This window comes from Gobio gobio, assembly GCF_949357685.1.
Source record: "Gobio gobio genome assembly, chromosome: 18".
Taxonomy (NCBI): Eukaryota; Metazoa; Chordata; class Actinopteri; order Cypriniformes; family Gobionidae; genus Gobio; species Gobio gobio.
In genome coordinates, this window is record NC_137111.1 from 51221481 (window position 1) to 51365659 (window position 144179).

At 39.6% G+C, this 144179-nt stretch overlaps 2 protein-coding genes across 8 annotated transcripts in view; both read left to right on the forward strand.

The window, feature by feature from the left end:
• The first annotated feature begins 1503 nt into the window (after positions 1–1503).
• Positions 1504–75868, forward strand: LOC307142164 (NACHT, LRR and PYD domains-containing protein 12-like). Of its 2 annotated transcripts, XM_079842782.1 has the most exons (18): positions 1504–1756; positions 14063–14171; positions 14902–15009; positions 15215–15299; positions 19288–19483; positions 19578–21408; positions 26397–26567; positions 27687–27860; positions 44223–44396; positions 44601–44771; positions 51288–51461; positions 51655–51825; positions 69212–69385; positions 71329–71502; positions 71605–71778; positions 73609–73782; positions 74189–74347; positions 74604–75868. In XM_079842782.1, the coding sequence occupies exons 2-18, from the start codon at positions 14122–14124 to the stop codon at positions 74608–74610; spliced, it is 4167 nt and encodes a 1388-aa protein (XP_079698908.1). In that variant the 5' UTR covers positions 1504–1756; positions 14063–14121; the 3' UTR covers positions 74611–75868. The 2 variants fall into 2 exon arrangements, with proteins under 2 accessions (XP_079698908.1, XP_079698909.1); XM_079842783.1 differs by lacking the exons at positions 71605–71778; positions 73609–73782.
• Positions 75869–108903: 33035 nt separating this feature from the next.
• The window catches only part of LOC307142162 (uncharacterized protein), a 248757-nt gene continuing 213481 nt past the window's right edge, over positions 108904–144179 (forward strand). For all 6 annotated transcript variants that reach the window (XM_079842775.1, XM_079842776.1, XM_079842777.1 and 3 more), the window contains exons 1-11: positions 108904–109167; positions 125300–125418; positions 125701–125802; positions 128116–128226; positions 130139–130243; positions 131051–131141; positions 131430–131625; positions 131720–133721; positions 134591–134761; positions 135794–135967; positions 136341–136514. In XM_079842775.1, the coding sequence (XP_079698901.1) occupies positions 125318–125418; positions 125701–125802; positions 128116–128226; positions 130139–130243; positions 131051–131141; positions 131430–131625; positions 131720–133721; positions 134591–134761; positions 135794–135967; positions 136341–136514 (3227 nt within the window). In that variant the 5' untranslated portion in view covers positions 108904–109167; positions 125300–125317. The remainder of the gene's footprint in view (positions 109168–125299; positions 125419–125700; positions 125803–128115; positions 128227–130138; positions 130244–131050; positions 131142–131429; positions 131626–131719; positions 133722–134590; positions 134762–135793; positions 135968–136340; positions 136515–144179) is intronic.

Below are 144179 nucleotides of genomic sequence, written 5' to 3' on the forward strand. Positions count from 1 at the left end.
TATAAGGTGCTTTTCATTTCCAGCCTTCATGAACAATTATATATCACTTATACATTATAAAATACTAAATTAATAGTAGGTATTAATATTAATGTGGTTTGTAATTGGTCAAATGAAATGAAAATCAACATGCCTAATAATTCTGCATGCAGTATGTATATTAATATATAGGCTATAACTTTTTCTTGCTCAAGACACATTAGAGAAAGTAATAAAATCCTTAAAATGATTTTTATTAAAATCTAATACTCTTTATTTCATATTTGAAGTGAATCATTCTGAGGTTCTGAGAAAAAATTGCTTTTGAATTGAATCAGAAATCTATGAATCAGTTTAATGAAGTCTAACCATCCATTGCAAGCTAATGCTGTCCCATCAGATTCTGTGCAGTTTTCATAAGAAAGAGTGACAAATTGATGTGTAAGGAACAATAATTACCTTTGAATTGGATTCAAAACATGAAGGGACTATATGTCAGAATTTTCATGTATTAAATGATTTTTCACCAAAGTAAACAAACACTTAGAGAGTAACACAGCACAACAACGGTTAATGCAAGACAATAAACAGAAAGAACTGAGGGCTTACATACACAGAGGGAAGTAAATTATGGAACAAGGAACAGGAGAGACACTAATCAGAAACCATGACAACTAATAAATGAAGGAGAACCTAAGCAATACAGTGACAGAGACGGAAGGAGCCAGAGAGGTGATGGGTTGAGCCTGAGGATAAGCCAGAGTTGAGACAGGATGAAGTTTGCAGTTTGGTCATTAAACTCAAACACAAGTCAATAATCCTCTGACTGACGTGAGAGCTGTGGATGGCATCTCTCCTCTTTCATCAGGACAGACTAACTTTAGTTTATCAGTCCACAGCATTTATATCCTCCGCTTCCTCATATGAAGCTCTCGCTTTCACTCGCACCAGTCCAGATAGTTTCATCATTTTCTTTAGCAATTATATTAACTTGTTCCATTGTCCATTGTATTGTAATATGTATTGGTATATTGTAAATACAGTGAAGAACTTGTTCATTTAGTTTGGAAAGTTAATTAGTTCATTAGCCTGTTGTAATTCAGCATATTCAGAGAGAATATCCTGCTAAAAACATTAAGAAACAATGAGGGACACGTGTTATATGATTCATTATAATACATTATTTAATAATATAAGGCTTATGGATCATGATGTGGCCCATGAAGCATAATGCAGGTTTATGTGATGAATGTATGGAAGCAGAAACTGTAGAACATGGCCATTGATATTTTTAATGAAACCGAATTTAATGTAGGAAATGAATACAAATCTCATGATTCCAGGCATTTACATTATCCAGCATCTTGGAGATTAGTCCAGAAACAGGAGAAATGATCAATACTCTGCTGAAATCATTAGGTTAAGCGGTTTTATACATCTGGAAATATGTTGAGTATGTCGCTCCTTTGCTCTAGATGGCGATATGAACCTGTTTAGCTGCTTCACAACCCGCAGGTTAAACCCACAAAGAAGACGAAAACGAAAGTAATAAAGTTAAACACGTAAGCACAGAGAACTGCTATGGCGATGATCGTCAGAATGAGCAGTAAAGGCTGTTAATCTTGTCCAGAGGCAAACACACAGCAGCTGAACGACACGGAGAGCTTTACCACAGACTGGACTCTCCTGTGGGATTACACCACACAACCAACAAACCTCCAGGAAGAGGAAATCATGCTTCAAACACTGCTAAACTCTCTTCTCACTGCACAGGACTGTAAGTTTAATACTTGTCTGATTACAGTTATTTGGGGGATAAAATAGAAGTCTCATAATGTAAACGTGATTTGATGTTACAAAAGACCTGTTCATATTCCGGGAGTTTTTTATAGTTTACCCCGAACAGGCTGTCAGAAATGAGGCCTACTGGAATTATTTGAAGGCTGCGGATGTTGTCGTCCATTTTAGGATGTTGTTTTTGCGGGGTTGCCAACTCTCACGCTTTCAGGCTCAGTCTCACACTCTCACGCTGCTCAACTTAATCTCACGCCAAATTGCCAAACCTGCTTTTGATATTAAACAAAGTTTAAGCTTTAATGCAAAGTTTTAATGCGAAATTCAAACAATAGCATTTTGGCGCTAATATGGCATAACACAGTCCTTCCAGAAAAATGCAGCTTATTTTTGTGATTGTTGTGGGTAAAAATCCTTGAGGCACGTTTTCTTAAAAAATGTGATGGAAAATGCGGGATATTTATGCAATTTTATGCAATAAAAGCACTACATCACAGAAAGTGCTGGGAATATTTAAAGGGTTAGTTCACCCAAAAATGAAAATTCTGTCATTAATGACTGACCCTCATGTGGTTGGACACCCGTCAGACCTCCGTTCATCTTCAGACACAAATGAAGATATTTTAGTGTAAATCTGATGCTCTGAAAGGCCTCCTTATGAATCAGTGAGCCGAATGATGATTCGGATCGCGTGTCAAACCGCCAAACTGCTGAAATTTGGCAATTCAAACTGCTGAATCGACTCACTGATTCATAACGCTCTGAACCGCTGAATCGACTCACTGATTCATAACGCTCTGAACCGCTGAATCGACTCACTGATTCATAACGCTCTGAACCGCTGAATCGACTCACTGATTCATAACGCTCTGAACCGCTGAATCGACTCACTGATTCATAGTGCTCTGAACCGCTGAATCGACTCACTGATTCATAACGCTCTGAACCGCTGAATCGACTCACTGATTCATAGCGCTTCGAAGCATCATGAGGCCGTGTTTTGAAATCGTCATCACTATGTAAGTCGTTATTTAGGGTTTTTTTGCGCACAAAAACTATTGTCGCCGATTCATAAAGTTATTGTAGAACCACTGTAGTGAGATGGACTTTGTATCGACGTCTTTAGTGTCTTTTATGGGTCTTGAGAGTGTGAAGTGCATTGAGCCAATGGAGGCCTTTCTGAGCCATCGGATTTCAACTAAAATATCTTCATTTGTGTCTGAAGATGAACGGAGGTCTGACGGGTGTCCAACCACATGAGGGTGAGTAATTAATGACAGAATTTTCATTTTTGGGTGAACTAACCCTTTAAGTTGGCTCAACCCTCCATTGGCTCAACTTTACACTCTCAAGACCCTTAAAAGACACTAAAGACTAAAGTTACAAAGTCCATCTCACTACAGTGGTTCTACAATAACTTTATGAAGCGATCAGAATAGTTTTCATGCTAAAACTTAAATAACGACTTCTATAGTGATGACCGATTAAAAAAAACAGCTCATGAAGCTTCGAAGCGTTATGAATCAGTGAGTCAATTCATGATTCGGATTGCGTCAAACTGCTGAAATACGTGACTTTGGCGATCCAAACCGCTGAATTGACTTACTGATTCAAAATGCTCCAAACCGCTGAATCGACTCACTGATTCATAACGCTCTGAACCGCTGAATCGACTCACTGATTCATAATGTTCCAAACCACTGAATCGACTCACTGATTCATAACGCTCTGAACTGCTGAATCGACTCACTGATTCATAATGTTCCAAACCACTGAATCGACTCACTGATTCATAACGCTCTGAACCGCTGAATCGACTTACTGATTCATAATGTTCCAAACCACTGAATCGACTCACTGATTCATAACGCTCTGAACTGCTGAATCGACTCACTGATTCATAATGTTCCAAACCACTGAATCGACTCACTGATTCATAACGCTCTGAACCGCTGAATCGACTTACTGATTCATAATGTTCCAAACCGCTGAATCGACTCACTGATTCATAACGCTTCGAAGCTTCATGGTGCTGTTTTTTGAAATCGGTCAACACACCGGGAAACTGCTTTGCTTTGGTCTTTTGCTGTTATTTTTGTTGGCAGATGGGAGTTTGCGTGCTTCATCATGGTTTCACCGATATCTATGGTTTCTCCATGGGGTTTGCAGCTTTTCGATGACGCTCGCGTCGGGTAATTACGTCACTTCAAGACGTTGCCATGGCAATAGGGGGAAATGGCGGCTAATATATATGACTTTTTTGCAGCGAAAATGCGGGGATTATGAAATCATGCTAGCCCCGCATATTTTGCATGCGGAAATAGGCAATTTATGCGGTGAAAGTGCAGCGTATTTGAAAAAATGTGGCCCGCATAAATATGCGGACTTTGGCTGATTATGCATTAAATCATGCGATCGCATAATCACGTTTTTCTGGAGGGACTGATGACAGTTAAAGCCAGAGTGTTGAAAAACGGAGTTGGGACATGCTCTCTCATCTCCCGGCGGCGCGCGCGGTCACGAGCTTCACGGAGCTCTCAATACTTCTAGCGCTGGGTCAATACATGTGAATGGCTTGATACACAACAGCTCCACTTTACAGGTGTTTGCAGCAAGTTTTGGTAAACAGTACAGCACAGTGTGCATTGATTATTACGTCAACCATACAGGATCGTTTTATAATGGCGTGGGATGGAGATGCAACAATGTTAACATTAAAGGTCCCGTTCTTCGTGTTTTTTTGAAGCTTTGATTGTGTTTACAGTGTGCAATATAACATGTGTTCATGTTTTGCGTGTAAAAAAACACAGTATTTTTCACACTATTTACTTATCTGTGTACCGCTGTTTCCACTGTCCTAAAAACGGCTGGTGATTTCCTTGTTCTATAAAGTCCCTCCTTCAGAAACACGTAACGAGTTCTGATTGTGCAAGCGGTTCCTGTGCTGTGATTCGACCACAGCTTAGCGCACGTGAAAGCGGTTCCTGTGTTGTGATTCTACAGCAGCTTAGCGCACGTTGGAAAGGTCACGCCTCTTAACGGAGAGATGTATGCGTTCAATAATCTCTACAGCGTCCCTGGGAAAGCCAAACAAAGGTGATTTGACTCCTGGATGAAAATAACAGCGTCGCGATGACATGGCGATAAACACACTCAACGCAACAGTTCCTTTTCTCCACGCGACCGTCCGCTTCTCCACGTGGGACAGCAACAAGGCCGCGCCCCCTTTTTCGCGTTTCTTTGTGGGCGGAGGTTAGTCTGTTCTACTGCTCTACTGACGTAATTAAAGAAGGAAGTACCAGGATGTAGTCCAAGCCAGCCGTTCGCTGTAGGCTTTGAAAGGGAACTTCTGTTAAATAAAATATCTCGCTTGGCATTGAACTTTGAGCTTTATAATTTTACAGGTATTATTTATGCTCTAACAGCAACATTACACACAAACTAAAGTTTGAACAATGGAATCGCGAAGAAGGGGACCTTTAATGTTAATGTTTTTTATTGTATTTAGCCCTCAGGTATTCCTTACTAATTGGTTACACTCATACTCATTGATGGTCAAATGTGAACATACACCTTAAGAATTTTTCAATTGAATAAATGTTCCATACTTTAGTTCAATAATATTTATTGAATATTTTGAGATATTTTAGTACTTAATACTATTTGTGCAATAATTATGGTCCATTAATGACCACTTAAAATATTTTTCTTCTAATATTTTTATTATTTAATTTACAATTAGTATAGTAATTAAGGTTAAATTAGAGAATTCTTCTTCAAAGAGGCAAATTAGAGTCATTTTGTGGCTCGAAAAATAACAATTTCCATTTGTAATGTCATTACCCACTGGTGCCTTTATGGCTCTTTAATCAATATACATGATCTAGTTGCTCAAAAAAGTATTGCAGTTTTGCATTTTAATAAATATTTAGATATGATCAAACACTAGATTTCTTTAAATGTGAAATTTTAAATGTTAATAACATACATATCCTTATTTCCTTATATGTACAGCAGGCTATGAATTGATACTGAAACGAAATCGATATACCGTCGTATACCGTCAGCCCCTCAAACCGAAAAAAAAGAAAAGAAAATCTCACTCCAACCTGATTTTAAAAGTTGGCAACCCTGTTTTTGTGACTTCTAAAGTAGTGAATGTTCACTCATTTATTTATTTATTTATTTATTTATTTATTTATTTATTTATTTATTTATTTATTTATTTATTTATTTATTTATTTATTTATTTATTTATTTATTTATTTATTTATTTATTTATTTATTTATTTATTTATTTATTTATTTATTTGTCGAAGAAGAACATAGACTACATCTGCTTTTATCACATCGAATATTTTAGTTAACACCGCAATTATTGTGCAGTATGCCCACTTTAATACAGGTTACATTTACTCAATAGTTCTTTGAGCATTTGAAAATAATGAAATGTATTGTGAACTTGTCTTGAAGTAATGATCAAATGACAAACCAAGAAGAATCAACCGTTAATAAAATGGAGTAAATATACTGCAAATTATATTAAACTGCAATTCAGAAACAAACTGGGTTCATTTTTCCCACTGAGAGTTTAAAGCATACAGGTGCTGGTCATATAATTAGAATATCATCAAAAAGATAATAATCACTAATTCCATTCAAAAAGTGAAACTTGCATATTATATTCATTCATTACACACAGACTCTGATATTTTTAAAATGTTTATTTATTTTAATTTTGATGATTATAACTGACAACTAAGGAAAATCCCAAATTCAGTATCTCCGAAAATTTGAATATTGTGAAAAGGTTGAATACTGAAGACACCTGGTGCCACACTCTAATCAGCTGATGAACTCAAAACACCTGCAAAGGCCTTTAAATGGTCTCTCAGTCTAGTTCTGTAGGCCACACAATCATGGGGAAGAAGCTGACCTGACAGCTGACCAAAAGACGACCTTTGACCCCTTGCACAAGGAGGGCAAGACACAAAAGGTCATTGCAAAAGAGGCTGGCTGTTCACAGAGCTCTGTGTCCAAGCACATTAAAGGCCCGGGTATACTTCACTTACCGCGCCCGGACGCGTCAGGCGCGCAGCTCTGTCCGCGCGTCTTTTAAAGTATACTATACAACGGATGCGCGCGGAGGATCGCGTTCGACACATGCGCAGTAAAAAAGTGTCTATGCTCTACCAGACATCGGAGGGCAGCACTGAGTCCTGTCATCAAAGGGACATTTGCTGGGCATGATCGGAGAAGAACTGTAGTGGATCCACCATTGCAACATAGTTTGGAAGAAACACTGAAGAATCAAAAATGCTCTCTTTTTTTTCAAGCGTGTTGTTTTTAAACCGGTCTTTGCACACTCTTCTTCGACGGCTGAACACTGTGCTCAATACTGTGTGTATTGCCACCTAGTGGACTCTTCTGTACTGCTGGCGCATGCGCTGTTGCACGCGGACCGTCCGCGCAGTCTCAAAATTTGGGCTGCGCGCGGACGGGGTGTGCGGCCGGCCGCGAGCCCTCCGAATGACGAAAATTACGTCATGCGGGCGGTGCACGAACGTGGACGGCCGAAGTATACCCGGGCCTTAATAGAGAGGCGAAGGGAAGGAAAAGATGTGCTAGAAAAAAGTTTACAAGCAATAGGGATAACCGCACCCTGGAGAGGATTGTGAAACAAAACCCATTCAAAAATGTGGAGGAGATTCACAAAGAGTGGACTGCAGCTGGAGTCAGTGCTTCAAGAACCACTACACACAGACGTGTGCAAGACATGGGCTTCAGCTGTCGCACTCTTGACCAACAGACAGCGTCAGAAGACAAAAAGGACTGGACTGCTGCTGAGTGGTCCAAAGTTATGTTCTCTGATGAAAGTAAATTTTGCATTTCCTTTGGAAATTAGAATTAGGAAGATTAGACCCTTCCTATCAGAGCAGGCCACACAACTCCTGGTCCAAGCTCTTGTTCTCTCCAGACTGGACTACTGTAATGCTCTTCTAGCGGGCCTTCCGGCATGCACTACCAAACCCTTGCAACTGATCCAGAATGTAGCGGTGAGGGTGGTCTTTAACGAGTCGAAGAGAGCGCACATCACGCCTCTCTTCATCAGTCTCTTCATCAGTCTCTTCATCAGTCTCTTCATCAGTCTCTTCATCAGTCTCCTCATCAGTCTCCTCATCAGTCTCTTCATCAGTCTCTTCATCAGTCTCTTCATCAGTCTCTTCATCAGTCTCTTCATCAGTCTCTTCATCAGTCTCCTCATCAGTCTCTTCATCAGTCTCTTCATCAGTCTCCTCATCAGTCTCTTCATCAGTCTCTTCATCAGTCTCCTCATCAGTTCCTCATCAGTCTCTTCATCAGTCTCCTCATCAGTCTCTTCATCAGTCTCTTCATCAGTCTCCTCATCAGTCTCTTCATCAGTCTCTTCATCAGTCTCTTCATCAGTCTCCTCATCAGTCTCCTCATCAGTCTCCTCATCAGTCTCTTCATCAGTCTCCTCATCAGTCTCCTCATCAGTCTCCTCATCAGTCTCTTCATCAGTCTCCTCATCAGTCTCCTCATCAGTCTCCTCATCAGTCTCTTCATCAGTCTCCTCATCAGTCTCTTCATCAGTCTCCTCATCAGTCTCCTCATCAGTCTCCTCATCAGTCTCTTCATCAGTCTCTTCATCAGTCTCCTCATCAGTCTCTTCATCAGTCTCCTCATCAGTCTCTTCATCAGTCTCTTCATCAGTCTCTTCATCAGTCTCCTCATCAGTCTCCTCATCAGTCTCTTCATCAGTCTCCTCATCAGTCTCTTCATCAGTCTCTTCATCAGTCTCTTCATCAGTCTCCTCATCAGTCTCCTCATCAGTCTCCTCATCAGTCTCTTCATCGGTCTCTTCATCGGTCTCTTCATCGGTCTCCTCATCGGTCTCCTCATCAGTCTCTTCATCAGTCTCTTCATCAGTCTCTTCATCAGTCTCTTCATCAGTCTCCTCATCAGTCTCCTCATCAGTCTCTTCATCGGTCTCCTCATCGGTCTCTTCATCGGTCTCTTCATCGGTCTCTTCATCGGTCTCCTCATCGGTCTCCTCATCAGTCTCTTCATCAGTCTCCTCATCAGTCTCCTCATCAGTCTCCTCATCAGTCTCTTCATCAGTCTCCTCATCAGTCTCTTCATCAGTCTCTTCAGCAGTCTCTTCAGCAGTCTCTTCATCAGTCTCCTCATCAGTCTCCTCATCAGTCTCCTCATCAGTCTCCTCATCAGTCTCTTCATCAGTCTCTTCATCAGTCTCTTCATCAGTCTCCTCATCAGTCTCTTCATCAGTCTCCTCATCAGTCTCTTCATCAGTCTCTTCATCAGTCTCTTCATCAGTCTCCTCATCAGTCTCCTCATCAGTCTCCTCATCAGTCTCTTCATCAGTCTCCTCATCAGTCTCTTCATCAGTCTCTTCATCAGTCTCTTCATCAGTCTCTTCATCAGTCTCCTCATCAGTCTCCTCATCAGTCTCTTCATCAGTCTCTTCATCAGTCTCTTCATCAGTCTCTTCATCAGTCTCTTCATCAGTCTCTTCATCAGTCTCCTCATCAGTCTCTTCATCAGTCTCTTCATCAGTCTCCTCATCAGTCTCTTCATCAGTCTCTTCATCAGTCTCCTCATCAGTTCCTCATCAGTCTCTTCATCAGTCTCCTCATCAGTCTCTTCATCAGTCTCTTCATCAGTCTCCTCATCAGTCTCTTCATCAGTCTCTTCATCAGTCTCTTCATCAGTCTCCTCATCAGTCTCCTCATCAGTCTCCTCATCAGTCTCTTCATCAGTCTCCTCATCAGTCTCCTCATCAGTCTCCTCATCAGTCTCTTCATCAGTCTCCTCATCAGTCTCCTCATCAGTCTCCTCATCAGTCTCTTCATCAGTCTCCTCATCAGTCTCTTCATCAGTCTCCTCATCAGTCTCCTCATCAGTCTCCTCATCAGTCTCTTCATCAGTCTCTTCATCAGTCTCCTCATCAGTCTCTTCATCAGTCTCCTCATCAGTCTCTTCATCAGTCTCTTCATCAGTCTCTTCATCAGTCTCCTCATCAGTCTCCTCATCAGTCTCTTCATCAGTCTCCTCATCAGTCTCTTCATCAGTCTCTTCATCAGTCTCTTCATCAGTCTCCTCATCAGTCTCCTCATCAGTCTCCTCATCAGTCTCTTCATCGGTCTCTTCATCGGTCTCTTCATCGGTCTCCTCATCGGTCTCCTCATCAGTCTCTTCATCAGTCTCTTCATCAGTCTCTTCATCAGTCTCTTCATCAGTCTCCTCATCAGTCTCCTCATCAGTCTCTTCATCGGTCTCCTCATCGGTCTCTTCATCGGTCTCTTCATCGGTCTCTTCATCGGTCTCCTCATCGGTCTCCTCATCAGTCTCTTCATCAGTCTCCTCATCAGTCTCCTCATCAGTCTCCTCATCAGTCTCTTCATCAGTCTCCTCATCAGTCTCTTCATCAGTCTCTTCATCAGTCTCTTCAGCAGTCTCTTCATCAGTCTCCTCATCAGTCTCCTCATCAGTCTCCTCATCAGTCTCCTCATCAGTCTCTTCATCAGTCTCTTCATCAGTCTCTTCATCAGTCTCCTCATCAGTCTCTTCATCAGTCTCTTCATCAGTCTCTTCATCAGTCTCTTCATCAGTCTCTTCATCAGTCTCTTCATCAGTCTCCTCATCAGTCTCCTCATCAGTCTCCTCATCAGTCTCTTCATCAGTCTCCTCATCAGTCTCTTCATCAGTCTCTTCATCAGTCTCCTCATCAGTCTCTTCATCAGTCTCCTCATCAGTCTCCTCATCAGTCTCTTCATCAGTCTCCTCATCAGTCTCCTCATCAGTCTCTTCATCAGTCTCTTCATCAGTCTCTTCATCAGTCTCCTCATCGGTCTCTTCATCGGTCTCTTCATCGGTCTCTTCATCGGTCTCTTCATCGGTCTCTTCATCAGTCTCCTCATCAGTCTCTTCATCAGTCTCCTCATCAGTCTCCTCATCAGTCTCTTCATCAGTCTCCTCATCAGTCTCTTCATCAGTCTCTTCATCAGTCTCCTCATCAGTCTCCTCATCAGTCTCTTCATCAGTCTCTTCATCAGTCTCCTCATCAGTCTCTTCATCAGTCTCTTCATCAGTCTCTTCATCAGTCTCTTCATCAGTCTCTTCATCGGTCTCTTCATCAGTCTCCTCATCAGTCTCTTCATCAGTCTCCTCATCAGTCTCCTCATCAGTCTCTTCATCAGTCTCCTCATCAGTCTCTTCATCAGTCTCTTCATCAGTCTCCTCATCAGTCTCCTCATCAGTCTCTTCATCAGTCTCTTCATCAGTCTCTTCATCAGTCTCTTCATCAGTCTCTTCATCAGTCTCTTCAGCAGTCTCTTCATCAGTCTCTTCATCAGTCTCCTCATCAGTCTCCTCATCAGTCTCCTCATCAGTCTCTTCATCAGTCTCCTCATCAGTCTCCTCATCAGTCTCTTCATCAGTCTCTTCATCAGTCTCTTCATCAGTCTCTTCATCAGTCTCCTCATCAGTCTCTTCATCAGTCTCCTCATCAGTCTCCTCATCAGTCTCTTCATCAGTCTCTTCATCAGTCTCTTCATCAGTCTCTTCATCAGTCTCTTCATCAGTCTCTTCATCAGTCTCCTCATCAGTCTCTTCATCAGTCTCTTCATCAGTCTCCTCATCAGTCTCTTCATCAGTCTCTTCATCAGTCTCCTCATCAGTCTCTTCATCAGTCTCCTCATCAGTTCCTCATCAGTCTCTTCATCAGTCTCCTCATCAGTCTCTTCATCAGTCTCTTCATCAGTCTCCTCATCAGTCTCTTCATCAGTCTCTTCATCAGTCTCTTCATCAGTCTCCTCATCAGTCTCCTCATCAGTCTCCTCATCAGTCTCTTCATCAGTCTCCTCATCAGTCTCCTCATCAGTCTCCTCATCAGTCTCTTCATCAGTCTCCTCATCAGTCTCCTCATCAGTCTCCTCATCAGTCTCCTCATCAGTCTCTTCATCAGTCTCTTCATCAGTCTCTTCATCAGTCTCCTCATCAGTCTCCTCATCAGTCTCTTCATCAGTCTCCTCATCAGTCTCTTCATCAGTCTCTTCAGCAGTCTCTTCATCAGTCTCTTCATCAGTCTCCTCATCAGTCTCTTCATCAGTCTCTTCATCAGTCTCTTCATCAGTCTCCTCATCAGTCTCCTCATCAGTCTCTTCATCAGTCTCTTCATCAGTCTCTTCATCAGTCTCTTCAGCAGTCTCTTCATCGGTCTCTTCATCGGTCTCTTCATCGGTCTCTTCATCGGTCTCTTCATCAGTCTCTTCATCAGTCTCTTCATCAGTCTCTTCATCAGTCTCTTCAGCAGTCTCTTCATCAGTCTCTTCATCAGTCTCCTCATCAGTCTCTTCATCAGTCTCTTCATCAGTCTCCTCATCAGTCTCTTCATCAGTCTCCTCATCAGTCTCTTCATCAGTCTCTTCATCAGTCTCTTCATCAGTCTCTTCATCAGTCTCCTCATCAGTCTCCTCATCAGTCTCTTCATCAGTCTCTTCATCAGTCTCTTCATCAGTCTCCTCATCAGTCTCCTCATCAGTCTCTTCATCAGTCTCCTCATCAGTCTCCTCATCAGTCTCTTCATCAGTCTCTTCATCAGTCTCCTCATCAGTCTCCTCATCAGTCTCCTCATCAGTCTCTTCATCAGTCTCTTCATCAGTCTCTTCATCAGTCTCTTCATCAGTCTCCTCATCAGTCTCCTCATCAGTCTCTTCATCAGTCTCTTCATCAGTCTCCTCATCAGTCTCTTCATCAGTCTCTTCATCAGTCTCTTCATCAGTCTCTTCAGTCTCCTCATCAGTCTCTTCATCAGTCTCTTCATCAGTCTCTTCATCAGTCTCTTCATCAGTCTCCTCATCAGTCTCTTCATCAGTCTCTTCATCAGTCTCTTCATCAGTCTCCTCATCAGTCTCTTCATCAGTCTCTTCATCAGTCTCTTCATCAGTCTCTTCATCAGTCTCTTCATCAGTCTCTTCATCAGTCTCTTCATCAGTCTCCTCATCAGTCTCCTCATCAGTCTCCTCATCGGTCTCTTCATCGGTCTCTTCATCAGTCTCTTCATCAGTCTCTTCATCAGTCTCTTCAGCAGTCTCTTCATCAGTCTCTTCATCAGTCTCCTCATCAGTCTCTTCATCAGTCTCTTCATCAGTCTCTTCATCAGTCTCTTCATCAGTCTCCTCATCAGTCTCTTCATCAGTCTCTTCATCAGTCTCTTCATCAGTCTCTTCATCAGTCTCCTCATCAGTCTCTTCATCAGTCTCTTCATCAGTCTCTTCATCAGTCTCTTCATCAGTCTCCTCATCAGTCTCTTCATCAGTCTCTTCATCAGTCTCCTCATCAGTCTCTTCATCAGTCTCCTCATCAGTCTCCTCATCAGTCTCCTCATCAGTCTCCTCATCAGTCTCTTCATCAGTCTCTTCATCAGTCTCCTCATCAGTCTCTTCATCAGTCTCTTCATCAGTCTCTTCATCAGTCTCTTCATCAGTCTCTTCATCAGTCTCCTCATCAGTCTCTTCATCAGTCTCTTCATCAGTCTCTTCATCAGTCTGCACTGGCTGCCAATAGCCGCTCGCATTAAATTCAAGGCACTGGTGCTCGCCTTCAAAACATCCACTGGCTCTGCACCAATATACCTAAACTCACTCGTTCAGACTTACACACCCTCCAGGAGCTTACGTTCTGTAAATGAACAACACCTTGTGGTGCCATCCCAAAGAGGCATGAAATCGCTCTCACGGACCTTTTCCTGGACCGTTCCCACCTGGTGGAATGACCTGCCTATCTCAATTTGTGCGGCAGAGTCTGTAGCCATTTTCAAGAAACATCTAAAAACACATCTTTTCCAGCAGCACCTCACCAATCAAGAATATCAATTATCATTCTATTCATTTTCTGTTTGTTTGTCATTACAGTTAATGTAATTGAATTATGCTGACAGAACTGTGTAGCTCTAACATCTCCATCTGAGTGAAACTAAACCTTGATGTTCTCTTCTGTTAGATTAGTCAAATATTTAAAATGAAATCATGAACATATATATTTAATCTGTCACTTTAAGCACATCAAAGAAAAGCTTTAAACAAATGTGATCCAGTAAATTAAAATGATCTTTCTTTAACTTGTGAACTGTGAATCGTGTGAGTCTGCATTTGAAACCATTTGTAACGTTTAAACCGTTTGAATTGAGACTGCAGGATCTCCTGTAGTAAAGTGTGTTTTCCTTCTCTGTTCTTTGTGTCATCAGTGTAAGATCAGGCTCATGTGTGTCCAGCTCTGTGTCTGTGAAGAGTGACTGTTCAAAAGATGAGGAGATACCGAACTTCAGTGGGGAAAAACCCACCATCTGCCAAAAGGTATTTCATGTGTTTCTTATTTTTGATCACATGTGGACTGTGTTTATAAGTGAATGCTTATTTCAGCTAATGTTACAGCTAACATGCTAGTTACAGCTAATCAGCTTTCTTTTCTCTTTGCTAAACAATGTAGATGTTTTGAATTCATAATTTTGTCATTGCAGTTAACAATAGGTAATATACACTGAATGATTAAAACAGCAAAAACATTTTTAAAAAGTAGGCAGGAGATGATATGAGATAATATGAAAAGCAAAATCATTTACACTCAATCAAATGTACAGTCACTCTCTCAGCACTGAACCCCTGCACCAGGGATGTAGATACTGAAGTCAATTATGGGAAATAAAAGACTTTGGTTTGTAAACCTGAAATTTATTGACAGGCATTATAAAATGACTACACAGTTAATGTAATTGAATTATGCTGACAGAACTGTGTAGCTCTGATATCTCCATCTGAGTCAAACTAAACCTTGATGTTCTCTTCTGTTAGATTAGTCAAATATTTAAAATGAAATCATAAATATATATATTTTATCTGTCGCTTTAAGCACATCAAAGAAAAGCTTCAAACAAATGTGATCCAGTAAATTAAAATGATCTTTCTTTATCTTGTGAAACTGTGAATTGTGTGAGTCTGCACATTTCTCTGAAGGATAGAGAGCGTGTGCAGATATCAGACTCAGATGAACCTCCAGTAGTCAAGCTGTCTATCTGCTCTGTGTTAGTGATGGGGAGAGATCAGGCTCACATGTGTCCAGCTCTGTGTCTGTGAAGAGTGACTGTTCAATAGGTAACATGCCGGACTTCAGTGAGAAACCACCATCTACCAAAAGGTATTTCATGTGTTTCTTATTTTTGGTCACACGTGGACTGTGTTAGAAAGTTTATAAGTTAATGTTTCTTACAGCTAATGTTACAGATAACATGCTAGTTACAGCTAATCGGCATTCTTTTCTCTTTGCTAGAAAATGTTTACAGGAGATTTCTGTAATATTTTGCCTGAATATTCTGTATTTTATCTTATTTTTTTGCTAACAGGCTTCAATGTGAGACATTAGACTCAAACTTACAGACTCACAAGAACTACAGGAATTTCACAGACAATCTCCCGCGGATCTTCCAGGTAAGAAAACACATTTTCATAAGTGTTTTATATTTATAAATGTTATTAAACACATAAGTTTAATTTCTAATTCATCTTGACAGTTTATTTTTTTCTTTTAAAGAACACAAAATAAGACTAAAATATAATATACTGTATTTAAAAATACTTATTTCTCAAAAATGACAGTTATCACCTTTGTCTTTTTAACTGTTTTTTTTTTTACAGATATTTTAAATGATTAAATAAATGGGTTTGAGCAAATGTGGATATACAGTTTGGTTTAAATTGTTGTTCTGTCTTTTTTTCTTGCTACATTTACGGTTACATTTAGTCATTTAGCAGACGCTTTTATCCAAAGCGACTTACAAATGAGGGCAATAGAAGCAGCTAGAGCAGTCGAAGGGCAACAATATCAGCAATATGCAAGTGCTGTAAAAAGTCTGTTAGTCTAGTACATCAAATTTTTTTTTTTTATTTATTTATTTTTTAAATAAATTAGACAGACAGACAATGAATAGAATGATAAGTGCTATTCTCGATCGGTCAGGTGTTGCTGGAAAAGATGTGTCTTTAGACGTTTTTTGAAAATGGCTACAGACTCGGCCGCACGAATTGAGATAGGCAGGTCATTCCACCAGGTGGGAACGGCCCAGGAAAAGGTCCGAGACAGCGATTTCATGCCTCTCTGGTATGGCACCACAAGGCGTCGTTCACTGGCAGAACGCAAGTTCCTGGAGGGTGTGTAAGTCTGAACGAGCGAGTTTAGGTATATTGGTGCAGAGCCAGTGGATGTTTTGAAGGCGAGCACCAGTGCCTTGAATTTAATGCGAGCGGCTATTGGTAGCCAGTGGAGTCTGATGAGGAGAGGCGTGACGTGCGCTCTCTTCGGCTCACCAAAGACCAACCTCGCCGCTGCATTCTTGATCAGTTGCAAGGGTTTGGTAGTGCATGCCGGAAGCCCCGCAAGAAGAGCATTACAGTAGTCCAGTCTGGAGAGAACGAGAGCTTGGACCAGTAGTTGTGTGGCATGATCTGATAGGAAGGGTCTAATCTTCCTAATGTTGTATAATGCAAATCTACAGGACCGGGTTGTTGCAGTGATGTGGTCAGTGAATTTTAGCTGATCATCAATCACAACCCCAAGGTTCCTGGCTGTCCTGGACGGAGTTATGGTTGATGAACCTAGCTGAATGGAGAGATTGGGGTGAAGTGCTGGGTTGGCTGAGACCACAAGCAGTTCTGTCTTTGCAAGGTTGAGTTGCAGGTGATGTTCCTTCATCCAGGCAGAAATGTCTGTTAGGCAGGCAGCGATACGAACACCAACCGATGGATCATCAGGTTGAAATGAGAAGTAGAGTTGAGTGTCGTCGGCATAGCAGTGATAGGAAAAGCCATGTTTCTGAATGAGTGATCCCAATGATGACATGTAGATGGAGAAGAGAAGTGGTCCAAGCACTGAGCCCTGGGGAACTCCAGTAGCTAGATGATGTGACTTAGACACTTCACCTCTCCATGACACCCTGAAGGACCTACCTGAGAGGTAAGACTTGAACCACTGGAGAGCGGTTCCTGAGATGCCCATCTTCATGAGAGTTGACAGGAGGATCTGGTGATTAACTGTGTCAAAAGCAGCAGACAAATCCAGTAAGATAAGTACTGTGGATTTGGAGGCTGCTCTTGCCTGTCTCAGTGCCTCCGTAACTGAGAGCAGGGCAGTTTCAGTTGAGTGGCCGCTTTTGAAACCGGATTGGTTGATGTCCAGGAGATTGTTCTGTTCAAGAAACGTAGAGAGCTGATTAAACACAGCCCGCTCAAGTGTCTTTGCAATGAAAGGTAGAAGGGATACCGGTCTGTAGTTTTCTAAAAGTGCTGGGTTTAGAGAGGGTTTTTTAAGCAGTGGGGTTACCCGAGCCAGCTTAAATGCTGTGGGGAAAGTCCCGGTGTGAAGAGAGGTGTTGACAATGTGAGTGAGTGCAGGAGTAACAGAAGAAGAAATGGCCTGAAGGAGGTGGGTGGGGATAGGATCAAGCGGACATGTAGTGGGATGATTGGAAAGGATGAGGTTGGAGACATCTGCTTCAGAGAGCAGAGAGAAGGAGGGAAGCGTGGGTGTGATGGTCGTTGAGATGTGTGTGTCGGTTTGTGGTGTAGAGAATTGGCTGCTGATGGAAGAGGTTTTGTTTGTAAAGAATGATGCAAAGTCATCAGCTGTAAGGTTTGACGAAGGAGGGGGGGGGAGGAGGACAAAGGAGCGAGGAGAATGTTTTGAAAAGTGCACGAGAGTTGGAGCAGTTGTTGATTTTGTTGTGGTAGTATGTAGTTTTAGCAGTGGAGACATTAGTAGAGAAAGAAGCGAGAAGAGACTGATACAGGGTTAGGTCAGTAGCGTTTTTAGTTTTGCGCCACTTCCTCTCTGCCGCCCGGAGTCCAGAGCGATGTTCGCGGAGAACATCAGACAGCCAGGGGGCAGAGGGGGTGGTGCGGGCTGGCCTGGATGAAAGGGGACAGAGGTTGTCTAAGCAAGATGTTAGAGTGGAGCAAAGAGTGTCAGTAGCACTGTTAGTTTCTAGTGCTGAGAACTGAGCAGGTGGAGGGAGTGAGGATGAAACCATAGTGGATAGACGGGAGGGAGAGAGCGAGCGTAGATTACGCCGAAAGGTGATCTGCGGAGGAGTGTGTGTTGTGTCCGGAGTCAGTATGAGGTTAAGAGTGATGAGAAAGTGATCTGAGATGTGCAGTGGAGTAACTAAAGTGTTGTCTGTGGAGCAGCAGCGTGTGTAGATCAGGTCCAGATGGTTACCTGATTTGTGAGTAGCTGTAGTAGATACTCGCTTAAGGTCAAATGAGGTCAAAAGAGTGGTGAAGTCAGCAGCCTGGGGTTTATCAAGGTGGATGTTGAAGTCACCAAGCAGTACCAGAGGAGTGCCATCCTCAGGGAAGTGAGAGAGTAAAATATCCAACTCCTCCAAGAAGTTCCCCAGTTGACCTGGAGGGCGATAAATAACTACAACATGGATTTTAGCCGGGTGAGTGATAGTGATTGAATGTGATTAAAATGAGTAGTTGCCAGATAGAGAAGGAATGGGCTCAAATTTCCAATCATTTGAGATGAGCAAACCAGTACCTCCACCCCTCCCAATCGGGCGTGGGGTGTGTGAAAAAGAGAAATTATTTGAGAGAGCTGCAGGAGTGGCAGTGTCTTCTGGTTTGATCCAGGTTTCAGTTAGAGCCATGAGACTGAGACATGAATGAGCGGAAATAGATGGAATAAAGTCTGCTTTGTTTACAGCAGACTGGCAATTCCACAGACCAATTGGAATGGACATTAATGTAGCAGAGGAAATAGGTACACTTTGCAGATTATTCGGATTGCGTCGCCTAGAATGTAACGAGCGTGACTTACGGGTGTATGTGACAATGGTAGCAATTTGGAAGCACATAGTGAATAGGGGTTAGAGGAATAAACAGATGAAAACACAAAGTGGACAAAAAAGGAGGAAAGCTGTACTCAAGTGCCTTGTCGTGTCCTTGCTCGTGTGGAGTCGCGCAGAGTAGAGTCGATGGTCTTTACACTCTTCGGTCTTCACACGAGGAGGCTGAACGCTCCCGCTGACGCTTCCGCACCAGCGTTAACGAGCGTATTAAATAGATGCTAATCACTACACTCAGAACAGGTGAGGACACTTTTGTAATTCGCTCAGACAATCAAGGTAACAGCCTGTCAATGGCTCAGCTCCAAAACGAAACTATCACTTACTCGTGCGAATATCCAGAAATAATATTTGAGTGCCGACGGCTAAAACAGCACTGGTTTTAATTCAAATACAATTATCTTAGCCAGTAAAATTATAAATCCAAAAAAATAACTACAGAATCGAAATATATCCACTTGATAGAGTGTACTACGCTGAGCAAATCCAGCAAACTGAGTAATTTGAAAAAACACTTACACACGGCTTCAATGCGTTCCTTCACTCTCTGTGCGCTTCTCTTGCTGTGTTTGTAGGAACTTGAGAGCAAATTAATCACATTTCTGAAGAATGAGCTGGAAAAATTTAAGAAAATATTACAAAAAGGGGACACAGAATCCTTAGTGAAGGACTTTAATGAGAACAGAAGCAGTATCAAAGAAGCAGCTCTTGATCTCGCACTGCACTACATGAGAGAGATGAAGGAAAATAATGCTGCTGATACTCTAGAAGGTAAGAGACTCATCAACATCTGCCATAATGTCACGTACAAATGTAGGAGAGGAAATTTAGACTAAAACTATCTGTTTTCTGTTCCTGTGTTTAGATGAGCTGCTCTTCATTCATCAGCTAAAGTGTGGCCTAAAGAAGAAGTATCAGTGTGTGTTTGAAGGAATTGCAAAGCAAGGCGACTCCACACTTCTGAATAACATCTACACAGATCTCTACATCACTCAGGGCGGCAGTGAACAGGTCAATACTGAACATGAGGTCAGACAGATTGAAGTTGCTTCCAGGCGTCATGAATCACAAGAGATTCCAGTTGAATGCACAAAGATGTTCAAAGCATCTGAACAAGACCAGGAGATCCGAACTGTTCTGACAAAAGGAGTCGCTGGTATCGGAAAATCCGTCTCTGTGCAAAAGTTTGTTCTGGACTGGGCTGAAGGAAAAGAGAATCAGGATATCAGTTTCATATTTCCTCTTCCATTCAGAGAGATGAACTTAAAAGAGGATGAAAAACTAAGTTTGATGGATCTTCTAACTCAGTTTTTCCCAGAGACAGAAGGACTCAACCTTACAAGAAGGAATAATCATAGAGTCCTGTTCATCCTTGATGGATTGGATGAATGTCGCCTTCCTCTGAAGTTTGATGGTAATGAGACGTGGTGTGATGTATCGTCTCCAGCCTCTCTGGATGTTCTCCTGACGAACCTCATCAAGGGAAATCTGCTTCCTTCTGCTCTCATCTGGATCACCACCAGACCGGCAGCGGCCAGTAAGATTCCTCCTGACTGCATCGACCGGCTGACAGAGATACGAGGATTCAATGATGCACAAAAGGAGGAGTACTTCAGAAAGAGATTCACGGATGAGAAAATGGCCATTGAAATCATTGATCATGTTAAACAATCAAAGAGTCTCTTTATCATGTGCCACATCCCAGTCTTCTGCTGGATTTCAGCCACTGTTCTCCAGAACATTTTGGAGGAGAAAATAAATAATGATCTGAAAAACAATCAGTCTGGTGACGCCTCTGAAACACAGCAGGAATCAAACACTGAAGACACTCCCAAGACTCTGACACAAATGTACACACACTTTCTCCGCTTTCAGATCCTGCAGAGCCGCCGAAAGTATGATGGAGAATACACACCAGATGTTTCCTGGGATACAGACGTCATCTTTTCACTGGGGAAACTGGCATTTGATCAGCTGGAAAGAAACAACCTGATCTTCTATGACACAGACCTGGAAGCCTGTGGTATTGACGTCTATAAGGCATCAGTGTATTCAGGCATGTGTACCCAGATCTTTAAGGAGGAAACAGGGATCACTCTTGGCACCATGTACTGCTTTGTTCACTTGAGCATTCAAGAGTTTATTGCAGCCCTTTATACACATCTGTTTCTAGACATCAACAAGAAAAGTGCATTTGATCAAGAGTCTACAGAACAGGAAAACAAAAATGAAGCCATGATCGATTTTCTCAAGACTGCAGTGGACAAGGCGCTCGAGAGTGAAACTGGACACCTGGACCTTTTCCTTCGCTTCCTCCTCGGTCTGTCACTCTGGTCTAATCGTCCACTCTTGCGAGGACTGTTGACACAGCAAGATGACAATGACCAGAGCAAGAAAGAAATAGTTCAGTACATCAAGAAGAAATTTGAAGATAATTTGTCTCCAGAGAGATCCATCAATCTGTTCTACTGTTTGAATGAACTGAACGATCAAACTCTGGTGAAAGAGATTCAGACCCACCTTAGCAAAGGAAGTCTCTCATCTGCTGACCTTTCACCTGCCCAGTGGTCTGCTTTGGTCTTTGTGTTGTTGACATCAGAGGAAGAGCTGGAGGAGTTTGAGCTTCAGAAATTCAGGAAATCAGACGAGTGTCTCATTAGACTATCAGCAGTCATCAAAACCTCCAAAAGTGCTCTGTAAGTCAAAGTGTTTTTTTTCAGGGTTTCCACATGTCCTGGAAAAAAACTGGAAAGTTTACTAATTTTCAAGTCCTTTACTTATTTTCCAGTCCTGAAAAACAAGAGAAAGTTTAAAATGTCCTGAAATTTGTTTAATGTTTTTGTGTTTTCCTTTAGCTTAGAACAAATTGTTTCATTCTCCCTGAAACATTAACGTAAGTAGCATAAAGTGCTATGTTCAGGGATGCTGTGGTTTGAAACATTAGATAAGTATTTTGAAAGATGATGTTTAGTCTTGTGTTGGCCCTTGCTAATTTTATTAACAGCTCAAATGTTTGGAGCAAATGTCAACTGGTAATCAGCTACCTAACCTGGTTAATATTATTTCAGTAACTTGCTAACCAATTATTTTGATACAGTATAAGCCTGGGATCTGCATGGCAACCTACATCAATTACACAGCATGTTTTATTTAGTTCTGATTGTTGTCAAAAGTACAGGTACTTTGGTACCAAGTCAATACAATTAAAAAATGTAATGATTCCAGCCTTTCTGCAGTACCAGTAGTACCATGTACTAGGTCAATGCGATACCCACTGATAAGATTCAAATACTCCCATGTGTTTTTTCTTTAAGTACTCTGTAAAAAGCTTCAAATGTTTCTATTTACAGTGTTTTTAGAGCTTTGAGCATTCTACCCAGTGTTGAGCACTTGAACGCAATGGCAATGTTTGAGTCAGAATGGACTTAGCACTTTCTTAAAGACTTAAAGACTAGAAGTTTACCACTTCTAGATCTCCTAGAAGTGGTAAACGCCTCACTTCTTTCTGGGACTTTTCCAAACTCCCTTAAAACTGCAGTAGTAAAGCCTCTCCTTAAAAAGAGAAATCTGGATAACTCCATACTGAGCAACTACAGACCAATCTCAAATCTCCCCTTCATAGGCAAGATCATTGAAAAAGTTGTTTTCAGTCAGCTGAACAAATTCTTGAACTCAAACGGATACTTTGACAATTTTCAATCTGGTTTCCGACCGCATCACACAGCACAGAGACAGCGCTCATAAAGATTATAAAAGATATTCGCCTCAATACAGATACAGGCAAAACATCAATTCTGGTACTACTGGACCTCAGTGCTGCATTCGACACGGTTGACCACAACATACTTCTTGACAGGCTAGAAAATTGGGTTGGGCTTTCTGGAATGGTCCTCAAATGGTTCAGGTCATACTTAGAAGGAAGAGGTTATTATGTGAGTATAGGTGACCATAAGTCTGAGTGGACGTCCATGACATGCAGAGTCCCACAAGGGTCAATTCTTGCACCACTCCTATTCAACCTGTATATGCTGCCACTGAGCCAAATAATGAAAAATAACAAAATGGCTTACCACTAGGGCTGCACGATATGAGGAAACGCTGCGATGTGCGATAACATTGTTTAATATTGCGATGACGATATGACTTGCGATAAATATTAAAATGTAAATGTTAGCTATACTGTTCCCATGTCTTGGTGCTTTAATAGGTTGTGTTCAGTGTTGGGCAGGAACGGAATACATGTACCTATTCAGAATACATATTAGGAGTAACTGTATTCCGTTACAGTTACAATTTAAATAGTTGATATTTAGAATACAGTACATTGTTGATATTAATGGATAACATTAACAATACTTTTCTGTTTCATGAGTTTATTTACTCTCTAAATAAATTAAGGCAACTCAATGCATTTCTCAGAACGCCCCAATATGAAAACGAAAAAATGCACGGTTTGCGTGATCAGTCGGAAGAGGAGTAGCGGGAGCTAGAGGTAGAGATGGAGCCAGAACAACAGAGCCAGGGCAAGAATGCGTTTCTATCTTGGAAATTCAAACAGCATTTCATGTTAAATAAAAAAAGAGAAGGGAGAACGAAATATAACACAGCAGTGCAACTGTGCGGTGGCGGATACACACGCACACACGCCTAGCCCTATATATATATTTGGCTATATTATATATAAAAATTCGTTATATATTCGTTAAATATATTATTCGTTTATATTTTTTATTTTCAAAATGTAGGCTATTTAATTGAGATTGAGTAGGCTACCTCAATTAAATAGCCTACCTCAATTAAATAGCCTACATATTGAAAATAAAAATATAAGGCTCAAATGCGTGTTTATTTTAGTAGGCCTACTTCCGTCAGTGAAACAACATACTACAGCCTGTAAAACATTTAAATAAATATCTGTAAATAATCTAAATATAAATAATATAAGTTAAATATTAGTTAAAGAAAAAAGCATCGTTTTCTAATATCTTCATGTTTTCTCCTGATGTTCCAAAACTGATAGGCTACTTGTAGTAAAATGTGAAGAACGAAATTATCTTCCGCAGGGTCAAGAACTTAGGCTTTGTTTGATTATGCGCTGTGAGAGAAAGCGAAACTAAAAATCTCCGGCGTGAAATGCGCTATACACATACACTTGACCAAGTCTAATAGCAAGCACAAACTGTGTTAAATAAAGTAAAGTTTGAAGTAAAATGTATCTGTCCTACTCCGTTTTCTACTTTACCACAGTAAATGATGTGAATATGGCCTACTCCTAAATACATCAAACAAGGAAGAAACGTAATCCCCATGTGAGAGACGTAAATGAGGATTTGGGAATATAAATAAGAGATTCCATGTCCAGTAGAATAAAATGGAGTAAGCCTATTGTTAAATTCGTGGAAAATCGTGTGACCAGATAGCAAAACGCAAGCAAACTTAAATTTAGCTCACCACACAAAGCCTTCCTCTCTCGTTCGGCCTGAATCCATGTGTTTCCATGGCTGTGATTTAACATTTATCTGCGAACGCGAACCTATTATTTATTTTGTAAATAAAGCTTTGTGCTTCACTCGTGTCATAATATTCACGTAAAACAGCTTCACATACAAAAAAAAAAGTGTTTTGGCCGACCACCGCCGGTGCTCCTGCTTAGTTGACGTGCAACTTTACATTCTCCTATGCGCTGATTTACCAGCCCAAGAGCCGTTGGCCCCGTTTGACGTTAGCTAAATATTTTATAATTTAAGCAGGATTTGATGGCCGCATTCCTACACTTATAAAATGCAATTCAATGTGGAAGTTATCCAAGTATTCAGAATACGTTACTCAGATTGGCGCATGTAAACCGTTTTCCCTTATTCATCGTATCAGGCTGTCTGTTGCGATGTGTTCATCGCGCGAGTTCATATCGCGATGACGATGAAAATTCGATGTATCTTTCAGCCCTACTTATCACAGCTATGCTGACGACACCCAGATCTACTTAGCCCTATCACCTAATGACTACAGCCCCATTGACTCTCTATGTAAATGCATTGATGAAGTTAACAGTTGGATGTGCCAAAACTTTCTTCAGTTAAACAAAGACAAAACTGAAATCACTACATTAGGAAACAAAGATGAAATTCTCAAGGTGAGCGCATATCTTGAGGCTAAAGGTCTAAAATCAAAAAATGAAGTCAGGAATCTTGGTGTGATTTTGGAGTCAGACCTGAGTTTCAGTAGTCATGTCAAAGCAATAACTAAAGCAGCTTACTATCACATGAAAAATATTGCAAGAATTAGAAGCTTTATTTCCAGGCAAGACTTAGAGAAACTCGTTCATGCTTTTATCACCAGCAGGGTGGATTATTGTAATGGTCTTCTCACTGGCCTTCCCAAAAAGACTATTAGAAAGCTGCAGCTCATACAGAACGCTGCTGCCAGGATCCTGAGCAGAACCAGAAAATATGACCATATCACACCAGTCCTCAGGTCTTTACACTGTCTTCCAGTTACATTTAGGATCGATTTTAAAGTACTATCACTTGTATATAAATCACTAAATGACCTAGGACCTCAATACATTGCAGATATGCTGATTAAATACAAACCCAACAGATCACTCGGATCATCAGGATCAAGTCAATTAGAAATACCAAGGGTTCACTCAAAGCAAGGAGAGTCTGCTTTTAACTATTATGCCAGCCGTAGCTGGAACCAGCTTCCTGAACAGATCAGATGTGCTCCAACAGTAGCCACTTTCAAATCCAGACTAAAAACACATCTGTTTAGCTGTGCATTTACTGAATGAGCTATGCCACTGTACGTCCGAAAGATTGCACCTTATCTTATGCATTTACTCAATGAGCTCTGTGCTTTGTCCGAACTGCTTGCACTTTAATTATGTTTCATTTTAACCCTGTTTTATTTTTATTTTTTAATTATACTTTTTATTTTTTATTATTTTTTATTTTGTTAAGGCTTTCTGGGTGGAAGAGGTTGAGAGACGGGGGAGCGATAAATCGAAATCCCTCCAGCGTGAGGACAATCCGTTTAGATCTGCTCTGACGGATAGATCTGTATAGCCTTGGTGGTAAGAGGAAGGGCCGTGTAGATCCGCTATGACGGTCGAACAAAGTAGAGATAGCCCTGGTGTTCCTGTCCAGGAAGATTTGTCTGTAAGGGTAACGTTTAAATGCACAGTTACCTGACAAATATTTTTTGAGTACTCCCTCCGGTGCGAGGAAGACCCGTTTAGATCTGCTCTGGCGGGTAAAACATCTAGAGAATGCCCTCAAGTTAGGCCAAGAAGATTTGTCTGTAAGGGTACTGTCTAAACGCAGTTACCTGACAAATATTTTTAAAGTAAACCTGACTCTCCATTTTCTTCCACCCCAGATAGGGGATTTCATCTTTATTTTTTATTTCCTTTTAATTCCTATTATAACTATTATACTATATATATTTTTATTTTATTCACTTATGACTATTTTAACTTAATTTCTGTGTAAAGCACTTTGAATTGCCACTGTGTATGAAATGTGCTATACAAATAAACTTGCCTTGCCTATCGAGCTAGCACTTTAAATGTATAATTTATTGTCATTAAATGTATAGGTGAAAAATAGATTTAATATTTGTATTTTAGCAAATGTATTCAAACTAATTAATTATTCTGGAATCTTACTTATTTCCCTTGTAGGTTAAATGATTGTAACTTAACATACAAAGGCTGTTCAGCTCTGGCTAGAGTTCTTGGATCAGATACCAATCTGAAAGAGCTGAACATGAACAATAATAATCTCCAGGATTCAGGAGTGAAGCTACTCTGCACTGGATTGGAGAATATAAGGTGTAAATTGGAGAAACTGAGGTAAGTTTTGTGACAATAGACAAAGCTCATTGAGCTCAACAAAAACAAAAAACTAGGTGAAATCCAGACTTGGATAATGAATGGGGCTGCGTTACCCAAAAGCATTATAAGTCTAAGTTGATCATGGAACAATTGCCACCAATTGTCTCCACGATCATCTTAGGCTTACAAAGCTTTTGAGAAATGCAGCCCAGGCCTGTATGTTGTGCATGGAGATATTTTTATATCTACACCTGCCATGGTGCTCTGATTTTGTCTGTCATTGACTGTGTCCTAATCCGATGCTTGGCGCTATACCAGTTACTGAATGGGTTTGGTTAAGTTCAATGTGAGGATAACTTAAATAACTTCTGTCTGCATTCTGAGCAGTTTAGAGATATTGAGCTTCAAAGTTTTTGCATTCCATTCCACTTTGTAGATAGAACCTTTTGTTTTCTAAATAAAAAGTCCCAAAATGTATACAACATAATAAATAAAAAAATCACAATGTAAATAAGTCACAGAATAAATGTCACGGTTTGTGGCTTTTAGATGAAGCGCATGACAGAAGAGTCAAACAAAACGTCAAACGTCTTTCATTCTAACAGGAATCACAATAAACAGGAGAATAACTAAGATAACTTAACCACACACACACACACACACACACACACACACACACACACACACACACACACACACACACACACACACACACACACACACACACACACACACGTACTGATTAAAGATACTGTATAAGGTTTCAGGCCACTTGAAGTCTGGACCATTTGAATATTTAGCTTAAAATAATTAGGCTATCTACTAAAACAAACAACATGCATATTCAAAATGCTTTAAGTTAACTAGTAGTAATTTCAAAGTTTTAAATAGTCTTTCCTTGCCATCTACAAATAATTTTACAAATTATAATTTTTATTATGAAATGATCTTTAAGATGCTGGTTAATAGGCCTGATGCTAAATATAGATAAAAAAATTGTCACAAGCCTGGTATGTACAGTCAGAGTCATACCATATGTTGGACAGAGAAAACTATATTTGCACTTTATTTTGTTCAGTCATTGTTCTAGAGTAACTGATTATTTAGCTGGATGTTACATTTGCATTTCTGTTCTAGACTCTCAGACTGCAGTATCACAGAAGAAGGTTGTAAAGCTCTGGCTTCAGCTCTGAGATCAAACCCTTCACACCTGATAGAGCTGGATCTCACAGGAAATGATCCTGGACCATCAGGAGTGAAGGAGCTCAGTGATTTACTACAGGATCCACACTGTCAGCTGAAGACACTGAGGTGAGATGGGATGGAATAATACAAAATATATACATGGATAGATGCACTTTTATGATGGATGGATGCTAGGGCTGTAACAATTTGACCAAAAATAAAAACCTTGAATAACATTTTACTTCGATTGCGATTATTGAATGATTATTTTTTTAGGGGTTCAAGCCTGAAAGGCTGAAACCCTATTGTAATTGCTACATTTCCCATGATGCATCATTCTCCATCTAAAACTGATCGGTCAGACCAAAGCGTAAGTCATAGAGACTTGAAACTTTCAGGGCTGGTAGTACTCACACCGACTACCAGCGTCACCGAGGCACGCCCCGACCGGCCTGACGGGGGCGCTACAGCGAGCAAAAGTATGAAATGGCTCATAACTCCTAAACCGTTAGGCATCGGCTCAAGTGTCTTATATCCTTGGAATCCTTGGCTCAAGGCGGACAAAATGCACGCCACAGATTGGCTCGCCCTTCAGACGCCAATTTCGAGAAATGTTGGGTTTTTTGAAAAACCTACTTTTGCAAACTACTCTCACGTTTTTTCCCTAATTGGAACCAAACCACTGTTGAAATGTTAATTGGAGAGAGACTATCAATAATTATGGGGGAAAAAAAAAATTGTCGCTAAGGGGAACCAAAGTGTTCAACGTGTCGGGGCCACTTTTACTAAAATGACTATAACTTGTGAACAAAAGATATTTTCGCTAAACTCAGGTCACATGTCTATGAGCTGAAAGGTCGGTCACATGACAAAAATTGCGACGATTGGCCACTTGGTGGCGCTGTAAGCGGAAAATTTCATGAAAATGGCTATAACCACACCCAACCATTAACCTGATAAGTGGCATGCAGTGTTTTTGTCCAGGGTGCCATAATAGTTTATGAGAACATTGGCGTATCTCAAAAAACACAGTTTGCATCATCGGCACAATGCCTTGAAGGAGCCTTAGAAGTTTCAAGCCAGTATTTTTCACTAGAGTCACCTCTTTAGACTCCTGAATCCTTGCCGACTCCAACGACACCAAACATGGCAGGTTTTGCCTTATGGTTTGTGTAACAGTGTAATTTAGAGCTTACTAAACTTTTGCGATTATTTTCGAAACCGCTAATCCGATCGATACAAAACCACCACAGGAAATTTGATAACATAGGACAATAGCTAAACAATAATGTCCAAATGTCAAAATAATGATATGAAGTAAAATCCAATCAATGTTGCCCATTAGTCATTTTTTTACTCTCATAAATATACTGTAAGTGTCTATAACGGGGTGTCCGATCCTGCTCCTGGAGGGCCACTGTCATGGGCTGCATTTCCCGATAACGTTGTCTATTATCGCGCTACGAAGACTCTAAAGGTATAACTTAACTAAAGGTGTACCATTTCTAGGCGTGTTCCCCGAACTAAACCTTAGGAGGTTGCTTAAGGTATACCTTCTTAAGTGCGACGTTAGCAGGCACTGTCCGTGGCGGCGGTGTTGAATTAGTTTATCAATGGCTCAAAAATCGATTATTCACTCTATGCAGGGGCTGTTTAACTGCATTATGTGAGAAAGCGATGTTCTTTATAATAGAATCACTTCAGAAATAGTTGAAATTGCATTTATCAGGACTCGTGAGATCATATAAATATAATCCAAATTGCAAACTAAATCCAACCGTGAATATTGTAAATAATTTTGAAATGATTGTGCGAACCTGCAACCTCTTATGCCCAAACGTATCAACTCACTACACTGGCAGTATGCCATTTATATTATCATAATATATTTTGCCATAGTCTTCATTTACTCCACAAGCAGAGTTGATTGCCCACATCACATTATTGGTAAATCACAAATTTCTATTACTGGATGACCTATACTCAATAAAGGCGCAACACGCGAAAGATAATCAACAGCTACAGCAGAGAAAAAAGAAAGAAAGAGAAGAGGGCCAACAGCTGAATATCGGGGCTGAGCTCCGTCAGATTTGTCTTGAAAAGTCAAAGTCGGACCAACAAGATCTAAAATCTGCTGAATTCGCTGCCATGGCAGGCAAAATTTATTTTGAATTGCAGCTTTTGATATGGTAGCCAGGGGACTAAAGTTTTCACGGATGAAATAATGCACATAGAAATGACTCTGCGGATGGTGCCGTCTTTGATTTACAACTATTTGCTGTATCGGTGCCATAGTTTGACCAAACTCCCCTCTACAATCATTCCCTTTAAATAGACTCCATAATGGTTTGCCAGCTGATATACCTTTGGATAATATAGGCTAATTAAAAAGCGAAAAGCCATCAGTGTAATGACAATAGTATTATTTGCATGAAAACACTTCAATTAGCAGAATCATATTCGTAAAGACCGAGATGTAAAGAAACAGTGGTGGCCACTATCGGAATGAACTGTCAATAGGGATAAGGTATAGCTAAGAGTGCTCCAGACCAACCTTACGAACGAATGTCTTACAGAAGGTATTCTTAACTAAGATCGTTTCGGGAAACACGTATTAACGATAAGATACACCTTAAGGTATAACTTAAGAACGACGTAGTGTTAAGAAGGTTTCAGGAAATCCAGCCATAAAGAGTTTAGCTCCAACCCCAGTTCAACCTGTTCACACCTGTTCCATCAAGGTCTTATTAGGAATACTAGAAACTTTCAGACAGGGGTGTTGAGGCAACTTGGATCTAGACTCTGCAGGACAGTGGCCCTCCAGGGCCAACTTTGGACACCCCTGGTCTATAACCTCAAAATTAAGATATTTTGATATATTGAGATATTTATTACAAATTTGACACGCATATGTATTGACACACTCTGAGGACACCTAAAAAAGTGGTGGAGATTGGGCAAGACGTGGTGCTATAACTGCCATTTTTTAAAACATTTTTATAAAAAAAACAATATATTCCTTTGAAAATAGTCTTTTTTCATATATGATCTAAGTGTATTTATTTATTTGGATAAAAGCCAGTACCTAGACAGTGGCTACTCTTCCCGAGGTCCCAACAAGTAAAAAATACATTAATCCAGAACAATAAAAAGTCAATGAAACATACAAACCCAAAATTAATTTCAAATATGAAAATCAACAATTTACTATTGTGCCATTAAATGTTCCTTTAAAGATTTTTTACAACTTTTTTATATTTTTAATTTTACTTCAAATATGTAATATGCAATGGTAAATCATTCCATATTTCCATTCCTCTACATGTTACAGTACGTTGTTTTACAGTAGCTTTCGAAACAAGAAGTAAAAAACATCCCTTTGATGCATGCCTGGTGTTGAAATTATGACTAGTACTACTATATAAAAGTTGACATTACGGGACATTAGGAACTCTCGACAAATTATTTCTTATAAAACAAAGCAGAGAGACAATCTTCAATTACCTTTAATTATTAATCTGAAATAGTTATTCTAATAGTATGTCTGGCTTTGATGAGTGACATTTCAGATATTACTCTGATTTATGGATCACAAAAATGCTTTTGTTTTTTGTCAAGTTTACAACCAACTTATTCTGTACCTACTTTTACCAATTGCAATTCCTCATCCAAATCAGTAGACAACTGCTTAATTGACGTTGCAGTTAAATATAATGTTGTTTCATCTGCATACCTGACTGTCCGTGCACACTTTAAAACAAGAGGAAGTTTATTGGTAATATAGAAAATTGTAATGGTCCTGAACAACTTCCTTGAGGCACACCACATTGTAACTCTTTCACATCTGAAACACTTCCAATATAAAATGCACAATGTCCCCTATTAAAAAGATAACTTTTAAACCAGTGTAGCCTACAGTATAGTGTTGTCACGATACTGGAATTTGTAACTTCGATACGATACCTAAAAAAGTATCGATATTCGATACCATTTTCGATACCACGGGGAAAAAATGCTGCATATACTGTCAAATAGATATTTTTAATATAATTAATTTTTTTGTCCGTCTATTGAAAGTCTAGGTGATTAAAAATTTCTTCAGAAGAGATCACTTTATACGATAAAGCTTTTAAGGTTTTCTCATATATAAACGTTGATCAGTTACCATTACAATTATCTCTCAAATATTTGCAAATAATTGTGTTGCAATAGCTTACATAGAGCACAAGGAAGCTTGATTTCAAATTGATTTTAAAAAGATGAGTAAACCGTAATAAAATAAGAACAAATTCTTGGTCCAGTGAGTTAAAACCATGGAACTGATATGCAGAAGGTTGCTGGTTCTATCCCAGCGGTCGCCACCAGTGTGTCCTTGAGCAAGGCACTTTACTCCATGTTGCTCCAGGGGGATTGTCCCTGTAATAAGGCCACTGTAAGTCGCTTTGGATAAAAGCGTCTGCCAAATGCATAAATGTAAATGTAAATAATCTTCAATAATCTTCATTATAAAAAATTAAATACAGATGAATCCATTAGAGTTTCACAAGTTAATCAGTCAAGAGCAGTAAGTGATCGTTTGTCTTTTTGTAGTTAGAATAATAAATAACCGCTGTCCCTTTTAAGATCCACCGCACGCATGGATCCCAAACACTCCTGCTACACATTCTTCCTGAACTGTTTACGACTGTGTTTACGTTAATACTCACCAAGATGGACATTGAGACATTTTTAGAGTGTATTTGACCATTAATAAGCTTGAAAAAGGAGCTAATTTTTGCCCTTGTATGTCAGAGGCGGCTTTATCACGGTATGTGTGTTCACACGCTTCAGATGCGAGCGTGAAATCTGCGGAAATGAGTAGAATTAATGTTATGTGCAATCCCGCATGAAATTCAGGCCCGTCACGCCAACAGCAGAACACGCGTTCGCCGTGTTTGGAGGGTTAACCGGACTGAATGAGAGGAGGCGGTTGCGTGTCAACTCGCTGTCGGTCGGAGAGGAGAGGAGAGCGCGGGTGGTATCGATACTGTAGAAAATGAGTATCGTTTCAGATATTTCAGTATCGATACATATCGAAATATCAATATTTTTGACAACACTACTACAGTATGAATTGTAAAATAACACTTACATTTGTTTCCAATACTTTGCTGAGAACCCATTAACAAACTTATTCATCATATTTGCGTTCACTTATTTTAATGTAACATAAAACATTATTTTCTTTTTCCTATGAATTTTTGTTACTTAAATTCTTAATTTGCAATTGACCTCCCAATCCTCCTTGCTCCCAGTTCTGTTGGCTGTACCCTTTGAATCTCTTATATGATCTTTTATAAGTTACTTTTGGTTTTCGAATTGGTTACACGCTTGCTAAATAAAACATGATATATTTTTATGCATATGTGCTTAAAGGCCTTAAACTGATTGAACCCCGATAAATGATTAAATTTTTTTTTTTTTTTTTTGCTCTCCATTTTTTGCCCTCATAAGGTTTTTGAGTAAGTTCCTGATAAGGTTTTTACTAGGGATGTCCCGATCCGATCATGTGATCTTTGGTTTGAGACTCGATCGGAATCGGACGTTACCTCCCGATCAGGACTCGGATGTATATATGTACAGGGCTGGATTAACATAAGGGCTAGCTGGGGCTGAATCCCCAGGGCCCGAGCACAGAGGGGGCCCGTGATTGGCCGAGGAAATGATTGACAGTCGATCGGGAGAACCTAAACTTTTCCTGGAGCGCCGCTCGCCAAACCTCACCACGCCCCCACATATTAAGCGCTGTTATCTACTCGAGTGCTGCAAATGCATGGGATTGGGAACAAGCATCAAAAGCCAGGTGAAGAAACGGCGATACCTGATTAAACCGCGAGCGCATCAACAGACTCGAAGCGCGAGAGCAGTTTGCCGCTCTATTGCAGTGATAACGATTTACGAGCACCAGGCAGTCGCTTTATCCATTTGAATTTGATAAAAAACGCAACATATTGTGTACAGTAAAGGCTCTGTGGAGAAACTAGCTGAACCAGACTGAATAGCTCCGACCATGTAAACTGAAGTGTTGAGGTAAACTATAGGCTGCCTACACGATGGCCGTAGCCAGATATGAGAAAAAGTGACTTACAAATGAGAGCAATAGAAGCAACTAGAACAGTCAAGGGCAACAAAGTGTTAATATGTGTTAAATGTAATAAATGTTGTGAAATAATTGCCTAATAGAGTATTAACACTACTTTAGTGCTGCAAGGATATCTTCTTGTCTGAGCTGCCCTGCCTGCGGTCGGTCACCGCTCATCAATATCAAAATATATGAGATGACCAATCAAATGAAAGTATGCAGGCTTTATACGCAGAAGCTGCTGTGCGAGTAACACAACGCTTCAGTAAGCGGTGCGAGATGCAAGTAGCCAAACTTAACATTTCATATTTGACAGCTGTTTTAATATATAAAATGTTAAACAATGACACGACTATCAACCAGAGCTCAGCTTTAGGAGGGGAAGAGACAGGGCAAGAGGAGGAGACAAAAAGAAAGAGTGATGGAAATGAGGAGGCTTATAGAAATGAGAGAATGATGAAAAAAGGAGAGAGGAGGTATGACAGATAATCTACTGCCCACTAACATATAGAAGTATACTTATATTATAGAAGTATCGGATCGGGACTCTGTATCGGTAGATACTCAAAATCAAATGACTCGGACTTGAGGGCAAAAAAACCTGATCGGGACATCCCTAGTTTTTACTGTAAATATTTTCTACTATTAAAGGTGGAATTTTTTTTTTCTAATGAAAAAGTGCATTTCTTTGTGATTTTAAAATACTTGAAGGAAAATGTTCACTTTCAGCAGTTATTGTCTATGCGATCTGGCTTCGGGGCTTGCACGCGCCGTGTGTGTGTGTGTGTGGCAGCGCGTAGGCTATAAGAACGGCGATTAACTGACCTGTATAAACTGTGTAAAGCATGCAGTTACTATAGTGATTCTGGGCATCTATAAACACAGATAACTGCTCCTGCATCTCTGTGTGCCTGCAAACTGCACTCGATGTGACTGACGGTGCGGAGTCACGTGACTAAAACCGAAATATATATTTATGCATTTATGCAAATATATATTTTATGCAAATAACTCACATGGGAAAAATACCTCAGTTAGAGGTTCTGAATTTCGGTTTCGATTATTTTTTGATTAATCATACAGCCCTAATGGATGCACTTTTATGATGGACAGATGCACTTTTATGATGGACAGATGCTCTTTTATGATGGACAGATGCTCTTTTATGATGGATAGATGCACTTTTATGATGGATAGATGCACTTTTATGATGATAGATGCACTTTTATGATGGATATATGCACTTTTATGATGGATAGATGCACTTTTATGATGGACAGATGCACTTTTATGATGGATAGATGCACTTTTATGATGATAGATGCACTTTTATGATGGACAGATGCACTTTTATGATGGACAGATGCACTTTTATGATGGATAGATGCACTTTTATGATGGACAGATGCACTTTTATGATGGATAGATGCACTTTTATGATGATAGATGCACTTTTATGATGGATAGATGCACTTTTATGATGGACAGATGCACTTTTATGATGGACAGATGCACTTTTATGATGATAGATGCACTTTTATGATGGATTTATGATGGACAGATGCACTTTTATGATGGATAGATGCACTTTTATGATGGATAGATGCACTTTTATGATGGACAGATGCACTTTTATGATGGACAGATGCACTTTTATGATGATAGATGCACTTTTATGATGGACAGATGCACTTTTATGATGATAGATGCACTTTTATGATGGATAGATGCACTTTTATGATGGACAGATGCACTTTTATGATGATAGATGCACTTTTATGATGGACAGATGCACTTTTATGATGGACAGATGCACTTTTATGATGGACAGATGCACTTTAATGATGGATAGATGCACTTTTATGATGGATAGATGCACTTTTATGATGGATAGATGCACTTTTATGATGGATAGATGCACTTTTATGATGGACAGATGCACTTTTATGATGGACAGATGCACTTTTATGATGATAGATGCACTTTTATGATGGATAGATGCACTTTTATGATGGACAGATGCACTTTTATGATGGATAGATGCACTTTTATGATGATAGATGCACTTTTATGATGACAGATGTACTTTTATGATGGACAGATGCACTTTTATGATGGATGGATGCACTTTTATGATGGATAGATGCACTTTTATGATGGACAGATGCACTTTTATGATGGATGGATGCACTTTTATGATGGACGGATGCACCTTTATGATGGATGGATGTACTTTTATGATGGATGGATGCACTTTTATGATGGACGGATGCACCTTTATGATGGATGGATGTACTTTTATGATGGATGGATGCACCTAAATGATGGATGGATGTACTTTTATGATGGATGGATGCACCTTTATGATGGATGGATGTACTTTTATGATGGATAGATGCTCTTTTATGATGGATGGATGCACTTTTATGATGGACGGATGCACCTTTATGATGGATGGATGTACTTTTATGATGGATGGATGCACCTTTATGATGGATAGATGCTCTTTTATGATGGATAGATGCTCTTTTATGATGGATGGATGCACCTTTATGATGGATGGATGCACTTTTATGATGGATGGATGTACTTTTATGATGGATGGATGCACTTTTATGATGGATGGATGCACCTTTATGATGGATGGATGTACTTTTATGATGGATGGATGTACTTTTATGATGGATGGATGCACTTTTATGATGGATGGATGCACTTTTATGATGGATAGATGCACTTTTATGATGGACAGATGCACTTTTATGATGGACAGATGCACTTTTATGATGATAGATGCACTTTTATGATGGATAGATGCACTTTTATGATGGATGGATGCACCTTTATGATGGATGGATGTACTTTTATGATGGATGGATGCACTTTTATGATGGATAGATGCACTTTTATGATGGACAGATGCACTTTTATGATGGACAGATGCACTTTTATGATGATAGATGCACTTTTATGATGGACAGATGCACTTTTATGATGGACAGATGCACTTTTATGATGATAGATGCACTTTTATGATGGACAGATGCACTTTTATGATGGATGGATGCACTTTTATGATGGACAGATGCACTTTTATGATGGACAGATGCACTTTTATGATGATAGATGCACTTTTATGATGGATAGATGCACTTTTATGATGGACAGATGCACTTTTATGATGATAGATGCACTTTTATGATGGATAGATGTACTTTTATGATGGATGGATGTACTTTTATGATGGATGGATGCACTTTTATGATGGACAGATGCACTTTTATGATGGACAGATGCACTTTTATGATGATAGATGCACTTTTATGATGGATAGATGCACTTTTATGATGGACAGATGCACTTTTATGATGGACAGATGCACTTTTATGATGATAGATGCACTTTTATGATGGACAGATGCACTTTTATGACGGACAGATGCACTTTTATGATTGATAGATGCACTTTTATGATGGATGGATGTACTTTTATGATGGATGGATGCACCTTTATGATGGATGGATGTACTTTTATGATGGATGGATGCACCTTTATGATGGATAGATGCTCTTTTATGATGGATAGATGCACTTTTATGATGGATGGATGCACTTTTATGATGATAGATGCACTTTTATGATGATAGATGCTCTTTTATGATGGATGGATGCACCTTTACGATGGATGGATGCACTTTTATGATGATAGATGCTCTTTTATGATGGATGGATGCACCTTTACGATGGATGGATGCACTTTTATGATGGATGGATGCACCTTTATGATGGATGGATGTACTTTTATGATGGATGGATGTACTTTTATGATGGATGGATGTACTTTTATGATGGATGGATGCACTTTTATGATGGACGGATGCACTTTTATGATGGATGGATGTACTTTTATGATGGATGGATGCACCTTTATGATGGATGGATGTACTTTTATGATGGATGGATGCACTTTTATGATGGATAGATGCACTTTTATGATGGACAGATGCACTTTTATGATGGACAGATGCACTTTTATGATGGACAGATGCACTTTTATGATGGACTGATGCACTTTTATGATGGACAGATGCACTTTTATGATGGATAGATGCACTTTTATGATGGACAGATGCACTTTTATGATGGACAGATGCACTTTTATGATGGATAGATACACTTTTTTGATGGACAGATGCACTTTTATGATGGACAGATGCACTTTTATGATGGACAGATGCACTTTTATGATGGACAGATGCACTTTTTTGATGGATAGATGCACTTTTATGATGGATAGATGCACTTTTATGATGGATAGATACACTTTTATGATGATAGATGCACTTTTATGATGGACAGATGCACTTTTATGATGGACAGATGCACTTTTATGATGGACAGATGCACTTTTTTGATGGATAGATGCACTTTTATGATGGACAGATGCACTTTTATGATGGACAGATGCACTTTTATGATGGACAGATGCACTTTTATGATGGATGGATGCACCTTTATGATGGATGGATGGATGTACTTTTATGATGGATGGATGGATGCACTTTTATGATGGACGGATGTACTTTTATGATGGATGGATGCACCTTTATGATGGATGGATGTACTTTTATGATGGATAGATGCTCTTTTATGATGGATGGATGCACTTTTATGATGGACGGATGCACCTTTATGATGGATAGATGCTCTTTTATGATGGATAGAGGCACTTTTATGATGGATGGATGCTCTTTTATGATGGATGGATGCACCTTTATGATGGATGGATGCACTTTTATGATGGATGGATGCACCTTTATGATGGATGGATGTACTTTTATGATGGATGGATGCACCTTTATGATGGATGGATGCACCTTTATGATGGATAGATGCTCTTTTATGATGGATAGATGCACTTTTATGATGGATGGATGCTCTTTTATGATGGATGGATGCACCTTTATGATGGATGGATGTACTTTTATGATGGATGGATGTACTTTTATGATGGATGGATGCACTTTTATGATGGATGGATGTACTTTTATGATGGATAGATGCACTTTTATGATGAGCGGATGCACTTTTATGATGGATAGATGCACTTTCATGACGGATGGATGCTCTTTTATGATAGATAGATGCTCTTTTATGATGGACAGAGGCACTTTTATGATGGATAGATGCACTTTTATGATGGATGGATGTACTTTTATGATGGATGGATGCACTTTTATGATGAGCGGATGCACTTTTATGATGGATGGATGCACTTTTATGATGGATGGATGTAGGGCTGCACGATTAATCGAAAAAAAATCACGATCTCGATTCAAACATAAATGCGATCTCATTTCTTAATGTTGGCGATTCACTTCCGTGTATTTCCCTCAGATCATGCTGCGTTCACGCGTTATTGGTCACACCAGAGCTTGTCACACTCACACAATAACAAAACACTAACCAATCAATCATAAATCTCCACTTCTCTCCTCTCCCTCATTGGCCATGTTTCGCTGTTACTGACGTGTAACAAGACGGCAGAGCAGACCTAAACGGAGTCAGATTTGTAGCGGTAAGAGGTAAAAATTAACCGCAAACTGTGCACGTGCGCGCGGCAGAGAGCGTGTGTGTGCTGGTGTGCACCTAATGAAGCGCATGTAAGACGGAGAGCATCCTGATTGGCCTGTTTCGGTAAATCAACCAATCAATTGTCAGTGTGGGCGGGCTTTTATCTCTTCTCCCGAACCAAATTAATCAGTTCAGTGTATCTAGAAACTGGAGCGCCATGGCAGAGGGAGAGTGCCCCAAAAAACGAAAGTATAAAGTATAAACATAATGACAATCTTGCACGCTGTACAGTTTGTTACTGACATGTTATGTTTGAGTTAAACAAGTTTAATTTCATGTGCATATTTTTCAGGTCGGCTAGTTGCCAAGGCTACATGAAAACAACAAACTCCTTAGACCTGTTTAAAGTTGCAATGAAATATAAATAAAAGCAGTTTACATAAATAGTATAAGCAGCTTGTGTAAATAGTAAAAGTGATCTACATAATTTTACATATTTTTTTTTAACTAATAATTGCATAGGCCTATAGAAATTATATATTAATGATATATTATATTACCTCCCTGAAATGACTTTTTTCAGGTTGGGATGTCTGTAACACTGTCTTAGTACAGTAAGCCACGTTAAGCGTTTTCTTATAACATTTTTTTAAAAATATTTTATTTATAGTTTTCATTTTTTACAAAAACGCAAAAACAAAATGAAACAACGAAATAAGACAACAAAAACCCTCTCTCCACAAGGCAAGATATTAAATAATCATAAAAATAGAAATAAACAGTAATAAGCATATATTTACATCTAGTCCGTCTACATTTGTTGTTTCTACATTTTAATTTAATTGTAACTAATTACTTTTATTTAAAATTGATTCATTTTTTTTAAAGTATAAAAAAAAATGAGAATCGTGTAAGAGAATCGTGATCTCAATTCCCATGGAGAAAAATCGTGATTCACATTTTAGCAAGAATCGTGCAGCCCTAGATGGAGGCACTTTTATGATGGATAGATGCACTTTTATGATGGATAGATGCACTTTTATGATGGACAGATGCACTTTTATGATGGGCGGATGCACTTTTATGATGATAGATGCACTTTTATGATGGATAGATGCACTTTTATGATGGATAGATGCACTTTTATGATGGATGGATGTACTTTTATGATGGATAGATGCACTTTTATGATGGTTAGATGCACTTTTATGATGGATGGATGTACTTTTATGATGGATAGATGCACTTTTATGATGGATGGATGTACTTTTATGATGAATAGATGCACCTTTATGATGGATGGATGCACCTTTATGATGGACGGATGTACTTTTATGATGGATGGATGCACTTTTATGATGGATGGATGCACCTTTATGATGGATGGATGTACTTTTATGATGGATGGATGCACCTTTATGATGGATGGATGCACTTTTATGATGGATGGATGCACCTTTATGATGGATGGATGCACTTTTATGATGGGCGGATGCACTTTTATGATGGACAGATGCACTTTTATGATGGACAGATGCACTTTTATGATGGGCGGATGCACTTTTATGATGGACAGATGCACTTTTATGATGGGCGGATGCACTTTTATGATGGGCGGATGCACTTTTATGATGGACAGATGCACTTTTATGATGGATAGATGCACTTTTATGATGGATAGATGCACTTTTATGATGGATGGATGTACTTTTATGATGGATAGATGCACTTTTATGATGGTTAGATGCACTTTTATGATGGATGGACGCACCTTTATGATGGATGGATGCACCTTTATGATGGACGGATGTACTTTTATGATGGATGGATGCACTTTTATGATGGATGGATGCACCTTTATGATGGATGGATGTACTTTTATGATGGATGGATGCACCTTTATGATGGATGGATGCACTTTTATGATGGATGGATGCACCTTTATGATGGATGGATGCACTTTTATGATGGATGGATGCACTTTTATGATGGATGGATGCTCTTTTATGATGGATGGAAGCGTTCACTTTTATGGTTTTAAAAACAGAACTTCCCTTTCACTGCCATTATAAAGCTTGGAAGAGCCAGGACATTTATTAATATAACTCTGATTGTGTTTGTCTGAGAGAAGAATGTCATACAGACCTAGGATGAGTTAAGGGAGAGTAAATCATGGGCTCATCTTCAGTTTTGGGTGAACTATCCCTTTAATCCCCGCGCGTAGGCCAACATCGCTGCTGAAACCGTAGGGTTCACCTTACCTGTATTTCATGGTGGTATAAAACTGGTGGAGAGTCGTGTTTAAATCTGTTTTGGTTATTGTTTTTAAATCAATAACCAAATATTTTTCGGCACACCAGGACTGAAAACAGCGAACAGCCCACATGGTCTGTTTAACAGTACCAGCTTCATTTCTTGACATTTCCAGCTCTTCAATTCCTCTCTCATTAATATCAGCATGTCTGCTTTCTTTTTTGTCCTCTTCCTCTGTCTATATCTTTTCACCACTCATCCACACCTGGCCCAATAAATCAAACTAAATCAAACAGTTTCTTTGGCTCAGTAATACTGATAGCGGACTAATTGCCAAGCAACACACAGACGCAGCAACACACACACTCCGTGGCGCAGCGATACTAATGTCATGAGGTCAGCTGTATGTGTTCAAATGTGGCTCAACCAATCAGAATCAAGGGCCGAAACTCTTCGTTTTATAATGTAGAGTATTAAGGTATTATGAGAGAGATCGACTAAACGAGTGTATCTGATAAAGCATTCATTCTTCAGGTCGATGTCCATAATATCCATTATAAAAAATCAGTTTGAATGCCCGCTGAGGAAAGCGATATCTTTGTCCTTTTAAACGATTTCCAAAGATAGCGCTAAAACAACTTCCTTGTTTACAGCAGTCACTCATAAAGACAGTCTTTGAGCCATCTAGTGGTGTAGTAACTGTCACTGGGGTCGAAATTACAGACCTTTTCTCAATACCAAATACGCATATTAGTTATATAAGTTATATTAATTGAACAATAATAATAATCTACAACAAAAGCCATTATAAAAGACAATAGGAAATAAACACATGCAAACAATGCAGTCAAAAGTACAAAAGCAGTGCTGTAGTTGGCCCGACAGGATTTAAAGTGCCCTTATTATTAAAGGCTCCTAATTTTGAGAAATGAATTCTCTCATGTTTAACCACTATCTACACACTGTAAGAGCCAGCGGCAAATTCCCGAATGTCTGTCCGAGATGAAGCTGTTCTCTGCGGGTACACGAGCGCTGACAGCCTCACATCTGTCAAAGCGTCTGAACAAACTGTTAAATAGACGCTATGTTTACATATGATTCACATATTTGAGGTCCAATTAACTACATTCTCACCTAAAAATTGTTAAAACTACATTTCGTGACACAACAGTAGTATGCTTAAAAGTGGATTTGCTTGACCACCATGACAGTCGCTCGAGCGGAGAGATGCAAACGGGGAAACGGTTTACGTGGCGGTACTGGTGGATATCACACGGCTGGAAAAGGCTCTCAGCCAATCAGATTCCAGAACCAGAAAAAACTGTTGTATGAAAATGTATATAATATTTTACTATATATCTTGTATCTGAAGACAAAAGGGCTACAAACAATATAAGACTTCACTGGAGATCCTGCAGTACACAAGACAGCCGATGCACTACAGGAGCTTTCAGAGGAATGATGTTCACTTCTTATGCTCATTGTGTGGCTCATTTGGTTCACAGCTTTACAGACACAGATTCAGTTGACTTCATCACTCATAATGTAAATAATAGTTGATATTGTGTAATAAATGTATTTTATACATTTACATTTACATGTAGTCATTTAGCAGACGCTTTTATCCAAAGCGACTTACAAATGACAGCAAAAGAAGCAACTAGAACAGACAAGGGCAACAGTATGCAAGTGCTGCAGCAAGTCTTAGTTAATCTAGCTCAGAACACACAGGACAGTTTTTTTTTTATTTTTTTAAATAAATTAGACGGACAGAAAATGAATAGAATGATAAGTGCTATTCTTGATTGGTCAGGTGCTGCTGGAAGAGATGTGTTTTTAGATGTTTCTTGAAAATGGCTACAGACTCGGCCGCACGAATTGAGATAGGCAGGTCATTCCACCAGCTGGGAACGGCCCAGGAAAAGCTCAGTGAGAGCGATTTCATGCCTCTCTGGTATGGCACCACAAGGCGTCGTTCACTGGTAGAACGTAAGTTCCTGGAGGGTGTGTAAGTCTGAACAAGCGAGTTTAGGTATATTGGTGCAGAGCCAGTGGTTGCTTTGAAGGCGAGCACCAGTGCCTTGAATTTGATGCGAGCGGCTATTGGTAGCCAGTGGAGTCTGATGAAGAGAGGCGTGACGTGCGCTCTCTTCGGCTCATTAAAGATCACCCTCGCCGCTGCATTCTGGATCAGTTGCAAGGGTTTGGTAGTGCATGCCGGAAGGCCCGCTAGAAGAGCATTACAGTAGTCCAGTCTGGAGAGAACAAGAGCTTGGACCAGTAGTTGTGTGGCATGCTCTGATAGGAAGGGTCTAATCTTCCTAATGTTGTATAATGCAAATCTACAGGATCGGGTTGTTGCAGTGATGTGGTCAGTGAATTTTAGCTGATCATCAATCACAACTCCAAGGTTCCTGGCTGTCCTGGACGGAGTTATGGTTGATGAACCTAGCTGAATGGAGAGATTGTGGTGAAGTGCTGGGTTGGCAGAGACAACAAGAAGTATGCATTATTTATATGCATTATTCATTTCTGTTCTAGACTCTCAGACTGCAGTATCACAGAAGAAGGTTATAAAGCTCTGGCTTCAGCTCTGAGATCAAACCCTTCACACCTGATAGAGCTGGATCTCACAGGAAATGATCCTGGACCATCAGGAGTGAAGGAGCTCAGTGATTTACTACAGGATCCACACTGTCAACTGAAGACACTGAGGTGAGATGGGATAGAATAATACATAATGTGCAGGTGAAATGTTTATAGAAATATTATTTCACTAATAAAATGTGTTGCACAGAAGCCAATTCAAGATAAACAATTCCACAATGTTTCCCATTAGAATCCCATTAGAATCAAATGCTGTTTTTCATTACACCATGTTTAATTCAATTGATTCTTGCTTAATTTTCCCTTCTGCAGGTTTGTGAGTCCTGCTGCAGATGAAGCCTGTCAGTATGTGAGAGGAATTGTGGGTAAAAACCTGTTACTCCTGAGAGAGCTGAATCTGAGTGATCATGATCTAGGAGAGACACGAGTGAATCAGATCTCTGCTCTACTGGAGGATAAACACTGCCAGCTCAACACACTCACGTGAGGATTGTGTTTTAATGCTTTAAAGATCCCGTTTTTCCTGTGTTGTTGAAGCTTTGATTGTGTTTACAGTGTGCAATATAACATGTGTTATAACATGCTAAAAATGGCTTGATGATTTCCTTATTCTATGAAGTCCCTCCTTCAGAAATACGTAACGAGTTCTGATTGGGCCAGCGGTTCCCGTGTTGTGATTGGTTGCCCGGAAAGGTCCCGCCTCTTACCATAACGGGGAGATGAACGCGCTCAAACTACAGCGTCGCTAAAGGCCAAACAAAGGTGATTTGACTCCGGGATGAAAATAACAGCGTCTCAACGACATGGAGACAAACTTACTACAAACGCAACACTTCCTCTTCTCCACGTGGGAGAGCAACAAGACCACGCCCCCTTTTTTGCGTATTCTTGTGGGCGGAGTTTAGTCGACAAACTGTTCTACTGACGTCAGTAAAGCAGGAAGTACAGGGATGTAGAACAAACCGGCCGTTCGCTGTAGGCTTTGAAAGGGAACTTCTGTTAAATAAAATATCTCGCTTGGCATTGAACTTTGAGCTTTATAATTTTACAGGTATTATTTATGCTCTAACAGCAACATTACACACTAACTAAAGTTTGAAAAATGGGATCACGAAGAACAGGACCTTTAAAATCTCACATTACTTCTAATGTTTTGTTATAGTAGTGGATAATGCCATTTTCCTCATTTCTTTGAGTCAGTTTTTGTTAAATTCAGCAACCACAATAACACAATAATATATAATTTGTGTTTTAAAATTAACCACATTTTTAATAATTTCATGTCTATAGCCCTATTCGCACGGGATTAGTATTATTTGGGGACCTCTGGTGATTTGTAATAATTGCAGAGAATGTCTGTGATCTTAATCCCGTGCGAATTGGCCATGTCTGTAATATGTAAAGTAAATATTCCCCCGCAAATTACCTACCATATTTCGCCAAACACTGAGGTCCTGTGATAATATTAGTCCCGTGCGAATCGGCATCTCTGTGATTTGGCCAGGATTCGGCTGATCGTATATCATTTTTGCAAGGTTTTTGTTTCCTGTGCGTATTTTTATCTTTATCTTTCACGAAGAATGGAGCTAGGCTGCATATAATGCGCACCGTTATGAATTCCGTGCAGCCGCGCGGATTATACTTTCACTTTAGAATGAGCACCAATTTGGGAGTAAATTGCTTGAATGGTGTGTTTAATATTATTCTTAATGAAAAACACAAAAACAGAAAAGGACAATGACAAACTCGCTTAAATGGGCACTTTTACATGTAGGTTTGAAACTGAATCTTCTGCCGTATATTGTTATTATTGCTCAGTTCAGTTTTTAATTGTAGCGTCTGTTCTCTAACTGAACTAAATTATTATTTTTATTACTATAAAACAATCAAAATGATATCGATATGACTGTTTATAATTTCATACAGCTATATTTATAACAAAAAAAACATTAAGTCTTGACATCATATCCGGGAGATAGTCAGTAAATTCAAGTAAAACCACAGGCTTGCTTATCCCGTGCGAATGCGCCACGCAAAATTCAGATGTGGGGGAGTAATTTTTAAATCACACGAGGTCCCCAGATAATACTAACCCCGTGCGAATAGGGCTTAAAGGGTTAGTTCACCCAAAAATGAAAATTCTGTCAGTAATTACTTACCCTCATGTGGTTGGACACCCGTCAGACCTCCGTTCATCTTCGGAACAGAAATGAAGATATTTTAGTTGAAATCTGATGGCTCTGAAAGGCCTCCATTGGCACAATGGCACGGTTCACTATCAAGACCCTTAAAAGGTACTAAAGACGTCGTTACAAAGTCCATCTCACTACAGTGGTTCTAAAATAACTTTATGAATCGGCGATAATAGTTTTTGTGCGCAAAAAAACCCTAAATAACGACTTACATAGTGATGACGATTTCAAAACACTGCCCCATGAAGCTTCGAAGCGTTATGAATCAGCGAGCCGAATGATGATTAGGATCGCGTATCAAACCGCCAAACTGCTGAAATTTGGTGATTCAAACCGCTGAATCGACTCACTGATTCATAACGCTCTGAACCGCTGAATCGACTCGCTGATTCATAACGCTCTGAACCGCTGAATCGACTCGCTGATTCATAATGCTCTGAACCGCTGAATCGACTCGCTGATTCATAACGCTTCGAAGCTTCATGATGCCGTGTTTTGAAATCATCATCACTATGTAAGTCGTTTTTTAGGGGTTTTTTGCGCACAAAAACTATTATCGCCGATTCATAAAGTTATTTTAGAACCACTGTAGTGAGATGGACTTTGTAACGACGTCTTTAGTGCCTTTTAAGGGTCTTGATAGTGAACCGTGCCATTGTGCCAATGGAGGCCTTTCAGAGCCATCAGATTTCAACTAAAATATCTTCATTTCTGTTCCGAAGATGAACGGAGGTCTGACGGGTGTGGACATGAGGGTAAGTAATTAATGACAGAATTTTCATTTTTGGGTGAACTAACCCTTTAAGTGACATAATTAAAAGTAATGGCTTATAACTCAAAAAACAAGATATTTACAAGTGCATCTCATATCAAGGTCTCATTTGATAGAAAACCATTCAAATTTTGAAACAAATATATTTTGATCATGTTTGGAAGTTCTTATGTTACATCACAGCTGAGAAAACCTCAGAAAAAGTGATGAAATTTATTGATTTATTTTGTTATTACTGATGATTGACATGATGACTATTTACTGTCTCAGGAGGATATTTCTGAGAATCAGGTTTCATAAAAAATATCTTGGCCATTTCTATCGACACACACCGCGGGTCCCTTACAGCGAAGCCGCCATTTTGTGCCGTCATGTTTCTACAGAAGCCCTAAAGGGACAAACTTCTCTACAGAGCTTCTCTACAGAGCTTCTCTACAGAGCACTAGCTACTCTCTGCTCTCTCAGACGACCACATCTTTGTCCTGTGTGGGCCACCGTAGCTTCTCTATGTGCTTTGAAAGGGAGGGGTGAGCGGTGGACGGGTGTAATTCACAACCTCACCACTAGATGCTGCTAAAAATTACACACTTCACCTTTAATAACAAACAATCCATAGTTTTCACGTGTCGTCACACGCTTATACGTAGGAACGCCCACCTGGAGGGCAAAACAAGGCTCTCCTCCATTGCCCGCTAGTCATTTTTACGAAGTTTGTAGTCAGTATTAATGCGGTAAGATAGTGATATTAAAATACCAAATTCAATATACACCTTATTGATGTTGCATACTTTGTACAGGAAAGCAGACGAACACACAATATTAGTGCAACACGAGGTTTCTCGTTAGGTGTTTTCCCCATCGAAACCCATTATAAAGAAAACACATTGCGTTCATATTCTTGCCTCATCTACTCGCCTGTATATAGTATGCATCATCAAAAAGGTGTAAACTGAATTTGATCTTTTAATATCACTGTTTCAGTTCATTCCAGCACTTTAAGGGTGGGTTCACTAAGGATTCTTTAGCCTGTCTTCAGTTCTCCTCCGTCTGCTGCTGATCAGCTCTATAACGGTTTACTGCGTAATTAATCTGTTTAAAATGAAGTCCAACGACTCGATTTAAAATAAAACCCATATCAACAAATCCTTTAAACTTTGCTTAATTTAATACTTATTGGTGCAGCTCACCCTATAGTGTTTTTCACGTTAAGCGTTTTAAAAACGTCCCGCTGTTTTCAGTGATTGAAATACTGCAGCAGGTGCTGTATATGGATCATACTGTAAGTGCCTAAAACGTGCATCTTGTACACATACTTTTGTTTTAAGATGGAAATTTGACAGGCTTGTGCTGCAGTTCTATGGCGGTTTTGCCCTCCAAGGCTCCGCGACAGTCACATGACTGAAAACTATGGATTAGATACTAAATCAATTTAATTGTGTATAATTTAAATTTAAGTACACATGTATGCTTTAATTTCAAAAGATTATATTTCACATCTACATTTACTTAAATTTAGGGCCACTCATTTTTTAAAGCCTCACTGAAGTGCCGCATTATTCAATGTGGTGATGTCATTTCCACTGAAACAGGAAGTCAGAGATTGTCTACTAGATTACCCTTCTGACTTAATATTGATGTGTTACAGTAAAACAGTGATGATCATAATCATGCTAATGTGCTGTAAAGAGCTCGTCATCTCTTCTCATCAGGGCTGTTTCTAATGCAGAGGCTGTCTAACCGCTTGTGTTGTTTGAGCTCCATATCGCTTTAAAATACAGCATTTTGTGTTTGTTTTGTGGTCTGTGCCGACTCGATCATATGATACACTTTATGATATTATATTATATGATATGATATATGATATGACACACTGTGGTATCTCTATCTCTGTCTCTGACTCGTGTGTCACTGATGTGAAGCCACACTTCAGTCTCTCTAATGGAAAGCATATTTACTGTCTGAATTGTTCACTGTCCTCTATATAGTGCACTATATATGCCCTTCACTGTATAGGAGATAGTGAATGAGTGAACGAGTGACAGATTTCAGATGCAGTCTCAGCGTCTGTTATCATTTACGAGGCGGGAAGCTTCAGATTCTAGAGCAGGATGATGTCATGAACATCTTTCATTCGTATTGGTGGTAGAGAGATTGTGTCAAAATTAGGGATGCGCGATATTGGATTTTTGCCGATATTTTTCAACAAATTTTTGCCGATACCAATATACGTTTATTTTTTCCCTTTGTTTGGAAACTCTATTTTGAGCAAAAACTTTTTGATTGTGGTTTCAGGTTTCTGAGGTCTCCTTACTAAAAGGATACTTGTTAAAGATAAATACATGTTAATAAAGTTCTTATAATAAGAGTATATTAAAAGTTCCGAAAATAACAATAATAGTCAGTGATCTTTCACCCCAGACAGATGCAGGTGTACCTAAATACTGTATTTTTGGATGTGACGTTTGTGCACAGGAAGTGGGGGTGGCATGACTTCAGCTGATGCCGTCTTTAGCTTCAGCTTCAAATAAAACATTCTACAATTATTTTAGAGCTCCTTGAATTATTTCTCATCATCCATTTCCTAAAAATCTTATTACAGATTAATAAAAGTATTTAATTCACAAGTGTCATGCTTGTGATTTATGACATCATTACTGCTTTATTCAGAAAAAGAAGTAACTTCAATTTATTTGTGTATTCTACTTTTCATTTTATTACTGTAACAACAGCGCTAAACCCCACTACATATATATATATATATATAACATTCTAGAGGCGGGCACTAGGACCTGGAGGAGCTTCTGCTGCTGTGGAGGCTGTGCGCTGGAGGAGATACGATTGGGCTAGTTTTGGGCTTTTTTTTGGCAAGTTTTAGGCTTTTTTTGGGCTAGTTTTGTTATGAAAACCTGGCAACCCTGCGTTGATGGTCACGTCGGTTGGGGTAACAGTTTAGGACCCAGGACCAGTAGTGAAAAATGAAAACCATGAGTCAGGAGTTAGATTAATTAAAGAAAAATGTACTGAAGAATAGTTTGCAGTTTCATCAGCAGAAGCCAGCTTCAAGTCTCACGAGGAATCGCTGGCCAGACTCTACCTAACAGAGAATTTTGCCCACCAGTTATACTGTTTACAAGGACATTGATTACATCAACAATAACAGATGGCCTAAGCCTGATTGGCTACAGAGACATAAAAGCCTAAACATTAGTCACACATGTATAGATATGCCGGAATGGCGTCGTTTAGTCAGGATGCTTGTCGCAAAACCTAAGATTGGCCTCGGACGCCGCACACGGAAACCATGCTAATCTTCTCAGTATCGTTCCAATTTTTAGTATATGTGCTGCCTAGATAGCACAATTATCTCATGTTTAACCACTATCTACACACTGTAAGAGCCAGCGGCAAATTCCCGAATGTCTGTCCGAGATGAAGCTGTTCTCTGCGGGAACACGAGCGCTGACAGCCTCACATCTGCCAAAGCGTCTGAACAAACTGTTAAATAGACGCTATGTTTACATATGATTCACATATTTGAGGTCCAATTAACTACATTCTCACCTAAAAATTGTTAAAACTACATTTCGTGACACAACAGTAGTATGCTTAAAAGTGTATTTGCTTGACCGCCATGACAGTCGCTCGAGCGGAGAGATGCAAACGGGGAAACGGTTTGCGTGGCGGCACTGGTGGATATCACACGGCTGGAAAAGGCTCTCAGCCAATCAGATTCCAGAACCAGAAAGAACTGTTGTATAAAAATGTATATAATATTTTACTATATATCTTGTATCTGAAGACAAAAGGGCTACAAACAATATAGGACTTCACTGGAGATCCTGCAGTACACAAGACAGCCGATGCACTACAGGAGCTTTCAGAGGAATGATGTTCACTTCTTATGCTCATTGTGTGGCTCATTTGGTTCACAGCTTTACAGACACAGATTCAGTTGACTTCATCACTCATAATGTAAATAATAGTTGATGTTGTGTTATAAATATATTTTATATGCATTATTCATTTCTGTTCTAGACTCTCAGACTGCAGTATCACAGAAGAAGGTTATAAAGCTCTGGCTTCAGCTCTGAGATCAAACCCTTCACACCTGATAGAGCTGGATCTCACAGGAAATGATCCTGGACCATCAGGAGTGAAGGAGCTCAGTGATTTACTACAGGATCCACACTGTCAACTGAAGACACTGAGGTGAGATGGGATAGAATAATACATAATGTGCAGGTGAAATGTTTATAGAAATATTATTTCACTAATAAAATGTGTTGCACAGAAGCCAATTCAAGATAAACAATTTCACAATGTTTCCCATTAGAATCAAATGCTGTTTTTCATTACACCATGTTTAATTCAATTGATTCTTGCTTAATTTTCCCTTCTGCAGGTTTGTGAGTCCTGCTGCAGATGAAGCCTGTCAGTATGTGAGAGGAATTGTGGGTAAAAACCCGTTACTCCTGAGAGAGCTGAATCTGAGTGATCATGATCTAGGAGAGACACGAGTGAATCAGATCTCTGCTCTACTGGAGGATAAACACTGCCAGCTCAACACACTCACGTGAGGATTGTGTTTTAATGCTTTAAAGGTCCCGTTTTTCCTGTGTTTTTGAAGCTTTGATTGTGTTTACAGTGTGCAATATAACATGTGTTCATGTTTCGCGTGTAAAAAAACACAGTATTTTTCACACAATTTACTTATCTGTATACCGCTGTTTTCACTGTCCTAAAAATGGCTTGATGATTTCCTTATTCTATGAAGTCCCTCCTTCAGAAATACGTAACGAGTTCTGATTGGGCCAGCGGTTCCCGTGTTGTGATTGGTTGCCCGGAAAGGTCCCGCCTCTTACCATAACGGGGAGATGAACGCGCTCAAACTACAGCGTTGCTAAAGGCCAAACAAAGGTGATTTGACTCCGGGATGAAAATAACAGCGTCTGGACGACATGGAGACAAACTCACTACAAACGCAACACTTCCTCTTCTCCACGTGGGAGAGCAACTAGACCACGCCCCCTTTTTTGCGTATTCTTGTGGGCGGAGTTTAGTCGACAAACTGTTCTACTGACGTCATTAAAGCAGGAAGTACAGGGATGTAGAACAAACCGGCCGTTCGCTGTAGGCTTTGAAAGGGAACTTCTGTTAAATAAAATATCTCGCTTGGCATTGAACTTTGAGCTTTATAATTTTACAGGTATTATTTATGCTCTAACAGCAACATTACAAGTCAAGTCAAGTCAACTTTATTTATATAGCGCTTTTAACAATGTAGATTGTTTCAAAGCAGCTTTACAGTGTTAAACAGGAAAATAATGCAGCATAATTTTATTCAGCTGTATAGCCATTCTGGAAAAATTTCAAGTATCATACAGTGACAGTGTGGGCTTTAGATCAATAATTTGATCAGTAATTTAGTTTAAATGGTTAATTTAGTTTATTATTTAGATTTATTTCGATGTTTAGTTGAAAAATTGAATGTCCCCAACTGAGCACGCCAAGCCAGAGGCAACAGTGGCAAGGAAACCAAAACCCCATCAGGAGACCTAATGGAGAAAAATAAACCTTGGGAGAAACCAGGCTCAGTCGGGGTGCCAGTTCTCCTCTGGCCAATTAACAAACAGCGTATTATTATTATTATTATTCTGGCAGCTTTACAGCTCAGAGGTCATAATAGATCAGAATATTCGAGGGACCGGGGGCAACATGCTGGAGACGGGTTTATTGAGGATGATGTTGATTAAATAATTATTAAAGTGCAATATTCGAACGTTTGGAGGCAACACGCTGGAGACGGGTTTATTGAGGATGACATATCGATTTAAGTATTATTTAATTGTAATATTCGAACAATCTGAGTCAACACGCCGGAGACGGGTTTATTGAGATGCCGTGTCGATGAGGCAGTTTCAGGGGGAGTCTAATCACGGTCTCTCAGACACTTCGGGGTCCTGTGTTGGTCTTCTCTGGGCGCAGGTCCACCATCTGATCTGGATATGGCCCGGATCCGGCTGACTGCAGTAAACCTCGGGATAAAACAGAGAGACTATCATTAGCGTAGATGCCGTTCTTCTGATGATGTCACGAGTACATCAGGTGTTATGGGAAGTGTTCCCGGTTCCGGCTGACCTAGGTAATGCAGCCTAACAATCATTTCATTGAAAAAGTGTTTTATGTGTATGCCGCAGTAAAGAGATGTGTTTTTAGTCTAGATTTAAACTGACAGAGTGTGTCTGCTTCCCGAACAATGTTAGGAAGAGTTCCAGAGTTTAGGTGCTAAATAGGAAAAGGATCGAGCGCCTGCAGTTGATTTGGATATTCTCGGTATGATCAACTGGCCAGAGTTTAGAGAGCGCAGTAGACGTGATGGAGTATAATATGTTAAGAGCTCGCTCAAGTACTGGAGATAAACCATTTAGTGCTTTGTAAGTAATAAGCAAGATTTTAAAATGTATGCGATGTTTAATAGGCAGCCAGTGCAGTGTTGACAGAACTGGGCTAATATGGTCATAATTCCTGGTTCTAGTAAGAACTCGAGCTGCTGCGTTTTGGACCAGCTGGAGTTTATTTATTAAGCGAGCAGGGCAACCACCCAGTAGAGCATTACAATAATCTAACCTTGAGGTCATGAACGCATGAACTCACTGTTCAGCATTTTGCATTGAGAGCATGTGCCGTAATTTAGATATATTTTTAAGATGGTAGAAAGCAGTTTTACAGATGCTAGAAACGTGGCTTTCAAACGAAAGATTGGTATCAAAGAGCACACCCAGGTTCCTCACTGACCAGAGGACTGGACAGAGCATCAAGTGTTAGACAGTATTCTAGGCTACACACTAACTAAAGTTTGAAAAATGGGATCACGAAGAACAGGACCTTTAAAATCTCACATTACTTCTAAAGTTTTGTTATAGTAGTGGATAATGCCATTTTCCTCATTTCTTTGAGTCAGTTTTTGTTAAATTCAGCAACCACAATAGCACAATAATATATAGTTTGTGTTTTAAAATTAACCACATTTTTAATGATTTCATTTAAAAGTAATGGCTTATAACTCTACAAAAAACAAGATATCGACAAGCGCATCTCATATCAAGGTCTCATTTGATAGAAAACCATTCAAATTTTGAAACAAATATATTTTGATCATGTTTGGAAGCTCTTATGTTACATCACAGAAAACCTCAGATAAAGTGATGCAATTTATTGATTTATTTTGTTATTACTGATGATTGACATGATGACTATTTACTGTCTCAGGAGGATATTTCTGAGAATCAGGTTTCATAAAAAATATCTTGACCGTTTCTATCGACACACACCGCGGGTCCCTTACAGTGAAGCTGCCATTTTGTGCCATCATGTTTCTACAGAAGCCCTAAAGGGACAAACTTCTCTACAGAGCACTAGCTACTCTCTGCTCTCTCAGACGACCACATCTTTGTCCTGTGTGGGCCACCGTAGCTTCTCTATGTGCTTTGAAAGGGAGGGGTGAGCGGTGGACGGGTGTAATTCACAACCTCACCACTAGATGCTGCTAAAAATTACACACTTCACCTTTAATAACAAACAATTAGATACTAAATCAATTTAATTGTGTATAAATTAAATTTAAGTACACATGTATGCTTTAATTTAAAAAGATTATATTTCACATCTACATTTACTTAAATTTAGGGCCGCTCATTTTTTTAAAGCCTGTTATTTGGTGTACAATCTGCCTAGATCCCACACACCTTCTACCTATTTTTAGTTTACAACCTCAGGCTAGGTAAAGCAGGTCGAATCCTTAACTAGATCATAAATATATATTCATACTCACTTTCTAGAAGAACAGACCCCCTCCGTGTCTGGTTCAGATCAACTCGTTTAGAAAGCAGAGACGTGGCAAACGATTTCTTTTTATAAATCAATTATAAGTAGATTTATTTTTCCAATAACAAAAAGTTTTACATACAATCAAATAAAAGTTTACAAAAAGAAAAAGTCTTAAGTAACAAAAGCGGCAGTTCACAAGTGTCACCAGCAGATGTCAGGCTCGGATCATCAAGCAATGGAGAAGCAGCATAACGCTCTCAGCTTCTGGTGTTCATACAGAGATCAATACCTTATATACCATTTCATTATCACACCTCTTCATCACATATTCAATTACACAGGCACAGTTCATCCAATCCTAGATTTTGAACGATTGTCAACTCCCTCAATTCCTTCAACATTTTAGTATATAACGCTCTGTATTCTTTCATTCTTCTTCTTCTGGCTTGTTTCCTTAATCTCCTCCTTCGTCTCGTCTGCAAGACATCATCCTGGGTAAAACCTGTTTCTTCATTCAATACTTGGTTACATTTATAAATGACTTTTATACATATGACTTAGTGTTTTTCTTCATCTTTTTAATAAAGCAGATTGCCTAAAACATAGGCCTATCTCAGCGTGTTCATTTCAATTATTCAATCAAATACTTTTACAAAGTCTTTGTCTCCATGTCTTTACTATAAAATCAAATAAAACATTTTTCCCAAATCATGTGTCTGCATTCTTGCTATGAATCAAAGTAAAACATTTTTACAATATCATGTTGTCATGTTTTCCCATGCTTACAAAATCATTCATAAAAGTTGTATATAAAAAAAACCTCCTTTAGGCTCCTCGGCCTTATCAACAGCTAATACATAAAAGTTGTAAAATAAAAACTTTTTATAAAAGTATCTTGGCCATATAAACAATTTCTTTATTTCACTTTGCTGCTTCTGTTCTACATATGGCTCTTATAAAGTCCAGTATAGAGGTTCTCTATAAAACCTCCACTACATTTTTTATATATTTCCAACATCACAAAACCATGCATAACATATCTGTGTGGTTAACATATGCCTCTTTACATTTGGCATCACCCTTGGTTACACATTGGGGGCAAGACCTCCATACATTAGGCCGTCTCCCTATACATACATTGGGAATAAAAGAATCAATTTCATCATTATTCTAACATGCCCCTTATGCAAATTTTAATCTTTTATTTCCAAATCAAGATAATTCACATAACACTTCCTTTTCTTATCATACTTGGTTAATTGAGCATAAACCTGTCCAGTTTCAGTATAAACATTTCTTTGAGATATGTTCATGTATCTCGCCACCCAGGGTCTCCTGTTCATTGGTCTGATTAATTCACCACCTATTATTTTTCCGTTAATTCTGGTTGTGGAAGGCCAATTTTTTGTACTCTGCTTAATAATCGTCAGGTATGCTCCAAATCTCTTACGCATCCATTTACCATTAGTTATTTCATGCGGACATGCCCCAATTAACTGCCCATCAGGAGCTTCACAGATAAAGGTGCGGCCCCTCCCATTACTCAGACAAGCTTGACATCGGCTGAATTTTGGGATCAAAGTTTCCGGTATTATTGCTACCTTGCTCCGAGCCGCAATCCCTCTCCTGGAATCCCGGGCTGTCAATTGGGGTGTAGCATTCCGGGTCTCCCTCAATTGGAGATCCCTCATCTCTCTGAGCTATAAGATAAAATATCCCATCATGTTTAATCACTCTCAAATCACTCCCTTTACCTTCTGCATGCAGCACATGTACAAACAATTGGTCTGCCTTTCTCCAATCCACATGAGCTGTCAGATCGCTATATATACTCTTTACCACTGGGTGGAGCTCCACAAACATATATTTCAATTTATCCATCATTTCTATACCCATTTGTTCTACAAGTTTAAACACATCCAAACAATACTCCATCTCGTTCTTTTCATTGTACCATATCACTGTATTGGTCTTTATAAAACACACATTGCACAGGCTTCCCATTCGCAGAAGAACTCCTTCCTCTGTACCCAATAGTTCATGGCACTTCATACATTCATATTCTCTAACTACTATGCAGCAATCCAGATGCCTGGTTACTAGATGGCCCGTGACGCTTTTCTTCAGCTCCTATAAACAGATTCCAATTCTTTTGTTTAATTTCTATATTCTCTTTTTTGTTTTTTGTTTTATAATCAGTTAATTTTCTTACTCGATGCCCTCTATATTCAATATAAAATCATATTTACCAGTGTTCCAAAATCATCCATTCTGTCCATTGTATTGTTTGGCTCCCTAGGACTCCTTAGTCTGCTAACAGCCATATTCTCTGTTTTTTCAGTCCCTTCAAATCTTTATGCTATGTCCATTATTCTAAACTCTACTTATATTTCTTATGGGACTAACCACACCCACATTTCTCTGGGGGTTGCTTGGGGGGTGTGGTTCCACTCTGTTAGATCTTCTCTCCTCCTGATTACCGCATTTAACGTATTTGCATAATCTCCATACTACTAACATACACAATCTGCACATTCTTCCTATGCCTGTGCACTCAATTAGGATCAACACAAAAATTACTGTTGTCATAATCAATATTATCTTAAAGTTATTCATTAGCCATTTTATTGAGGCAAAGGTATCCTCTCCAATCCCAGCCATGTTTAGAAATCTCTTCTTCACCTTCTCATTTATGGTTTGAATTCCTTCTTTCAATGTTGCTCTTCTGGGCTCTATGTCATGTAGTTGTTTGTTGAAGAATTGTTTTTTAGCCAACATAAAATAGAAAGGAAATGGTGGCATACATCTACCATTCTCTTGTGAACTGAAGGTTCCTAAGGTGTCAGCATAAATTGTTTTTTCAGTAGCTACTGGTTCTGAAACCATTCTGCATATTCCTTGATTTATTTCATTTCTCCTCCAATTCCCATCTACCTCTTCATTGTTACACGTCCATCCCGTGTACATCCATCGGTAGATACTTGCACTCCACACTACTGTCCAAAATCTTTTGAAGTCAACCATTTTTTCCTCTTTTGACAGTTTTCCCCTATCACCCCATGTCATCATAAATGCGGGCTCAGGGATATTCTCTTTTCCATGGTACTCCTTTATTTCTTTAGGAATTTTCCACAACATAACCTCTTTATCTCTTTTCGCTCTCACCCTTACAATTGGAATTGGATAATATTTACCCAATAGGTTGTTGTCATAACTGACAACTACCCCTTCTCCTTTCTCCATATCTGTTATTTTGATCGGAATTACTTTTTCATTCTCTCTTGTGGCTACATCTTCCAATATGTCAAATAATCTAAACTGAAGTATCATCTGATCTGTCATTGTGCTATCTTCCGTGATTATATCTATCCATTTCTGAGAGTGCTCCAACATAGTCATTAATTTTACACCTTGACTTATGATTCCATTTGCATTACTAAACAACAACCAATGTTCCCTGTCATCGTGTTTGTTTTCTGCTCCGTCCTCGTCTACCTCGCACTTCCATTTCTTCATGCACTCACATCCGATCCAACTCATCTCATGTTCCTTACAATCTTTACCATTAAATTGTTTAATCAATTTTTCTATAACTTTTTCTCTCCATATATTGTGCAACTTCCAGTTATAGCTTGTTTCGGCGCATTTCTTTAAGTCATTATCACTACACTCTTCCCAGGATTTGTTCGTTTTAATGCTTATCTGATAAAGCTTCTCCTCGTTCTTTCCGAACTTATTTCGTTCCAAAGCTATTTCAGCTATTCTTGTACTTTCACTATACCACTTCAATCCAGGAATTGGATTACTTAGTTTTTCTCTTGTTTCATACATCGTGTACTTTTCGTCTGTGAATTCTTCTTTACATTCAATTCTGATGTTTCTATCCTCTACTCTTTTCATTTTTTCCTCGTTTGTCTCAGGCGACTTCTCCTGCTCTAACTCTCTCCCTTTCTCACTCTGCCCTTCGTTTATCAGAAAGGTTGTGTCCACCTCATAATCTGGATCAATTTGTACTGTGTCTATTTTTTCCTCTATTCCTGCATCATTTAGTTTAGTTCTAGTCCATAATACAATTAAGGCTATCACAATGATAATTACCGCTCCCACCACAACGGGTCGCTGCGTACACGTCTGATTCCACCTTCGTTCTGTCCTGGGATTTCTTGACCTTGAAGGCCCACGTCGGTTCTCTGCCTCCATTCCTGTAATACATCAAGCTTCCCTTGGTGTTTTAATTCTCAAGTGCTTCACAAATTCACCAACTCTAGTCTTCCTTGCAAGTCTTGTGTAATAAGTATTGAAGAGATTTTTAATACTTCAATTGGGCTTATTTCCCCTTCTTAAAAATCCTTCAATATCCATTCCCCTTCACTGCAATTGCAGGGTTCAAAGTATTTCCATACTTACATTGCTTGATGACCGAGCCGTTCCTTACTGCCCACTCTTCAGTATGTTACTATTGCACTTGTATTTCTCTATTTTGGCTTTTCTGCCAGCCACAGTCTCTTTCATAGCGTTTATTTTACACTTTGGTTACATAGCTGTCTTTTAGCTATATCCTTTTGTTCTTTGATTCTAATAACCTTCACCTTCCATCCAGAAAGTTTACAGCTCACACACTGAAATTTCATCGTTACTCACCATCATTTAGTTAAAATGAGGTTATTTTTGCTCCACACGCCATTCTGCTCTAGCTGGACCGTGTGTTTATCTATGATTTTCATTACTCTGTCTTTCTTAGTAATTAAATCTTTGAATGGTTTAGTTGGATGTTTATTTGTTAATTTTATCCACACAGAATCTCCCACCTGACATCTATCCTCAGGTTGTTCGATGTCTGTTTTGGCTTCTCTAATCCCCGTATTCATATTAACGAAGTACAAAGCCTCTTCCATGTGTTCATCCCATTCCGTATTGTTATAGTTTGCCCGAAAAAAGCTTTTCAAGCTGCCGATTGATCGTTCACTCAATCCATTGCTTTCTGGACGATAACGCACGGACTTAGTCAATTTGATATGTTTCTCCGCTAGCCAGTTTTCAAGCTGATTTCCTACAAAGTACGATCCATTATCTACTCTGATGAATTCTGGTCTATTCCACGCGGACATCAATTCACTAAGTGCTCTGATTATATTTTTAGCACTAGGGTCTTTTAATGGCTTAGCCCAAATCTTATTCAGATATGCCTCCACTACTATTAAAAAGAATTTATTACCCTTTTTAGTGCGTGGGTTGAGTGGACCAGCTATGTCCAAGTCCCACTCTACATTTGCCTTGTCTGGGAGTATCCTGCCATAATCTTTCCTGATTGTTCTGTGATATCCCTTTCTCATGCAGCTCTCGCATTTCAGCTTGATATCTCTATATTTCTTCCTCCAATTAGGAATATTTATGTTATTGTCTGACAGTATTTTCCCCATTAGATTTACACCGGGGTGTTTTAAACAGTCATGCAGCTTTTGAAGCGCACCTGTTCCCTTATCCTCGATTATAACCACTCTCCTTAGCCTGGCTAATTTATCAACTGCTTCATTCCCTTGTGATAATTCTGTCTTCTCCTTCGAGTGACCCTTTTGGTGGATTACGACTAAGTCTAAATCTTTCACTAAAGAATTTATGTCCTTCCACAGCTGTTCATGTTCAATGGGCTTTTTATTGTACTTACAGAAACCATTCTGTTCCCAAACTTCCAAGTTTTCATTTAGACTTGCCTCTACATATTTACTGTCAGTGACTATAACAACTTGTTTGGCATTCATTTCTTTCAATTTTTCTAGTGCCTTAAGCACTGCCATTACTTCCGCGGTTTGGGCTGTACCAGGACAAGATCCCTTGTCTGTTACTTCGTTACCTTTTTTCTTTTTGATTATATACGCCCAATGGGCTTCGTTGTCTGCCAAAGTTTTAGATCCATCAGTATATACCATTATGCCTTTAAACAATGGTAAACTTTTCTTTTGACACTTCTTGCGTTCTTTGTTTATTACAGTTATACTGGGATCCAACACTATGTTTTGCCATCTCTGCCATCTGGTATTTTGGGCCTTAGCATCTTTGATCTTGTTTTTGTTCAGATGAGCCATTACCATTTCATCTGTATTAATCAGTATTTGCCTTCCTCTAGCCAGACCTTTTATCTCTGCATATCTCTTGCTGATTGCAGCCAATTTCTTCTCAACTGGTAGAAATTTTTTCTCTGGGCTCTCCCAGTTTCCTGTCATAATGCGTATTGGTATACAGCTTTTTTCGTTTCGCATTATTAGTTGATAACCAGCCTCGTCTATATCAAGATCAACCTCTAAATCTTTGTCATCCTCTCTGCCTTCCAGCTGTCCTGAACATAAGATTGCTTCCTTTAAAGCACACAGTGCATTTTCTGCCTCCTCAGTCCAGCTCAGTCTGTCTCCTTTAATCGTTGCGTAGATTGGTTTTGCCATTTGACTAAATTTAGGAATTACGTCCCTGACATAATTCATTAGCCCCATCATTTGTTGTACGTTTTTGACATTCTCTGGTGTCTTTATCTCAGCTATTTTTTCCTTCATCGTTTGTGTAATGCCTCGATTCCCTGCAGATACCCAGAATCCTAGAAATTCAACTAGGTCTGTCATGACTTCACTTTTCTTTATGTTGATTTTTAGTCCTGCCTCTGCTATTCTTTTCAGCACTTCTTTCACGGTTTTTACGTGTTCTTTCTCGTTTTCATTCGTAATCAAAATGTCATCTATGTATACTTCCACGGGCAGATCTTTTAATATTTCCATCATTACTGCCTGAAACACAACTGATGAGTTCACATACCCTTGTGGCAAACGCTGGTATAGATAATGTTTATTTCCAACAGTGAAGGCAGTTTTCTCTTGACTATTCTCTGATATTGGGACAGCCCAAAATCCATTAATCAGATCCAATTTCGTTAGAAATTTGCCATCTTTCATTTTCTCAATTGTGTCTCTTGCATTAATCAGGTATCGACGGTCTGGACGGGTCAGTTTGTTAAGGGCCCTGAAATTTGTCACCATACGAAATCCTTGATTTCCATGTTTCGCCACTAATTGGACGGGACTGTTTGTGATAGCTGAAGTTACTTCCCTAATAACTCCCTGCTCCACTAATTCTTTTATTGTCTGATCCAATTCATCTTTACCCAATTTGTTTATCGGATATTGTCTCTGTGGTTTATGTGTTCCGCCCAAAATCTCATGTGCGTATTTTTGGTCAACCAAACCAGTGTCGTTTTTATATTTTCCACATGGAGCTTCTCTCAATGCTTGTATTAATTCTTCCTTTGATTCTTCACTACCAATCATCTTCTTTTTGATGCGAGTTAACTCCTGTTCCGTATCTACCTCCTTCAATCTCAGCACCTTTTTAAGATCTCTTCCTGCAAGTAAATTCTCATTACCTTTTATCATTTTTACGCCAAACTTTTCTCCCATTGGTTCCTCTTCTATATTTCCATTGTATGTCTGAACTAGCACTTTTCCTGTGTAATTTATTGGCTCTGTCGTGGAGGATATCTGAGCTCCTGTATCTAACAGGAATTCCACACCTTTCACTTTTACAAACAAATCTTCATCTCTTTCCAAAACTCTCTCATCACAGATATTCTCCTTCAACAGGCCAATTTCGTTTCATTGTTCATTATTTTCTGTGTTGTCTCTATCTCGGACATTTTGTCCTTTTTGCGTGGCTTCTTGTACTTCTGTACTGTGAGTCACTTTGTTTCTGCCAAATCTTTTCACACTGGAATCAGTGCCTCTGCGTTTTTGAATCACTTGATCTTTCTGTGCTGAGGTTAACTTCTCCCATTCTCCTGCTGGAACATAACTTGTTTTTTGCGCACTACTATATCTGTCATCCTTAAAGGGTTTTCTGGCACTATTATTCTTCTGCCATGCTGGCTTCCTTGCATTCCAGGTTCTGGGCCTATTAGACTGACCTTTCTCACCCTGCCTAGCTTGGAATCTTGTGTTATATGGTCTCGCGTTCTCCACGGTGGCTCTCTGTTTATTCATTACTTTATCTTTTTGTTGTTTTTGAACCCTAGCTCCTTGTGGTTCCTTTCTTTTCATAAACTGACTATTTAAATCATATTCAGCTAGTCTCTCTTCTATCTGTTTTTTGGTCGTGCTATTTAGTATGGTTCCTAATTTTTGCCCTCCTGGTATTTTACGCCCTACGTCTCGTAGCAGCCTTACTTTATCTGACATTGGGATTTCATCCTCAATTGATAACCATACACTAAGTAAGGGCATTTGCTCTCTGTTTGCATTTACTAACATATCTTTCCATTGTTTGTATTTGTCTTCAACTCCTGTAAGGTCTCTAACCTTTTCTAAGGCCTTCGCCGTTATGGCATGTCCTGTGCACGTATGCACTAATCTTGTTACTGCTTCAGAACCTAAGCCAGCCTGCGTTGCCGCTTTAATGATTCTATCCATATAACTGCAGTAATCTTCATTTGATTTCCTTGAACCTATTTGGTTTCTCACAACGTCAGTTAATTTTAACTCTAATAATTTTGCTTGGACATTTTGCTCCTCACTTTTCTCCCCGTCGGTTTTCCGTGGAGTGCTGAACTGCAGCTGTCTCACTGGAGTCTCCCTTTCACTGGGGGTTTCCCGTCTCTCTTGATATACGGCCTCCTCACTCTCTTCCTCCCAGATTTCTTCTGTGGCTTTGTTCAGATTCTCAATTTGTCTATGAGCTCTAGTTGTTTCTAAATCTCTTTGTAATTGTTTATTCTGATTCTTCAATATTTTTATTATATTATCCAATTCTTTTACTATTTTTCTATTATACTCATATCCCTCTTGGAATAAAGTTTGTTTGCCTGCCTTTGACCAACCTTCTTGTTCGGCTATTTCTGTCGCAGACGGAGACATACTGGCAGTCTTTATTTGACCATAAGTTACTTCCTTTTCAGGTATTACTCTTTTATTCCATTTACTTAACAATTCCTGATCTCTCTTCTTTCCACTGGGATTTCTATACTTAGTTCCCCTTAACTCTACTTCTGGCCAATCATTCTGTATTTGTTTTGTTACTCTCTGTAATGTTATTTTCACACCTTTTTTGTGCTTTAATCTAGTCTCTTTTCTGAGCACTATCTCTTCCTCACTGATATCACAATCAGTACTAATCCTTGTGGAATTTAATTCCTCATCTTCACTCTCCTCAGAACTTGAATTGTTTTCTCTGTCAGTTCTTTTTCCTGTTACTCCAATCGGAGGTCTATTTTCAGAAACTAGGTTTCTTCGCTCACCTAGCTCAGTTTCTTCCCTAGCTTCTTCCATATCTCTATTTATTGCTCCTGGCCTTTCAGGAGTATTACTTCTCTCATCAATTGTTTGTTCTTCTGACATTTTCTTCAGAAACTTTTTAATTGATTTCATATACTTTTGTTTAACAACTTTCTGGATGGAAGTCTCAGCTAAAATCGCAATTTGCTCTTATTGTCGATTTTACTTCATCAAGCTCTCTCTATCCATATCAGCACTTAGTATATATTTGATATTACACTCTAATATGGATCTGCTTTTCACTATGATTCCCATTCAACGATGTGCACTTCGTTGAACAGTTCACATAGTCTATACTAAATCTCTTGTACTAAAGATTTAGCCAATCTCTATTTTTTCAGCCTATTAATGTATTTATCGGAGCGCGCTTCTCTTATACGAGCTCTCAACGCTTTTCTATATTCCGACTCAATACTTATAGAGATTTTAGTAGTGTCGTGCATGCACTTAATAACCCTACCCAGGTTATAATAATAATTCTTCCCTGAATTATTTTTCGTCTACAGGATTCCTTCCTTTTTTAGACTTTCATCTCACTCTTTGAGATTTCAACACTACTGGTTTAACCTTTCATTAGGTTTAATATAATTCGTTTCTGAATTATATTTTCGTTTGACTTTATAAGTCCTTCTAGGATTTTTCCTTAATCCTATCTTTAGGCTTTTTAATAACCCTACCCAGGTTATAATAATAATTCTTCCCTGAATTATTTTTCGTCTACAGGATACTTTCCTTTTTAGACTTTTTATCTCTTTCTTCGAGATTTCAAAACTACTGTTAGTTTTAACCTTTCATTAGGTTTAATATAATTCGTTTCTAAATTATATTTTCGTTTGACTTTACAAGTCCTTCTAGGATTTTTCCTTAATCCTATTTTTAAGCTTTCTTTCTTTTGTACTTTCTATACAATAGTCACGTTTTTCGTCAGCACTTTGCTTATTGATTTTGGCCAGAAATCAATAAGCAATCGTGCCCCGCTAGTTGGGCGCCATGTTATTTGGTGTACAATCTGCCTAGATCCCACACACCTTCTACCTATTTTTAGTTTACAACCTCAGGCTAGGTAAAGCAGGTCGAATCCTTAACTAGATCATAAATATATATTCATACTCACTTTCTAGAAGAACAGACCCCCTCCGTGTCTGGTTCAGATCAACTCGTTTAGAAAGCAGAGACGTGGCAAACGATTTCTTTTTATAAATCAATTATAAGTAGATTTATTTTTCCAATAACAAAAAGTTTTACATACAATCAAATAAAAGTTTACAAAAAGAAAAAGTCTTAAGTAACAAAAGCGGCAGTTCACAAGTGTCACCAGCAGATGTCAGGCTCGGATCATCAAGCAATGGAGAAGCAGCATAACGCTCTCAGCTTCTGGTGTTCATACAGAGATCAATACCTTATATACCATTTCATTATCACACCTCTTCATCACATATTCAATTACACAGGCACAGTTCATCCAATCCTAGATTTTGAACGATTGTCAACTCCCTCAATTCCTTCAACATTTTAGTATATAACGCTCTGTATTCTTTCATTCTTCTTCTTCTGGCTTGTTTCCTTAATCTCCTCCTTCGTCTCGTCTGCAAGACATCATCCTGGGTAAAACCTGTTTCTTCATTCAATACTTGGTTACATTTATAAATGACTTTTATACATATGACTTAGTGTTTTTCTTCATCTTTTTAATAAAGCAGATTGCCTAAAACATAGGCCTATCTCAGCGTGTTCATTTCAATTATTCAATCAAATACTTTTACAAAGTCTTTGTCTCCATGTCTTTACTATAAAATCAAATAAAACATTTTTCCCAAATCATGTGTCTGCATTCTTGCTATGAATCAAAGTAAAACATTTTTACAATATCATGTTGTCATGTTTTCCCATGCTTACAAAATCATTCATAAAAGTTGTATATAAAAAAAACCTCCTTTAGGCTCCTCGGCCTTATCAACAGCTAATACATAAAAGTTGTAAAATAAAAACTTTTTATAAAAGTATCTTGGCCATATAAACAATTTCTTTATTTCACTTTGCTGCTTCTGTTCTACATATGGCTCTTATAAAGTCCAGTATAGAGGTTCTCTATAAAACCTCCACTACATTTTTTATATATTTCCAACATCACAAAACCATGCATAACATATCTGTGTGGTTAACATATGCCTCTTTACATTTGGCATCACCCTTGGTTACACATTGGGGGCAAGACCTCCATACATTAGGCCGTCTCCCTATACATACATTGGGAATAAAAGAATCAATTTCATCATTATTCTAACAAGCCTCACTGAAGTGCCGCATTATTCAATGTGGTGATGTCATTTCCACTGAAACAGGAAGTCAGAGCGTGTCTACTAGATTCCCCTTCTGACTTCATATTGATGTGTTACAGTAAAAGTGATGATCATAATCATGCTAATGTGCTGTAAAGAGCTCGTCATCTCTTCTTCTCATCAGGGCTGTTTCTAATGCAGAGTCTGTCTAACCGCTTGTGTTGTTTGAGCTCCATATCGCTTTAAAATACAGCATTTTGTGTTTGTGTTTTGTGGTCTGTGCCGACTCGATCATATGATACACTTTATGATATGATATGATATGATATGATATGATATGATATGATATGATATGATATGATATGATATGATATGATATGATATGATATGATATATGATATGATATATGATATGATATATGATATGATATGATATTATATGATATGATATGACACACTGTGCTATCTCTGTCTCTGACTCGTCACTGATGTGAAGCCACACTTCAGTCTCTCTAATGGAAAGCATATTTACTGTCTGAATTGTTCACTGTCCTCTATATAGTGCACTATATATGCCCTTCACTGTATAGGAGATAGTGAATGAGTGAACGAGTGACAGATTTCAGATGCAGTCTCAGCGTCTGTTATCATTTACGAGGCGGGAAGCTTCAGATTCTAGAGCAGGATGATGTCATGAACATCTTTCATTCCTATTGGTGGTAGAGAGATTGTGTCAAAATTAGGGATGAGCGATATTGGATTTTTGCTGATATCCGATATGCCGATATTTTGGCCGATGCCGATATGCATTTATTTTTTCCCTTTGTTTGGAAACAACACCATTTTGAGCAAAAACTTTTATTTTTGATTGTGGTTTAAGATTTCTGAGGTCTCCTTACTAAAAGGATACTTGTTTAAGATAAATACATGTTAATAAAGTTATTTTAATAATAAGAGTATATTAAAAGTTCTGAAAATAACAATAATAGTCAGTGATCTTTCACCCCAGACAGATGCAGGTGTACCTAAATACTGTATTTTTGGATGTGACGTTTGTGCACAGGAAGTGGGGGTGGCATGACTTCAGCTGATGCCGTCTTTAGCTTCAGCTTCAAAGAAAACATTCTACAATTATTTTAGAGCTCCTTGAATTATTTTTCATCATCCATTTCATAAAAATCTTATTACAGATTAATAAAAGCATTTAATTCACAAGTGTCATGCTTGTGATTTATGACACCATTACTGCTTAATTTATTCAGAATAAGAAGTAACTTCAATTTATTTGTGTATTCTACTTTTCATTTTATTACTGTAACAACAGCGCTAAACCCCACTACATATATATATATATATATATATAACATTCTAGAGGCGGGCACTAGGACCTGGAGGAGCTTCTGCTGCTGTGGAGGCTGCGCGCTGGAGAGTGAGGAGACGCGATTGGGCTAGTTTTGGGCTAGTTTTGGGCTTGTTTTTGGGCTTGTTTTTGGCTAGTTTTGGGCTAGTTTTGAGCTAGTTTTGGGCTAGTTTTGGGCTAGTTTTGGGCTTGTTTTTGGCTAGTTTTGAGCTAGTTTTGGGCTAGTTTTGAGCTAGTTTTGGGTTAGTTTTGGGCTTGTTTTTGGGCTTGTTTTTGGCTAGTTTTGAGCTAGTTTTGGGCTAGTTTTGGGCTAGTTTTGGGCTAGTTTTGAGCTAGTTTTGGGCTAGTTTTGTACCAGTTTTGGGCTAGTTTTGGGCTAGTTTTGGGCTTGTTTTTGGCTAGTTTTGAGCTAGTTTTTGGCTAGTTTTGGGCTAGTTTTGTACCAGTTTTGGGCTAGTTTGGGGCTAGTTTTGGGCTTGTTTTTGGCTAGTTTTGAGCTAGTTTTGGGCTAGTTTTGAGCTAGTTTTGGGCTAGTTTTGAGCTAGTTTTGAGCTAGTTTTGGGCTAGTTTTGGGCTAGTTTTGGGCTACTTTTGTTATGAAAACCTGGCAACCCTGCGTTGACGGTCACGTCCTTCTGTACTACATTCACAAATTCAAGGCAGCATTTAAAAACTGTTAATATAAATCACTGTATGTGTGATGTATTTGTATTTGCTTGTTTTCACTTCGAGAATGAGCGTGCTGACATGATCTTATCACTATAGCAGTTATTATAGTTATTGCAGGCACATATCAACACGTTATCATATCGCCAAGGCATATCTGCATAATTCTTTCATATCGGCCGATGCAGATTTGTATATTTTAAGCATTTATCGGCCGATGTCGTGTTGATAATATTGTGCATCCCTAGTAAACGTGTGTGAGAACAACAGACCTGAACACATTTGCCCAGTGAGCAAACCATAGGGTGATGTTGACATGAAAGAACCAGTCTTCAAGTTCATCTGAAGTTAATGTTTAAACTAGAACTTTATGACACTTCTGAGATGAACAATACTGTTGTAGAGAATTACAAATATGACTTTCAAATGATGGATTGATGAATGTCTGTCTGAATAAATCCTTTAAAAGCTCAGTTTGATCATCACAGATCTGAGTTATTGTCTTTTCTCTTTCTGTCTTCAGTCTGAGGAGATGCAGAATTACAGAGAAACAGAGTCTCATCCTGACTTCAGCTCTGAGATCAAACCCATCACACCTGAGAGAGCTGGAGCTGAGCTGGAATAAACTAGGAGACTCTGGAGTGAGAAGCCTCAGTGATCTACTGATGAACCCACAATCACAGCTGGAGAAACTACAGTCAGTATCATTATACTGTACAGTTACAGTGAGATTACAGTTCACTGTTTAGTTCAAGACAACTGGACACAAGTCACATCATTTACACTGAAGCATTGCATCTGCTGGTCTTTGCCATTGGTCACAATTAAAATTAGGCGTCTTGAGTGAATAATGCAATTTAAAGTATTTGACACAATGAACTGATTAGGTGTGTTAGCGGTAGCAAGGCATCTCTATTGTTCTTCTCCACACTTATTATTCTTCTTCTGGATAAAATTTCAGCGCTACTCCTCCCACACCGTTTGTCCCAGACCCACGAATGAGGCGTCAAATCGACCGGCTTATTATCAATTTACTCAGCCAACCAATCACGATCTCTGGGTCATCGTGAAGCTATCAAGCCACGCCCTAGCAACCATTTAGAGCTCCCTAGCAACTGATCCCATAGACTTCCATTGAAAAACATCAAAGGGATATCTTTGGATAGAAGTGTCATAGAAACACGAGGGTGGGTTTGTTTGACTCTGGGCATCAAAAGCCAATCACAAATCACCTTCAACACTTCCTAGCCACACCCTAGCAACCATTATCAAGCACCCTAGAGACCCAAATCCAAAGAGCTATATCTTTTAATCTGAATGTCATAGAGGCATGGGGGTTGGATTATATCATTCACACTGACAAGCAGCCTTTGGAGGATCATCATTGGCAGCTGCCACTCCATAGCAACCAAACAGAGTACCCTAGCAACCATTTAGCAAGACCTAAATCTCTGCATCAGAACATCATAGAGACGTGGGGGTGGGTCTTTTGGCTCATGCTAGCAAACTGGACTTTCAACATGCTACACATGCTAGCAGTGAATAGCTACATGCTAATAGTGATTAGCTTAGGGTTAGAACATGATAAAACAAGTCAAAATGTACTAGCATTATGCTAACAATATGCAAATCATGTTAGCATTATGCTAGCATTATGCTAATTGTGTTACCATTATGCTAATTGTATTACCATTATGTTAATTGTATTAGTATTATGCTAGCAAAACAATGATAATCATGTTAACATTTGGTAAAAACATACTAACAAAAAATGCTAATCATGTTAACATAATGCTAACAACATGCTAATTGTGTTATCATAATGGTAGCAACATGCTAATTGTGTTAGCATTGTGCTAACAACATGCTGATAATGTTAACATTATGCTAACAAAACATGCTAATCATGTTAGCTAATCATGTTAACATCATGCTAATCGTGTTGGTTAACCATGCTAACATCATGCTAATCGTGTTAGCTAATCATGTTAACGTCATGCTAATCATGTTAGCATCATGCTAGCAAAATGTTAACCGTGTTAGCATTATGTTAACAAAATGTTAATTCTGTTAGCATCATGCTAACATCATGCTACCATTATGGTAATTGTATTACCATTATGTTATTTGTATTAGTATTATGCTAGCAAAACAATGATAATCATGTTAACATTTGGTAAAAAAATACTAACAAAAAATGCTAATCATGTTAACATAATGCTAACAACATGTTAATTGTGTTAGCATCATGCTAACAGCATGCTAATCATTTTAGTTAATAATGATAACATCATGCTAATCGTGTTAGCATTATGCTACCAAAATACTAACTGTGTTTTTTTGCCACTGCAAGCACCACTCACATTTTCTTCAGGTAATGTACATTCTAGTTGTGTACATTTTGTTCTGTAGAAATATCATGAGATTTGAATCTGCTGCTACAATAAACATAAGAGACAAAAAAGAAATAGTTTAAAAGTTTTAAAAAAGAAAGAGAAGAAACATCAGTTTCCAGCACACAGAACTAGAGACACGATTACAAGCAGATTATGGGAACTATAGACTATATGACCACTGGATGTCTTTAATAAGATCATCATCACAGATCTGAGCTATTGTCTTTTCTCTTTCTGTCTTCAGTCTGTGGAGATGCAGAATTACAGAGAAACAGTGTCTCATCCTGACTTCAGCTCTGAGATCAAACCCATCACACCTGAGAGATCTGAACCTGAGTGAGAATAAACTAGGAGACTCTGGAGTGAAGCCCTTATGTGCCATACTGGAGGATTCTCACTGTAAACTGGAGAGATTGAGGTGAAGAACTCAATATCTCATGAATAGCCTGAGTTCACACTACATTTATGAAGATGCTATAACTTTACAGAATAAAGAGTTTTCTCATTTCTCTCAATGTAGGTTAAGATACTGTGATATGACAGATGAAGGTTGTTCTGCTGTGACTTCAGCTCTGAGATCAAACCCATCACACCTGAGAGAGCTGAACCTGAGTGTGAATAAACTAGGAGACTCTGGAGTGAGAAGCCTCAGTGATCTACTGATGAACCCACAATCACAGCTGGAGAAACTACAGTCAGTATCATTATACTGTACAGTTACAGTGAGATTACAGTTCACTGTTTAGTTCAACCAGAGATGTATAGTAACGAAGTAGAACTACTTCACTACTGTACTTAAGTACTAAAAGGCAGTATCTGTACTTTACTAGAGTATTATTTTTTTCTCCTACTTCCACTTTTACTTCAGTACATATTTTCGATGAGTTTAATACTTTTACTGCGATATTTGTTTTATGTGCTGCATCGTTACTCGTTACAATTATAAAAATGTTACGAATCATTCCATTCCAAACCCACATTACCGCGCATGAGAGAGAGCGCGCGCGCGTGAGAGTGCGAGAGAGAGACAGAGCGCGAGAGAGAGAGAGAGAGCGCGCGCGTGAGAGTGCGAGAGAGAGACAGAGCGCGAGAGAGAGAGAGAGAGCGCGAGAGAGAGAGAGCGCGAGAGAGAGAGAGAGAGCGCGAGAGAGAGCGCGAGAGAGAGAGAGAGCGCGAGAGAGAGAGAGAGCGCGAGAGAGAGAGAGAGAGAGCGCGAGAGAGAGAGAGAGAGAGAGAGAGAGAGAGAGAGAGAGAGAGAGAGCGCGAGAGAGAGAGAGAGCGCGAGAGAGAGAGAGAGCGCGAGAGAGAGAGAGAGCGCGAGAGAGAGAGCGCGAGAGAGAGAGAGAGCGCGAGAGAGAGAGAGAGAGAGAGAGAGAGAGAGCGCGAGAGAGAGAGAGAGAGAGAGAGAGAGAGAGAGAGCGCGAGAGAGAGAGAGCGCGAGAGAGAGAGAGAGAGAGAGCCCCGCGAGCGCGCATTCACTGTCTTTAAAACAACACGAGCGTCTTGTGCTCAAATTGCTCTCTATTTGTTTACATAGTTAATGTGCACTGTGAAGTAACATATACAAACAATGAACAGCTGTATTTTTATTAACTAAGATTAACAAAGATTAATAAATACAGTAACAAATGTATTGATCATGGTTAGTTCATGTTAGTATTAGTCTAATACATTAACTAATGTAATGTTAACAAATCAAACCATATTGCAAAGTGTTACAAACAAATCATTTACTCAGAACACCTCTTGAAATGAGAATATAAGTGTGCTTACCCCATTTTTTTTTAGTAAGAGTGGTTATAGTAAGATTTAATCTTAATGAACTAGTATTTTCAGGTTATTTATATGGCAATGTGTAGAAAAATTACCTACCAACATTGTGATTGTCCTTTAGCTTAATCATTTGAAATAATAAAAACAATATGATGTTCAAACTTTTGACTACTTTCTTTAATAACTACATAACACAATACTTGTACTTTTACTTTCAGTACTTGAGTAGTACATTTTAAAATAAACTACTTGCAATACTTAAGTACAAAAAATGTTGAATACTTTAGTACTTCTACTTAAGTGTGGTGCTTAAAGAGCACTTCAACTTCTACTCAAGTCACTTTTTTGATAAGGAACTTGTACTTTTACTCAAGTATGTGTCTCTAGTACTTTATACATCTCTGAGTTCAACACAACTGGACACAAGTCTCATCATTTACACTGAAGCATTGCATCTGCTGGTCTTTGCCATTGGTCACAATTAAAATTAGGCGTCTTGAGTAAATCATTTCATTTAAAGTATTTGAAATATCATGAGATTTGAATCTGCTGCTACAAACAAAAGAGACAAAAAAGAAATAGTTTTAAAGTTTTAAAAAAGAAAGAGAAGAAACATCAGTTTCCAGCACACAGAACTAGAGACACGATTACAAGCAGATTATGGGAACTATAGACTATATGACCACTGGATGTCTTTAATAAGATCATCATCAGAGATCTAAGCTATTGTCTTTTCTCTTTCTGTCTTCAGTCTGTGGAGATGCAGAATTACAGAGGAACAGTGTCTCATCCTGACTTCAGCTCTGAGATCAAACCCATCACACCTGAGAGAGCTGGACCTGAGCATGAATACACTAGGAGACTCTGGAGTGAAGCCCTTATGTGCCGTACTGGAGGATTCTCACTGTAAACTGGAGAGATTGAGGTCAGTCACAGACAAGAATCAAAATGCTTAAAGGGTTAGTTCACCCAAAAATGAAGATTAGCCCATGATTTACTCTCCCTCAGCTCATCCTAGGTGTGTGCGATGTTCTTCATTCAGACGAACACAACCAGTTATATTAAATAATGCCCTATAAAGGTCTAACCCTTTAAAATCACTTCAACTTTTAAAAATGTAACCAAAACGGATACATTTTGAGGCAGATACATTTTCTGAATGTTCCTGTCAGATTCGCCATTGACACATAATTCATGTGTTCATTCACGCTGGAAGTCTCTCATCACATGAGTTCATATTGAGCTGAACATGTCAGAGCCTCTGGTTTGAGATCACACTCTGGGTGAAAGTTACAATCATTTCTCTTTTCTCTTGTGTCTGTCTTTTCTAGCCTTCAGGACTGTGGCATTACAGATGTTTCTTCTTTAACTCAGTCTTTGACAAACTCAAAAGCACTGCAGTTTTTAAAAGAGCTTGATCTGAGACGCAATAAGATCAGAAACTCACAGCGGCTCAGAGACGAGATACGAGACTCAAGACTCAAACTGAGGTGAGGAAACATCACTTTACACCACTCACACTCACACACACATGGGGATTTAACTTTAAATGTATTATATTTAAGACATAAATATTTAGAGACAATATGTACGCCAAATAATGTAAGATCAGTAACTAATCTGATTACAGTAATTTAATGTTGGCTACAGTCTATTACACTTTGTACTCAAAGTAACTGAAATATTGATATAATGTGCAGCTTGTTCCACTGAGCACTGATTATGTTCTTCTACTTCCTCCTTCAGCCTATAGGAAGAGCTGGAGCAGGAGCACTGGTTATATTGGGCTAAAGCTCAGGAGGAACCAGAGACATCAACAGCTCAAGCAAAGCCACCATCAGATTAAAGATCCTCAGGAGGTTCTCAATATAACACTGTAATAAATGAATATGTGTGTTGGTAGTTTAGCTGAGATGCTGCTCTACAGCACTTCATAAATACACTGCCAAACCTACAGCTGTTATGAGCTCAAGCTGTTTATATACATGCAGTTTTTCAAATAGCACTGCTTTAACACATGTACAGTTCATCATACCAGCTCTTGTGTATTATCATTTATAATGAGTACTAATGCATACAGGAGGAAGAGATTCAGACGTTCAGATTTAATAACGCAGCATCAATAGAAACACACACACATGATGAGTAATGTTGACTGGTTATTGTTGATTTAAGAGCTGAAATAGAGGAGGAAGAGCCTGATCTGAGATCAGATGAGCTGCATTAGCAGGAATGGGAGTCTTTAGTGTCCTACATCATACTAATGTTGGGATTAAACTCATCTATAATGAAGAAATTAATATTTTAATTCTCAAATGTAGTACTTAAATATATATTAAATCATTAAATACATGTACAGAGATTTAAATCAATCAAATGTATATTTCTTTATACCACTGGTATTATTATCATTATTTTATTTTATTTTACATTTGTATTTCTTTATTTTATATACAGAATATCTATATTTAAATGAGTATGAGGTTCTGTCTGTCTCATAATGCAGAAATATGTCTGTGCTCATCAGACTCAAAGCTTTGACTGTCCTACAGTGAGAGATGATGAAGTTTCCCACACCAGCCCAGACTCAGATTCAGCTTTAGCAGTCACAGCATTCATGACCCATAATCCACCGCATTCTAGCTGTCGCCAGTCTAGCTACATTCAACCCTTTTTGTGCAGCGAGTATAATTTTCTCTTTTGCCAATTTATGTATTTTAAAATGTATTGGCATATTGTGTAAATATACAAATAAAATAATTTAGTTTGGTTTGAAAGGTTCATTCGTTCAGTTGATGATGCAACAGCAGATGCAGAGATTCTCCTGTGAAAGCTGTAGACCTGAAACAGAAAAAGCAGTTTCTCAAGCTCACCACTAGAGGGCAACACAATATCACAATATCATGTGAAGCAGAAGCAATCAGTTTAGCCCAGGCCAAATCTCCAGCAAAACCAGTGCTGTCTGTGATTGCTTTTCCTGTGATCCATTACTCCGCTCTGTGCTCCACTAGATTCCCTAGAGCCGATTACAGTAAAATACTGCAAAGCAATTTACAGCTAATTGTTGTGTGTGAAATACAGTAATTTGTAGTTTATTTTACAGCAATATTTTGTGATTTTACTGAAGTACAGTACACACTAAAAGAAATATAACTTGTAGGATTTACTTTATAAAATCCTCTCAACACATTTTGAGTAAATGTCACTGCTACTGCTCTGTGCTAACCTGTTATTATCAAGTAAAATCTACTCACTATTGAACTTAACATTCATGAAGTGATTGAGCAGATATTAATAACATTTCATTTCACATATAGTATTAAAAACTACGTTACTAAGGTAAGTAGCTAAATTTAACAAACTTTTAACTCAAATAATATAAAGAATTAAACCATGAAAGTGCATGTTTTACTTATAGATATCATGTAGATGTCATATGCCACATTACTCACTTTTATTATGTAGATATGAACACAGAGACTTCAATACTTGCTACACAATACACAATGACAGGAACATTTGATAGATCCATTTGAGTATGAATGTGTCATTTTGAGTAGAAAACTAACTTCAGATGTCAAAGTTACCAGACCTAACAATAAAAAAACTGATAAAACATGATGGGAACACCAGTATCAGAATGTTGAGTAAGTTTTACTTAATTTTTTATTGTTGATATTTACGCTTGAATTGAGTACTAATATAGAATTTAGTCTTAGAACTTTATTCTTGCCTGAACTAACTTACTATGTAGAAATTACATTTGATTTTCTTTACATCACAGATTAAATAAATAAAGTTGCCAATAAAATCCTGTAAATATGTTACAGCATTTTATTGTAATTTCACTAAATTACAGTATACAGGTTTAATTCATCTGTCTATAAATGTCTTAATATTGATGAAACTAGTTTGTTTTGTGGTCTTGTTGAAGAAACAGCTGCCCATTTATTTTGTGATTGTAGTATAAGCAATACATTTTTAACCCTACTATCTGACCCACAGTTTTATCTTTAAGATATTATTTCTGATTGTGAAAACCTAAAATTGTGATCTCTTGGATATTTTTTGCATATAAAATAAAGAAGTTAATATGTTCAAGCAAAAGTGGACTAAATTTATATTTTCCTCTTTTTCTTGTTAATTTTAACTCCTGTTTCATCCCTCAGGCTTATGAAATAACAAAAAATGCATTATGATGAATTATTCTTAGATATGTAACCTTGTTATTGTGCTTTTGTCTGTGTATATAATGTGTGCAAACCCATGTGCTCAAACATCCGTGTGCCTGCTCTCCGTCAGCATGACTACCTGTAAAACATTTAAACACATTCAAACGTTTTACAATTCATGTTGTCTGCATCCCATTTCTTGCCATATTTAATTTCATATTTGTACAATGACATGCTAATTTGTATTGTAGCTGTATGACAAAATGATCTTACTTTATATTTTTGTTTCAGGTTTTCACGCAGCGGCCATTGTAAGTCCCAGTGTGTACAACAGGCCTTCAGAGTTAAAAAAACATTCCTAATATATGAAATATATCATAGAGCTAATGTTCAATCAGCAAGTAATTAATGCAAAATAAACATGGACAGGATGACCAGGGTCCCTCATACACAATTACTGACCAATAAATATTTGCACATGAAATATTGATTTGAGATAGTATATAAGCATTTCAAATCAATATATCAATGTTACCCAAGGTAAAGTGGCTTTTTATTTGCATTATATTATGTGTGTGTTGATTACAGTATGTCAGGTTGTGTGTAGCTTTACAGCTGTTTTATGAGGACATCATGAGAACATGGTCTTGATGTTGATTTGACTGAAGAATCTCATGATGAGTTAGTGTTTGTGACACTAGAGGGTGTAGAAGTATTTAGAGTGTGTTTAATAAGGTGATGATGAGTTACAGGTGCGCATGTGTTACGAGCAATCATTTGACCAGCCGTTTGTTTAGAATTAAATATATGATTTATTAGTAGTAAGAAATGCGTAAAGTTTAAAGTATTGATTTAATCGTTGTTTGCAATGCCAACTGGACAATAAATGGATTGGCATATCTGAATGTAAGGACATTAACTGTATTTACTCAAAGCAAAGGCACGCGTCAGAAACAGACTTCTACAGCTCATGTGCGTCCCTACGAGTTTAGTCAAAGTTTGACCGATGGAGCTTTTGTATCGACAGCAGCGACTGAAGCTGAATTGGAGACCACAGGAAAAGTCAGCGGATGCTCGTTCACGACAGTTTCGTTTGATGGAGTCATTGTGGATTCTTTGTGGACTACAAACCCGCATGTGCAGAAGAAAGAAACACAGCACACATGCCAAAGTCTTCAGTCTTCAGCGTATCTGGAACTGAGGTATGACAGCGCTTTCACCTGATCTTCAGTTAAATGGCCATATATCAACAGTGCACACAAACTAACACTAATCCAATGCGCGTTGGTGGTAAAATGTTTGTGAAAAGATGAACTGCTAACAACTTGAAATGCTTGAGTTTGCCCATGTTTACGGTGTTTAAGTTAATGTTTAAACCAAAATTCATGACTGTAGTACTTATGGAAAAAAAATTGACAAAAAGAAAGTCTGAAAAGGATCATCCATGAAGCAGCTTCGTGATAATCCTCTGTGTGTGTGTGTGTGTGTGTGTGTGTGTGTGTGCTGTTCCAGTTCCTCGAGGTCACCATGACTATCCTAAAGAAAAGATTAGCTAAAGTTTATTTACCTACAACATTAATTGGTAGTTTCAGATTGTTTTACAGTGGGAAAAATAAAATGCATTAATATAACAAAATGATAGAGAATGTTTTGAAATTGCAAGAAACTGCACCTTTATTTAATTAATAAAATAAATGTTAGTTTGTTTAATTTCTGTTTTATTTGGGTGAAATAGATTTCCTGCCATTATTAAGTGGATTATTGAGCTTTGCAGTAGGGATGTCAAAGCCCTATTCGGATGGTCATTGTTTCTCATGTGGACGTCTGTAAAAATAAAATTGCATTGCACTTCAGTGACAACTCCTGTATTCCGGTGGAGATTTTTAAATTACATTTTATACGCTAATATATGTAATATCCTATTTATCACTTAATTATTTAAATCCCCTGCTATAGTTGCAATGGTTTTCTATATAACATTTTATCTAAAAAATTATGCTAAAAAGTAACTCAATGTATATTGGAAATAAACATTTATTAATACGTTTAATAAATTAACATTTTAAGTTTAATGAATAATAATTTAAATTGCTTAATCAAAAGGTGAACACTTATTAATATTATTGTTGCCTCTAGTAATTGTCTGGTTTTTAATTTCCAAACTATTTTGGTTTCATTTTAAGTCAGCCATACAGTAATTTTTAAGCAATTTAAAACCAGGATTAAAAACCACTGCATATATTGCGTGTGATGTATTCCTGCTAATGCCTGATGAGATTATCAGCGCTGTCAGAAGCCGCGTTTCCATTACAGATTTGCGCAAAACTTTTGCAATATTTTCTAAAAGTCGATAAAAATATTGCGAAATGACGGCGTTTCCATGAACTGATGTTATGCGACTAAAACTATTTTTTCCCTCTCGTGATAAGTTATTCCCAAAATTATGCTACGTTGTTAGGTTTATGCATATCCCAGCCAATATTATTAATGGTGTGTGTGTGTGTGTGTGTGTGTGTGTGTGTGTGTGTGTGTGTGTGTGTGTGTGTGTGTGTGTGTGTGTGTGTGTGTGTGTGTGTGTGTGTGTGTGTGTGTGTGTGTGTGTGTGTGTGTGTGTGTGTGTGTGTGTGTGTGTGTGTGTGTGTGTGTGAGTGTGTGTGAGTGATCCAAGCACTGATGGCAAGGAAAGCACTGTATACTTGAGCGCCACATGAGGTGTGTGTGTGTGATCCAAGCACTGATGGCAAGGAAAGCACTGTATACTTGAGCGCCACATGAGGTGTGTGTGAGTGTTTCTGTCTTATCTGCTTCAAGCTCTTGATAAATTATGGCGTTTTATATTCTATTGTATTTTATGAGTTTAATAAAGAACTCGTCTTTTGTCCAAACACACCATCATCTGTAAAGAATGATTCACTATTACGTACACCAGGTTATTGTGACGCATTGCCACACACAGAGACGAGCGAAAAGTTTGAATTTGATGGTGCTAACTCCGTTTTTTTTTACCACTTCATTATTTTGGCTTGGAATTTCGTTTGTTGGAAATATAAACTGAATTCAAAATAATCCGTTCCCTGAATACATTTCTGAAATGGCAAAAATGACATTATTAATACTCTAGATGGCGTCATCACGTGATCAATTCTAACCAATGAGACTGCTGGAACTGCACCGCTAATGAGCTCAGCTGTCATTCCGGATTCGACTGGGCCGCCAAACTCTGCCCTAAACAGGTCATGTTAAGCTTTTAAGTTTCCATATTAATATGTGAGTTTCCTATTATAATTAGAGAAACAGGTCAAAATGGTAACGAATTAATTAAACTACACTCTCTCACTTTAGTGGTTTATCTGATTAATGTTATACTCTCCTGCCGTTTAAAGTTTAAATGACTAACGGTTATAACGGTCAACTAGGCCATTTTCTGTTAATCTCTGAGGTAATTTAAAACTGCTTGAATTCATTACTTTGAATTGTTTTACGTCCATTTTGGTGTTAATTTGATGTATTGTTGTTTTCCAGTTGCTATTTTAGCGAACTACGAACGAACTAGCTAACGTTAGTCATATGGCGGAGTCAGTCATGATTGTGTTTTATAGATTTAAAAAGCGACGTAAACAAGGATTCATGCAGCGTAAATACAATACACAAGTTACACACTCTTATTAAACCTCGTTACATATGATTATGCCATAATTAATAGACAAACACTGCGCGCTGACAGTTCAGACCAAACCATATATTTACAAAGCCTAACGTTACATGTGATTTGTATTTTTATAAAGCTCCGGTCATATTGCTATCATGTTAACGTGACCTAAAAATAACAGATTGTACAATTATTACTTTGTACGCGTTGTGTCACACACACACACACACACACACACACACACACACACACACACACACAAGCTGGCGCGTGCACGGAGAGAGAGTGAAAGAGTGGAGAGACTCATTGGCCTAACGTTATATATTATCAGAAAACATGATTGATAACTGTCAAATGAAATCAGCTGTCTGTAATATTTAATTAATTATGAAAAGATACAACTTTAGCGCAAATAAAACATTTAGGCCATGACATAATATTCGCGCTAAATATTAATGTAATCATTTCTCTTGAATACAGTTCATCAGCACGTTAGTACAGAGCAATATTGGACTGAGATATTAATTCTTGTTTGTTTTAAATAAAGGTATGAAATCATACAGAATTACAATCATCTCTAGATTACATATGAAAGCAGAGAAAGAGATATTTATTTTGATTATCCTTGATTATTCAGGTTATGGATATAATAAAAAGAATAATTGAAAAGGATATGTGTATAAAAGAAGAGACAGGTATCTGACCTGCCGCTTCACCTGCTGCTTCAGAAGCCAGCGAACAAACTGGGTCATTTTATTTGGCCCACCCAAATTGAAAAGCTTCCCATTCCCACATTCAGTGTCTCTAAATACACAATACTGGTGTCATTTTACAGGAAACCCTTCAAAGGTTCATAACCCACTGCTAAAAGTGATGAACATGTAAGTGTGAGTTGTCTGAGATGTAATCCCCCCCCCCCAAAAAAAGAGACGGTTTTTGGTTATAAATTCAGTTTTGAAAGTGTGTATCTCAGGCCCTGTGTGCTCTAGCACCCTGCGGACAGTTTGGGCTGTTTCCACTAGATTACAGAAAATACTGGAAAAAAATGTATTTTGTCTGGATCATGTTGTATACAAGATTTATACAAATGGATCTGAGGGGAGGATCCCCCCTTACCTTCCTACCCCCTCCCACATACAGTGGTATAAATGCAATATCCCAGTGTCATTAAATTCTTTAGATGGAAATGACATAAAAAAAAGGTCATATTCCTCCATTCAGATTAATTTGAATAAATCTTGCATACATGATCCAGTGTTTTCTGTAATCTAATGTTTACAGCCCAAACTGTCTGCAGGGTGCTAGAGCTCACAGGGCCTAAGTTACACACTTTCAACAATGAATTTAAAACCAGAAAATCAAAAGGCATCTCTTTTTGGGGGTTAGGGTTACAGCTCAGACAACATATACTCACATGTTTATCACTTTTAGCAGTGGGTTATGAAACTTCAGAGGGTTTCCTGTAAAACGACACCAGTATTGTGTGTTTAGAGACACTGTATGTGTATATGGGACGCTTTTACATTTGGGTAGGCCAAATCCAGGTGGAAATGGTACCAGAGTAATTTAGTGTAAATAAGTTACTTTGTGTAAAACAAATGCCAAAGTGATGCATATCTCCAGAAAGTAGAGACTTTCAAAAGACCACATATGAGGTCAGAGGTCAGAGCTCCTCCACAGATATTTAACATGGAAAATATATTTATGCATTTGGCAGACGCTTTTATCCAAAGCGACTTACAGTGCCCTTATTACAGGGACAATCCCCCTGGAGCAACATGGAGTAAAGTGCCTTGCTCAAGGACACACTGGTGGTGACCGCTGGGATCGAACCAGCAACCTTCTGCATATCAGTTCCATGGTTTAACCCACTGGACCACCATCTCCTTATATATATATACATGATGATGTCATTCCGGACAGGGTCTGCAGAGTTTAAGTGGTTAAATCACAGATAAATCAACTCATCAACTTTCAGTGTGGCTTCATTGTCAGTTCATTGCAGTGAGCGTTGAGTCTGAGGAGAAGGGCAGGGAAACAACGCTCTCCAATATTCTGCATTTGGACTGCAGAACCCATTTCAGTCCTCCATACCGCACCTTTCAGTTAGAAACAAATAAACCTGTGTGTATAATTACCAACAGAGATAACTCACTGTTTTACACACATGCTAGTGAATCAACAGTCGTGTAGATTTCCACACCAGTTTCCAAGTAGGAAGTCTGACTTTAAGCGGCTTCCTTTGCTCTTTTCCAAGTGGGACGCTGAGATTGAAGTTCTCCTGAAGATCATTTCATTTCAGCTCTTTGGATTGTTAATGTTGTCCACACAGTGCAGATATGATTTCTATTCTAAACTCCAGAAGATGACCCAGATTCAGTTTCCTCCGAGCCTTTATTTGCCGTCTTGTTGTTGTTGTTGTGTGTTTTATGCCCCAGCAGTCTTTTAGTTTGAAAGGAAATTGAACTAAATAAACATAGAATGATCTGTTCTGAATTTAAAGATGCTCACATTCATTCACAATAACAATGACATTTAAATGTGACGTGAATCTCCTAAATTATTGCACTAGATGAATGGCAGCAGTTTGGGGTTTTTTGATCACTGTAAAGTCATAGCGAACAATGTTGTGGATGTGTTTCCTCGACCACGGGCTGAAACTGAGACACATACTGTACAGATGAGCTGTCCAAAAGACTGACATTACTGCACAAACAACTGCTTGAGTTCCCACTACAGTGATTGAGAGTGTGAGGATTCAGATAACTGAAGTCTCGACAGAATGAGGAGTCACTCCATTTTAAACTGCAGTGTGAACGTGACCCATGGCATCTCTAACGCTTGTTATAAAGGCGGGACATTTGACAACCAATGTAGATTTCAAATAATCGTCTATATCACAGTTATGCTCATGTGACGTTGCATCATGGAACTTTAGCCTTTGCAATCATTTTAATCCCAAAGATTTGCATTCACTTTGTTTATGTGAATGTGTTTTGACATGACTTTGTGTATTTGACCGCTGAAGTGCAACTAAGCGTGGTATTCACTCATTGTTCTTCAGATGGATTTCTGTGGCCGCTCACAGAACACATTCACACAGCCGAGTTACTTTTCACATTTAATACAGACAAAGTTATGTCAAAGTCTTGACATGTATTCACGTAAACAGAGAGAGAGATTCAAAGAGCTTTACTGGCATAGCACACAAGAGGCTTTGCATTGCTAAAATATAGTGACTTTTATTTTTACATTACATTTACACACAAATACATTCAGCTAACTAAAAATATATAAAAGTACAACAAAGTATTACAGTTTTTCTCGATTGATTCAACAGATTTCTTGAAATTATGCTTTTCTTGAACACGAATCCATAACTTCTTACCAAATTCCCCATACTTCCTATTTCCAGGTCCACTCAAAACCATTCAATCTTACTGAAGAAACACACTTTGCCCTCAGATAATACACACAAGCCCTCAAACACACACACACACACACTGAACAGGAACACACTCACACTCCAGTAGTGCTCATTTCATTGGGTCTATCTTATACAGTCCTAATTCGGCTCTGCAGGCTTTGATGCCTGTTTTAACTGCACATCTGTGCACATTGATTTTATGATGTAGTTTATTTTATTAATGTTTTCCCATCCAGATCTGTCCCTGAGGATCTAAAGACGTGATCTGATCTTCTGGCCTGGCGGATCGGAGCTGTGTTCATGAAGACTCTGCACTTTATAAATCTGGTTGAACTTCTAAAAGGCTTAGGGAAGATTTGATGGTGGGTATTTCTGTCCCTCATCAGGGTTTTACGCAGTCCGGCTGGCAGTCACACGTGTGGCGATGCATACTGTGATTAACTAACTCAATCTATGTTAATAAAAGCAGAGTAAAGCGATCAGTTAAATCCTGTTAGCCAGTGCTGTGGTCAGCATGTCTCCTGTGTTCAATACATCGAAGCGATTAGTGAGGGTGGAGAAACATCTGAGCGTTTCAGTGCTGTACTTTAACACATTATAGGCGGTTAGTGTAACATGTCTGGACTGTCTATCAGAGATTGAGTATTACTGCATCTGTCCATGAGTTTACTGTCAGTCTCTTTGACTGAAAACATTTGGTCTCTAGTTTGAAACATGAAGGAGGGAAAACATGTATTGGTATTTCATTGGCATTAGCGTGTGTCAGTAAACAACGGGCTGTCTTTGAGGAACGTTCAGCTTCTTGGGGTGTGTGTTTCCCTTTTGAAGATTTATAACATGCAATTATAGAATTTGTCCCTTCAGCTGAAAAATATGACAGAAATATAGGCAAGGCAAGGCAATTTATTTATAAAGCACATTTAAAACAGCTACAGCTGACCAAAGTGCTGTATAATCTATCACTAAGTACAAAGAAGTACAAAAACTTAAAAAAACAGAATATATAATAATGTATAACTGGAAAAAATTACATTGATTCAAAAGCAAGAGAAAAAAGATGTGTCTTTAGTGCAGATTTAAAACTTTCAACATCGGAGGAAAGCCTAATGTGGACATAAATATAAAGCCTAAATATAAACCAATTACTTAGATTTGTGTCCTGCAAAAGATGAAAACAGTGTTGAAACCACAGTTCAACATTGATTAACCCCTTAACTGTCCTTTTGAGAACACAAATGAAAATGCACTTTCCAAATTTAAAGGGCTTTAATTCAAGAATGCTTTGGAATATAGACCTACGTTTGGTCTCGTTTTAAAGAAGACACTGCAGATTATTGCTAAATTAAATTTGAATTAAATTAAAGCAATTCAAAATATGAAAGTATGAAAGTTATGGAAGTTTAAATTTACTGTAAATAAAAAACACTGTACTAAATATTTTTTATTTTACATAAAATATATTTTTTACAAAAATGTTTTAATCTAAAATTACTATAAAATCAAAGCCATATGTCTAACCAAGTTTTGTTCCAAATTTGAAGTTGAATTGATTTTTTTTAATGCATTTTCCTGTAAGTTTCTGTCCAAATGTCACTTCTATCACAAAACGGTCACCAAATATGGAACCTTGAGACACAGACCTTTCCAACGATATGTGTTTTGTCAAGATTAGAAAAGATTTTGATTATAAAGTAGTTAAAATAAATGTTGTAATTTGAAACATGACACCGCCCACTAGGGGGAGGAGCCACTAGAAGAATTTAAAGTACCGTTTCCATGGTAACGCAACATCCAATTTCAAAACGGTTTAAAAAAACCACAGGATGAATTTTGAGTTCGTAAGCTTTCGAATGATACCTAATTTATGATAATTACTCAAATACTGTATATCATGGGTGTCGAAAGCAAAAAAAATGTGGGTGGGTCCTCAGAATTTTTTTACTGGAGAAGATGCTAATTACATTAAGTACAAATATACCGCTTTGCTTGCTAAACACAAAGTTCGAAAAGACAAAATTACGGAAATCGCCATATCATTGAGTGCGGTAGTAGTGTAGGGGTAAGACGCACCGCATCTAGTTTGACCCGCGGTTCGAGTCCGGCTTTCGCTGAACTCAATCTTCTCCGTTTTCCCATCACATATCAAATTGGAAAGGCATTTATTTTCAATAAAAATTAAGAAAATATTAGAAAAGTGGAAATAAAGCGTCCAACGTTTTTAATAATAAGTGTTTATCGATTAGGGGTAAACAGACATGTGCTGAATGTTAGAGACGATAAAAGCGAATGGGTCCAATATTGATCGTAAAAAGTGGGTGGGTCTTGTCCCACATACAATGGTTCCGACGCCCATGCTGTATATAATAGTCAAGTCAAGTCAAGTCAACTTTATTTATATAGCGCTTTTAACAATGTAGATTGTTTCAAAGCAGCTTTACAGTGTTAAACAGGAAAATAATGCAGCATAATTTAATTCAGCTGTATAGCCATTCTGGAAAAATTTCAAGTATCATACAGTGACAGTGTGGGCTTTAGATCAATAATTTGATCAGTAATTTAGTTTAAATGGTTAATTTAGTTTATTATTTCGATGTATTTCGATGTTTAGTTGAAAAATTTAGTGTCCCCAACTGAGCACGCCAAGCCAGAGGCAACAGTGGCAAGGAAACCAAAACCCCATCAGGTGACCTAATGGAGAAAAATAAACCTTGGGAGAAACCAGGCTCAGTCGGGGTGCCAGTTCTCCTCTGGCCAATTAACAAACAGCGTATTATTATTATTATTCTGGCAGTTTTACAGCTCGGAGGTCATAATAGATCAGAATATTCGAGGGACCGGGGGCAACATGCTGGAGACGGGTTTATTGAGGATGATGTTGATTAAATAATTATTAAAGTGCAATATTCGAATGATCGGAGGCAACACGCTGGAGACGGATTTATTGAGATGCCGTGTCGATGAGGCAGTTTCAGGGGGAGTCTAATCACGGTCTCCCAGACACTTCGGGGTCCTGTGTTGGTCTTCTCTGGGCGCAGGTCCACCATCTGATCTGGATACGGCCCGGATCCGGCTGACTGCAGTAAACCTCGGGATAAAACAGAGAGACTAACATTAGCGTAGATGCCATTCTTCTGATGATGTAACGAGTACATCAGGTGTTATGGGAAGTGTTCCCGGTTCCGGCTGACCTAGTTAATGCAGCCTAACAATCATTTCATTGAAAAAAGTGTTTTATGTGTATGCCACAGTAAAGAGATGTGTTTTTAGTCTAGATTTAAACTGACAGAGTGTGTCTGCTTCCCGAACAATGTTAGGAAGACTGTTCCAGAGTTTAGGTGCTAAATAGGAAAACGATCGACCGCCTGCAGTTGATTTGGATATTCTCGGTATGATCAACTGGCCAGAATTTTGAGACCGCAGTAGACGTGATGGAGTATAATATGTTAAGAGCTCGCTCAAGTATTGGGGAGCTAAACCATTTAGTGCTTTGTAAGTAATAAGTAAGATTTTAAAATTTATGCGATGTTTAATAGGCAGCCAGTGCAGTGTTGACAGAACTGGGCTAATATGGTCATACTTCCTGGTTCTAGTAAGAACTCGAGCTGCTGCGTTTTGGACCAGCTGGAGTTTATTTATTAAGCGAGCAGGGCAACCACCCAGTAGAGCATTACAATAATCTAACCTTGAGGTCATGAACGCATGAACTAACTGTTCAGCATTTTGCATTGAGAGCATGTGCCGTAATTTAGATATATTTTTAAGATGGTAGAAAGCAGTTTTACAGATGCTAGAAACGTGGCTTTCAAACGAAAGATTGGTATCAAAGAGCACACCCAGGTTCCTCACTGACGACGAGGACTTGACAGAACAGCCATCAAGTGTTAGACAGTATTCTAGGTTACTACTTGTGGAGCTTTTTTGTCCAATAATTAAAAATTCAGTTTTTTCTGAATTGAGTTGCAGGAAATTACCAGTCATCCAATGTTTTATATCAGCTATGCATTCCGTTAATCTTGTGAATTGGTAAGTTTCTTTAGGGCGTGAAGAAATATAGAGCTGAGTATCGTCAGCATAACAATGAAAACTAACGCCATGCTTCCTAATGATATCTCCCAGTGGTAGCATGTACAGGGTGAAGAGTAGCGGTCCTAGCACTGAGCCTTGTGGTACTCCATACTGAACTTGCGATCGGTGTGACATATCTTCATTTACTACTACAAACTGATAACGGTCGCATAGGTATGATTTAAACCATGATAATGCAATTCCACTAATTCCTACATAATTTTCGAGTCTATTCAAAAGAATGTTGTGGTCGATAGTATCAAATGCAGCGCTAAGATCGAGTAACACTAATAGAGAGATACAGCCACGATCGGATGATAAGAGCAAATCATTTGTAACTCTGATGAGAGCAGTCTCAGTGCTATGATACGGTCTAAATCCTGACTGGAAATCCTCACAGATACCATTTCTTTCTAAAAAGGAACATAATTGTGAAGACACTGCCTTTTCAAGTATTTTTGACAGAAAGGGTAGATTTGAGATTGGTCTATAATTGACTAAATCTGTAGGATCAAGTTGCGGTTTTTTAATAAGTGGTTTAATAATAGCCAACTTAAAAGTTTTCGGTACATATCCTAATGACAAAGATGAATTAATGATATTAAGAAGAGGATCTATGACCTCTGGTAGCATCTCTTTTAATAGCCTAGTTGGTATAGGGTCGAGCATACATGTTGTCGATTTTGATGATTTAACGAGTTTAACCAATTCTTCTTCTCCTATAGCAGTGAATGAGTGTAATTTTTCCTCAGTGACACTACAATGCTCTGTCTGATGTGATGCTGTATTAGACGGCTGCATGGTTAAATTTTTTTTCCTAATATTATCAATCTTACATGTGAAGAAGTTCATAAAGTCATTACTGCTGTGCTGTTTACAATCATCAGAAGTTGAAGCTTTATTTTTGGTTAATTTAGCCACTGTATCGAATAAATACCTTGGGTTGTGTTTGTTTTCTTCCAAGAGAGTTGAGAAATAAGCAGATCTAGCAGTTTTTACAGCCTTTCTGTATGTGATCATGTGCTCTTTCCACGAATTACGAAATACCTCTAATTTCGTTTTCTTCCAGCTGCGCTCCATTTTTCTGGCTGCTGTTTTAAGGGCCCGGGTGTGCTCGTTGTACCACGGCGTTGGACTATTTTCTTTAATCTTCTTTAAGCGCAGAGGAGCAACTGTGTCTAAAGTACTGCAAAAGAGAGAGTCAATAGTTTCTGTTGCAACATCGAGTTCTTCTATACTATCTGGGATGCTGAGCAGATGATACTGATGAGGGAGATTATTTAAAAAGCAATCTTTAGTAGCGGCAGTGATTGTCCTGCCATTTTTAAAGCGAGGGGGCGGCTTTGCAACCTTAGCTAAATTAAGTATACATGATACTAAGTAATGATCTGAGATGTCATCGCTTTGCTGCAGAATTTCAACGGTATCAACATTTATTCCATGTGACAATATTAGGTCTAAAGTATGATTATGGCGATGAGTGGCTCCTGACACGTGTTGCCTAACTCCAATAGAGTTTAGTGTGTCTTTAAATGCTAATCCCAATACGTCTTTTCCGTTGTCAACATGGATATTAAAATCACCAACAATTAGTACTTTATCTACGGCCAGTACTAACTCTGATAGAAAATCAGCAAATTCTTTGATAAAGTCTGTATTATGCCCAGGTGGCCTGTATACAGTAGCTAACACAAATGTTGAACGGGTTTTATCATGTACACTACATAGCGTTACATAAAGCACCAAAACTTCGAAGGAATTATATTTGAAACTAGACTTCTGAGTAATACTGAAGATATTATTATAAATTACAGCAACCCCTCCCCCTTTACCTTTCAGACGCGGCTCATGTTTATAACAATAATCTTGGGGGGTGGACTCATTTAAGGTAATGTAGTCGTCAGGTTTTAGCCAGGTTTCTGTCAAACAGAGCACATCTAGATTATTATCTGTAATAATATCATTAACAATAAGCGCTTTTGGGGAAAGGGATCTAATATTCAGCAACCCAAGCTTTATCAATTGTTCATCTGTATTATAGATTTTGTTTATTTGTTGGACGTCAATTAAATTTTTACTGTTGAATGGTTTTGATGTTTTTTTGTATTTACTAATTCGGGGAACAGACACAGTCTCTATATGATAATATCTAGGTGAAAGAGTCTCTATGTGCTGGGATTTATCTGACTCCGGTAACGTGAGACAGCTAGCAGACGGTCGGTTTAGCCAGTTTGTCTGCTTCCTGACCTGGGCCCTAGTGAGTCAAGGTTTAGCTCTAAGACTATGTGCCAGATTACTAGAGAGAAGAGCGGCACCACCCCAAGAGGGATGGATGCCATCCTTCTTCAACAGGTCAGGTCTGCCCCAAAAACTTTTCCAATTGTCTATGAACCCTATGTTATTTTGCAGACACCACTTAGACAACCAGCCATTGAGTGATGATAGTCTGCTAACTATCTCATCACTCCTTTTTGCCGGGAGCGGTCCAGAACAAAAAACAGCCTCAGACATCGTACTAGCGAGTTCACACACCTCTTTAATGTTAATTTTGGTGATCTCCGACTGGCGAAGTCGAACATCATTAGTGCCGACGTGAATAATAATCTTAGAGAATTTACGATTAGCTTTAGCCAGCACTTTTAAATTTGCTTTGATGTCAGGTGCTCTGGCTCCCGGTAAACAAGTGACTATGGTGGCTGGTGTCTCTATCTTCACGTTCCGTGTAATAGAATCGCCAATGACTAGGGCACTTTCAACAGGACACTCAGTGGGTGCTTCACTGAGAGGGGAGAACCTGTTTGATGTTCTAACCGGAACGGAAAAGCGGTTCTTTGGTCTGCGACTATGCTGCCTCACTGTTACCCAGTTTCCCTGCTGCGAGGGCCCTGCAGCCGGAACCGAAGAATGTACAGAGTTCACTAAGCTATTCGCATCCAAATCAGTGTCTAAAGCTGTTACATCCTCACTACTCTCAGATAAAGTATGGATGCGTGTTTCTAATTCTGAAATCTTCTCCGTCAGCCTAACTATCTCCTTACATTTATCACATGTGAAGCCCTGTTGGCCAGCGGAGAAGCCTACACTAAACATGCGACATGCACTGCAGGTGATAATGACAGGAGAAGACATGACTTACCGTGTTTGTTGATTAATCCAATTTACCACTTACCACAATCGTTTGCTGGACACAATTTACTAATCCAAGTTATGAACTCAGAAAAAGGGAGGCCCGGGTGCAGATATAACAAGCTAACAGGCTAGCAAAATGCTAACGTGTGATGGTGATTTAGATTAAAAGCTAGCGATGTCAAATTTAACGTGATAGGCAATTTTTAAACAATGTATGGTGATGAGTAAGTTATATTTAGCAGTAGAAGAAAGAGGAAATATCAAAATAAAGATTCAAACGTAAGCAAGGCTCTACAGAGCTACAGACTTGAGCTACAGAGCAACAGACACAGCAGGCAGACTTTTTTTAATACAAAAAAAGGCGATAAAAAAAAGTGCCAGGTGTCTCGCCAGCGGGACGGTGACAGTTAAGAGGTTAAAGAAAAAATAAATCATGTTTTTTGGGGGACAAAAGCCATCTTGTTGGAATGGCAGTAACAGACTTTATCACTTTGAAGAATCAGTGAAGCGGCACTTGCAGTTCATATGGGTTAGGGTTAGGGTTAACCCCACTGAAGTCTTTGCTTTCAATTCGGCTCTGTCATTTACAAATCCAAGCACCACAGGGATATAAGGGTACAAGAGTAATGTGTAGCACTGGAGGAACATGCTGACCCTGTATCTATCGTTACCATTAGTTGTGTGTGAGAGAGAGAGAGAGTGAGCAATGAATATGTTAAAGGCAGTTCATGTGAGTAAACATCTCAAGATGCAAAAAGCGGCATTCATATTTTCCGGCACTGTTTGCGATGTAGTCTTTATACATGTTGTTCTGTCAATAAGCAGGTTTCTCCCCACCGTAGCTCATTTCCCTGCACATGCACTCATGCATTTCCATGGCTTAACCTTTAACCAGAACCCTTTCACACTTTGTCTTGGGATGTTCTGTGAACCATGACCTCTGCCTTTATCAAGTCTCCTGTTTGTCAAAGTATACTTCGCCTTAGGTGAAAGATGTTCTGAAAGGTGAAAGGTGATTTGAGACGAGATCATTATAGTTGAAAAAGTCCTTCATAGGCATTGGAAGGAAGAAGTCTTCTAGAGTTTAGCAGCATGTTTTGGAAGTATTTTCAGACTTAACGGGTCATGAAATCCTAAACCAAATTTTATGTGTGTTGAGCATCATAGAAGTCAATGTTACCATCCATTCATTTTGATTGTAGGAGAATGCAACTAGTTAATTAAAAAAAAAAAATTGCGCTATATTCAACTTCCTGGTTTAAATTCATCTTTGTATCAACGTCACAGAATGTGACGCTTTGTCTTACTATAGTACAACGATGACTCATCGATGTCTCATAATTATTCATAAGACTGCGTGTCCTTATCCTATGAGAAGAGGCCTCACTTAATTATTCACGAGTCTGCGTGTCCTTATCCTATGAGAAGAGGCCTCACTTTATTATTCATGAGTCTGCGTGTCCTTGTCCTATGAGAAGAGGCCTCACTTAATTATTCACGAGTCTGCGTGTCCTTATCCTATGAGAAGAGGCCTCACTTTATTATTCATGAGTCTGCGTGTCCTTGTCCTATGAGAAGAGGCCTCACTTAATTATTCACGAGTCTGCGTGTCCTTATCCTATGAGAAGAGGCCTCACTTAATTATTCACGAGTCTGCGTGTCCTTATCCTATGAGAAGAGGCCTCACTTAATTATTCATGAGTCTGCGTGTCCTTATCCTATGAGAAGAGGCCTCACTTTATTATTCATGAGTCTGCGTGTCCTTATCCTATGAGAAGAGGCCTCACTTTATTATTCATGAGTCTGCGTGTCCTTATCCTATGAGAAGAGGCCTCACTTTATTATTCATGAGTCTGCGTGTCCTTATCCTATGAGAAGAGGCCTCACTTAATTATTCATGAGTCTGCGTGTCCTTATCCTATGAGAAGAGGCCTCACTTTATTATTCATGAGTCTGCGTGTCCTTATCCTATGAGAAGAGGCCTCACTTAATTATTCATGAGTCTGCGTGTCCTTATCCTATGAGAAGAGGCCTCACTTATTTATTCATGAGACTGCGTGTCCTTATCCTATGAGAAGAGGCCTCACTTTATTATTCATGAGTCTGCGTGTCCTTGTCCTATGAGAAGTGCTTTGCTTAACTCATCAGCACACATTGATTGACAGGCGTAAGGAAACGTGAACCCACAGCACATCTTTCATCCGGACACATTAAGCTTTGCTTTTCTCTCGTCCGAGATCCAGAGCTTCTCTCCATCACAGATACTCGGCTCATTATGGGAGCAGTGCAGGTTGCTAATGCTGTGGGAATATGGCCAAACTTTTGGATTTATTGATTGAAACATTTGAATATTATTTCAGTTTCATCATTTAGGTTTAAGTCCTGAGTGACTAAAATGCTGCATGGACCACTAATGGCTTTTTTGTGCCAAGTAAAACTATTCAGTTGCCGGGGCGGTTTCTTCATTAGGGCGACCACACATTTTCCAATCACATTCAGCCCCAGAGCTAGGCTAGCGGTCACTGATCTAGACGTCCTGCCTCTGGATATACGGTCCAATCAGAGTCAAGTCCCGTCTGTGGAGGACCGCCTCTTTTTGTGGATCCAGAAGCATCCAGACTGTTCTCATAGACCTCCATACAAACAATGTAACATAAAATAACGGCAGGAACTGCAATGCTATTTCACTAATGTGCTTTCATCATCATGCATAACCTTAACTTGAGCAGCGATTGGTGGGAACAAACATAACTCTATTAATAATCTTTAACTCTTTCCCTACCATTTTTTTTTCCCTGCCAGCACCAGAGTTTTTGATCATTTTCACAAAAATGTAATGGCCCATAGAATATTTTGTTGCAATATATCAAAAGAAAGAGCAGAAGCTCTGCTTTTAAACAAAACAAGTCAACTTTATTTACAACCCCAAATCAGAAAAAGTTGAGACAGTATGGAAGACGCAAATAAAGAAAAAAGTGATTTCTAAATTTACCTTGACTTGTATTTCATTGCAGACAATATGAACACAAAATATTTCATGTTTTGTCTGGTCAACTTCATGTCATTTGTAAATATGCATCCTTTCCTGTCATTCAGACCTGCAACACATTTCAAAAAAAGTTGGGACAGTAAAGCATTTACCACTTTGTAATGTTGCCATTCCTTTTCACAACACTTAAAAGACGTTTAGGGACTGAACACACCAAGTGATGAAGTGTTTCGGGTGTAATTTTGTCCCATTCTTCCTGCAAACAAGTCTTAAGGTGGGCAACAGTTCGGGGTCTTCGTTGTCCACATTCTCTATTGGAGACAGGTCGGGACTGAGGCAGGCCAGTCAAGTACCCGAACCCTCTTCCTCCGCAGCCAGGACTGCAGAATGTGTGCAGAATGTGGTTTTGCATTGTCTTGTTGAAATATGCATGGACGTCCCTGGAAAAGATGTCTTCTTGAAGGCAGCATATTATGCTCCAAAATCTCTATGTACTTTTCAGCATTAATGGAGCCTTCACAGAAGTGCAAGTTACCTTTGCCAAGGGCACTGACACAACCCCATACCATGACAGACCCTGGCTTTTGGACTGTTGCTGGTAACAGTCTGGATGATCCTTTTCTTCTTTGGTCCGGAGCACACGGCGTCCATTCCTCCCAAAAAATACCTGAAATACTGCTTCATTTGAGCACAGTACACGTTTCCACTGTGTGATGGTCCATCCCAGATGCCTCCGAGCCCAGAGAAGTCGACGGCGCTTCTGGACACTGTTAACATAGGGCTTCCTTTTGGCACAGTACAGTTTTAACTGGCATTTGTGGATGTAACTACGTATTGTGGTACTTGACAAAGGTTTGCCAAAGTAGTCCTGAGCCCATGTGGTGATATGGCTTCTAGATGAATGACGATTCTTGATGCAGTGCCGCCTGAGGGATCGGAGATCACGGTTGTTCAGCTTAGGCTTGCGCCCTTGTCCTTTACGCACTGAAATTCCTCCAGATTCCTTGAATCTTTTAATTATGTTATGCACTGTTGAATGTGAAATATCCAAATCTCTTCCTATCTTTCTTTGAGGAACATTGTTTTTAAACATTTCAATAATTTTCTCACGTATTTGTTGGCAAACTGGCGATCCTCTGCCCATCTTTGCTCCTAAAGGATTAGACCTTTCTTGGATGCTGCTTTTGTACCAAATCATAATTACAATCACCTGTTGACATCACCTGTTTCAAATCACATGATTATTTAACAATTTTACCTCATTATTAGCCCTAAATTGCTCCTGTCCCAACTTTTTTTGAAATGTGTTGCAGGTCTGAATGACAGGAAAGGATGCATATTTACAAATGACATGAAGTTGACCAGACAAAACATGAAATATTTTGTTTTCATATTGTCTGCAATGAAATGCAAGTCAAAGTAAATTTAGAAATCACTTCTTCTTTTTTATTTGCGTTTTCCATACTGTCCCAACTTTTTCTGATTTGGGGTTGTATATAGCGCTTTTAACAATGCAGATTGTTTCAGAGCAGCTTTACAGTGTTAAACAGGAAAATAATGCAGAATAATTTTATTCAGCCGTATAGCTATTCTGGAGAAAACTATGATGTTATCAGTTCATTTCAATTATCATAAAGTGACAGTGTGGGCTTTAGATCAGTAATTAGATCAGTAATTTAGTTTACATGGTTCATTTAGTTTAATAATTAGATTTATTTGGATATTTTTTTGAAAAATTTAGTGTCCCCAACTGAGCACGCCAAGCCAGAGGCACAAACTGTTTTATTGTAGCGTTATGAATTCCTTTTTTATCAACACTTGAATATGAGTAAGTGAAAGTTTGACAAAAACATGATTTTATCAGTTCTTTTATTCAAAGACTCCATCCAGATGAGATTCAGAGCGATGATCACACACAGCTGGAGTAGAGCGAGTCCATCAACACCCCTAACGCTTCACAGTCCTAGAGCTCGTTCTGGGTCCATCGCTCATTCAGTGACATCAGATAGTTTTGATTTATATGATGTTTAATGTTGATGATAACATATGCATCTGCTTACATACGATCACTTGTTTTTCTGCTGCTTCTTCTTCGCCTGTGTTTTGATCAGGAGATTCTGAACTCATTCAGAAGATGCATAATAACACGGAAAGTTCCATGTTTGGCGGGGAAAGAGTAAGCCTAAAGTGACATACAATAATTTCCTCAGGGCATAACTTACATTTCACAGACACATTCTCCATCTGTAAGTGTTAGAAAGTCAAGCAAATATTTGCTGTCAGGAGTGGACGAGCACAAACATGAACGAGCGCTGGCGCAGAAATAATTCTGACTAAAATTTACATGTTGCTGAAATATTTGTTCTTGATGGTGAACATAAATGTGCAATATGTAGAAATTCAAACCTTCAAATAAGTGTATTTTTATGATATCAGTCACTGTAAAGTGATATTGTAGAGCCTAATAATTATTCTGTGCTTTTGTTTTTATTTATTTTCATTATTAGTGAATTTAACTTCTGTTTAAAAAGCATGATTTTGTTTTTAGATTGTAATGTCAGAATGTGATGTGATCTGACCCTTTTTTTGCACATAATAGGCTATCATAGAATACACGGTTACGTTCACTGTGTTTTAAATGCAGATTTTTTAAAAATTAAAGTAGAAAAATGTAGCAAATACTGAGATTATACCGTACATCGCCATTCAGCCAAAAAATACAGAGATATGATTTTTCCAGCCCTACCCTATGGCATGCTTTAAATGCTGAATCCTCCATGTTTAGCTAAGCAGTGATGATGCATTATTATATCACTTGTTAAATGGTTATTTAAAAATGAGTGCATTCAGTCGGTTTGTTGGCGCCCAAAGTATTTTAGCACCAGCCGCCACTGTTCAGTCGGATGAAAGAATGAGTTATTAACGGTTTGATTAATTAACTTTATCAAATTCTATTTTGTTCTGTTGAAATCATAAAGTAATCTTAACAAGGTGATAATTACTGTAATGTTGGATCTGATCCTGGATCAGGAGATGGAGAACGGCGTTCAGGTCTGGGGTGTGTTCAGGTTTTAGTCTTTGTAAATGAAATGCATCCACTGTGTTTATGAGCTGAGATCGTGGAGTCGCATGCTTTGCTGTTCTTCTGGCTTTGAGCTAAACAATGACATCTGTTTAACCAAAGGCCTGTGGCAGTGCTGATCCTGCATGACTTCTGATAATTAGTCATCTGATGTGAGACTTGCATCAAAGCGGCTCTCTCAATGCCATCCGCTGTAATTGAGTTCAGATCCAGACTCTGATATGATGAACACCAGTGAGGGAGGCATTCACTTTACACAGCTCTCAAATATTCAGCTATGGATATACCAGGCTAATCTGAAATGACACCCCATAAATTCAGTCACAGCAATCCACTTTTATGTCTTATCCTGATCGGGAATCGTTTGTTTGGAAATCCCCGCACAGCGACAGCCCTTTGCAGTGTTTGTCAGAAGAACATAAAAGTGTGTATTTCAAAAAGCAGCCACAGTTTATCAGAACAAGGGTAAGTGGAGGCCAGAGACGGGCGTATGATGGGGTGTTGACCGCCTGAGTGTGTTTTACACCGGACCAACTCACCGGCAAAATCATAACCAAGTGTTTACATGTTAATATAGTTTTTTTAGTTTGTATTTAACACAAATCGCAGTAGATCATCAGTAGCCCAGTCATGGTTAAGAGTGGCAGATGAGATGCGTCTGGAAGAACACACATGGTGTTATGTTCTGGAACTTATTCTCTCATCCTTCTCCGAATGTTGACAGAGATCATAATTACAGGATCATAATGCATGTGTATAATATAATGTGCCCAGGGCTGGATGTGATGGAGATTTGATTTGATATGCTCGGTGGGAGTGAGAACATGGCATATGTTGAATGTTTTGCTCTCAGATGTTTTTCCTGCTGTGAAGCTTTTTGCTTTTTCCATATCAGGATGTGAGGATGAGCCTCACCTGGGCTTGCCTTCGCTTATCATCTCGCTCTCGCTCTCTCTCTCTCTCTCTCTCTCTCTCTCGCTCTCTCGCTCTCGCTCTCGCTCTCGCTCTCGCTCTCGCTCTCTCTCTCGCTCTCGCTCTCTCGCTCTCGCTCTCGCTCCACTTTTATTTCAACATTCTGGTTAGTGCTCAACACAACCATGACTGTTCACTTTTTCAGTAGCCTTGGTTTTGGAAGTATTTTGCTCTTTTAAAAAAAAAACCTTTGACCTTTCATTGATTTTCATTGAATGAATTAAAAAGATAGATCATTCTGTCATCATTTACTCATCTCAATATGGATTTGTGATTATATCGGCCACCACATCGGCTGATATATGTTCATCTTTAATGTTATCGACCCAATGAGAAATGTATGCTGATATCTTAAAGCCGATAGATAATGGATTATTTTCCTTCATGCGTGCTGTTCGACATGATGGTTTAGAATGGCTTGAAATATGATTGAAATCAGTTTGAAAAGGAAAATACATTTCAGTGCAACATTTGCAGCGCAATTCTGTCATATAGGCCGTTCTTTTACATGACAGCGGTGTTTTGCCTGAGAACGCAAACTTTGAAATGGGTTTCATGAATGGGTTTTGAAAAGGAAACTGTTATCATCTCCGTTTAAACTTCAAAAATGTTTGGATCCGGCTGACTGTAGTAAACCTCGGGATAAACAGAGAGACTATCATTAGTGTAGATGCCGTTCTTCAGTCACGGGTTCATCAGGTGTTGTGGGAAGCTCTGTCGGTTCCGGCTGACCTAGTTAATGCAAGGTTAGGGTTAAAATTGATATGTTTTTTAATGTTTAATAGGGGGCCAGTGCAGTGTTGACAGAACCGGCTAATATGGTTACCCTTCCTGGTTCTAGTAAGAACTCAAGCAGCTGCGTTTGGAGTTTGGATATATATGCAAGTTATTATAAATATAGAGCTGAGTATCGTCAGCATAATTAGTGAAAACTAACGCCATGCTTCCTAATGATATCTCCCAGTGGTAGCATGTACAGGGTGAAGAGCAACGGTCCTAGCACTGAGCCCTGCGGTACTCCATACTGAACTTGTGATCGGTGTGACATCTCTTCATTTACTAATACAAATGAACATTAATTACTATAATTGGGACTGTCATAGATGACACTATAAGGAGAACACTATTGTAATAAAACGCTGTGAATTCTTTCAAACAGCAATGATATTTTGAACAGTAACATTCATTTTAAATGTTTCTTTGTCAAAAACATTGATGCATTATTAATAACTCACTTTTATTTTTCTCATTTCATTTTCATCAACAATATGGTTTAATTAAAATAATTTCATTAGTGTCCGTGAGGCTATTCCCTTTTATTTATCCATGGCACATGCATTTTGATTCTTTATATGCCGTAATGTTGTCCAATGACTAGATTTTTGAGAAAGTTACTACACTGGTTCAAACTATAGGCTTCTGTACTGTATTTGTTTGGCTTTTCATGGCGAGATTTGTTTTTCTAATCAGGCTCTCAAAAATTATATAAAAACTAAAAAGGATTTAGATTTTAGATGTTTTTTTAGATGATTTTAGATGATATTGGTTATCGCTTTCAAAGATAAAGAATTACTGGTTATATCCGTGCATCCCTACATCTCAATGTTGTTCGGATCAGTGTGGTTTGAAATATCATCTTTTGTTTACCACAGAAGAAAGAAAGTCAGGTTCAGAACAACAACAACACCTTTAATAGATCCGTACAAAAAAGAAAAACTGCTGACTTACTGTTATTCTGTTAAAAACAAATGAACAGATGACTCGAATGATTGTGGATGGTCACTGATCTTCTCTTTTTTTTGGTGTCAGTAACTTGATGGATCTTTCTTTTGGATGATGGGTAGTTTTAAGTCTTGATTTTTAGTTGAAATTGAGTTCAAATGAATTTGGAATTACACGAATGGTCTGAAATTCTTGTGCGTTAAAAAATAAATATGACCTCATGTTGTGTCAATCACTTTTACACACTGCCTCCGAAACTTTCGTCCATCATTAAAAAATACGGATTAGGTTTGATTTTCTGCGTTTTTCGCATCCGTAGCAAGCATTTTGAGAGGGGTTTATTATCATTGAACCCCCTCTGTTCACATAAATACACACGTAACTGTAATTCACCAAATGTCTGCATCAACGTGAGTCTATCATTAACATGAACTTACTAGTTTTAATGACAACCAATCTGAACCCAGACCCTAACAAGTGCCTCAGGTTCATTCCAGAGATTTCCCTACACCCCATACAGTCACACTAGACTAGATGAACCGATCTGATGTTGAGAGAGCTGGAGGTTCCTCTGCACTTCTGAGCTCTGAGAGAGATGCAAGAGAAAAGCTGGATGTTTGTCTCTGGAAAACGGCAGTGAGCTGAGCTGGCATCACTAAGACAGGAACATGCCAGCGTCTTCTGGCCGTGGATTGCAGTTAAAGTGGCTCCGGCAGCAGTGAAACGGCGAGAGTGCAGCATTAATAGAATCGTCAGGAATCATTAGGGTGTTTTAAGAGGATTTCAGGAGGCTGGTGGCTCTGTTAAGCCTTTCCAAGGTGTCGCTGGCTGGATGCCAAATCCCACCGGAGAATCCTAGAAGCTTGTATTCTCTGTCATAAAGACAGCAGCACTAGAGAGAACAGTGAGATTTGTGCCATCTTCAGTTTTTATTGGGTTCTATAATTCTGTGATCATCTTAAAGGTGTAAGCTGATCATTTTCTTTATCTGATTACATGAACTTAAGAGACTAAAAATCATTTTTAGAATCATTTTGAAAAATCAAATGAGCATAAATACTCATATAATGGCAGAACATGTAAAAATCAATATGTCTGGATGTACTGTATAAGCCACATACTAGATTTTTATTTTACTTGATGAAAATCACATTTATATGAACTCCAATTACAGATACCATTTCTTTCTAAAAAGGAGCATAGTTGTGAGGACGCTGCCTTTTCTAGTATTTTTGACAGAAAGGCTAGATTTGAGATAGTCAATTACAGGCCAAATTCTGTAGGATCAAGTTGCGTTTTTTTTTTAATAAGTGGTTTAATAATAGCCAACTTAAAAGTTTTCAATACATATCCTACTGACAAAGATGAATTAGTGAAGTTCCACACCTAATTTAGGGAGGAGCGAGCCCATCTAATCTTCCAATCAACAGCCAGCAGCCGGAGAATATAAACAGCTGCTTACCTCTCCTCAGTCTCAGATGTTCCAGCATCCCACCACCTCCCCAAACTCCACCTTTATCTCAGGTACCTTGCCCAACATACTCATTTAGTCACTATGGGGGTGTATCAGAGCTCGAGTTGAAACTGCTTCATCGAGCCCCTTATCAGTAGACAGCAAGCCAAATAAGCTTAACCTAAATATCTTAAGATTATATGGGCAAACTAATTAGTTAAATGCTATTAAGAAGAGGATCTATTACATCTGGAAGCATCTCTTTCAGTAGCTTAGTCAATATAGGGTTGAGCACACATTTTATGTATGATTTAAATGATTACATGACTGATATAGGGGACATAAGGAGAATCAAGGCCTCTGAGGGTTAAACATGTTAGGGTTAATGTTACGTTTCACTCAGACTCAATACTGGACCGTTGCTCTCAGATGGAAGTTGTTTAAAGTGCTTATGGTTTGGAGATTTCTCACATCACTGCTGGTGAAAGTGCTGGCGTCCGTGATGGCGGGTGAGCAATCGATATCGCAAGGATCAGAGTGTCTAAAAACATCTCAGAAACTGTTCAAAAGCCACTCTATACATTTGTACTGTAACTCTGATTATAGTGGAGCGTCTCATTCAGCTTTAGATAGATATCAACAATTTAGTGGCATTTGTGTCTTTTTTATACATACAAATAAAAGCAGGCATTGGTGACACTGGATAGTTAAATGCACTATATTCTCAGACCCAGATTTGAGAGATTATTTGCCTTCACATTCTCAGATATTCAGCATGAAGATGTGTTGTGCCAGGTTTGATATCAGTGCCACACACACACATTGGTTCTTGTGTGTCATATCATCATGATATGTTCTTCATTAGTGCATTAACCCCGTCATGATCCTGCGGTCTGATGGGGGTTAGCTCAGATGATGGGAGACAGTTTTATGTGCATTAAATGTTTCTACTAGTATATTTATATTAATATACTTACTACATAAAGTATACTTAAAATATACTTGAACATTACTTAAGTATACTTCATAAAATGAACTTTTTCGTAAGGGTCAGCATCAGCCCCAAAGCTGCCGGTGCAAGGACTCCAGGAGTGATGTGAACCCTGGGCCTGGCTCTAGCCTGGATTCTAGCAGCTGAATTTTGCACAAACTGCAGTTTATTTAGTGTCGCTTTTGAAGCCCAGCCAGTAGAGCGTTCCACAGCGAAAGACAACATGGGTCGTAGTCTGGCAATGTTTCTACGCTGGAAAAATGATGTTTTACCAGTATCTCTTATCTAATGAGAACACTGAGCAGCAGGCAAAGTGAAAGGCCTTTTCAATGGTCGCTGATGATGCTTTTTTCTTTGCTTGAGCACATGTAACTTATGAAAGAACATTTGTTTCTGTGACCTTCATTTCCGCTCGGCTGTATTGCATTAACCTCCACAGCGGCTCCAGTTATACTATATATGATTACTTATAGATTTATATATTAGACTTGACACGTTTGAGGAACTATAGGTAATCGTGGGATCTGCTTCTTTCTGCCTCAGCTCTTCTTGGTAATATTCCTGGTTTTTGTTCTTTTCATATTTCAGCTGCATCATTTCTACGCGAGTATCTTCCTCTTCTGTTTCGCATGTACAGTGAAACCAAACATGATTCAGACAGATATACACTCACCTAAAGGATTATTAGGAACACCTGTTCAATTTCTCATTAATGCAATTATCTAATCAACCAATCACATGGCAGTTGCTTCAATGCATTTATGGGTGTGGTCCTGGTCAAGACAATCTCCTGAACTCCACACTGAATGTCGGAATGGGAAAGAAAGGGGATTTAAGCAATTTTGAGCGTGGCATGGCTGTTGGTGCCAGACGGGCCGGTCTGAGTATTTCACAATCTGCTCAGTTACTGGGATTTTCACACACAACCATTTCTAGGGTTTACAAAGAATGGTGTGAAAAGGGAAAAACATCCAGTATGCGGCAGTCCTGTGGGAGAAAATGCCTTGTTGATGCTAGAGGTCAGAGGTCATGGGCCGACTGATTCAAGCTGATAGAAGAGCAACTTTGACTGAAATAACCACTCGTTACAACCGAGGTCTGCAGCAAAGCATTTGTGAAGCCACAACACACACAACCTTGAGGCGGATGGGCTACAACAGCAGAAGACCCCACCGGGTACCACTCATCTCCACTACAAATAGGAAAAAGAGGCGACAATTTGCACAAACTCACCAAAATTGGACAGTTGAAGACTGGAAAAATGTTGCCTGGTCTGATGAGTCTCAATTTCTGTTGAGACATTCAGATGGTAGAGTCAGAATTTGGCGTAAACAGAATGAGAACATACAGTCAAACCAAACATGATTCAGACAGATATAATGTTCACTAGTGTGTGTGGGACACTATAGTTCATTTATGATGTGAGGAGAGCAAAATACAGTAAACTGTGACATATTATACCTAACAGAGTGTGTCTGCTTCCTGAACAATGTTAGGAAGAGTTCCAGAGTTTAGGTGCTAAATAGGAAAGGGATCGAGCGCCTGCCGTTGATTTGGATATTCTCTGTATTATCACCTGGCCAGAGTTTAGAGAGCGCAGTAGACGTGATGGAGGATAATGTGTTAAGAGCTCGCTCAAGTACTGGAGATAAACCAGTTAGTGCTTTGTAAGTAATAAGCAAGATTTTAAAATGTATGCGATGTTTAATAGGCAGCCAGTGCAGTGTTGACAGAACTGGGCTAATATGGTCACACTTCCTGGTTCTAGTAAGAACTGGAGCTGCTGCGTTTTGGACCAGCTGGAGTTTGTTTATTAGACGAGCAGGGCAACCACCCAGTAGAGCATTACAATAATCTACAGCTCATGAACATTACAATAATCTACAGCTCATGAACATTACAATAATCTACAGCTCATGAACATTACAATAATCTACAGCTCATGAACATTACAATAATCTACAGCTCATCAACATTACAATAATCTACAGCTCATGAACATTACAATAATCTACAGCTCATGAACATTACAATAATCTACAGCTCATTAACATTACAATAATCTACAGCTCATCAACATTACAATAATCTACAGCTCATTAACATTACAATAATCTACAGCTCATGAACATTACAATAATCTACAGCTCATCAACATTACAATAATCTACAGCTCATTAACATTACAATAATCTACAGCTCATGAACATTACAATAATCTACAGCTCATCAACATTACAATAATCTACAGCTCATGAACATTACAATAATCTACAGCTCATCAACATTACAATAATCTACAGCTCATGAACATTACAATAATCTACAGCTCATGAACGACTCAACTCACTGTTCAGCATTTGGCATTGAGAGCATGAGCCGTAATTTAGATATATTTTTAAGATGGTAAAATGCAGTTTTACAGATGCTAGAAACGTGGCTTTAAACGAGAGATTGGTATCAAAGAGCAGACCCAGGTTCCTCACTGACCAGAGGACTGGACAGAGCATCAAGTGTTAGACAGTATTCTAGGTCACTACTTGTGGAGCTTTTTTGTCCAATAATTAAAAATTCATTTTTTTCCAGAATTAAGTTGTAGGAAATTACTGGTCTACTATCATTTACTCATCCTCAAGTTGTTCCAAACCTGTATGAATTTCTTTGTTCTACTGAACAGAAGGAAGATATTTGGAAGAATGTTTGTAACCAAGCAGATCTTGGCAGTCTTTGACTACAATAGTATTTTTCCCACACTACGCTACTCAATGGCTGCCGAGATCTGCTTGGTTAATATGCTTGCCGATATCTTCCTTCGTGTTTAGCAGAACTAAGAAATTCATACAGGTTTGGAACAACTTGAGTGTGACTAAATGATGACGGAATTTTTATTTCTGGGTGAAAATGAAATCTATCCCTTTAAATGTTTGATCTTTAATTGCTAATGTGACCTTTGACCCCACAGACTGAACTAAATTAAGCATTGCTTGGTCATTGGTTGAGCTAAACTGGTATTATCTGATTGTGTTCTTAAATCTAACAGTTGATTGAATCCATTACATCCCTTTCTATCAAAGTTATCTGACATTATCAAGATTAATCTGTTCAGTTTAACTCTTAGTTCTTGTCATATTTGACCATTTTCTAAACTATAGTGAATAAACTGTGATAATGTTGAGGGTGTCTGAATAAATGTTTGTTTGACTGTAAGTAAACGTATATGCACCCAGAAACCAAACTCCTCCCAGAAGGCAGTTAGCCATGTTCTGATGTTCTGATGATGTGTTTTCTGTCTCTGGGATTGGCCGGTTACGTTCTTCATCTTCACTATCCTCATGTTTATTCATCTCATGGCGCTCTGATAGATGTCCTCCTTTGGACTGATGCCAGCGATACTTCTGTAAAGCTTCTGATTAAGATGGTTGAATTTAGCCATGTATATTCAAATAATTTCAAATCTTATTTTCAGTAAATAAGCCTGAACTGCCGATGAAGAAATATGAGACGTCTGATCAGACTCTTGACAACTGGCACATCTTACGAAGTTCTGTCCCAGTGTTTTTGCGCATGTGCGACTAAGAACCGACTGTAGGTGAATCTGGACTGCCTCTTTACTGTCAATGTCATATTACCTACAGCTCCACAATCACAGGAGCTCACACACCGCATGTGAACTGCCCACAATATTACTGTGATGTGGGTGATAATCGGCCATTACTGTACAGCAAAGCCTGTCTGGCTCCAGAGGTGGCCATGAGAAACATGAACCTGTCCATCTCAGTCCAGGGTTTCTGATCAGAGGATCAGGCAGAATGTTTGAGATGAAGTTGTTTTGGAGCAGCACTGCCATCTGCTGTCTACATGTAGCCTGTTCAGTCTCAAATCATTCATCAATGCAGACCTCAAACACATTAGTAGAGTTTTAATGCTACAGAAAGAGGTCTTTATTGGATAACTACCACAGTTTAAATATATTTTCCAAAGACACTGGAAAACTTGGTTAGAAACAGTATGACTTAGTAAAAAGCATATTATGCCTATTCAAATTTAATAACATTATCAATTTATTCTTGAAATTTTTATGGTGCTAAAACTTTCTGCCATTCTCTTCTGAAAATAAATAAATAAATACAGGCTTTTCATCTGGGGCCGGTTTCAGAAAGGAGGTTAAGTGGAAACTCTGAGTATGTTGACCCTGAAATGAGGGAAACTCTGGGTTTTGTGTTTCAGAATGGGAGGTATGTCAAACCTGAGAAAGCGGGGTAAGTCAAGCCGGTTTCTGAAAGAGAGGTCACTTATACTCAGAGTCAGTTACCAGGGTCACTCTTACTCTGTGAACATAACCTGGTCTGGAGCAGGTTTTCTTCAGTAAACCCAGAGTTTCTTTCAGTCTCCTCCCCTTTTTAAAGCGCCAGCGGTGTTTAAATACTTTATTAATTCATTCAAACGCCACAAATGATTTTCTTACTGAGTATTTTGGTCATATTTCAAGTACAAATATAAAAAAAAAATTATAAATTTAATCTAAAGTAAGCAAAGTTTCCTTTCTTGTGTGTGTGTGTGTGTGTGTGTGTGTGTGTGTGTGCGTGTGCGTGTGCGTGTGCGTGTGCGTGTGCGTGTGCGTGTGCGTGTGCGTGTGCGTGTGCGTGTGCGTGTGCGTGTGCGTGTGCGTGTGCGTGTGCGTGTGCGTGTGCGTGTGCGTGTGCGTGCGCGTGTAATTATTATTTTTAGTCATCTCATATCCTGAAGTCCATTTTGCTGAGATGGGCTAAAAATGACCTCCCAAAACTTCCTGGCAGATTCTGGAAGATGAATTCTTCAAACTGTGGAACACGAGGATGTGATGCTGGTCCTTCAAGAGTCACTCTCAACCCATCTGTATATTTTACAACACTTCAGCTTGTGATTTTATTAAGTGAGGGTGATTTTTTAGGACTCTTTACCTGACTGAAGTCTCTGAGATCCTGACACCTTCACTTCTGGAGACTCTGGGTAGGTTCAGTTCTGGTGGCGCTAGAGACTAAAGGGTTCCTGATGGGTTCACACTTCATTCTTCACTTTAATTCTTCATTCTTTTGCAGTCTTTTCTTCTCTTCCTGTTTTTGTCTGATCCTGCTGAGCATTTCACTGTCCAGTGGTCATGCCTTAACTGCAATATCTAGTAATCATTAGTATTGTGTCCTTCTCATGGGCATTTAATCATCTTTGACACTTCAGTCTGAGTTAAATCTCTTTTTTGGCTCATTTTATCTGTAAAGGAAACGCCTAATGATTCTGCACACCTGAATATAAGGTGCTTTTCATTTCCAGCCTTCATGAACTATTATATATCACTTATAAATGATTAAATACTTAATTAATAGTAGGTATTAATATTAATATGGTTTGTAATTGGTCAAATGAAATGAAAATCAATGTGCCTAATAATTCTGCATGCAGTATGTATATTAATATATAGGCTATAACTTTTTCTTGCTCAAGACACATTAGAGAAAGTAATAAACTCCTTAAAATGCTTTTTATTAAAATCTAATACTATTTATTACATATTTGAAGTGAATCATTCTGAGGTTCTGAGAAAAAATGCTTTAGAATTGAATCAGAAATCTATGAATCAGTTTAATGAAGTCTAACCACTGAAAGCTAATGCTGTCCCATCAGATTCTGTGCAGTTTGGTCATTAAACTCAAACACAAGTCAATAATCCTCTGACTGACGTGAGAGCTGTGGATGGCATCTCTCCTCTTTCATCAGGACAGACTAACTTTAGTTTATCAGTCCACAGCATTTATATCCTCCGCTTCCTCATATGAAGCTCTCGCTTTCACTCGCACCAGTCCAGATAGTTTCATCATTTTCTTTAGCAATTATATTAACTTGTTCCATTGTCCATTGTATTGTAATATGTATTGGTATATTGTAAATACAGTGAAGAACTTGTTCATTTAGTTTGGAAAGTTAATTAGTACATTAGCCTGTTGTAATTCAGCATATTCAGAGAGAATATCCTGCTAAAAACATTGAGAAGAAACAATGAGGGACACGTGTTATATGATTCATTATAATACATTATTTAATAATATAAGGCTTATGGATCATGATGTGGCCCATGAAGCATAATGCAGATTTATGTGATGAATGTATGGAAGCAGAAACTGTAGAACATGGCCATTGATATTATGAATGAAACCGAATTGAATGTAGGAAATTAATACAAATCTCATGATTCCAGGCTTTTACAATATCCAGCATCTTGGAGATCCAGAAACAGGAGAAATGATCAATACTCTGCTGAAATCATTAGGTTAAGCGGTATTAAACACTTGGAAATATGTTGAGTATGTCGCTCCATTGCTATAGATGGCGATATGAACCTGTTTAGCTGCTTCACAACCCGCAGGTTAAACCCACAAAGAAGACGAAAACGAAAGTAATAAAGTTAAACACGTAAGCACAGAGAACTGCTATGGCGATGATCGTCAGAATGAGCAGTAAAGGCTGTTAATCTTGTCCAGAGGCAAACACACAGCAGCTGAACGACACGGAGAGCTTTACCACAGACTGGACTCTCCTGTGGGATTACACCACACAACCAACAAACCTCCAGGAAGAGGAAATCATGCTTCAAACACTGATAAACTCTCTTCTCACTGCACAGGACTGTAAGTTTAATACTTGTCTGATTACAGTTATTTGGGGGATAAAATATAAGTCTCATAATGTAAACGTGATTTGATGTTACTAAAGGCCTGTTCTTATTCCGGGAGTTTTTTATAGTCTACCCCGAACAGACTGTCAGAAATGAGGCCTACTGGAATTATTTGAAGGGCACAGATGTTGTCGTCCATTTTAGGATGTTGTTGTTGTTGTTAGTGTGTTGTTTTTGACTTCTAAAGTACCAGTCCATTTAGACGGGATGAAACCTAGCACGTAGTTAATCCCATACGGTAAAAAAATATATTTCAAAATAAAATAAAAAATGGCCAAAAAATATATTTTAAAATATATTTACATATATTTAAAAATATATTTTTGCAAATATATTTTTTGGCCATTTTTTGTATATTTTGAAATATATGCGAAAAAATATTTACATAAATATATTTTCTACCAATATATTTTTTGGCCATTTTTAAAATATATTTTCAAATATATTTTTCAAAAGCATTTAAAAATATGTTTTGCCCTCCATGTATTTAAATCCAAGAAAAATACATTCACATGTCACATTTAAAGAGAAACTTTATTTGTCTGCTACACATAAACATTTGAATACATTTTCCAAGAAACATACTTTACAATGTTCAAAAAAATTATAATAATACAGTATATACATTTTTTTTTAAGTTTTTCCCCCTTTCAAGCAGTGAATTCCCCCTGTTTAGAATTGACTGTAATCACCAAAGCCTCTTTGGACACATTTGGGAATCTCTTCTTGACTGCCACTGCAGGAGACAAAAATCACAGCTATATTTGAACTGAATTTTTCTAGTAAATTTCCCTTTCACCAAGTATTGACTTACCGTATATGGCGGGCATGATTGCCTCGTCTTGCCTCGATTACCACTGTCAGTGTTGCTCTTCCCTCCTACAAAAGACAACACAATACATACACATTTGAACAGGGTACAGAGGGCACACATTGTCCTATGACTAGTTTTGGATTTCCTGATATTTTTGTTCACAGGGGAACTAAAACAATTATAGGTATGTTTAATTTTAAATATATTTAATGGGCATATTTTTTGGACCGTGTGGTTAAGAAACTGAAAATGCAGGAGAGGTAGAATCAGCCTTTTTTTACACTTTTGCACTGCATTTTCACTTAAAATAAAGGGATAATGAAATCTCACAAAGGCAGATTAACTTAAAGGGTTAGTTCACCCAAAAATGAAAATGATGTAATTTATTCCTCACCCTCATGCCGTTCCACGCCCGTGAGACCTCTGTTCCTCTTCAATCAATGTGTCGTCACGAGCCGCAGGGTTTAATTTGAAGTTGTCTGTCCATGTTTTTTTTACTCTAATACCCCTTTTCCACCAAAGCAGAGCCAGAGCTAGATCGGAGCCAGAGCCTAGTTTCAAATCGGTTCTTTGTGTTTCCACACCCAAAGCCCCAGCTCCGAGCCAGGAAAAGTGGTTCTTAAGTAGCACCAAAACATTGCTGGGCTAGAACAGGGCTAGAAGTAAGAACCGATTCCGTCAGGCGCTGGGGGCGGGGTCAACAAGACGAACACAAACTTGAGATCCGCCATGTTTGAAATAGCAGCTAATGGAGCTAACAGCTGCTGCTCGTTTGTAATCTCCGTCTATACAAATTACGGCGAACTACATGAATGCGTTGGATTCGCTGTGTTTGCGTTGTGTTTTGATGCCGATGTAGGATCGTAAAGCCATGTGAATGAATAGTAACGCAACGTTTGCATTGTTGATGGAAGGCTTGTTCGCAGCGGTGCTGTGCAGAGACCGATCGCCGTATGATAATGAGTCCAGCGAGAGCATACAACTCCTTATGCTTTTGATTCACTCATGCGGTTTTTTTATATCATACGTGGATCGGTCTGCGCAGTGACGATGTGTCTCGAACAAGCCTGGTGTGTGTGTTTCCCGCTGCCCAGGGTTGCCAGGTTTTCACAACAAACCCGCCCAATTGCTACTCAAAACAAGCCCAATCGCGTTCCAGGCGGGATTCCCCAGTAAAAATCACATTTGGGGGTAAAATATGTGTTTTTTGGCATGGTTGCCTACTAAAATTCGCAATATGGGGCTAAATATCACATAACTGGGGTCGCTTCATCCCGCGGACATGAAAAAACAGCCCGCGGCAAAACCACATACTTGGCAACATTGCCGCTGCCTCGCTAGCGTTGCTGAGAGAGATGAGACGTATATAGTGACGTAAGACCGGCTCTGTTGTGGCTCTCAGCTGGTGGAAAAGCAAACCGGTTCTTAGAAGGCTCCTCAGTCGAACCAACTATGAACTGGGACTAGCTCTGGCTCTGAATTAGCTCTAGCACTGCCTTGGTGGAAAAGGGGTATAATAGAATTAGACTCCATTGACATGCATTCTATGACTGACACACCGCAACGGTTGAAGTTAAAAATCTCCATTTGTGTTCTACTGAAGAAACAAAGACACCTACATCTTGGATGGCCTGGGGGTGAGCAGATAAATGTCAAATTTTCATTTTTGGGTGAACTATCCATTTAAATCAACACTTAACTTGTCTTGCTTATAATAGCCTACTTTTTTTTTTTTTGAGGAAACATGTTCAAAAATAAATAAATAAAAACGAGGCAGGTTGTCTTAACTTACACCTCTCCGCAAAATTAATATAAATCTGATCTTCAATTCTTGCGCTATATGCACATTTAACGGAGTTCATGTCAACGAAAGCAACAGATATGAGCTGCATTATAGGCTATTCATCAGCTCATTTCAAGATCAAAGACCGCAATATCAGAACGAGTGACCTAAGCACTGTAAGAGCATTTAGTCTCATTCGTTTTAATGAAGATGATTGTGTTTTTGAGCATCTAAGAGGTTCGGCAGTTTGCGTGTTGGCTTGCTTTACTCATTTGCGGCGATACTCTAAACACTGTGAGCCATCTTAACAGTCGTGTTGTCATAGTCTCATGTTGTTTCCACCAGCGCTGCACACCTCATTGTTTCTTTTAATTAATGAATGTCTAAAATATAAAATGAAGGAAAAAGCCCGCGTTTGAGGTATGACGTGAAAATTGGCCCGAAGCCTGTCCCCAGGGGCAGAAATAGGGGCTCTTATGATGCGTTCACACCAAACGCGAATAGAGCGTCTGGCGCGAGTGATTTCAATATTAAGTCAATGGAAATGCGCGTAGACGCGCGTCTGGAGGTCTCGCGGCGCGGAAGGCGTGTTTCGCGCGAAGGACGCGAATCCGCCTCATTCGCGCGTCCAGTTCGCACGAATGGCGCGAATTGGACACGAATTGAGCGTCTTGCGCGATACGCGCGTTACACGCGAATGGTGCTTTTGTGCATTCACACGTTTGAAGCGAATTCGCGTCTGACGCCCAAATATTTGAACTTTGGCGTCAATTCGCGCCACGTTAACCAATCAGGAGCCTGCTTGCTGCTGTCACGTGGTAAAGTGACGTGTATGAGAAACCCTGCATAAATTAAAAATAGTACTATTGTGTCACAAAATGTAGTTTTAAGACTTTTTCAGGTGGGAATGTAGTTGTTTAAAGCTCAAATCTGTGGTTTATTTATAAAGAGAGCGCCTATTTAAAAAAAATAATCTTGTGTTTTTGGAGTTGTGAGATCCAGGCGATCACCGGGCAATCACTGCTCATAACCCCGGCGAAGGCAGCCTTTCCTCGGCCAGTCCTTCTGCCGTCTGCCTCTGGCTCTGATGTCCTGTAGTGGTTCGTCTTGTGTGGATCTAACGGCCGAGCTTTGCTCTCATGAATCTATAATTTGTTGTCTGCCAAATCGTTTTGACTGAGGGCAAAGAGAAGTTTCATAACTTTATATTTTAAGGATATTTAAATATACATGCAGTGAAGATAATGTAGGAGTTGCCTGGACCACATTTGTGTGGCTATTAATGCTTAATATATATGTTTAATGAAAATGAAAAGAGGCAGAGTGGTGTTTTATGTCTCCTGGAGTGCCTTTAACGTGCGTCAATTTCGCTTCCAACGCTCGATTTCTACGCGCGTCCAATTCTCTGCGGACGCGCGAATGCATTTAAAGTGTTCGCGCGTGAAACTAGACGCGGTAGACGCGATTTTGACGCTCAATTCGCGTTTGGTGTGAACGCAGCATAAGTCTGTTCTATAACTGACCAGAATTATTTTTACTAGCTACTATAATATATCAAAACTGGGACGTAACAAATCTGTGTGTTTTGTATCACTATTCATTGCCCGTTCGCAGAGCATAAGCCCTGCCCGCGTGAGGCGCGCCGCTTCTCCATATTCCAGCCTTTATTAGAGAGAAGGATATGTTCAGCTCCTTCCCTCCGAAGCTTCCAATATACGATGTTGATTACTACAGAAGCTTCGAAGCTCAAAAAATGGTATTCGAAAAATAACCGAAACCGACATTCAGAACTTCTAACCAACGTATTTTTTCCATGTCGGTTATTTCGGTTTTCACGTGACTCCGCCCCGTCAGTCACATCAAGTGCAGTTTGCAGGCACACACAGAGATGCAGGAGCAGTTATCTGTGTTTATAGATGCCCAGAATCACTATAGTAACTGCATGTTCTCTTACGAGAGGTTCTCTCGTATTGCGTAAGTTCCTTACGCTACGGGAAAGTATTCTTTCTTTGAGATTTCTGAAAAACCCAAAATTATCCTTAATTTTGTAACATTGTCAACGCAGTGCGGCAGCCTGGCAGACCATAGCAGGCTATTCCAGCGTGCTATTGGCTGCTCTGCTGGCAACTGCAGCAGCCTATCGGTGAGCCCGCGTGACGTGGCGACCAATGAGGGCGCTTCGCGCCCACCTGGCTTCATTTGCCTACAGGTGGGGCGTGGCCACGTGTATATAAGCAGGGCTCACGGGCTGCATATTCGATTTTCTTTTCTTCAGCGAAGCCCTTCGCATCGCTGGATCTGGAACCCGCCGCCGTTGAACGTGCAGACGAGCAAGCAGAGGACAGCGCCTGAAGAAGCCGGCAGCATCGCGCCACCTTCAGCCATCCGTGCCTGCTCTGCTATCCGGCAGCATTATATCCTTTTATTGCTCAGTGTTGTCGCCGCTGCGTCACACTTTCACAAAAAGAGCCGAGCGTTTTTCTAAAAATGTCTCGTTCCACCTGCGGCTCGTGTCACGCGCAGCTCAGTTCCGGGGACCGCCATGTGATCTGCGCTCTCTGCCTGGGCCGTGATCACGCCGCCGCCGCACTTCTCGCCGGCGGATGCCCGGAGTGCGAAGAACTAACGATGTCGACCCTGCGGGCTCGACTCGATCAGTTCGAAGATGACATCCCTCCAGTCTCTGCTAAGCCGCGCAGGAAAAAGCGCCGCTCGCAGCGGACTCCGGAGTTTGCCGAGAGAAGCTCGCCGGAACCCTTCCCGCCCGCTTCACTCTCGCCTTCCCCGCCCCCACCCCAGGCCGCCATTTCTGTTGCCGCCTCTGGGGATGAGGCGGATGCGGCCGCGGAACGCGCCGACAGCTGCTCCATCATGGCTTCCGACAGCGAGGAATGGTCTTCCGCGACCTCCTCAGTCCGAGCCTCCGGACGCTCTCGAGCGGGTGAGGACGCCGAACTGTTGCGCCTTCTCACCCGGGCTGTCGAGCAGCTAGGCCTCGAATTGGCCCCGCCTAAGGTGGCAGCGCCGAATCGGCTCGACGGATGCTTCCTGAACAGTCGCCGCCGTGCGCCCACCGCCAGGACTGCACCCTTTCTGCCAGAGCTTCACGAGGAGCTCGCGAAGTCCTGGAACGCGCCATTCTCCGCGAGGGTCTCGTCTCAGGCTTCTTCGACGCTCTCACAAGTTGACGGCGCGGCTGAGAAAGGCTACAACGCTATCCCTCCGGTGGAAGAGGCGGTCGCAGCGCACCTTTGCCCGCCTTCTGGTTGGCGCTCAAAGGCTGCCCTCCCGTCTAAGGCCTGCAGAGTGACGTCATCGCTGATCGGCCGCGCTTTCGCTGCCTCCGGTCAAGCTGCGTCTGCTCTGCACTCTATGGCCGTGCTGCAAATCCTCCAAGCCAATCTCCTCCGTGATCTGGACGAGAGGAGCTGTGACGCTGAGCTGATCACGGATTTGCGAAGCGCGACGGATCTCTCCCTCCGCGCTACCAAGACCGCAGCACAGGCCCTCGGACGCTCTATGGCCTCCCTCACGGTAGCTGAGCGCCACCTCTGGCTCACGCTCGCGGATATGCGAGAAACAGAGCGCGCGGCCTTCTTAAACGCCCCGCTCTCTCCATCTGGGCTCTTCGGACCAGCGGTCAAGGGGATCGTCGACCGCTTCTCCGAAGTACAGAAGACGACGCAGGCCATGAACCTCTTCCTGCCTCGACGCCCAGGCGCCAGCAGTAGCTCCGTTGCTCGCCGTCCTCGCGACCAGCCAGCACCGAGCTCCGCGCAGCGCCCGGCGAAATCACAAAAGTTGCATTATTTCTGGTTGCACGGCTCACGCCGTATGTGTTTCAAATGCAGTAAATGTGCCCACTTTTCTGTGTTCACCCCTGCACATAAGCACTATAAACCCCGTGTCCCCCACTCACATAAAGCGGCCTCCGGCCGCTCGAGTGCTAGAGTTAGGTCACGTGTCCGCTTGTCTGCGTCCACGCCTAGCCACCACACGCGCTGTCACACAGCCACTCTTAACCGGTCATGTTCCACGCGTAAGAGTTGTGCCCGCTCAAACGCGCTCACACATTTTCGCGAACATTATGCCTCAGGCGCTACGCGCCGCGCCACACACCATTTGTTTTCCGCCCAAGGTGGCCGAAGCGATGAGTGTAGGGCCACACACAAGACATTCCCCGCTCAAAGCGGTAGAGACACAGTGTGTAAGGCGGCCAGCCACCGAAGGCTGGCCCACAGCACAGAGAGCGTGCGCACCGCGCCCGCCCCTCTTATACGGGCCGTCAAACCCGCGAAACGCGGCGTTTCGAGCCCAGAGGCCGTTCTGTCCCGTTTGGCACACGCGAAAGCGTGGGAAGCCATTCCAGGTGTATCAGAATGGGTGCTGAGAACAGTGAAGCACGGCTACACTCTGCAGTTCGCTCGCCGCCCTCCGCGCTTCTGTGCGCGTATAGAGACGAGAGTGAGCGAAGAAGTAGCACATCTACTTCGAGCGGAGATAGCCACGCTGCTGTGCAAAGGGGCTATAGAACCGGTTCCCCATTCTATGAGCGAGTCAGGCTTTTACAGCCGATATTTTCTCGTGCCAAAAAGGGACGGGTCGCTCAGACCGATTCTGGATCTGAGGCGTCTGAACAAAGCTCTTTTGAGGAGATCGTTCAAGATGCTTACGACCAAGCAGATCCTCGCGCATATTCGCCCGAGAGACTGGCTAATTTCCCTAGATTTGAAAGACGCATATTTTCAAATCAAGATAACGCCGCGTCACAGGCCATTCTTACGATTCGCCTTCGACGGCCAGGCCTATCAATACACCGTCCTTCCGTTCGGCCTGTCACTAGCACCCCGTACATTTACGAAGTGCATGGACGCGGCCCTCGCTCCCCTGAGAAACCGGGGGATGCGAATATTGAACTACTTGGACGACTGGCTCATCCTGGCGCAGTCAGAGGCCGAGCTCCTCGCCCACAGGGCAATGCTGCTCAGCCATTTGGACAGCCTGGGGCTCACGGTCAACTGGACCAAGAGCTCATTAGTGCCCACGCAATCAACCTCATTTCTGGGTTTGAATCTGGACACTGTGGCTATGTCTGCCCGCCTGTCACCACAACGCACGCGCCAAGTTCGGCGCATGGCTGCGTACTTCCGGCCGGGCAAAATCGCACCCCTCAAGCTTTTTCAGAGGATGCTGGGACGTATGGCCTCAGCTGCAGCTGTGCTCCAGCTGGGCTTAATGCGCATGCGCCCGCTGCAACGCTGGTTAAACGCCCGAGTGCCTCACAGAGCCTGGGCTGCCGGAGGTTTCAGGATCAGAGTGACTCAGGGCTGTGTTGCAGCCCTAGAGCCCTGGTTAGTAGCCGACTGGTACCAGCGGGGAGTGACAATGGGGGCCATCTCACACCGCAAAGTCATCTCGACGGACGCCTCCACCTCGGGTTGGGGCGCCGTTTTCGAGGGCAGACCGGCCTCGGGCCTCTGGTCGAGCGGAGAAAAACTCCTACACATAAACTGTTTGGAGATGATAGCGGTAGAGAACGCGCTCAAGCAGTTTCTCCCGTTTATACGGGGACACCATGTGTTGGTCCGGTCGGACAATACCACGGTGGTGTCCTACGTTAACCCTGCAGGGCGGTGTCAGGTCCAGGTGTCTGGGCAATCTGACGGAACGCCTGCTCGTGTGGGCACACAGCTCGCTGCGCTCGCTGAGAGCGGCGCACGTTCCGGGCCACCTCAACGTGGGCCCGGACAAGCTGTCCAGGGGCCTCATTCTCCCAGGAGAATGGTCCCTGCACCCCCAGACAGTCCAGCTGGTATGGCGCCTATTCGGCAGAGCGGAGCTCGACCTCTTTGCAACAAAAGAGAACGCCCGCTGCTCGACGTTCTTGTCCAAAAGCGAGGATGCGCTGTCCCAACTTTGGCCCAGCCTCCCGCTGTATGCTTTCCCGCCGATTTCCCTATTGACCCAGGTTATAGCGAAAATCAGGGAAACGCGCCGCCCGGTGCTCCTTATAGCGCCGCGCTGGGAGAACCAGATTTGGTACCCAGAGCTGGTGAAGCTGTCGCACTCACCCCCCTGGCCAGTTCCGCTGAGAGCAGACCTCCTCTCTCAAGCAGGAGGGTCAGTTTGGCATCCCCATCCAGAGCGATGGTCTCTGCATGTATGGGTGACCAACGGATACCCGTTGACCTGCCCGAAGGGGTTATGAACACGATCTCACACTCTAGAGCCCCCTCGACGAGGCGGTTATATAGTTCTAAGTGGTCGGTGTTCACTGAGTGGTGTGCTTCCAAGGGATTGGAACCGCAGCAATGTGGGGTCCAGCGGGTGCTCTCCTTCCTCCAGGAGCTCTTGGAACTGGGCAGGTCCCCTTCCACGCTCAAAGTGTATGTAGCGGCTATAGCAGCGTTCGCCCAGACGACGCTAGGCAGCACGCTAGGAAGGAACGAGCTCATCATCCGTTTCCTCAGAGGAGCTAGACGGATGAATCCCCCGCGGCTCCCATCGGTTCCTATTTGGGATCTGGCCTTGGTCCTAGAGGCCATGAAGGCTCATCCCTTTGAACCGCTCGAGACTGTGGAACCAAGGTTCCTTTCGCTAAAAACCGCGTTCCTGATAGCTCTGGCTTCAGTGAAACGCGTGGGGGATCTACACGCGCTCTCAGTGAGCCCGACGTGTATGGAGTTCGGTCCTAATGACTCTAAGGTCATTCTCAGACCGAGGCATGGTTATGTCCCCAAAGCGATCGGCACTCCTTTCAGGGCGCAGATTATCTCCCTCTCGGCTCTGCCAGCATCCGACGAGGGGGATGGTGGCAATATCCTCTGCCCTGTCAGGGCATTGAGGGTTTATGTCACACGCTCCGCCGCCTTCAGGCGTTCTGAGCAGCTATTTGTTTCGTTTGGAGGGCGCGCTAAAGGTCTCGCCTCCTCGAAACAGACCCTGTCCAGCTGGATAGTGGACGCGATTGCAACTGCATACGCTTCCAAACACCTGCAGTGCCCGCTAGGTGTCAGAGCACACTCCACCAGAGGCATGGCCTCTTCGTGGGCTTGGGCCAGAGGGATTTCCATCCACGATATTTGCGTGGCGGCAGGCTGGGCCTCCCCGTCTACGTTCGTGAGATTTTACAATCTGGAAGTTCCTGCCTTACAGGCGAAAGTGTTATCAGTTCAATAAGGCTGTTGGTTCTGCCCGGTGATTCTGCGCAGACATAGCTCACATACTGGTAGTAAGTTCGGTACAAGGCTTATGTAAATTTGAAGGAGACCGGCGGTACCGTTCCCTCATTTACGAAAAGAGCTGTTGTGAGTTTGAAGGTGACCGGCGGTGCCGTTACCTCACTCATATGACAAGATATTGTGAATTTGAAGGCGACCGGCCTTGCCGTTCCCTCATTCATGAGACAAGGTGTGGTGAATTTGAAGGCGACCGGCAGGTGCCGTTCCCTCATTCATAAGGCAGGGTGTTGTAACCACCCGTTGTAACCACCCGTCAGTTCAAACGAAGTGTCCGTATATGTGGTGGCCCGTTTCCTTTACCGGCCACCCTGCCCGAGCAGTGTTATGGTCCCCGGTTCCCTGGGATACATATGCTGTATGCGAGGCGCGCACGGCGTTGACAATATGTTCCCGTAGCGTAAGGAACTTACGCAATACGAGAGAACCTCTCGTAAGAGAACGATACTCGGTTACTTAACGTAACCTCGGTTCTCTCTAGAAGAGGGAACGAGTATTGCGTTCCTTGCCGTGCGCCCCGCGGGCTTTTACGCTTCAGAACTACGAAAACCGAATATGCAGCCCGTGAGCCCTGCTTATATACACGTAGCCACGCCCCACCTGTAGGCAAATGAAGCCAGGTGGGCGCGAAGCGCCCTCATTGGTCGCCACGTCACGCGGGCTCACCGATAGGCTGCTGCAGTTGCCAGCAGAGCAGCCAATAGCACGCTGGAATAGCCTGCTATGGTCTGCCAGGCTGCCGCACTGCGTTGACAATGTTACAAAATTAAGGATAATTTTGGGTTTTTCAGAAATCTCGAAGAAAGAATACTTTCCCGTAGCGTAAGGAACTTACGCAATACTCGTTCCCTCTTCTAGAGAGAACCGAGGTTACGTTAAGTAACCGAGTATCGTTTTACACAGTTTATACAGGTCAGTTAATTGCTGTTCTTATAGCCTACGCGCTGACACACACACACACACACACACAGACGGTGCGCGCAAGCCCTGAATCCAGATCGCTTTCACTTTCATGCTCATAAAGTTAGTCAAGTACATGCGTTTAAAGGCTTGCCAGTTTCAACATTTAAAGCGATTGTCCACTATTCAAAAACATCAATACGTATCCGTTCAGTGCTCAGCTTCTTTTCAGTGACACAGAGCCGAGCCGTGTCGCGTCTCTGATAACGCGCGCGCGCGCGCGCCCTGAAGGCAGACTCTTTCACCTAAGTCCTCACAAAGTTTGTCATTTGTATGTGGTTTAAGCCCCGCCAGTTTGAACAGTAAAACGAGTTTCGACCATCAGATGTGTATTATGTTGAACTAATGCCTGATATATTGTGACAAACGAACACTCAGACAGAATCTCGCACATCACGTGAAGATCGCGAGCAGAAACGCAGTGTCACCGCCGTCCTGTGACTAAAGTCACTAAACTAAAGTAGCTTAGAAACTCAACCGTTATAGGCATACATTTGAATACCTTTGAAGTAAGTACAAACCACAGCTTCATAATGAATAGAGACGGTATGACTAATTCACACACACAATCACTCTCATATCTCTACTCCCATAGACAATAACTGCTAAAAGTGAACCGTTTCCTTCAAGTATTTTAAAATCACAAAGAAATGCACTTTTTCATTAGAAAAAAAAATCCACCTTTAATAGTAGAAAATATTTACAGTACAAACCTTATCAGTGAACTTACTCAAAAACCTTATGAGGGCAAAAAAAGCAACAAAAAAAAGCAAAATAATCGTTCATTAATCGTAATCGAGGTCAAATGTTCAATTAATCAAGGTTTTTATTTTGGGTCAAATCGTTACAGCCCTAGGATGGATGCACTTTTATGGACTTCAAAACAGAAACAGCCATTCACTGCCATTATAAAGCTTGGAAGAGCCAGGACATTTTTAACTTGGGTAGTGTAAGAAGAATGTCAGACACACCTAGGATTACTTGAGGTAAATCATGGGCTAATTTTCATTTTGGGGTGATCCATCCCTTTAAATTGTGTCTCATGATTAGCCTCACCCTGCATAAACTATATCTGTCACTTCTGCTACTGAAAATGAAAAGTATATTTAATTTTTACAATAATTAGTCACACATTTAAACCTGTAGGTGGTGACAAATTTTGTTATAATCAACTCACTGAATTATTGACTCAACTGGTTCCTCGAAAAAAAAAGAATAAAGAATAAACATGAATGACCATCTGAAGGTGTGTTGAGGAGACATTACAACTTACTGTCATGTATATATGTGGTGTAATGTTAATCGCTAAATCAGTGTTTCAACGGCGGAAAGACGTCAATATATATGTTTGTAAACTAAACAATGTCATGTAACGTTAGCATCACATTTACCTCAGGCAGTCATTCAGTGTCCACAGAATCATATTCACTAGAGAAATCAACTCTTTCACTAAATATATGCTCTATATTAGCCGTTGTATTCATTATATTAGCCGTTATATTCATTATATTCTACTGAACCTGTTAGTGATGTCTCGATTATTTCATGAATGTTAAATAAACCTGTCATGAAAATGACAGACACTGTGTAATTATTATATTTCAACTACGAATTGGAGAAGAAAACTATTTTATAATTAGATTTAGAAGTTAATGCAAAAACTGCCTAATGTGAAGTTTACATGTTTGCATACAATGTGTTATTTGAGTGTTGATTATTATACCTAAAAATAAATAGCAACTGAATTTAGGCTAATAGTTTGGGCTCTATTTTGTTAACCTTTAATATCAATGTGCAAGTAAGGGCTCCCTATATAATTTACAGAAATATCTTCAATAAACTTTTAGATATAATTTAATTCATTCAAGGACAGACACTTTTTTTCTTCTTCAGTAAACCATTGTTAAATATAAAAAATAAATAAAAATCAATTTTGTAAAACTGCTGTACCGAACTCATACCAAACCGTGATTTCAAAACCGAGGGACGTACCGAACCGTCAGTTTTGTGTGCCGTTACACCTCTACTGTCAGTCTTTTATTTTTTGTGTCATGCGTCACAACACTTCCTTGAGTTCCAGGCATTTCTGTGTTGTAAATAACATCATTTTTAAAATATTAAATGTGTCATTCTCTTTAAGTCACGCTCAGAAATATGTCATTTGCATATTAACGATTAACCGATTCTGTATTTATTCATTCACTCATGGTGCAAACAGTGGTAAAAATAACAGAAACAGCAAAAGTAATTATCCCAACCATGTCTTCAGATTACAAATAATGATTTACTGATAGAACTTCAGTAATTTGAGTTGATAAGATAATATTTCCACGAATTCTTCAACTAATAAAAATAAACAGGCACCGTAATAGGTGCACGCCAGCCAATGAGATTCCCGTTTGTGCATTCGTTTCTTCCTGTTCATGAAAGGCTGAATAATTCCAAATAAACGCCATTATTTTACAGGAAAATACAACAAAGGAAATTGTTTACATGTAGTACATCAATTCTGTGTGGTATAAGACTCTCTCGCTCTCTCTGTGAGTGTGTGTGAAACACTGAGCGCTCTCAGTCGCGCCTCACACTAGTGTTTAATGTGCGTCAAAAACACTGCGCATTCATTGAGATGAACTGAAATAGTGTGCTTTACCGATCGATTGAGACAGAGCGAATATCTTAAGCGCTCAGTCCAAGCGCTCAGCGAGTGAAATACATCTGTTTGTACAGGTTCAGAGTGCCCTCAGGTAGCCCCTCGTTTAGCTATGAACTCTTCCGCAGTTGTTTTCGCTCTGCACGTGAGATGCGGATTCAGTGCCCCTGCTCCCATCACGCGCTGCGCGTAGGGCACCGGGTGCTGCTTAGGGCACCACCAAAAAATTCTCTCTCCAACCCCCGTTCAGCCATACAGAGTGACGAACACAGCCACCGCGGCCATCATAAAGTAATAACGCTTTAAGCATCAAGAGACGGCCAGCGGCGACATGGTGCGGATGGGCCGCGCCATCAACTAGGCTTTATCGTTATTATCGCGGGAAGACGAATTCTTATCGTGGGGAGAATTTTTACCGGTATATCGCAAACGATAAGATATCGCCCATCCCTAGTTTGCAGGTCTGTTCATTTGAGAAAACTGTCAACTGAACAGACACTCAAAGGTGTTCACGGCAACCCGTCAAAATAAAAGTTTGGTTTAACGTGAGAAATTTTTCAGAATATATTAGGCTACTGTTGTAGCCTACAGTAGATTTTACTTTTGTCTCTATGTAATAATAATTCATCTCAACTAATAATAATAAAAATTGTGCCTAGATGGTTGCTTATTTTTCATTTGGTCTTTTTTATAAACAATGTTTACTTTTAAACAGCATACAGCCTTTAAATGTTATGTATTATTTACTTATAATGATTATCATCATAAATAATAAACTCATTGAATTGCATTTAATTTTTTTAAATACTTAAATAAAAAAAATTGTGGTACCGAAATTGGTACAGATCTGGCACGCATCTTCCTGTATCATTGCGTGATACTTTTGTATAATTTTTGTAAAGTTTTATCCTGGTCGATATTTACTGTCATTATATGGATAAGTGCGTACAGGACGTTTTTAAAACGTTCTGCTTTTTTTTGTTAAAGTCTCTGCAGCTAGTGTAGCCTACTTGAATTTTATTTATCTGCAACAATATGTTATAATTACAGTTTTGTACAATAAATGTTCTCAAAACTACATACAACGTTTCTTTCTTTAAAAAAAAAAAATACATTTAGCAGTTTGGCTTTCCATAGGGTCTAACCTGTTCTGAAATGGTTCTATTATAATTTTTATATCGCAATATATATCGTTATCGCAAGAGGCTGCAATGTATATCGCAATATGGATTTTAGGCCATATCTCCCATCCCTACTGTACAGGCTCCACTGATGGAGCCTGTACAGTAGGTTTCGTATTTGAGCCTGTTATCAGTAACAGGCTCAAATATGAAACTGATTTTTGTGTAGTTTTTGCTAAGTGTCCAAATGAAAGATAACTACAATGGAAATCAAAAGATTTATCTCAGAATTTACGTTAACGTTACCTCAGTATTGAATTTTGCAGATTGTCAGCAAATGAACCAAACATGGCATTAAATTGAACAAATGTTACAAAACCTTGAAAAGACAACAGATAAAGTGACAATTAAAATAACATATGCAAAAAATGATGACTCGAATAAAATTTTTATAGCTCTTACCTTTTCCTCTAAGAACTCCCGCTGGTAGTCGATCGTTAGAGCAAAATGAGGCGCATGCGCAGTAGTCCAAAGTCCGTGCGTAAAAATGATGACGCAGTTCTTAACGTCATACATCTAGCAATTTATTTATATTTACATTTTTATTTGATGTACATTTAAATTGTATAATTGTCATATTAAACTTGCATTAAATTACAAAATAAACCAAACAAATAACAAATAATAATAATAAAAAAAAAACATTTGTGAGGATTCTTCTGACTGCACAGTGATCAATCCCTCTGTATTTTGGGAAAATCAAATGTGGACAAAAGTGGATAACATGTGGAAAACACAGATAATTCATGTGTTTTTTCCTGTAAGGATTTAAAATACTTCTAACACATTTTAAATGATGGATACAAAATCTAGTTTAGGTTTTGATCGGTAATATGCTATGTTCCATCCACATTTGCATTTTGTCTATGTAGGCGATTGAAAATGTATTTTCTTGCCGCTGAAATACATTTTGAAAAATATTTTGGTATGTGAAGGCTGGAACAAAATATATTTTCACTTTCAAAAATATATTTCATCGAACTTCGAATATATTTCACTGTTTACAACATACATTTACCATATATTTAAAATATATTTTGGCCAGAATTTTTTTTTTTCCCGTATGGGTTCACTCATTTATGTATGTATTTGTCAAAGAAGAACGCAGCCTACATCTGCTTTTATTACATAGAATATTTTAGTTAACACCGCAATTATTGTGCAGTGTGCACACTTTATAAAGGTTACATTTACTCAATAGGTATTTGAGCATTTGAAAATAATGAAATGTATTGTGAACTTGAAGTAATGATCAAATGACAAACCAAGAAGAATCGACCGTTAATAAAATAGAGTAAATATACTGCAAATTATTTTAAACTGCAATTCAGAAACAAACTGTGTTAATTTTTTCCCACTCAGAGTTTAAAGCATATTCCATTTGAACTTACAATTAGAGCCATATGTCAGTTAAACTCATTAAAGTATCTGAAATTATTAACTGCTGATCTGTGTTCAGTGGCAGTTTAGCTGCAGTATGTCAGAGGAGCGAGGGAAGAACTCTCTCTCTAAGATGAGTCTCTCAGAGGAGCGAGGGAAGGACTCTCTCTCTAAGATGAGTCTCTCAGAGGAGCAGAGGTAAGACTCTTCACACAATCATTTTAAACACAAATTAAGTTTCACAAATGAGTTTTTATCTCTGTGAAGAACAAAATCTTAACAAGCATTGTTTTATATTTGCAAATGCTAAACTGTTTTAAAAATATATAATGGTGACTTGACTTAAAAACACAACTAATACTTTTAACAAATAAAATCTACTTGGTAAAGAGGGCTTTATAGACATGTCACAGTTAAGATTGAGACTGTAGTATCTCCTGTAGTAAAGTGTGTTTTCTTCTCTGTTCTCTGTGTCATCAGTGTAAGATCAGGCTCATGTGTGTCCAGCTCTGTGTCTGTGAAGAGTGACTGTTCAAAAGGTGACATGCCGAACTTCAGTGAAAAACCACCATCTGCCAAAAGGTATTTCATGTGTTTCTTATTTTTTGTCACACGTGGACTGTGTTAGAAAGTTTATAAGTGAATGCTTATTACAGCTAATGTTACAGCTAACATGCTAGTTACAGCTAATTAGCTTTCTTTTCTTTGCTAAACAATGTACAACCCCTTATCAGAAAAAGTTGGGACAGTATGGAAAATGCAAATAAAAAAAAAAAGAAGTGATTTCTAAATTTACTTTGACTTGTATTTCATTACAGACAATATGAACACAAAATATTTCATGTTTTGTCTGGTCAACTTCATGTCATTTGTAAATATGCATCCTTTCCTGTCATTCAGACCTGCAACACATTTCAAAAAAAGTTGGGACAGTAAAGCATTTACCACTTTGTAATGTTGCCATTCCTTTTCACAACACTTAAAAGACGTTTAGGGACTGAAGACACCAAGTGATGAAGTGTTTCAGGTGTAATTTTGTCCCATTCTTCCTGCAAACAAGTCTTAAGGTGGGCAACAGTTCGGGGTCTTCGTTGTCACACATTCTCTATTGGAGACAGGTCGGGACTGAGGCAGGCCAGTCAAGTACCCGAACCCTCTTCCTCCGCAGCCAGGACTGCAGAATGTGTGCAGAATGTGGTTTTGCATTGTCTTGTTGAAATATGCATGGACGTCCCTGGAAAAGATGTCTTCTTGAAGGCAGCATATTATGCTCCAAAATCTCTATGTACTTTTCAGCATTAATGGTGCCTTCACAGAAGTGCAAGTTACCTTTGCCAAGGGCACTGACACAACCCCATACCATGACAGACCCTGGCTTCTGGACTTGTTGCTGGTAACAGTCTGGATGATCCTTTTCTTCTTTGGTCCGGAGCACACGGCGTCCATTCCTCCCAAAAAATACCTGAAATACTGCTTCATCTGAGCACAGTACACGTTTCCACTGTGTGATGGTCCATCCCAGATGCCTCGAGCCCAGAGAAGTCGACGGCGCTTCTGGACACTGTTAACATAGGGCTTCCTTTTGGCACAGTACAGTTTTAACTGGCATTTGTGGATGTAACTACGTATTGTGGTACTTGACAAAGGTTTGCCAAAGTAGTCCTGAGCCCATGTGGTGATATCGCTTCTAGATGAATGACGATTCTTGATGCAGTGCCGTCTGAGGGATCGGAGATCACGGTTGTTCAGCTTAGGCTTGCGCCCTTGTCCTTTACGCACTGAAATTCCTCCAGATTCCTTGAATCTTTTAATTATGTTATGCACTGTTGAATGTGAAATATCCAAATCTCTTCCTATCTTTCTTTGAGGAACATTGTTTTTAAACATTTCAATAATTTTCTCACGTATTTGTTGGCAAACTGGCGATCCTCTGCCCATCTTTGCTCCTAAAGGATTAGACCTTTCTTGGATGCTGCTTTTGTACCAAATCATAATTACAATCACCTGTTGACATCACCTGTTTCAAATCACATCATTATTTAACCATTTTACCTCATTACTAGCCCTAAATTGCTCCTGTCCCAACTTTTTTTGAAATGTGTTGCAGGTCTGAATGACAGGAAAGGATGCATATTTACAAATGACATGAAGTTGACCAGACAAAACATGAAATATTTTGTGTTCATATTGTCTGCAATGAAATACAAGTCAAAGTAAATTTAGAAATCACTTCTTTTTTTTTTTTTTTTTGCGTTTTCCATACTGTCCCAACTTTTTCTGATTTGGGGTTGTAGATGTTTTGAATTCATCATTTTGTCATTGCAGTTAATAATAGGTAATATACACTGAATGACTAAAAACAACTAAAACATTTTTAAAAAGTAGCCAGTAGATGATAAATGTCTGAGATAATATGAAAAGCAAAATCATTTACACTCAATCAAATGTACAGTCACTTTCTCAGCACTGAACCCCTGCACCAGATACTGAAGTAAATTATGGGAAATAAATGAATTTGGTTTGAAAATCTGAAATTTATTGACAGGCATTATAAAATGACTACACAGTTAATTGAATTGAATTATGCTGACAGAACTGTGTAGCTGTGACATCTCCATCTGAGTCAAACTAAACCTTGATGTTCTCTTCTGTTAGATTAGTCAAATATTTAAAAAGAAATCATGAACATATATATTTAATCTGTCGCTTTAAGCACATCAAAGAAAAGCTTCAAACAAGTGTGATCCAGTAAATTAAAATGATCTTTCTTTAACTTGTGAAACTGTGAATCGTGTGAGTCTGCACATTTCTCTGAAGGACTAGAGAGAGCGTGTGCAGATATCAGACTCAGATGAACCTCCTGTAGTCAAGCTTTGTCTATCTGCTCTGTGTTAGTGATGGGGAGAGATCAGGCTCATGTGTGTCCAGCTCTGTGTCTGTGAAGAGTGACTGTTCAAAAGGTGACATGCCGAACTTCAGTGAGAAAAAAACACCATCTGCCAAAAGGTATTTCTACCATGAAGACTCGGGAGACCAGATAAAGTATGATAACACCACAAGTTTATTAGCAGACCAGCAAGTATTAAATTAGAGGTTCTTTGGCGTAGGCCCCGTCCGTAGCGCTCGTCACGAGGGTAACGGACTCTGCATTTCCTGCCTGAAGATGAAGGCAGGGGAGCAGCCGACCCCCGGGAGGTATAGACAGGGACCGACCTGGTGGTGGTGGGGAGGATGGAGGCAATGCTGGCGTCAGCATCTGTGAACTCAGACATGTGTTAATTACCGATCTTTTATACTCTGAGAATTATGACTTGATTGGATAGGTCTGAATGTGATAAGTGACGTAACATTGAATCTTCCTGCCAGAACTTGCGCATAAGCTTCATTTCATGTGTTGTACATTATAGCATTGCATTATTTCTCCACTGGGGTATACGTAACATAACCTGATTGAATAAAACAATAAATCACAAAACACAACGTCTGGTAACCTTTATTGAACATGGTCTGGAGTTTCTTTCCAGTAATAGAATTACACAAGTAGCCACTAGGAGGCATAAAGTCACCATGAAAATAAATCATCCATCAATATATGTGAAGGACAAATGCACAGCTGTACTGCATTTAAAGTTTTAGTTCACCCAAAAATGAAAATTCTGTCATTAATGACTCACCCTCATGTCGTTCCACACCCGTAAGATCTCTGTTCATCTTCGGAACACAGTTTAAGATATTTTAGATTTAGTCCGAGAGCTTTCTGTCCCTCCATTGAATATGTGTTTACGGTATACTGTCCATGTCCAAAAAGGTAATAAAAACATCATCAAAGTAGTCCATGTGACATCAGTGGGTTAGTTAGAACTTTTTGAAGCATCGAAAATACATTTTGGTCCAAAAATAACAAAAACTACGACTTTATTCAGCATTGTCTTCTCTTCTGTCTGTTGTTAATCCGCGTTCACGACTGCTGACGTGTTATCTGGTGCGCCCGAGCTTCCATAGCTTGAATCCGCACGCTGTATTCAAGCTGTGGAAATCGCATACTATGTGAGTAGGTACTACATTTGAATTTGAACGAACTTGGCGACCGTTAAAAAAGTACGTTCTATATAGTATGAATGAATGTAGGATGAATGCAATCCGGACGTACTACACCCGCCATTTTGTCATTATCATGTGACCTACCAGCGTCAGTTGCATCCCTTCACCTCCATTCATAAATCGTCTCCCGTGGCCTCATGGGATAGTAAAGTGTCCATCATATGTGCACTTCAGAATCTCGCCGGAAGTAGAAGGTCATCCGGGTACTTTTCGCCTACTGTTTTTCAAATACTATGAATTCGGACATACTACTCTGTTGGCATACTGTTTTTCGCATACTATATAGTAGAGAAGTATTTGATTTCGGACGCAGCTTGCGTCTCCCTCAGACTGTAAACGAAGCTCGGGCGCGAAAGATAACATGTCAGCAGCGTCACTGCGGAGTAATGAACGCGGATTGACAACAGACCCGAAAGAGAAGACAATGCTGAATAAAGTCGTAGTTTTTGTTATTTTTGGACCAAAATGTATTTTCGATGCTTCAAAAAGTTCTAACTAACCCACTGATGTCACATGGACTACTTTGATGATGTTTTTATTACCTTTTTGGACATGGACAGTATACCGTACACATATTCAATGGAGGGACAGAAAGCTCTCGGACTAAATCTAAAATATCTTAAACTGTGTTCCGAAGATGAACGGAGATCTTACGGGTGTGGAACGACATGAGGGTGAGTCATTAATGACAGAATTTTCATTTTTGGGTGAACTAACCCTTTAAATACCATTTTCAACGTTTAAAACTTTTCAATTGAGATTGAAGTTCCTCCTGTAGTAAAGTGTGTTTTCCCTTCTCTGTTTTTTGTGTCATTAGTGTAAGATCAGGCTCACATGTGTCCAGCTCTGTGTCTGTGAAGAGTGACTGTTCAAAAGGTGACATGCCGAACTTCAGTGGGAAAAAACCACCATCTGCCAAAAGGTATTTCATGTGTTTCTTATTTTTTGTCACAAGTGGACTGTTAGAAAGTTTATAAGTGAATGCTTGAAAAAACAGCTAACATGCTAGTTAGAGCTAATCAGCTTTCTTTTCTCTCTGCTAGAAAATGTTTGCAGGAGATTTCTGTAATATTTTGTGTTACGACCCGCCGTATAACGACGAGGTCGACGTGCAAATTTAAGATGGTAAAAATAGGAAAACCAACCCCAGCCGACAGATCACCAAAACCACAAACACTAAATTCCATAAAATATATACATTTATTTTAGAAAAAAGAATAATGAGTGAATAACGGAGCAATGGCTTCAGGGTGCCCCAAGGCCAACATAACAAACAAAACAATCTTATAAATAAAACGTATATAAATGACCTAATCAGGAAGTAAAACAAAAGTTACAAAGAAACTTCCCTAACTCCCTACTAATAAACAAATGCTAACATTATAAAAATAAATGGCAGAACACCCCTACGCTTCAAAACTCAAATGTGAACATAAATAAATCAGCTTAAACAAACACTCATAATCAAAACGAAACGCTTTGGGATCTGCCGACGGGAGGAGGCATCCGGAGCTCTGCACGCCACCTGGTCAACGCCAGAATGAGCTCCTCGTCTTCCATTAGCGCCACCCTTTTAAAGCGGAGAGCCGGTTGATCCACCAATCAGACTCCTTGCACATCAGCCAATCCCTGCACACATGTACAAAAGAAAAACAACCCACACAAAACAAAATAGATCATAACATTTTGCCTGAACATTCAGTATTTTATCTTATTTATTTGCTAACAGGCTTCAATGTGAGACATTAGACTCAAACTTACAGACTCACACTCACAGGAACGACAGGAATTTCACAGACAATCTCCCGCGGATCTTCCAGGTAAGAAAACACATTTTCATAAGTGTTTTATTTATAAATATGTTATTAAACACAGAAGTTTAATTATTATTATTTTTTTACTTTTAAAGAACACATAAAATAAGAATAAAATGTAATATATTTAAAAATACGTATATTTGTCAAAAATGACGGTTATCACGTTTGTCTTTTTAACTGATTTTTTTTTTACAGATATTTTACATGATTGAATAAATGGTATTGAGCAAATGTGGACGTGCAGTTTGGTTTAAATTGTTGTTTTGTCTTTTTTTCTTGCTGTGTTTGTAGGATCTTGAGAGCAAATTAATCAAATTTCTGAAGAATGAGCTGAGAAAGTTTAAGAAAATATTACAGAAAGAGAACACACAATCTTTAGTGAAGGACTTTAATGAGAACAGAAGCAGTATCAAAGAAGCAGCTCTTGATCTCACTCTACACTACCTGAGAGAGATGAAGGAAAATAATGCTGCTGATACTCTAGAAGGTAAGAGACTCACCAACATCTGCCATAATGTCACGTACAAATGTAGGAGATGAAATTTAGACTAAAATTATCTGTTTTCTGTTCCTGTGTTTAGATGAGCTGCTCTTCATTCATCAGCTAAAGTGTGGCCTAAAGAAGAAGTATCAGTGTTTGTTTGAAGGAATTGCAAAGCAAGGCGACTCCACACTTCTGAATAACATCTACACAGATCTCTACATCACTCAGGGCGGCAGTGAACAGGTCAATACTGAACATGAGGTCAGACAGATTGAAGTTGCTTCCAGGCGTCATGAATCACAAGAGATTCCAGTTGAATGCACAAAGATGTTTGAAGCACCTGAACAAGACAAGGAGATCAGAAGTGTTCTGACAAAAGGAGTCGCTGGCATCGGAAAATCTGTCTCTGTGCAAAAGTTTGTTCTGGACTGGGCTGAAGGGAAAGAGAATCAGGATATCAGCTTCATATTTCCTCTTCCATTCAGAGAGATGAACTTAAAGGAGAATGAAAAACTAAGTTTGATGGATCTTCTAACTCAGTTTTTCCCAGAGACAAAAGGACTGAACCTTACAAGAAGGAATAATCATAGAGTCCTGTTTATTCTTGATGGATTGGATGAATGTCGTCTTCCTCTGACGTTTGATGGTAATGAGACGTGGCGTGATGTATCATCTCCAGCCTCTCTGGATGTTCTCCTGACGAACCTCATCAAGGGAAATCTGCTTCCTTCTGCTCTCATCTGGATCACCACCAGACCAGCAGCGGCCAGTAAGATTCCTCCTGACTGCATCGACCGGCTGACAGAGGTCAGAGGATTTAATGATGCACAAAAGGTGGAGTACTTCAGAAAGAGATTCACGGATGAGAAAATGGCCAATGAAATCATTGATCACGTTAAACAATCAAAGAGCCTCTTTATCATGTGCCACATCCCAGTCTTCTGCTGGATTTCAGCCACTGTTCTCCAGAACATTCTGGAGGAGAAAATAAATAATGATGTGAAAAACAATGAGTCTGATGACGCCTCTAAAACACAGCAGGAATCAAACACTGAAGACACTCCCAAGACTCTGACACAAATGTACACACACTTTCTCCGCTTTCAGATCCTGCAGAGCCGCCGAAAGTATGATGGAGAATACACACCAGATGTTTCCTGGGATACAGACGCCATCCTTTCACTGGGGAAACTGGCATTTGACCAGCTGGAAAGAAACAACCTGATCTTCTACGAATCAGACCTGGAAGCCTGTGGGATTGACGTCTCTAAGGCATCAGTGTACTCAGGCATGTGTACCCAAATCTTTAAGGAGGAAACGGGGATCACTCTTGGCACCATGTACTGCTTTGTTCACTTGAGTATTCAAGAGTTTATTGCAGCCCTTTATGCACATCTGATTCTATACATCAACAAGAAAAGTGTGTTTGTTCATGAATCTACAGAACAAGAAAACAAAAATAAAGTCATAATTGATTTGCTCAAGATTGCAGTGGACAAGGCTATTGAGAGTGACATTGGAGATATTTTCCTTACGTTCCTCCTGCGTCTGTCACTCCGGTCCAACTGGCGACTCTTACCAGGTCTGTTGACACAGCAAGATGGCAAGTCTACAGAACAGGAAAGCATAAATGAAGCCATGATTGATTTTCTCAAGGCTGCGGTGGACATGGCACTCGAGAGTGAAACTGGACACCTGGACCTTTTCCTTCGCTTCCTTCTCGGTCTGTCACTCCGGTCTAATCGTCCACTCTTGCGAGGTCTGTTGACACAGCAAGATGACAATGACCAGAGCAACAAGGAAATAGTTCAGTACATCAAGCAGAAACTTGAAGCTAATCTGCCTGCAGAGAGATCCCTCAATCTGTTCTACTGTCTGAATGAACTTAACGATCAAACTCTGGTGAAAGAGATTCAGACCCACCTTAGCAAAGGAAGTCTCTCCTCTGCTGACCTTTCACCTGCCCAGTGGTCTGCTTTGGTCTTTGTGTTGTTGACATCAGAGGAAGAGCTGGAGGAGTTTGAGCTTCAGAAATTCAGGAAATCAGACGAGTGTCTCATTAGACTATCAGCAGTCATCAAAACCTCCAAAAGTGCACTGTAAGTCAAAATCAAAGTAAAACAAAGTCATTTTTTTCAGGGTCTCCACATGTCCTGGAAAAAACCTGGAAAATTGATGACTAATTTTCCAGTCATGAAAAACAAGAGAGAGTGTAAAATGTCCTGCAATTGTTTTAATGTTCTTGTGTTTTCCTTTAGCTTAGAACAAAGAGTTTCATTCTCCCTGAAACAATTAACATAAGTAGCATAAAGTGCTATGTTCAGGGATGCTGAGGTTTGAAACATTAGAGAAGTATTTTGAAAGATGATGTTTAGTCTTGTGTTGGCCCTTGCAGCAGATAGCTAATTGTATTAACTGCTCAAATATTTGGAGCAAATGTCAACTGGTAGTCAGCTACCTAACCTGCTTAATATTATTTCAGTAACTTGCTAACCAATTATTTTGATACAGTATAAGCCGGGGATCTGCATGACAACCTACAGCAATTACACAGCATGTTTTATTTTGTTCTGATTGTTGTCAAAAGTACAGGTACTTTGGTACCAAGTCAGTACAATTAAAATTCCAGCCTTTCTGCAGTACCAGTAGCACTAGGTCAATGCGATACCCACTGATAGGTGGCTGCATTCAAATGCTCCCATGTGTTTTTGTGTAAGCACTCTGTAAAAAGCATAAAATGTTTCTATTTACATTTGTTTTTAGAGCATTGAGGATTCTACCCAGTGTTGAGCACCTGAACGCAATGGCAATGTTTTAGTCAGAATTGAAGCACTTTCTTAAAGACTATTGAGCTAGCACTTAAATGTACCATCTATTAAACCTATAGGTGAAAAATAGGTTTAATATTTGTATTTTAGCAAATGTATTCAAACGAATTATTCTGGAAACTTACTTATTTCCCTTGTAGGTTAAATGATTGTAACCTAACATACAAAGGCTGTTCAGCTCTGGCTAGAGTTCTTGGATCAGATACCAATCTGAAAGAGCTGAACATGAACAATAATAACCTCCAGGATTCAGGAGTGAAGCTGATCTGCACTGGATTGGAGAATAAAACCTGTAAATTGGAAATACTGAGGTAAGTTTTGTGACAATAGATAAAGCTTATTGAGCTCAACAAAACAAAAACATAAGGTGAAATCCAGACTTGGATAATGAACAGGGATGCGTTACCCAAAAGCATCGTAAGTCTAAGTTGATCATGGAACAATTGCCACCAATGGTCTCCATGATCAACTTAAGCTTACAAAGCTTTTGAGAAATGCTTGAAGATATTTTTATATCTACACCTGCCATGGTGCTCTGATTTGTCTGTCAGTGACTGTGTCCTAATCCTATGCTTGGCGCTATACCATTTACTGAATGGGTTTGGTTAAGTTCAATGTGAGGATAACTTAAATAACTTCTGTCTGCATTTAGAGATATCCATTTGACTTAGTAGATAGAAAATTTGTTTTCTAAAAAAAAAGTCCCAAAATTTATACAACATAATAGAATAAAATACAAATCACATAATTTAAATAAGCCACAGAATAAATGTCACGGTTTGTGGCTTTTAGATGAAGTGCACGACAAAGGAGTCAAACTAAATAGTCTTTAATTCTAACAGGAATCACAATGAACAGGAGAATAACCAAGATAACTTAACCACACACACGCACATGCACAACCACACAGCCCACCACACATGTACTGATTAAAGATACTGTATAGGGTTTCAGGCCACTTGAAGTCTGGACCATTGTAATATTTAGCTTAAAATAATTAGGCTATCTAGTAAAAAACAAACAAACAACATACATATTCAAAATGCTTTAAGTTAACTAGTAGTCATTTCAAAGTTTTAAATAGTCTTTCCTTGCTGTCTACAAATAATTTTCCCAATTATAATATTTTTATTATGAAATTATCTTTAATCTGCTGATTAATAGGCCTAATGCTAAATATAGATTCAAAAACGGATTGTCACAAGCCTGGTATGAACAGAACAGAGTCATACCGTATGTTGGACAGATAAAACTAACTATATTTGCACTTTATATTGTTCAGTCAGTGTTCTCTAGAGTAACTGATTCATTAGCTGGATGTTACATTTGCATTTCTGTTCTAGACTCTCTAATTGCAGTATCACAGAAGAAGGTTATAAAGCTCTGGCTTCAGCTCTGAGATCAAACCCTTCACACCTGATAGAGCTGGATCTCACAGGAAATGATCCTGGACCATCAGGCGTGAAGGAGCTCAGTGATTTACTTCAGGATCCACAATGTCAGCTGAAGACACTGAGGTGAGATGGGATGAAATAATACAAAATAAATAATATAGAGGTTAATTATTTATAGAAATTTAATTGTTCTAATACTGTGGGCTGCATAATCTGTTTTTGTCAAAGTGTTCACTGTATTTCCCTGTATTTGGTTGAGCAGTGATTTGGGTGACTCTCCAATGTATTTCTCTAAACCATAAGTAAGCTTGAACTGAGTTCTTGTGTGGAGAAATGATTGAAGGTAGTGTAGCACAGTTCTTCACCAGCGATGTTAGAGTGACAGCCTTCAAAGAATATAACCCAAAATTCTGTCTGTGGGACAACTTTATCAGTTATTCTATTTCTAAAATAACTGATTATGTAGCTGAATGTTACATTTGCATTTCTGTTCTAGACTGTCAGACTGCAGTATCACTGAAGAAGGTTATAAAGCTCTGGCTTCAGCTCTGAGATCAAACCCTTCACACCTGATAGAGCTGGATCTCACAGGAAATAATCCTGGACCATCAGGAGTGAAGGAGCTCAGTGATTTACTACAGGATCCACACTGTCAACTGAAGACACTGAGGTGAGACGGGATGAAATAATACAAAATAAATAATATAGAGGTTAATTATTTATATAAATATAATTGTTCTAATACTGTGGGCTGCATAATCTGTTTTTGTCAAAGTGTTCACTGTATTTCCCTGTATTTGGTTGAGCAGTCTTTTCGGTGACTTGCCAATGTATTTCTCTAATACATAAGTAAGCTTGAACAGAGTTCTTGTGTGGAGAAATGATTGAAGGTAGTGTAGCACAGTTCTTCACCAGCGATGTTAGAGTGACAGCCTTCAAAGAATATAACCCAAAATTTTGTCTGTGGGACAACTTTATCATTTCAATTTAAAAGCAGTTTACACAAGTAATGACAAGAATAATTCAACATTACAATAACATCAATAAAATAGTATTAGATAATAAAATAGCCAGCTACTTAACCCTCTCGAGTCAGCGGTCTGCTCTCTTTTTTTCTTATCAGTGCCCAAGAGACTCAAATAACTGTTGTTTTTTATCATTCAGGCAAGTGTTATACATCATTATAATCTGTTAAGTTTCTATTTTTTTGTGTACAGTCACAATAAAAACAAAATGTTTTGCTTTTTGCAAAATGAAGAAAACAAACATGATGCGCGATCTGCAGCCTCTCTGTCAAAGACGTTCATTCAGATAGTCTTCAGAAAAGGAACTCTAGCTTAGTGAATACTTGTCTCACAAACAGGAGACATGTCTATAGAAACACTGAAATGTCAGGTTTTAAACAATGTAAACCAAATCGAAAACAAATATTCTGTTTTTATGTAATCAGGTTGAAAACCGATAGATGTCAGTCACCCGCGAGCCACTTCATTATCCGCTAATGCGACCACGCCCACGGATCGCGCATTCTATTGAGATTCAAATACTGACGATCCAGAGTCGACGCCCCCACACCAACTCATACAAACACGTCTAGTGAATCGCTGTAACGTTACTTCAGCTACATCAGTTTGAGACGTTGAGGAATAATCCTGGATTTTTTCTGCTCATGAAAAGCTGATCATTTGTAAGAGCAAAGGATTCAGCGCTGATTTTAAGGTCAGTTTATTCTGTTAGCATCTGTGAATATTAAATGCAAAAAGTTTAAATAGGAATCCTGTTGCAACATTAAATGTCATACATGCAAGACTTTTTAGACAAGAATTTATTTGGCTTGTTTTGGACAGATTATAACGTGTTTATTGTAAAAGATCCTAGGTTCACATCAATAAAGCTTTTATTCGCAAATGTCTGCTCAGATGCTATAAATATAGTACCAGTCAAACGTATTTTGCTTCATATTGATGTTTAAATATTATAGCCTAATGGTATTTAATTTAATATCAAAGTTTGTCAGAAATTATTATGGAGTTTTGTTTTGTAGAAAGAGAATTGCTTTCTTTAAAGTGAATTTCGTTTTGTATAAATTGTATCTTAATTTTAATTATTTATTATGAATTTTTTTTAGCATGAGACTACTTTCAAAAACATAAATAGTACAAAAAATGTTTTAAAAAAAATGCTCTTAGTTATTTTTGTCTTGTTTCTAGTCTTAATATTTATCATTCTTAAATCAAGATGCATTTACTAGATAAGTACAATTTCAACTAAAAAAAAAGAGCATTTATTTGCTCTCTCAGTCAGGTATGAAGCTCATTCATTATGCAGCTCATTATGCTGGCTTTTATGTTCTTTTGTCTTCTCAGGTGATATTCATTAGATATCACGCCTCCTCGCATTCGTCTTACACATTTTAAAAAAGTGTATTGTTTTATGTGAATGAGAAGGCTCAATGATTCTCACATCAGTTTGAAGCAAACACTCTAGGCAACAACACCCATTATTCAAAAGTCTTGTGGACACATATCTACTGTGTTTTGAGGCCTTAATTTAAAAAGAAAAATTGTATATAAAAACATGCATAAACATTTTTCTCTCAAAAATACAAGCATGTACATGCATGTTGCTCACATATTATGGTAGCCCAGTTTGTGCTGAATACAGTGTAATTACACTTTTGCTATTAATATGTTTATAAGCAACTCAAAAAAGCACACATGTAACAGCATGTCAAAATTTCTAAAGGGCCCCAAAACAGCTCAGACTCCTAGGGGTTAAATAGATTAGATTAGATTAGATTCAACTTTATTGTCATTACACAAGTACAAGTACAAGGCAACGAAATGCAGTTTAGGTCTAACCAGAAGTGCAATAGCAGCAAGTGCAGGATATATACAATGGTTGCGTAAGTGCAGGACATAAAAATGTTCTGAATATATATAAATATGTATAAGTAGAGAGATGGTTATTACTATAAGTAGAACTGAATTTACAGATGAATATATACAGTGAATAAATATACAGATGGCTATTACTATAAACAGAATTTACAGGTGAATATGTACTATGAATAAATATACAGATGGCTATTACTATAAACAGAATTTACAGGTGACTATGTACTATGAATAAATATACAGACGGTTATTACTTGAACAGAATTTTACAGTTAGAGGTATACAGTAATATGTTAGGCTAATATGAGGAATATAGCAGTGGATTAAGTTAGTACAATAAATTATGGACAGAGCTATCCGAAAGAAAGTGTAAAAGTGCAGTGGAAAGTGGTTGCATATTCCAGTTAGAAGTACGGTGCAAAATGCAAATGTAAACATTGTTACTGTAAATACAGTCGGCAGTGCAGATGAGCATTATCCAGTTACGGTATGGTGGTGCAGAATGCATAAGTAAACAGTTGTTACTGTAATAAACAGTCAGTAGTGCAAATAACAAAGTGAAGGCAGATGTGAGGTAGGAGAGTTATCAGTTTATGAGGGAAGTGGATCAACGGGGGTTTGAGTTCAATAAAGAGACAGCTCTGGGGAAAAAACTGTTCTTTAGTCTGCTGGTCCTGGTCCGGAGGATCCTGAAACGCCTGCCGGAGGGCAGGAGAGAAAACAGTCTGTGGGCTGGGTGAGAGGAGTCCTTGAGGATGCTGCGAGCTCGATGCAGGCAGCGTTTCCTCTGGATGTGTTCGATGGCAGGCAGTGGAGTCCCTGTGATGCGCTGGGCAGTTTTCACCACCCGCTGCAGTGCCTTGCGCTCCGCAACAGAGCAGCTCCCATACCACACTGCCACACAGTTGGTCAGGATGCTTTCTATTGCGCAGCGGTAGAAGTTCACCAGGATGGCCGAGGAGAGCTGATTCTTCCTCAGTGTCCTCAGGAAGAAGAGGCGCTGGTGAGCCTTCTTGACCAGGCTGGAGGTGTTGGTCGTCCACGACATGTCCGCCGAGATGTGGATCCCCAGGAACTTGAAACTGGAGACACGCTCAACAGCCATTCCATTGATGTGGATGGTGTCGTGTGTGCCTCTTGACTCCTTCCTGAAGTCCACGATGAGCTCCTTCGTTTTGGTGGTGTTGAGGAGCAGGTTATTATCAGCGCACCATGTGGCCAGGTGCTGGATCTCTTCCCTGTAGGCAGTCTCATCGTTGTTGCTGATGAGACCAATCACCGTAGTGTCGTCCGCAAACTTGACGATGGAATTAGTTCCATACACAGGCTTGCAGTCGGAGGTGAAGAGGGAGTAGAGAAATGGACTTAGCACACAGCCCTGTGGTACACCAGTGTTGAGTGTGATGGATGTGGAGCAGGTGGATCCTGATCGAACATTCTGGGGTCTGTCAGTTAGGAAGTCCAAAATCCAGTTACACATTGAAGTGTTGATGCCCAGGTCTCCAAGTTTGGCAATTAACTTGGATGGGATGACAGTGTTGAATGCTGAGCTGAAGTCAACAAACAGCATGCGTGCATAAGTGTTCTTATGGTCCAGATGGGTGAGCACAGAGTGCAGTGCCATGGAAACGGCATCCTCTGTGCTCCTATTGCTGCGGTAGGCAAACTGGTGTGAGTCCAATGTGGATGGTATAGAGTCTTTTAGGTGTTCCAGGACCAGCCGCTCAAAGCACTTCATAATGATGGGTGTGAGTGCTACAGGGCGGTAGTCATTAGGGCACCTCGGGCTGGAGTGTTTCGGCACTGGCACAATGGAAGTGCGTTTAAAGCATGATGGTACAGCTGCTTGGGCGAGAGACAGGTTGAAAATGTCTGTAAAAACCCCAGCGAGCTGCTCCGCACATGCCCTGAGCACACGTCCAGGGATGTTGTCTGGTCCAGCAGCCTTGTGCGCGCTGATCCGGCTCAGTGCCTTGCAGACATCTGTGGTGGAGAGTGTGATTGGTGGGTGGTCAGCTGAGGGTTTGAGCTTGGTGGCAGTTTCTCTGTTGTCTCTTTCAAAACGAGCATAAAAGTAATTTAGCTCATTCAGGAAGTTGACATCAGTGGCTGCGGGGGTGGAGTGGGGGGGTTTGTAGTCACTGATGGCCTGGATGCCCTGCCACATGCGTCGAGGGTCAGAGTTGGAAAAGTGACCCTCAATCTTAAGCTTGTAGCAGTGCTTGGCCTTTTTGATGCCCCTCTTCAGGTTTGCCCTGGATGCGCTGTAGGCTTGTGCATCTCCTGATCTGAAGGCAGTATTGCGTGACTTCAGCAGGAGTCGTACTTCCCTGTTCATCCAAGGCTTCTGATTTGGGTATGTGGTGATCTGTTTCTGGGTTGTAACACTGTCGATGGTGGTATTGATATGATCCAATACTGAGGAGGTGTAGGAGTCAATGTCCGTGTGAGCGCCACTGGTGGCTTGAGAAGCAAACATACTCCAGTCTGTGTTTAGAAACCTTTCCTGGAGTGTGGAGTCTGCCCCCGCAGGCCACACCTTGATGGTTTTCATTGATGGCTTCACGCGGTTGATGAGGGGTGAATATTTGGGTCTGAGAAACAAAGAGAGGTGGTCTGACTGTCCCAGGTGGGGGAGGGGTGTCGCAACGTAAGCTCCGGCCATGTTTGTGTAGACATGGTCTAAGGTTTTGTTTCCTCTGGTGTGGCAGGAAACATGCTGGTGAAACTTGGGTAGCACTGACTTTAAGTTTGAGTGATTAAAGTCACCTGCAACAATAAACGCAGCTTCCGGGTGATCAGTCTGTTGTTTACTGATGGCTGCGTGAAGTTCTTTCATAGCAAGCTTGGCATCAGCATCGGGTGGAATATAAGCTGCTGTGATAATAGTGGAGGTGAACTCCCGCGGTAGATAAAACGGTCTACATTTAACCATGAGAAACTCCAGGTTAGCTGAACAATGACTCCCAACAATAGCAGAGTTTGTGCACCAAGCTTTGTTAATATAAATGCACAATCCACCCCCTCTGCTCTTCCCAGAGCCATCTAATGTTCTATCCGCCCGGAGTGTGTGGCGTCCCGCTAGCTCGATAGCGGTGTCCGGTATTCCGCTGTTTAACCAGGTTTCCGTGAATATTAGGACGTTACAGTTCAAAAGTTTCTTACTGTGTGTGATGCTGAGTCGAATCTCCTCCATTTTGTTCACTAGCGACCGTACATTGGCAAGGAAAATGCTGGGTAAAGAGAGCCGATGAGGAGTAAGCGTTAGCTTAGCACGCGTTCCTCCACGTCTCCCTCGCCTTTGTTTACGATCACGCCGCCGTCTGCGTGCACTTCCGCCCGGCCGGGTAGAGTGCAGAGTCACCGGTGTCTTAGCGATCTCAGGAAGGAGTTGTAGATTGTCCATAAAACTGTCGGAAATTCGCAAACCAATATTCAAAAGCTCAGCGCGGGTGTACGATGTAAAGGCACAACTGTTCTGTGCGAACAGACCCGAGAAGAACAGGAAAAATATCGCAAAATTGCAGAATCTGGAGAGACGCTGAGCCTCGCGATCTACTCGCGCCGCCATCTTGGTCAATATAGGAGACAGAAACAAGATAATTAACTAAACACAGATGAACAGAAGTTAACTAACGAGGTAACCAAGGAAACAGACAAGTTGCAGGAAACTAAGACAAAGGAACATGTGACAGAATCAAAACAAAGAAAGACCAAACAAAGACAGACGGACATGTGACAGTAATTGTCTTTCCCCAGTAAAATCTGCATTTGATCTGTTTCTGCTGAACTGGAAAATGAGTTTAGACAGAAGACACATACTGTATATATCTGAAATATATGAGCAATATCACACGAGTATTCAATTCAATTCAATTCAAATTTATTTGTATAGCGCTTTTCACAATACACATTGTTTCAAAGCAGCTTTACAGAAAGTGCATTTCATAGATGTACAGTAAAAATGTTAGAAAGACAATGTTAAAGAATAATGTTCGAAAAAGTTAATCAATCGTGTATTAATTTAGGCCATAACAACGCTGGCGTTGAGTCGTCTCTTCACAGGCGTGGAGTCGTCTCATCACAGGTGACGGGGCATCCGAGGTCTCCATGAGAGGCTGGATACAAACTGGAGCTGATGAACTATTTACCTCGGGACTAGTGTCCCGAGATAACAACAGAAAAGCAGATGGGAAATGATTAGCGTAGCTGCTGTTCAGAATATTATATTAATGCTTTTGATCCGATTTAACTGTAGTATAAAAAGATAATTATAATGTGAATGCTTGGCTAAAGAGATGCGTCTTTAATCTAGTTTTAAACTGGGACAGCGAGTCTGAACCTCGAACAATATCAGGAAGACTATTCCAGAGTTTAGGAGCTAAATGTGAAAAAGCCCTCCCTCCTTTAGTGGACTTAGATATCCTAGGAATGACCAGGAGCCTAGAGTTTAGTGATCTTAAAGAGCGCGATGGATTGTAGGGCGATAGAAGATCCGTTAGATACACTGGAGCTAAACCATTTAGGGCCTTATAGGTCAGTAGCAATACTTTGTAATTGATACGGAACTTCACAGGTAACCAGTGTAGAGATGATAAAATTGGTGTTATATGATCATATTTTCTTGACCTAGTAAGAACTCTAGCAGCTGCGTTTTGGACTAACTGTAGTTTGTTTATTGAGGATGCAGGACAACCAGCTAATAAAGCATTACAGTAATCTAATCTCGAGGTCATGAATGCATGAACTAACTTTTCTGCATCAGAAATAGATAGCATGTTACGTAGCTTAGCAATGTTTCTAAGATGGAAAAATGCCGTTCTTGTAACATATGAAATATGATTTTCGAATGTCAGGTTGCGGTCTAATATAACACCCAGGTCTTTTACTGTAGTGGATAAAGTGACAAAATCAAATCAAATCAAATCACTTTATTTGTCACTCTACATATGCACAAGTGCAACAGTAGGTGAAATTCTTAGGTGCAGTTCCGAGCAACATGGTAGTCATGACATGACATGTACAACATTTAAAGCAGCATCAGATTACACTGATGCGCCCACAATTACTCACAGCACAGTAAACTCTACAATAAACAATAAATAATTTACACAATGTGAGTGTAGTTCTCACAGCTTTAAACAATATACACATACTTACAATATACATATACTTTAAACAATATACACTAAACATACACTAAACAATATACATTACGCTATAATAGTAATAATAATATACAATGTACAGTATAAAATATTATTCACAGATTGAAAAATTGAAATCCAAAGTGCAATAGATGCTGTATGATAAATAAATGTGTATATAATGTGTGTTTATCTACAGTGGGTTGTGCTGAGTGATATTCTGTCCAGTGTGTGTTATGATCCTGATGGGTCAAGAGTTAAGGAGTCTGATTGTTTGTGGGAAGAAGCTGT

What these genes read in the sequence shown, in the direction of transcription:
- LOC307142164 (XM_079842782.1), top strand. Translation starts at nt 14,122, where the DNA reads ATGAGGAGATACCGAACTTCAGTGGGGAAAAACCCACCATCTGCCAAA. An exon ending in TGTCAACTGAAGACACTGAG is followed by an intron (nt 51,462 to 51,654) that starts GTGAGATGGGAT and finishes TCCCTTCTGCAG; the next exon opens with GTTTGTGAGTCCTGCTGCAG. An exon ending in TCACAGCTGGAGAAACTACA is followed by an intron (nt 69,386 to 71,328) that starts GTCAGTATCATT and finishes TTCTGTCTTCAG; the next exon opens with TCTGTGGAGATGCAGAATTA.